General features: G+C 36.6%; 1 protein-coding gene and 3 long non-coding RNA genes across 9 annotated transcripts in view; 2 read left to right on the plus strand and 2 right to left on the minus strand.

Annotated features, from left to right (window-relative positions):
* Window positions 1-31,843: 31,843 nt before the first annotated feature.
* On the minus strand, window positions 31,844-53,999 carry GORAB (golgin, RAB6 interacting). 4 transcript variants are annotated; one of them, XM_003481403.4, is made up of 5 exons: window positions 53,852-53,999; window positions 44,953-45,301; window positions 42,627-42,728; window positions 40,066-40,206; window positions 31,844-33,619 (listed from the first exon to the last, which is right to left on the minus strand). In XM_003481403.4, the coding sequence occupies exons 1-5, from the start codon at window positions 53,910-53,912 to the stop codon at window positions 33,163-33,165; spliced, it is 1,110 nt and encodes a 369-aa protein (XP_003481451.2). In that variant the 5' UTR covers window positions 53,913-53,999; the 3' UTR covers window positions 31,844-33,162. The 4 variants fall into 4 exon arrangements, with proteins under 4 accessions (XP_003481451.2, XP_020945082.1, XP_084878570.1 ...); XM_021089423.2 differs by having other exon boundaries at window positions 31,844-33,640; XM_085022444.1 differs by having other exon boundaries at window positions 44,949-45,301.
* Window positions 54,000-54,317: 318 nt separating this feature from the next.
* Window positions 54,318-116,600, plus strand: LOC146403906 (uncharacterized). Of its 3 annotated transcripts, XR_014843885.1 has the most exons (5): window positions 54,318-54,409; window positions 56,592-56,645; window positions 57,658-57,739; window positions 58,744-58,818; window positions 113,825-113,962. It is a non-coding gene; the product is annotated as an uncharacterized LOC146403906 (long non-coding RNA). The 3 variants fall into 3 exon arrangements; XR_014843883.1 differs by lacking the exon at window positions 57,658-57,739 and having other exon boundaries at window positions 113,825-116,600; XR_014843884.1 differs by lacking the exons at window positions 57,658-57,739; window positions 58,744-58,818 and having other exon boundaries at window positions 113,825-116,600.
* LOC146403907 (uncharacterized) lies at window positions 81,881-89,393 on the plus strand. Its single transcript, XR_014843887.1, has 2 exons — window positions 81,881-83,620; window positions 83,921-89,393. It is a non-coding gene; the product is annotated as an uncharacterized LOC146403907 (long non-coding RNA).
* Window positions 116,601-140,693: 24,093 nt separating the features above from the next.
* The window catches only part of LOC146403908 (uncharacterized), an 8,565-nt gene continuing 5,079 nt past the window's right edge, over window positions 140,694-144,179 (minus strand). Inside the window, exon 2 of the long non-coding RNA XR_014843886.1 lies at window positions 140,694-144,179. This exon is cut by the window's right edge and continues 28 nt beyond it. This is a non-coding gene — a long non-coding RNA (uncharacterized LOC146403908).

Below are 144,179 nucleotides of genomic sequence, written 5' to 3' on the forward strand. Positions count from 1 at the left end.
GGGATTTTTTTTATCAGGCTGAAGTGATATGATATCAGAAGGTAACTTAAAGCTGCAGGAGAGTAGCAGAAATTGTAACTGTGTGGGTTAATCTTATACAGGACAGGTTGGGGGGAGGGACAGATTGAGCACTAGGTTGCCATATGCACACTGTTGTATATGGAGTAGATGGTTGACAAGGACTTGGTATATAGCACAGGGAACACCACCCAATATTCTATGAATATGAGAAAAGGATCTGAGAAAGAATGGGTATGGTATGTGTATAACTGAATCACTTTTCCATACAGCAGAAATTGTCACAAAAGTACAAATCAAGTATACTTCAATAAAACTTAAAAATGGGTGGAAAGATAAATATATATACACACATATATGTAAAATAGAAGAAAATGATAAAATATTATATATTATTTTCCTCATTTAAAAAATATAAGATTGTATACAGCAGTAATTGTACTACTGTATTATTTTGTTTATAACATATAGAGGTATAATATCTTTAATAATAATAGCACTAAGTATGAGGTAGAGAATAGAACTATAATAGAGCAAAGTCTCTATATTTTACTGGAATTAAATTAGTATTAATTTACATCATGTTGTGAACAATTAAAATGCATATTGTAACCCCTAGAGTTACGGAGGACTGAAATATAATTCAATGATATAATACAAAAGTCAACAGAATAATTTAAATTATTCATTAAAAATACATAGCTAATAAAAAGGGAGGCAGCAAAGGAATAACAGAGCAATAGAAAGGACATAAGACATACAGAAAATTAATAGGAAAATGGGAAGTTGAAATAATAATATATAAATAATTACATTAAATGCAAATGATTCAAATAATCCAATTAAAAACTGTCATAATGGATTAAAAATAATAGCTGTCTAAAAGAGGAATGCTTTAGATTCAAAGATACAAACACACTGAAATTAAAGGATGGAAAAAATATATCTTTTTTTTTGAAAAAATATATCTTGCCAATAGTAATTATAGAGAACAGGAGTAATTATATTAATATAAGACAAACTATATTTTAAGGCAATAGATATTTTTAGAGGTGGAGTTCCCATCGTGGTGCAGTGGTTAATGAATCCGACTAGGAACCATGGGGTTGTGGGTTCGATCCCTGCCCTTGCTCAGTGGGTTAAGGATCCGGCGTTGCCGTGAGCTGTGGTGTAGGTTGCAGACATGGCTTGGATCCCGCATTGCTGTGGCTCTGGCGTTGGCTGGTGGCTACAGCTCCGATTCGACCCCTAGCCTGGGAACCTCCCTATGCCATGGGAGTGGCCCAAGAAATAGCAAAAAGACAAAAAAAAATTTTTTTTAGAGGTAAAGAAACACATTTCATAATGTTAAAAGGTGCTAAAACAATCAAAATCCATTTGTGTATGGGCAAGATAACTTCCATCCATGTCTTGTACCATGTATATATTAAAATCACTCAAATTGGTCATGGACCTAAGTATAAAGCCTAAAATCATAAAACACTCTATGAAAACTCTGCATGGAATCTTTATGACCTTCAGTTATGAAAAGATTTATAAGATGTAACATCAAAAACATGACCTACAAAAGAAAAAATTAATGAATTTGCCTTCATCAAAATTAAGAATTTCTGCTCTTTGAAAGATACATTTATGAAAAGACAAGTCTCTGGCTGAGCAAAAATGATTGAAAATTACACATCTGATAAAGAATTTATATTCAGGATATGGAAGGAACTCTCAAAACAAAAAGAGAACAAACCAGCCCAATCAAAAAAAGTTTGAAAGTTTCTATGCATTTTTTTCCTGTCTTTATGCATCTTTATATACATTTCACCCAGAGTAGTAATAGTGTAATGACACGTTATAATTTGCTCACTTTATAATATCACTTTTAGTAGTTGTAATACTATTTCACAATGTGTATGTCAGCAGCCAATTATTTATTTTCCCCATTTTGGATAGCTCCAATGTTTTCAAAATTTTGCTGTTGTGGAATATCTTTCGGAACATAGCTTTTCCTTCATAATTTTTTTCTAGGCTAGATTCCAAGAAATAAGTTTACTAGATTATTCTATATCTTAACTTCCTAGCCTCTGTCTCTCCACCCCTTTACTCACCGTTTTGGGGGATCAAATACATGAAAGCGGACTACCACTTTTGACCTATCCACCTTTTCTGTTTCCTACTTCAGCTTGAACTCCAAACTCTCTAGGATTTTGGCACAACTGGCACCAACTTTCCTATCGAAGAGCCTCTGTCTAAAGGCATGAAACAAGCTTTATTTTTTTGTTAAGTACTAAAACTTCTCACCATTTAAAGACAAATATATCATTTCCTTTAAGAAGATATACTCTATGTAACCAAATAAAATATACAGAATTTAAAAGAAATTTAGATTCCACTGAGAAAAGGAGAGGTGAGAAATAGATTTATCACGTGGAGAGTAATCTAGTTTACTTAGGGAGATTTCATGAAAAGAAAAAACCTTGAGCTGTGGCTTAATATATATTATGGACTTAACATAAGGAGAAAAATAAGACAAACAACTAAATGTATATTTGTTTATTGTCTGAGATCTTTCCTTTATATGTACTCTGTTTGGGGTTCAGCAAAGTAGATTAAGAGATGTTGGTTTAAGGAGTGAATTGGAACCCAAAGGCAATGCAGAAGCTCAGAGTTTCTGACTCTAACACTTACTGGTTAGGGGAACTTGGGCAATTACCATCTTCTCTAAGTCCTAGTTTCCTCATGTACAAAGTGGAATAATTATATTTACTCCACATGGTTGTAGTAAGAAACATTTACATCTATAAATTGCCAGTAGGTATCCAATCAACAGCAGGAACAGCAACGTATGAAACTCTTCAGGTGTAATGTGGGCTGCACATAAACAATAAAAAACGGTTACTGTATGCCATTGGTTAACAGATTTATCACCCACTATGAAGAGTTTCTGAATAAATTAAATTAGATAAAGACTGAAATAAACAAAATATAAATCAGCAGCTTATTCTAGATATTGACAAAGTCCCCATGTTCCACTAACAGTATCTTTGAGGAAATGCTTGACTTTTGCTTAATGACTACCAAAAAAACCAAAACCAAAACCAAAAACAAAAAACACAAAAGTATGAACAGGTGAAAGGGACCATTTTTGGTCTATAGTGGAGTTGAATTCATGGTTATTTTGTGTTTGTTTGTTTGTTTGTTTTTAAAAAAGGGAGAATAATGAGATACATTTTCCAAGAGTTTTAAAAAAATGAACAAAGGAAATGCTCTCAAGAGCAACTATCACAAATCACTTTTTAATCACAAGATGCCAATTAAAGAGTCAATAATGTTCACTTTGGGTCCTTGATTTTACCTTCTTAAAGATTCTAGCTAGTGTGAAAATGACCGAAGCTATAGACCATTACAGTATTGCAAAACTGCCCAGCAACTCTGGGAGCCTATAATATGGATATTGAGAATGTCATGGGCTCAGAGCAGAGTCTGGATCTGATCTAGCTTCAGTGTCACTGAAATGGGAACCTGACCAGCAGGAAAAGTGTGATCTTTTCCTGCCTCTGTGAAACACAGTGGAAGAGCTGCCAGGGGCTAACCGCTAACTGTGTGTCAGATCTTCATCCTGCTGCCTGTGAGGCAACAGGTAGTATCTTACCTATAGAACAAGAACAGAGTTCTCTCAGCAAACTTCCAGATTGTATCCTCCTACTCTGGCTCAACGTTGAGAACCGACCCTACCGATTTATTTTCACATTTCATGAGTGAGAATGAAATTCAACACACTTTTTATTCCCAAATGATAAATTAGATTTGATACACACACATAGGTTCAGTTTTGGCACCAGGGAAGAGCCCTGAGAATGTGGTAGGCTCTGGTTCCCACCGACACTATCCTCCTTTCAGACACTGATGTCTGTTACCTCTCCTACAAACACAGCATGCCTTATCCCTGCCCTAGAAATTCCATCCAGGCAGAACTGTGAATATTATAGATTTTGCCTCCCTTCAGCAGTCTGGAAAACAAACAGCTAGACCGAGCCTAACTGTTAATTGGTTTCTCCTGAGCCATGTAAATATAATAACACACATTTTTATCTAGATGTAGTAAATATACAAATATACAAATATACAAAGACTTCTAACCCCCTTGTATTGCTTTCTGAAGCCAAGTAAATGTTTTCCTGGGATCCATTTTAGGAGTATGTTGTTTTCAGAGATGGTTTATGCTGACCCGTATTATCAATGCTTGCCTTTCACCTTATAAGCTATTTCAGTGTTGTACATTTTTTAAAAAAACAAAACAAAACAAAACACCAAAGGGTTTTAATTTTTACCCTCTTTTCTTCTGTTTCTACTTCTCCACGTCCCACCTATACTAGTATTAAGTTGATTTCCTGCAGAACTCTCGTGAGCATCTGTCTTCATTCTGTTTTCCCCTCCCCTCTGCTGGATGGATCCCTGCTATTGATAGAGTCTGTGTTCAGGCCTTTTCTGCCCTCCTTGGCTTGCTTGTTTGTATTTTCCCTGACTGAGGTTGGACTGACTGTGGGGCTTTCCACAGAAGAGGTAGGAGTTTGGATAAGCCAGCAGTTTAAACAGGTTTTATGACCAGCCAGTGTAATAAAATGCATTCAGGGGTCACCCGGGAAACTTTAATCAGCACCAGGGGTCACTGGATAGCACTTCTAGACAGGGGAGACAGAAATGAGGAACAGAGATTCAAAATAGAGGACGAGGAGTTGGGGGAGGGGCTGGGGATCAACAGTTCTCAAGTTATCAGAAATAACTTTAAAAAAAAAATCAATGTGTTTTGCAATCAGAAATTGTAAAAAGAGCCATAATTGCTCAGCGGAAACTGGGGATCTGCTGCAAATTTAGATGAGAATTTTACCCAAAGACTTAATTTTTGTTCCCTTGTGCAGTTCTGCATGAAAGTTTGGCCTTATGATTGGTCTCGGGATGGATATCAGATATCTCACCCTGAAGGGAGAAACATTCCCACCAAATCCTTCTCCTCTGGAAGAAAAAAAAAAATTCTGCATCCAATAATCAGAGCCTGGGCAGACAAATTGGCACCACTTTTTTTTTTTTGCTCTCCAGTCTCCCTTTTATTTTCTGCTAGAAATAAGACTGCAGACTTGAGTCACAATTCACAAATATTTGGTAGTATTATGTTGCAGGGACTAGGGGGAAAAAAAACAGAAGAAGGTAATTCTTAAAAGCTTTGCCTTCACTCATGCAAACAAACTTTATGCTTCTCAATAAATCTCCTGTTTTGTAAGTGGCCATTAAAATAGCAGATCATTTGATTAAAATTCTGTTTTCTTTTCACAACGGTCATTTGGAGTTTTGGGGAACCTCCAAATGTGGTCTTGGCCATGATGTCATTAGCATTTTATTAATGCATTCAAAAGGTTAAAAGCTCTTAGTTTTTATAGGGCTTTTAAAAGCAAACATTTGATTGTCTCTTGCATAAACTGACTCTGAACCCATTAAAATGTGACAACAACTTCAGAACTGACCCTGTTTAAGGGTAAAAAATTGATCAAGGATTTGCCACATTTTAATTGCTTTGAGTGAACTGGAAACTGAACTGAAGCCAATATTTGGGAATGGAAAGAATTAAATCCAGCCTAACACCTTTTGATATAATAATGATATTTTTTAATTAGGATTTTTCCCTTTTAGACTTGAATGATTCTTTATGGCACAAAAATAGTTTATAGCTTGAAAGGTTTATTTTTTCCTCCTTTAGTCCAGTCACAATACAATCCATTTGTCATTAAAAATAAGATGGAAATATTTTTTAAAAAATATGTTTCAGGTGTCCTAGCCTAAAAAAAATGCTAAGGGCGGCAACTGTAAATCTGTCTTTGTTGCTTCTTTGGATGAAAAAGCATATGTCTGCACAGATTTGAAATGGCATTATCAAAGTTTAGACTCATTTGTAAATTAGGCACTTTTGGGAATTACATAATAAATCCCCAGTAAAATAATAAAACCCAGTGGTGCTGGGATCTGCATAGTCATTTATCATTTTCCATTTTGTCTCATTCTCATCACATATATTTTTAGGTTGAAATACCCCATTTCACAAGGTGATATTTTGTGTACAAGAGAAAATTCCAACTTTTCCTCTTAATAAAAATGTGCACACTCCATTCTTATTTTTTCCTACTCATATCATTGATTATGAAATGTTTTCAGCTTACCTTTATTGTTTTATTCATTTATTTTTAAGTGACTGATCACATTTCTCACTCTAATACATTCTGTTTTTTCAGAGTACCTGAGGTCTCTATTTTTTCTTCCATCACAAATGAACTACTGAAAAACCTTCTCCCTGAGCCTTTTTTAATTGCCTCTGTGCTTGGAAGAATTGGGGGAGCTACATAACTAGCAGAAGCAGATCAGCAGATAAGCTTGCATAACACACACTTAATTATACAAACAAGTCTTTCTGGAGAAAGTCTTCTGACAATTACCTCCTGAAATAAATATACCTCAGTGAGGTGACTGTCAATAGTAATAAAATGCGCACAATCATTTCTTAAAGCTCTTATTGTTTGCCTGTAATTAGCATGTTGATGTGATTAAAGCTACATTTGACTTTTGATAAACCCCAGACTCCTATAGATAACATTTCCAGCAGTTCAAAGCTGCTTTCATTAGAAGCGATATTTATCTGATTTGTAACCAATCAATTGGAAATAAAACTTTCCTGTGGCATGCTGTTAAAACAGCCAGCAGCAGCCCTGGTTCCCCGAAGCCTCACTTCTTGTCTATGTCCTTGAATGAGATGGATTCCATATGGTTAGGTGCAGGAGAACGGGCAGGGATTGAAAACTTAGAGAAAGCGGCTCTATGGAGAGCCCCTCCAGACGTCCTGCCTTATTTCTACTTGCTGCTTGCTATTCGAAGGCACGGTAACTGCTGTAACCAATTTTCTTGAAAAATACACTTTTGTGGGGCAGCAGAAAAGCCTGTAGAACTGGGGTTCGTTAAGGGCATTTTGCGATGTTCGCTCTGCTTCTATATTTTTTTAAGTTTATTTTTGATTCTTTTTTTCAGACCTCTTCAATTCTGATCTTAACTTTGTCCTCTTTGCCCTCTCTCCAAACTATTTCTCCTTCCATTTCTAAATTATTCTTCTCATTTTATGTCTTCTCTCATTCTGACTTTTGTTTTTGTGTGTTTGTTTTGTGTTATAACCTTTGGTTTGCAACCACTTTAATTTCCATGTTCAAAATTACCAAGTATTAAATTTTGAAGTTTTAAAAAATAGGCAAATAATTATTTTCAAAGGTTTATCTGACCCAGAAAACATGCTGAGGACTTCTAAATGTCTGTAAGTGATAGAGGAACACGGAATTAATAGTATTTATGTATCATCACTGCAGTGATGTTCCATCCTATATCTCAATTTCTGAATAATTTCTCCTCTACACTAAGCTCCTAATCTATTTATTTTTGTTCTCAGTAGAAAGAAGGAAAGAAAGGAGTGCATCTTCAGAGTCTGTATTTAAAGTACTTCTTCTCTCTTATCTTCCATACTCTCCAAATATTTCATATTTTTAGAAATAAAATGGAGAAAGGAAAATACTTTCTATAATGGAACCAGTGTTGACATGCAAATCTTTATGGATTTCCAGCCATAGCTCATTAAAATTTGTCTAAATATACGGTAAACACGTACATAAATGCTACGTATGCCATGTTTTTTAAGTTGAGTGAATGTACATAAACAAAATATTTTATTGCTATTAAAATGAAAACATGAAATCTATGTCTGTGATGCAATTTACACTAATCTGGACATGTTCAAAATGTCTCAATTTTTATTTAATTATATGGTTTCTCAGTGCCCACTTCAATGTTTTCTCAAACATTGTAATTTATAACTTTACAGATATCCTATACAATTCCAACCTTGTTTAAGCACATGAATGTCTTTGCACAGATAGTTCAAGTGCATTGTATTGAAAACACTGATTCTTTCTAATTTTAAAATGACCTCAATTATGACATTTAATATCTTGGACCTAAGAACCATTTCATGTCTATATTACTTAGAGGCAGTTACATTTAAAACTTCAGGAAACAAGAAGAGGAATTTTTTCTGTAAAACGAGTAACTAAAAAGATAGTATGATTGGGTGTGACAAGAATGTCTCTACTGGTCTAGGGATTATGAATATGCCTTATAATCAAGAAAGTTTCTGAAGAATGCCAAGGGTTAGTGGTATGTTATGTGCCTCTTGAAAGCAGCTTTTATCATTTTCTTTCCCCTTTATTTTAGAAAATATTTTAGAAATCATTAAAAATCCATTTTAAATAGTCAATTGTAAAGTGGTTCTTCACTTTAAATGCATTCCCTCATTTCCCCATTTCCTAACTGATAGACATTAGGTAAGTCTGTTGGCCAATATATTATGCTAACAAAACACAAAATATTTATTCTCATCTTGATTTTTGGGTCCTTTAGTATAAGAATATTAATTGCGGGTTCTTTAGATACAGTTTTTACTTCCGCTGAAAAAATATTAAGCATATTTTAGAAACTGAAGCTTGAAATTTTTTTTTTTTTTTTGCCCATAAATTGTCTTGTATTTTGGCAACCATATGATCACTAAAATAACAAAGAGGCTCAGAGTATTCTGGATTTGAGCACTGCCTTTAAAATATACTCTGCACATAACTGAAACCACAGCGACAGTATTTCAAGTGATAGAAAGAAAAATGGTTTGCAGATTTACAAAGAGAAGTCATGTACTTCTGCAAAGTTTATTCTCGTAGGAGTTGTCTGGTGTATGGATGAGTAAGATTGAGATAATATCACATCACATAAATAAAAGTAGAGGGAAAATCTGGCTTCACTGGATTTTTAAAAAATTGGTGGTTGAGTGTGTGTTTGCACATGTGTGTGTTATGTGTTTGTGTATAAGGACATATGGGTGATCATGACACCATAATTTATCAGCTTACCTTGTGTATCTTCTGTGTATATTATCTATCTTGAATTACTTGTCATACGTACATAACTTCTAAACTTTTTTTAATACTTATTTAGCCATTGACTATAGCACACAATATCAGTGAAAACTGAAAAATCTGAATTGTTTTCCTTTACAATGCCAAATTGCTGAGTGTCTGAAAATCATCAAGGCACTGGCATAATGGTTTCAGTTTTTACCCAAGTGTTTGGCCACAGGCTCTGTTCTCTTTCTGATGAGGGGGTTTGTCATCTGCAGGTATAGGACATTGCCAAAGTATTCAGTAGAGCAACTGCAGAAGTTATTGAGATGACATTCTCCAGGCTGCATACTTGAAGAGGGTAAAGTTTGAACATTTTTTCTTGCAGGTAGCCAACTCAAGTCATTCCAATTCACGTCTCTCATTTTACACTTCAGATGATTTTCTCCCACATGTCTTTGCATTTGTATGTGTGAACTCCTTTGTCTTTGCTTCCTGAAATTAGCATGACTGCATTCAAAAATTCCACTCACAATGAAAATTTAAATTTTGTTCACAGATCCTAAGTACCTTTTTGACAAATGGCATTGTGTTTCTAGGTTTCTTTGAAAAAAACTCATAGGGAAAGATCTTATTTCAAGGTCTTATTTCAAGGTCTGAAGACAGAGTGGGCTTCATGCTTCACAACTAAGTCTTTCAAAGAAGCTGAATATCCATGAACTTGCGAAGGTTTAGACAGTAATAGTCCAATTTCTATTGTCCTGTTAGACAATAGTGCGGATTCAAATTTTAAGTACCTATCAATTTTTAAGGCATTGAATTTTTTTTTTAACATTCCTGATCTGAAGCACACTTATGGGTGTGTTCTGATGTTAAGGGTCCTTTCCAAAGTCCAATCACACATTGTTAGAAACAAAAACACCAGCTAAATCCACAGAAGCTCCCCAGACAAAAAGAATGAGGGCAAAAATGTTCCCTGGCAGTGTGTTTCATTTTATATTCTGTGTCTTCATGATGCTTTTTAAAGCCTACTCCATATTCATACAAAACTTATTTGCTTAAATTTAGATAAAACCATTGTAAATTAACTATACTCCTATATAAATTAGAGATTAAATTAAAAAGAAAAAAATGTAGATAAAAACAACTATCTTCTTTGCAGTTCTATGTGTGGCTGCATGGCAAGTGTGATTCTATTTTTCATTTTTCCACAACTTGAAACATACTGTGACAAAACTAGTTAAAAACGAGGTCCAATAAAGTGTAATAGAATTCTGTGAATAAGGGAATATAGTAACCTCCACATTTTGGGCCTCAAAAAACTAGTTCTTAAAAGAGACTTGGAGGATTCTCTGCCGGAAGTTCTTGACGCAAAATGGCATTGGACAAGTCTGCTCACAAGGGAAGGTTTTGGGGGAGCTGCAGACTCTCGCAGAGAAGTGAGTCACGGGCAGCATGTATTTGCATTCCTGAACATGTTTATGTGCCCCTCCTTGAATTGCTCTTTACATGTTGTATGAAGGCCTGATGGAGGTGGACAGAATGGGCTCCAGAGACACGCCTGCTGCTTGCTCTGGTCTCAGCAATTATTGCAGAGTCACTGCAGAGCCCAGGAGAAAGAATACTAAAGAAGTTTTAAGAGAAAAGAAAAGCAAAGGAAGAGGGGAAGAAAAGAAGAAAGATCAGGCCACTCTCCGCTCCAACGGAAGCCATGCCAAGAAGCAACTAACTAAAAACAGACAGAACGGAGAGGAGAAATGAGGAAAGAATAAAATGGTTTGGAGTCAGGCTAACAAATGCACGAGAGAAAAATTCACATGATTTCAGCAGTACTTGGCATTTATCTCAGAAATTCATGTGTGTGTATAGTTTCTCATTTTTATTTCTGGAAGAATATTTTGCAATTTCTTTTTACTGAAAAAGATGAGTTATTTTTCTTCTTTTAAAATAGTGAAGAAAACACCTCTATTTCCCCCTCTTTAGGGTAGACTTTTTTCTATCTTCTCTAGCTTAATGCAGTTTTAAAATATGGTGGTTTTTGTGTTATGTTTGCTAGACGACTTCCTACTGTCTCTAACCAAATAGAGTGCTAAAACCCTAATGTCTGGACCTACTATCTTTCACCTAGTATCCTAACACCCCCGTATGAGGAGATTGAGGCCCATTGGCTTGTTTCAAAGGAAGGCAGGGTGTAACTCGGGCCCATTAGACTTTGCATTAATTTGAATAGTCTAAGCAGCCCCAGGGCTGAGGTCTGCAAGTATTTGGCTTATTAGATCTAATCCACTGATGGCTTGTGTGGTAATGAATGTCTGAAATGTTTGTCTATGATTAGGAATTTTTAATGCTGTCCTTATGGGCTCTGCTGAGCTTTCCTGCTTGTAAACGGAGGCTTAACACACTCAAATCATCCGTGGAACTGTGTGAGCTGGCAATACCCAGAAAGAAAGCTTGCCATTGTGATGCTAATTTCCCTCTCACCTTTGACCTGGAGGGAAAATTATACATCATTTGTAGAAACAGTTCCTCTGGAGTGAGAAAACCTAAGGGAAACACAAAAGTTTGTTTAAACTAAATTAAATGCTTGTAGATAAGAAATACACATGCAGTTTGAACTGGATTATTCTCTGTCCCAGGATCAAAGCTGGGGAATTTTTGACTGCTCCGAAAATCAGGGCCATACAGTGGACACTCTTATTTGGACCTCTCTCTGCAAGGCTGCAAAGACTGGACTTGAGGAAGCAAAGACCCTCAGAACAGCTGCCAGGGGCTTTTGTTCTTTTGTTTTCTTCTGTGGCAGATATGTTCTAAAGGCTCTGATAGCATCCATTTCCCATTCTTCTTCCTTGCCACTCCACCCCTCCCCTTTCCTTGCCATCCATCTTAAACTAGTTGCATGAAGATAGACACACCTGGAAATTCACTCTGAGAAGGGAGTGCATGGCTCCCACCTCTCGAGAGAGTGGTCACCAGGGTTGCCCTGAGAGAAGCTTCTTGAAATATGTTTCATCTGATGTGTACCAATTTCCAGTATTTTTTCCATCAGAAATGAGCTCACCAAAGGGGTGAACTCTTCAGGGGTGCAGTAAGAAGCAGTATCCAAGCTGACTGATGTGGATAACAGTGATGATCCATGGTACAGCATTAACCTCCTTTCTAGGGTGAATGGTGGTGGTTGGGGGCATGTATTTTAACCACAGTCAATTTAGAAGCCAGATGTCGGTAATTTATTATTGATTGAAATACTCTTTCTATCTCTTTCTACTATTGATTGAAAGGTGCAGAAAAGTGAACGCCAGATCTAGCCACTCCCATATCATGGAAATAACACAAGCTTTAAAGACAGATGAGTCTGGATCCACATGTTTATCGTACTACGTATTCACTACGTACCTTTGACTTCCCTGATCCTCAGTATCCTCACCCTTAAAAAGTCCTCACGTCAAAGGACTTTTAAGATGCAGAAAGTGCTTGGCAAACTTAAAAAACAAACATAAAGCAGGCAGAAAACAAAAACAAAACCCTTAACACTCAATGAAAGGTAGTTTTTTCCTCTCTCCTAAAGATAAAACAATTTTTGAAGTGAACCATCTTGTCGCAAATCACTCTGGAGTCTAGTCATCTCTCTTTAACAATTGATGACCCTGATAGATTAGTGTGGTCATAGACGTTAAAAGTGACATGAAGAATGTCTTAAATGCTTAATATTCGGTGTCACCTGTCTTTACTGCCAGTTTTCTTGTGCTGTAGTAATCATATCTTTTTGAACCTTGTGGTGAGAGCTGTAGGTATATTTTTTCATTTATTTCACATAACAATTTTATGAAATGATCTTTCCTATTTTACAAATGATAGAACTGAGTCTCAAAATGTTACAACTGTGTGCCACCATGCAAATCATGGAGATGAGATTTAAACTTAGTTCTGCTTGGCTCTAAATCCCAAGTTCTTAAGCACTGTATATACACTGCCTTATGCTTTTCAGCCACATGGTACAGAATTTCACCATAGCATTGGTGCAGATAATCATTTAGAGTCTGCTCAAATACTCTGATGACATGCAATTCACTTTTCCATCGAGGTAATTCATTCCACTTTTTAAAAATTCTGTTCTTTCTACAATTATTTACTTTGAATCTGATGATCGCCACTGTGAAGCTAAGAGAGACATTAAAACAATTGCATGAAATGTATTGTAACACAGGGGAAAAAAGAGAAGAAGCTGGTGAATTCACTACAGGTCCCCTGGCCATTATCCAGTTTCTAGTAATATTCCCCAGGGCCATTAAATGTTATTTTTCATTCTTTGGAATATTTTCATGACCAACATTTTAGAACTACACTTGCTATATGTGGGTATTAAGAACTTGAAATATGGCTAACGTGGCTAGTCCAAAGTGAGAGGTACTGTGAGTACAAACTATTCACCAGATTTGAAATGCTTTATACCAAATACACACACACATTTCTTGTTAATTGGTTATTCATTGAAATGATGATATTTTGGATATTGGTTATAGAACTACATTATGAAAATTATTTTTACCTGTTTCTCTTTACTTTTCGAATTACTAGAAAAATTAAAATTATATATGCTAGACTTACATTTGTAGCTTGCATTATATTTCTACAGGACAGCAATTGTTCTGTACCTTTGAGAGTGGATTGTAACAGATGTTTGAAATGTATCAGGTCCACACATTGCCCCTTACAGTCTCAGAGAGCAATAAAATCAAACTCTTATTTGTCTTCCCCTCTGCCCTATTTTAATGCTCTGAGTACAAAGTACTTTATATGCACAGAGAGATTGTTTATCTTTTGGCATGTGAATGCTAAAGCGATTATCTCTTAATCATTCTTGTTTAAAGTTGATGAGTATTATTTATTTATGCTAGAAGTATTGCTCTTTGTGTTATAGAGAAATGCATGGCTATAGTTCTAAAAAAAACCCTTGGAGTTAGCATTGGAAAAATTCAGGCATCTGTCCTCCGTTTTGCTGAATGTGGGTAGGTGGGTGTGGAGGAAAACCATGGAGCACAGAACAGAGGGAGAGCTCTCCTAAACACAATGAACTTAAAGGTCTTTCTAGATCCTGAGTTCTCAGAACACAATGGAATATGATCCAAAGCAACCAACCATGCTGAAGACCTGAGCTGCCTCTGATAACTGTTCCCTGGGAAATCAAATGGTATTTCCAACCTCCCCACCTAGAAATGGTTTGTTCAGGTCACAGAGAGGAGTCTACAGCTGATTTCCATCTTGGAGGAAGGAATTGTTCCCGTCAGCCTGCTGCTTCCTGCCCGCCTGGGATTGCAGCTGAGCCATATTTAGCCTCTAACGCTAGATGTTTTAGTGCCTGGCTCTTTTTAACTGGCATATGTTAAGAGCTTTGAATTAACAGGTGCATAAAAACTGTCAAAAAACACTTAAATCTCAAGACAGACTGTCGGTTGTATTAAAAAATATGGTGTTACATAACCATGCACTCTCAACACATCTAGCATATAACAGCTTGGAAAGTCCTTTCTCCCTCCAAGCAACCCAGCAACATTACTTCAGCCTATGAAACAAAAGGCCATGGTCCTTTAACCTCTTGATGGACGATAGTGTGTGTGCATGTGTGCACACATGTGCGTATGTTTTGGGAGGGTCAGAATCGTACATGAAGCTTTCCCTTCTGCAATTGATTCTTCCTTCAGTTTCCAAGGTCCCCATTTATAAACTAAGCAATTGACAGAAAAAAAGAATTCCCAGAACTTTGGAAGGCATACTTGAAGTTGTTCCTTTTAAGGAAAATAAACAATTTATCATGTAACATGGTGAAATGTAAATTAAAATTAGCACAAGATGGCAGTGAGAGAAAATACTTCACTTAGAGCTGTGTGAATTATGTGTAAAAGATACTACTTGGTTAAAATACGTAGAATGAAGTAAGATCCAGTTAAATCAGAGGATAAGGTTTACTTCCATGATATTATGCTGTTTTATTATATTTTTGAAGATAATCATTATGTTTCAGTAATTGGGATAAAAGAATATAGCATTTCTGAATTAAGTACTTTCTTGCACATAATATGTAGCATAAAACATCTTAATTTAATCAGATTAAAGTTTAATATGACTTTGGCTCTCTGTTTCATAGTGATGTCTTAGAGTCAGCATTAGGCCCTAATCTACCAAACAGCTGGGTAACCAGGACCAATTCAGTTACTTTTTCAAAATCTCATTTAGTTTTTAAATTGTAATACGAAGGTGGATGGGAGTGGGGTGGGAGAGAAAAACTCCTTAACATTCCTTTTAGTTCTAAAAAGAGTAAAAATCATATGATTTATGACATTCTTCCTGGAATAAGAGCATCATTTCTAGATATCCCTATGTAGAATCCTAGGACTACTATACTGCAACGATGAGGCAGGGCTTTGTTTGCTTACCTTTTTGTTTTTTTCTGTGCCCTGGGCTTTACATTGTTTATGCTTTTGTTTTTTCATTTTGACGTGCCCTCCGTAAAACTGTCAGAGGTCAGACTTCCCAGAAAGTAGACTCTGGGATGAGGATGTGTATGCAAAATCTACTGGAGGTTATGTCTGAGGACAATGGCTGTCAGTGGTCAAGGAAGCAGGATGGGCAGAGAGAGACGTTGGGTGAGATATAGACATGACAAAGGCCTCAGCCAATCCTATGGGGAGTTCTGGCCCCAGTTCTTCCCAGCTGAGGCATGGTGGCCAATTCTTTTTGCCCCCATAACTCTTAGTCTTTGGTGGCAGGCTATCTCCCAGGAAGGGGGCACAAACTTTGGCAAGGCCACTCTCTTTAGCCTAGGACAGCTCCTAGAGAATCTTCCAGTGAGCCATTTGCCCCCAGTACTCCTCACAGCCCCCATCCTGAAGAGGTCATCTGGGTAGTACACCAGTGTGTCCATTGCAAAGACAAGTGTAGGATCTGTTCTCATGGTCCTTGTAATTTCTCTTCTGCTAGATGTCTGACCTTGGACAAAATGCTTAGTTTTGTGCTTCTTAATTTCTTCTTTGCTTATTCCCAAATTGTGGATAATAATAGAACCAGATAAGGTTATCATGAAGACTAAAAGATATAAAAAATTTAAAGCATCTAGCTAGTGCCTGACATGTAGCAGGCTCTCTTTAAAAATGAGTTTGGGGAATTCCCACTGTGGCTCGGAGGTTACAAACTTGACTAGTATCCATGAGGATGCGGGTGTGATCCCTGGCCTCACTCAGTGGGTTAAGGATCTGGCATTGCTGTGAGCTACAGAAAGATTATTTCTGCCCCACTTATGCATTAATTTGAGGCCCTATGGCTAAGTATCCCGACAAATTTGTCCGGCATCAATCTATTAATCTGCAGAGGGTTTAGATGGGATAGAAGGGAGATAGATCAAAGTACTTAGTTATTTTGCCAAATCCTTTTTTAAATATGAAACCTAGCCAAAACCAGATATCATACACAGTCAACACTGTTTTCCCATTGGGAGGTGTTAACATGATTGTTATTGTTTTATCCTTATTGATTGGCAACAAGATGTTCATTTCTGTAATGGGCATGGAGGAGAAAGCGGTTTGCTAAAGAGGACTTCATTCTAAGAAAGATCAAAATGTGGCTCTTTCATCTGATATATGTTTTCTCTTTGTTTGGATACAGGGCCTTGTGGCTGGTTTTAAAATTCCGGTGTGTATGTCAAATAGTCAGGGCTTGCTCCTCTTTCTTGCTCACTCTCTCCTTTCCTCCTTCATTGCCCACAGAGGTTTCCTTCTGGCTTTTTCCCTCTCACCACCAACCAGCCTGATGTAACTATCCCAGCAGGCCAAAGAAGGCGAGGCAATGTCATAAAACCAAGCGTTGTTGGTAAATATTTTCATTTCAGAAAAGCTAAAAAACAATTGTTATTGCGGAAGTTGAAGGGCCAAGTCCAGGAAGGAAATTCCTGAAAAGGGACCTGGCCCCAGCATTGACAATCTCTTTAGCTGGGAGATATTTTTATCTTTGAATATGGAACAGGAAGATCATTTTCTCTAAACATTAGAATGAAACCGAATCTTTTCCAGCCGGCCAGCAACTTATAATAGAGAAGAAGAAAATTACTCGAGTCCTAACCATCGGGAAGTTAAAACCATAACAATAAAACAAACTAAAAAGACCCAAACAAACAAAAACCACTTTTCGTTCCACTGTGTGAACTAAACAATCCCATCCCTCAGGGTGTATTGGTTTTTATTTTAGTTTACTTACATTTGGGCATCCATTTCGCCTCTCTTTAAAGGAGGCAGAGGTGTTGAGGGATGGAAATCAGTTTTCTAGGTTATTTATATTAGCAGTTTTCATCGTGCTATCTTGATGATTATATAGGAAATCATGCACTTCCTTTTTTTCATCTTTAAAGAAAGTATGGAACAAGTCCTTGAGAAAAAGTTTTCAATTTAAACTCTATTCATATTTGTCCTTCAGTTCTGCTAAAAAGAGATGATCAGTGGCCTCATTATTGATTTATACCTGACACCTGGTCAAAACAGACAGTGTTTATATAGCACAAACCTCAAAGTACACCAAGTCTTGTGCTGAATTATGGAGTCCTGGGGGATGGGGGCTGAAATCCATAAGACCATGGGGGTAGAGTGGGATGGAGGTGTGAGGGGAGGGATTTGGAAGTGATCTGACACATTCTAAGTATCTCCCAAGATTACTTGGAACCTCTCACTTTCCAGAGCCTCACCCCCTTTCTTGCCTTGCTCCACCACAGCCTACCAACTTAGCTGGGCCTGGTGATGTACCTACTGCCTTCAGCAGCCTACTACTTTGTGAATGCCAGGTCCCTCCCCTTCAGCTGCCAGTCCTGTGTCCACATGGTTCTATCTCCTCCCAACACTTTCAGACTTGGGTAAAATGGTACACCGCAGGCACACTACTATGCCATTCGACATCCCAGCAGCTGCCAAAACGATATACTCCAGAAAGGTGGGGAGACGTATCCTACAGGGCAAACTTCAACCAGTGAGGAAGGAAAATAGCTGTGAGTAGGCCAGATGAACTTCCTCTTCTTCCTCACATCCATGGACTGCTCTGAAGCATCATTTCTTAATTATCTGTAGAAGTGCCTACTGGATATGCCTGTGGTGCTGTCCACTACATCTCCTCATCACTGTGTCGAAGCATTGGCCAGGGCATTACTCCTTCCTAATCCTTCCCTTCCTCATTCCTCACTCTATCTGACTTCCCAAGCAAAGAATCACCAGTGAATCTTTGCCTCAGGATCCTTTTTTTGGGAGCCCTGAGCTAAGACTAGAGGGCAGCATAACTTGCTCTGAGAAAATGGTCTTTTCAGTAACCCTCATGACCTACTGTCTGAATCTTTAAAAGTGTGTGTACAATTAAGAAATCCCTCTGAGATGGAAATCCTGTGAATCAGATTGTTATGATCATTATACAACTACAGATGTGATAAATTCATTTGAGTAATAAAAAAAAAAAAAGAAAGAAATCCCTCTGAGGAGTTTGGAATGCTAGACTGCCCCCTTTAAGGTCCTGATAGCAGAGAATGGCACAGATACACATCCATGGGGCAGCGGAGGAGAGATCTTGATACTTCCTCAATGCAGGACAAGGTAGGCACAGGCCAGCCTCAAGGGCCATTGGGTCCCTCAGTAGCAGGAAGTATCCAGCCTTGGTTGTTGTGATGACGGATCTTCATGGGGAAATCACTAAAGATAAATAGAGAAGGAAATAATCTTATGGGTGGTACATAGCAATTTGAGAGCCCTTGTTCAGAAGAATTTGCGAGGCCGCCCTTCAAAGTTTTAGAATTATTTGGAACTTTGAGAAAGAAGAGGATTGGGGCAAGGGTTAAAGTGTCTGCAGTACAAGTCAGACAAAAGCCAACTTTTATAATGCAGTTGTTGAGTTAGAATGACTAACCGTAGTGCCTGTGAACTAGCTACAGGTTGACTACAATTTGCTGTGCACCCTTGGTGTTTCTGTAGGGCTCAGTGTGACACTTGGGCCCATTTCCTAATGGGATGTACCAGGACTGGCTCCACTTTATTATTTGTTTTGCTACATCCTAAACCCATTAACCAATCCATGAGTTAGCCCATGAAATTATCACCTAACAACATGACATCAAACTTTCTGGACTAGGTCTTTTAAGTCATATACTCAAAGCTAAACTCTTCTCAGATGATAGCTCTGGGTAAAATGAGAGAGAACTTGACAGTAGAAAAGTATGTTCTAAGGGTAGAGCCCTCTGCTTACAATGAAAGGTATCTTCCAGATACTCTCAAATTAAGCTTGAGGCATTATTAGTAATTATTAAGCTGAGAAAAAAGGGACTATAGGAAAGAGCAAGATATGCAACAGCTGAGGAAGATTGATGGCAGAACCCATGACTTCTTCCCTTAAAATTTAATAATCTGTGTCAGAGTTTCTAAGTTCAGGAACAACTGAAGGGCCTGCCCAGTTGATTAGCAATGAGTGTCTGTACAGCAAAGGGACCAATGTAATACAGCTGTAGTCATAAACATATTCCTCATAATTTAATCAAAAGAGCTCAAAAAGTCCATACCAGTGATGCTCATCCAGTTTCCATCCTGGAATATTATGATTTCCTAACCCTTTCTTTGAGGAGTTAAAAGGAATGATGATTATTTTAATTTTAGGATAAAAAAATGAATCATAACAATACAATTCAGAATTCACATATGACACAAGATTAAAGGTTCAACATGTATCTAATTGTTAGTAGATCTATTACTACTGCACTATTCTAGTTGATATTCAATAGTCACAGATATTTGTATGTACATAATTATGGATACACAAAAGTAAAAAATGATATTGTGTGTTGCTGTTCATCTATTGCCTCTTCTCTCACCCATCCCCTCCCTACTTATCAATATACCAACTTTTATTCAATCCAAAGACCAAATTTTGTTGATTTTTACTGATGTATCTTCAGTATCATAGCACTTGACATTATATAGTAGATATTCAAGAAATATTTGTCCGAAAAGAAATTTATCAAAGGTGGTCACACTAGTGAATAAATCTCTTCAAACCATCTCCTATTCTGAGAAATCTAAACAGGCTTTTTCCCTCTTAGGCTACACACTAAGCTATATGAAGCACAAAATTTTGAGACCTAATATGTGTTTACTCTTGTTCATTTACCCTGAAGAGTGTATTTGCTAATCAGGTAAAAAAAAGAGGCTGTATGTATAATTCTAAGGTGGTAGCAATTATATAACTTTTCATAGAATATGTGCACAGCTTCTGTGTATATGTAACAAGGCATTAATCTTGTTCCTCATCAATGCGATTATCCCCATCTTCATCCACTGAGGGCTACCAAACATCTAGGAGGAAAGCAGGGAAGGCAGCAAAGGAGATGTCTAGAAGGAAGGCTCAGGAGACAGTGAGATATGCTAAAAAAAAAAAAAAAAAATGCATTGGAATAGGAAATAGGAGATGAAGGTCCTTGATAAATTACATAACCTCTTGATCCTCCATTTCCTCAGCTATAAAATAGAAATCACTATAGTTTGTCAATCTTAACGGAGTGACAGGACTATCCAAGGAAATCAGTACTGGAGAGCTCTGAAGTTCTATATGGCTATAAAGTATTATTATTAATGTAACAGTGTATTTCGGAGGTAGCAGGGCATTAGCATCAGACAGACATGAGTTTTAATCCGGAAACTTCCACACTAGCACTATATGATTTTAGATGGGTTACTTAATTTTCTGAGCCTCTTTTCACTTTTATATATGTCTAATCATATCTTTTAGAGTGGATGTTAACAATAAATGGCCACCTTGTTGTTAGACATAGCACTTGAACACCTTGTTCGTGTAAGCTTGATTTTAAAATGCAATCATTTTAAATGAACAGACATTTTTGGAGGATTTTGGCTCAAGAGTTTGACAAATTGGACCTTGTCATTTAGTAAATAAATGGAAACTCTGATGCATTATATAAAATATATAATGCAGACTAAATTAATTTCCTGAAGAGAAGGTCATAATCTGTTTTCTTCCAGAAAACCAAGAGAATTTGAGAAATTTCAACCAATTAACAGTAGCTTGCTCACAAACAGAATAATTGTTTTCCATCAGAGCTCAGAGCTCAGTAGCTAACTTGAACAGTAGTTGATGTGGAATAATAAAATAACCTTAGTCAACTGGAAAAGTGAATTACCCGTGATGTGACAAACAATAAAAATAAGAAAGCTTTACTAGTAAAAATGTTCATGAATGGCAGATAACATGATAAGAAAAGATAATTTAAATCAGATTTTAAAGACAAATAAAAGACTGGAAATAGCAGCAGATATGGCTTTTTCTTTTTCCTAAGACCACTGAATTTGGTGAACAAAATGTTTCAAACCTACTTGACCAGTTTATCAAGGTAAGTTTACTTATCTTGAAAAAGGGCAAAAATAACCCTGGGGTCTTTTTTTCAGTGTTACTGTTCTGTTTCTGATGGGACTTGAAGAAGAAAGTCATTTGCTAGAGGAAATAAAGCAGTGACTCAAAGGTGAGACCATTACTGATCAGATAGAAATAAAGAATAAAATAATCATGAGACAATATACTAAGGTCACCACCCAAGGTTTAATAGGAAAACAACTATGAAGATTTTCCATGGATAAAAAAGAGTCACCAGAAAAGATGAGTAGCTAGCATCTTCTAGACCAGAAGATTATAGGTAAAGGAGTAAGAGCAGGAAAGAGATGAGGCACATATGTGCAGTCATGGAGGTCCCTGGGACAGAAGCACAGAATGAAAGCTGCCAGGAGACAGCTGATGCCAGCTCTTGGACATTATGCTGAAATCTAGGACTTCCATTCCCTGCTGTCTGTTGAAAACCTCTCCTGTATCCACTATCAGATTCTGCCTGTTCCTGGCCTCCTTGCTAAGACACATGCAGTCACTTGTGTCCTGTGCTCTGGACTTGCATCATTTTGGACTCTTCTATTCTCTTTTGGGGCTGGGTGCCTCATGTTTTTAAAAATCTTCATTTCTTTCCACTTTTCTGGTTGGAAAAAAAATGTGAGTAGAAGAGAAATAAGAAATGGTGGATAATGGGGCGTTAGACCAGCCTGCAATCACAGGTGTCTTGTTAGGCCTGATTTATGTTTGACCAACTTAGAAAATGTTTTTACCAAAACAATCCAGTCCTAATTCATAGAGCTATGTAGTCTTTCGCCCTCAATCTGACTTAAACTACTAATATGATTTAAACTCTGAAATGCACACATTGCCCAAGGCAAGGATTTGAAGTGAGAGTCAAGTTTGCAGTCTTTTACAAAGTATATTTTCTCACCCCCTGTCACTTCTCCAGTTACCAGATCTTTTCCAACCTGTCTGGACCTTCTGGGGCTCAAGCATAAATCAGAAGAAATGTGGTTGGAAATGGCTTCCTTTTCTTCAAAGCAGCATGTACCCACCTCAATGGTGCATTAGAAACCCATAATGATACATGTGGTTTCCATTATGCCAAGGGAAAGTCTATCTTAACTGTTCTAAACTGTCTCTCCAGTGTATGACATCATAGCCCAAGTTGATTTTAAAAATTATGGAAAAATTCCTAGGTCAAAATCAAGAAGGGATCTTCTAGGATCTCAGATCTAGTTTCTTATTCTGAGAGACTCAGAAAGAGTATGTCTCTGATGCCTGTATGGTGGCTTGGCACGGTCTCTGAAGAAGAGACCATGCTCTGAGATTTCTGGGCTCTAAATATCACTATCCTTTGGGAACTTTAGAACTCCTCTGAAGCTGTTCCCAGACTGAGCCAGATTGATCACAAAAGGCATGGGAACAAACGTAGGACGTGCAGGCTTGAGGCAATAGTGACATATTCACAGCATTTTTCCCCTCCATTTTTTTCTTTTCTTCCTCTCTTTTTGCATCTTCCTCCCCTCTCTTTTCAATACCTTTATGATTAACTCACTTTTTTTTTGAGTTTTATATATATTTATCAGCATGTTGGGCAGGTAGAAAAGGTTAATAAATGATACGTATCTATCAAATGCCTTCTTCTAATTCCCCCCCCCCAAGATGTTTATTATTTTTACTCTGTTACTGCTTCCATCATTGGGGAGTAGCATTGAAGTCCATAGACAAATGGGTTAACTGCCATGATGAATAAGAGACCTCTATGTGCCATCAAGCGTCAGCCAGCAAATAAGGAGACCAAGGATGCTTAGGAGGACACACATCAAACTCCTTATACCAAGTATGCCAAGAGATATATGCAGGAGCCCCATCCTCCAAAAATGACAGGCTTCTGGAGGAAAAAATAGAAGAGAACCAATACTTATCACGCATTGAATATTCATTAATCATTTAATACACATTAACTGAGCACCTACTCTGTGCTAGCAACTCTTCCAGGTGCCAAAGATAAAGCAGGGGAAAAAAAAGAGACAAAGCTCTAACTTACTTTGTAGTGTGAGGGGCCAGGTACTCAGTATATATGACTTTTTTTGATGTTCCCAAGAACTCTGTATGCTAGATGTTATTATTTCTAGGTTACACATGAGAAAATGAAACTTTGGAGAGGTTAAATTATCACAATTAGAGAAAGATCCTGTATCTTCAGCTAAGTCTATTTGACTCCAACACCTATATACTTTTTGCAATATTACAGGGCAATGTAGACGAGGCTAAGGGATCCAGGAAAGAGAGACCTAGTAAAGCCTGGGGCAACCCATAAGAGCTTCCTGGAGGCATCCAGGGTGAAGAACAGACAGAGTTTAGACAAGAGAAAAGAGGGGACATAGCAAATGAGGGTGCAAAGGTACATGTATGCCTGGCCTGGTTAGAAACAAATATAAATGGCTTAAATGAAAAGAAAGATTCTCATGGGAAAAAATCTGGAGACAGAGCTAAAGAGAGAGCCACAGTTTCTGGTCTCTGGCTCTATTATTGCTAGAAGATTTTTTTTACACTTTCATAGTTATCATTTCTTTTCAGTTGAGATAGAAGCTAATCGTGGACATGTTTTTAGATGACTTCAATAATAATCAGCTAATAGGAACATCGGTTAATTGCTGGACAAAGGGCTAGCCCACAATTAGATTTCTACCATGGATATATATATTTTTAATACCCATTCAGATTCTTCTTTGGGCAGGCTTGGTGTTCATATAACTGGATACATGAGTATTTAGCCAATAAAACTGGTTGAAGTATGTGAGAAATTTATCTACTACATGAAGTCATTGTTTCATACTTGTCTGAAGCTCCCAGCGGACTCTGAACACCAGATTTTCGTTCCCCTCTGCTTTGCACATTGCTCTTTCCCATGAGGAGATTCTTTTGATATCAGCATGGGGTATATGGAATTCTTTGGGGGTGAAAGGTGTTCTTTCTATTATAGTAACTTTTTATTTAACCAGTTCATTTCCATGTAAAGGCTGCTATTGATGCAATAAAATTAGAAGGAGGATACCAGACTTGTTTTTTAATTTTCCTCTGATGGGGCAAAGTTGCTGAGCAAATTTGTTGAGCAGCTGGAATGGCTAAGGTCACACTAACTTTGAAAAAAGAAGGTCCTGACATCAACATACCCAGAGATCTGAATAATTCTGGGCTGCCTCCAATTCTGAAATCCATTTCTCCAGGCTGTTCATTTCTTCCTTTCTTTCTCCCACCCTGGTTTCTGACTTTTTCCCTTTTTCTAATGAACCCAGTACGATGTGGATGTTTTAATTCTGCCTGCTCTAATGCAAACAGTTCCTATGGTATAACCCTTAGGTCAATTCTATCAAGTATTATTTGCTCAGTCTGTTCAGGAAAAAAAAAAAAAAAAAAAATCGCTTTCTTCTGCCCAGATCTCATGTAATTGCATGAATTCTCTGATTTAGTTGGCTTGCAAATCTATCCCAAGGTGCATGACGGCAGAGATGGAAGGGAATTCATTATACATTCCCTGCTGAAATGGTGACCTGCAAATAATGATGGGGAAATCAACCTTGATCGCTGTGCTTTCCCTTTAGTCTAATTTCTTCTGAACTTTAGGCTGTAACTTGTTTTTCGGCTGGATAGCCCCAGGACATACTGGAGTCTCACCAAGGGGGTGCCTAGACCTGGATTTTCACACCATGAAGCTGGTAACAGTTTTGACTTCAATGCCTTGAAAAGTAGGTGATTTCAATTGCCCTGTTTCCTTTCAGAGGAAAATGCTTTCTTTGCACCTAAACAATCTTCCGGTGCTTTTGACTGACAAGCATATTGTTATGATTATGACTGGACTTCTTGACTCCTGCAGGGATAGCATTTAAAACTGCCTGAGACTGGCACAAATCAAAATATTCATCAACTTAAACTATGTCAGCTAAAATGGAAAAGCCAAAATTGTAGTGTTTTATATCATGTCAGAAGTCCATGAACACGGTGCAAAACCACTTAACTCTTTCCCTGCCTAAAGAAAATTGTGGCATGTGATAGAAGGTATCTAGATTTTTTTTTTCAAAATTACACCTATCATGCAAATGACTTTTATGTATCCCTCTTTAGTATCCATTGCTTTGGGGGAGCTTATTTGTTCAATTAACTCTTCTCCATTCCCATTCATTGATTCATTTGATCCTTTAATAGATACTTTTGAATGCCTTTACTGTGCAGGACACTGTGTGTGCCTTTGTGGGGAGAAGAAACTAAGTTCTTGCCCAGTTGCTTGTCCCATTAGAAGAGAAATGAATCCATAAATAGCTATGAAATGAAATAAGCAGTCTGGTAAGTACTACATGATAGGTAAAGATAAGCTGCCAAGATAGTTTCATAAAGGTGAAAACACAAGACATCTAAAGGGTTATCTGTTCAACCTCCTCTTTTTCAAGATTTTCTCTTTCCGTTCTTCCATTGTTGGTGGGCACTGGTCAGTCTTTTTGTGAAGGGATTCTGTCCTTCCCTGCAAGCACACTCTCAGCTATAGTTGTGTGATCATTAACCATGATGATTGATCAATTCCATTGGAAATCAAATATTAGGAGTTCCCTGGTGGCTCAGTGGGTTAAGGATCCAGCGTTGCCACACTGTGGTGTGGGTTTGATCCCTGGACTGGGAATTTCTGTATGCCATGGGCACAGCCATAAAATAAACAAATACATAAGAATTCAGATATTAGAGCAAAAAGATTTTAGTCTTAGCATGGTACCAGGAAGAGTTCAAATTGTGGCCCTGTCTACAGAGGGGCCAGAGAAAGCCATGGAGTAAATATACTCAATACAAAAAGAGAAAGCATGGTTCTGATGGAAATTCAGGTCTTTGGTGCCTTTGTGAGGCATAATTACATTTCTGTCTCAGTCTTCATCCCACTCTTTCTCCCAGCACCTGCATTTCATTTTCAGGGAGCGGGTGGGCAAGAATGAGTGGATTTCTATTACTTACATCCCAAAGACCCTCTCTACTGCAGAAGTCTTTGTAAGAAAGGAGAAAGACAGTTTGTCGTTCAACAAAGAATGAGAAAGAGAATAGGAATCTTAGCGTAGCAGTATAATGTTTTTATGCGTTAACAAATGTGTTTTTCCCCGTGATTTCCTGTTACCCTTGACCCTCCCCCACCAGGGCAGCTAGACCATGAGTCATTACTTGCCTCAAGGGAGGGTTGTCACAGCAGAACCAGAGAACAAAAGAGACAAATTCTTGGCTTTCAATTTTAAAAAGCTGAGCTTCAAGCTTCAGACAAAAAAGATTTGGAAGAATACTTGATCAACTTGAGCCAATTTTTTCCTGCCCACGTAAAATAAAAATTCCCCTGGCTGGGAGACAGGAGGCTATTCTGAAGAAGGCAAGAAGGTTAGATGCTGGTAAGTCCCTCAAAGGGACTCTTGCCCTCTCTTTTTGCCCCCTCCACAGGCTGAACCCTGGCTTGAGTGTGGGTTTTTCAGGCTCTGAAAACAGGGAAATCAGTACCTTATTTCCAGGTTGGAAGCCACAAAATGGCAAACTTCTGAAAAAATCCCTTCTACCCAGCATTGAGCTAGAGAAATCTAGTCTGGCACATCTAGAACAAAAGTGTATGGGTTGCCTCAGAGAGTTTTCCATGGTCCTAGTGTGGCAAAGGTGGTGTGAGCCTAATATATTATTTTTTGGTCCTGAGAGAGGTATAGAAATGGCTAAGAGGGAGCCAGATATGGAAGAATCCCATAGACTGGTCCATGAGATGTTGAAGATGTAATCCACATTAACTGAAAACAAGGGACAAGTGGTACCATATACAACTTAGAGGATGCCAGCTGGACAGATAACAACCAAGAACCTGACCCTGAGACATGTAAAAGCAATTCTTGGAAAGTAGTTCAGTTTCCCTTTGGGTAGCAATCTGAGCTTGACCCACAATTCTCTACATTGAATACTTCCTCAAATGAAGGCTAAGTTTCAGGATGGTTTATGGTTTATTTGCACAGCCGTAAATAACTGATATATGTAACCTGAATGGCAGACTTGGTTTCTCTTCTTGAACAGCATGTTGCACTAGCAACAGGACTTAAGGGAAGAAGGTTAAGGTAATTTTCCTCATATGAGGATTATGACAGCACGGGCAAAAAGGCTTCAGGAACTTATTTCTCAGGTTGTGCAATAGAGCATGATGTCAGGTCCTCTTCATGCAGCAGCACCAGTCTCCCAATTCTCACACCTGCTCTCTGATGCTTGAAATTCCTTTAGCTGGGGGTTAAGATTTCCACTGCACTAATTAAAATACAAATTACTTTAAAATATTCCATTACATTAAAATGCAGACATCCTTGACAAAAATAACCTATTGACTTAAAGTTTCCCCAGAATGTAGGTAATTACTGTCTTGGTCTGTTTGAACTGCTGTAACAGAATATTTCAGGACATTCGGTCCTATCTAAAATGCCCATAAGAGTTTTTGCCCATGCCAAAAGGTCTTTGATACTTGGTCCTACGCAAAACCAATTGGCATAGACCATATGTGCTCATAGAAGTTTTGGACAGGACCAAATGTCTGCTAATGTAACAGAATAGTGTAGACTGGGTGATTTAGAAATAGCAAATTTATTTCTCAAATTCTGGAGGCTGGGAAGTCCAAGATTAAGGTGTTGGCTGAGTCAGGGTCTGGCAAAGATGACTAGATATCTTCTGTGTCCCCACATGGTGGAAGGGGTGAGGGAGTTTTCTGGGGTCTCTTATAAGGGCACAAATACTGTCACGAGGGCTCTAACTTCATGGCCTAACCATCTCCCAAAGGCTCCATCTCCCAATAAACCATCACATTGGGGGGTTAGGTTTTGACATGAACTTGGGAGGGACACAAGCATTCAGTATACAGCAACTGTCTTCAGATTTCTCAGGAACAGATTTTGAGAGAGCACTGCTCACAGAAATGGGACCTAGGCTGTACAAGATAAATGATTGTTTGCCCAGAATTTTGTCTAGGGTACAGCCTGGGATAAAATACACTGGTAAAATTAAGGTCCACAAAATAATCTTGTCCTTTGACTTTGTTTCAAAAGATTTTTAGCTATCTTCTGTGGTGATAAAGAATCATAGAAACATGGAGAGACATCTCGCAGTAAGGTATCTACCTATATGATACTTGGGCCATGGCTATTAGTAGTTTCTGAGGGAAATGCACTTGGGATAAATGAGCCAAGATACTAAATTATCTGTTATAATTCCAGCAGATAGTAGTTCCATATAGATGGCTATGGACTTTCAAGTCTGTTTGTGTCTTAACTGCTTGGTTTTTGCTTGGCTAAGAAAATGAGAAATGGACAATCCTGTAGGACATTAAAATGAATGAAGGCTCTGGTATAAATACAGAGCTGGGTACAACTAACAGCCAGATGTACTGTACAAACGACAGTATTACCCAGCAACTGAAATAATAGCTCATGGAATGACCCTTCTAACTCCCATTATTCATTTCCTTCTCTTTCTCCTTCTCCCTCTAAGTGTGTGATACTATACACTGCAAGGTTCTTATTTCACTCCTCATATGAACCTTTGGCCTAGTGACTTCTCCCTTGAGAGATGCTATAATCACTGAGAAATGTGCTCCCTGTCACGTCTTATTGCTTAATTATGGCTCTATTTTAGGTGCTTAGAATCAATTTGGCTTGAAAAGACCTCTTACATATGCTCCTTGAACAGGCATCCATGTTATCTTTGAATTCATACCAGTCGGTTCCATTTCCATCTTGTTCTGGCTTGGGCAGTAATTATTGCCCATTGGTTCAGCAACGCCTTGAATTACTGTAATGAGCCATTATATTTATGTTCTTCTCCATGTAAGATACCATCAACCCTTTGTCAGAAAGACGTGAGTTTAAAGTTCATTTTTCCAATACTTAATTTTTTCTCTCACTGATAGATCCCAGTGGGCCCCCTATTTTAAATTACGACATGCAAAGACCTCCCCCTTTCCAATTCACTGTTCTGGTGACTACGCTTTTTTAACTCAAAATCCAAACATGTTGTTTTTTGTTGTTATTTTGTTTTTTTAGTTGTGTATGTGTTGCTCCTCAGAGCTAAAAGCAAACTGAGAAATGGCACATCCTAAATACATTCAGAGATTGCAGAACGCCTGGATAGAATATTTAAAATTAGGAATGGTCTAAAAATTTGAGATTTCTAGAGGATGCCTCCCTGATCATTTATTTTGCTTCCCATTAACAAGATATTATGTTCTGTTATCAGTGCTTGTTTTATGAATGGAATTTTCTCTTTTTTTTTTTTTTTTTTTGCTTTTTTAGGGCCACACCCACGGCATATGGAGATACCCAGGCTAGGGGTCCAATCGGAGCTGCCAGTCTACACCACAGCCACAGCAACGCAGGATCAGAGCCTCGTCTGTAATCTACATCACAAGTCACAGCAACGCCAGATCCTTAACCCACTGAACGAAGCCAGGGATCAAACCCACAACCTCATGGTTCCTAGTTGGATTTGTTTCCGCTGCGCCACGACAGGAACTCCTGAATGGAAATCTTAAACCTTCAAGTACACTAAGTTTCTGAAGGACAAATGGCCCAGGTTGTATCCACTTATATAGCTCTGCATTTATGTAGTTACATATAGCTGTTTGATCAACTGCATGAGGAGACAATGTATTTTCGACAGTTGTTTGAGATTAGGAGCAGGCAAAAGTGGCCTGATATTAAGGTACAGGAGAACAGTATCCTGCTTCATCCTCTAGAGAGTAGTACAGGTCAGACCTGGGTAGATCTGTGTTGAGAAGGGATATGATTACCTTGGTCCAGGGTGGCCCCAGGTCTTGCCTTGCACACTGAGTTATATCTATCAGGGCCTTTTAAAATGCTGACTTAGCTCCTTAGAAATACAAAACCCCAAACATCATTTATAAAGGTCACTGGGAATGGCCTGGGTCAGAATAACTTGAGTTTGTTTTGTGCCAGTGCCCTGGAAAAGGAAGTTGCTGAATACTTTGATAAAGCTCCTTGAGAGTACTACGTTGCTAAAACCAAACAAAGAATGAGAGAAGTTTATGGATGAATTTTTACTCTATAATTCAAATGTCAATCCAGCAATGAAATATGTTCTATAGGAATTCCAATCAGAGATTTTTATCATCTAACTTAGAAACCAGCTGTGCTCTCTGTGAGCACAAAGATTTACCACCCGCAATTGCTATAATCCAGAATTATGTAAAAGTGAAAAACTTGAGGAAAAAACTATTTTAAATGCAATGAGAACCATGTTTTAGAAAATGTTGCTCCTCTACAACCTATAAAAATGACTCTAATTTAAAGAAAGAAATAGGGGCTCAAAGTATAAGAAATCAAATTTAGGAATTTGAGTTTATGCTTCAAAGTATGTTTATGATAATGAGTGACAATAAACACAATGTGGTAAACACTATCTTTTAAATAGAATAAGTGAGATAACACAAAGTAGCCAACTCCTAAATTAGCTACTTTGTTAAGAGCCCTGATAACATTATGCTCTATTTGAGAAGTGAAGGCAAGAGAAGTTTAATATCAGAGAGGAACAGTTCTATAAAGTGCCCCAATAAACTCATGGCAGTGATTCTGAACCAATATAATTTGGTTCCGAGAAACTAACAATTACTGTGGATTTGTGAATCCATATATCTCAAGTCTTTTGAATATAATTTATGATTTTAAAAGATATCAGGGCTGTCCTGGAAAAGCCAGTGCACATGGTCCTCATACCAATGAGCCCCCATTCTCATTCATTTGCTCTGTTCCTCTCACACATGGGAGACAGCTGCCTTGTACAAAACTGATGCAATAAAACTTTGTCACTTATATCATCACCTGAGCACTTGGATACCACCCTGGAAAGCCAAGCGAGGTTAGTTTTTCACAATAATGGTTTCAGTGGACCTTTTATACACATATTTGAAAGGATTTTACATGTACAAACACAAACCCTCAATGGGTTATAAGGCAAAATTTTCAAGGGGTGGGATGCAGTGAATTTCATGGCCTGATATATGTAAGAGATCAAGAGTTTAGAACCACAACTTTACTTGTACTTTAAGTTTAAAATGAGTCAGTCGACCAACATGCCATAAGTAAAATTGCTGGCTCACGAATTTTCCAATTGTGAAATGAGATGATCAATTCAAATAATATGTGAGGTCCCATCCAATTCATTTATTTCATGATTCTCATTTCTCCTTATAAGTACTTAAAATATAGACTGAGAATTAAATTGTACTTACCTGTATTTAGTCAATACTATAGAACTTCATTTATTGATGGGTTTTCCCTAACAGAGGCTCATACAAGGGAGTTAAGTCTATCTACCCCATGGAGATACAGGATGCAAAACTGCCATACAGTGTTTAAGAATGCACACTAAACTGTTTGAAACTTTTTAAAAAGGTAAACAAAAGCCACTTTATAAATGCATCAGACTCGTTTATTCCTTAGAAAAATAAGAGTGTACTGGACAATGAAACATTCAGTTTTCATGTATTAATTCATAAATAAAAAAACACAGCTCTATATAAATGCCTCTGTTTAAAGAAGTCAGTAATGAAAAGCTATGAATTCAAATTACATAATATAAAAATACAAAGCTCATCTACATTACTAGAAGACAATACTCTCAAACAAACTCATCTAAAAATAGGATATCCCCAACTTTTTCAGAAATTATTATGGACACAGTATTAAATTTGTCCTTAAATTATTTTATAATAGTTCCATGTGATATTCATAGATTTTTGTGACAACCTACAATATTTATTTACACATTCACATATAGCACAATGTAGTGGTCAAGTATTAGTGACGGTAACTAACAAACTATGAAGTAATAAGAAAACCATCATTTTAACAATTTAAATGTTCCATGACAGGATAATTTATAACCAACATATAGAACACATATTTACATAACACTTTAGAAAGAAAATGTCAACTTTTTAAGATAATCAACAGTAGCAATAAGATTTTTCTTTATTATTTTCAACCTCACTGTGGAAGTGTTTTCACTGCCTAAATTTAATCAATATACTGACTCTTTTAAAAAAGAGACAATATATTAATAGTAATATTATATATATATATATATAAAATGGTATATTTATACATATGTCTGTGTGTGTGTATGCAAGCATATCAATGAGCCAAAACTCATTTAAAAGGCAAATTGAAAACAGAAGTGATGCTAGCTTAAGCTGTCTGGTTCTTTTTGTAAAGTTCAGTTTCTAAACTGTGTTTTATAACTCCTGTAAGAGCCAAAGAGATAACCTATTACTTTTGTTGGCTGTTTCTCATTCTCTCTTTTCACATGTTAATTTCTGTCTCTATACTGACGACATAAAATAGGACTCTCATTCTCAACATTTCTCCCAGAAGTTAAGTGAGTTCAACTAGGTACTATCATTTTTCACTTTACCTTTCCGTATTTACCTGGTCAAAAAACACTATTAACCATGTAGTTTTTCTTTCATCCTTTTAAATTACTTGTATTTACCCAGTAATATGGGTACAGTGAAGGAAGTGGACTAAAATCAAGGTGAATTATGTATAAAAAACTATCATAATCTGAGATTTTAGAATGGACAAATATGTTATACTAAAACCCATTATGGATTCAAAAATTAATTCTGTTTTTAAAGAGGCATTTATCAGAGGTCATGGCATAATCTACAAGAGAAAGTTTACTTCACTGAATATCCTATTAGCTATAAAGAACAATTACTGGCATTTCATGTGGTCAGAGCAGCTGAAATGTCTCTTCCAGTAGTTTCAACTTCTTGATTCGCCTGGTCTGGATTAAGGGCAATGCTACTGGAGTTTTCATACTGTTTATCTACCTCTGGGGAAGCAGTCTGTTCTTGATGCTTTTTGTTCTCTATAGCAAACCCCAATGTCACACACTCCCCAGAAGGCTGAAATGGCCTCTCTAAATGAACCACTTGTTTCCCTGCTTCTGCTTCTTGTTCACGCAGCAGTCTTTCTACCTTCACCTCAAGCTCCAAAGTCTCCTCATCAGCTTGCACATCCAGTTGATGCATCAACTCCTCCAGCTTTTTGGCTTTTCGGAGCTCGTTTTGCTGTATGATCGTACAAAGGTGTTCAGTGAGTTGTTCTTTAAGCTCTGTCTTGCGCTGTAGATCTAGCTTTGCTGTCACATACTCTGCTTCAGCCCTGTCAAACCGCTTCCTGCAGGGACAGGTACAAAGACTGGTCCATTAGAGGGCCAAGAAACAATAATTAAACTCCAAAATCGGGGAAAAAATACATATGATGAAAATATGGCTATTGATACTTTAGGAACACTTGTCTACATGTTAAACAAAGCAGGCCACTGCTGCTGAAATTTCTACAATATGCACATTTAGATTCTCCTAATCTAACAACATTCTTTTGTACTCATTTTCTCTAAGGCTGTGCTTGAATGAAAGCAGGCTGAGAGGGTTGATTAAGTGGTGTGCTAGCTCCAGAGGGGGACAGTACAAACCAACTCCAGCACACAACTGGTTAAATTTATGAGGCAAAACAATAAGAGATGGAGAAAGTAGGAAGTCTGTACCTCTTGATTAATACATTAGAAAAGAAAGACAAATTTTGGTGGAGAAGCACATGAACAGTGGTTGGGAGATGAATATAAATGGGACAGAGGACAACCAGCAGAATGATACTGAGTGAGAGCAAGAGGGAAACATCAAGTAGAACAGAAAACTTCAGGCAAGGTTTAGGGAGGGTTTCTCAACCTGGGCAGCACTAACAACTTGGCCATATAATTCTTTGTTGTGGGGAGCTGTCCTGTACATTGTGGGATATGCAGAATATCACTGGCTTTTTCTCATTAGTTGTCAGACACTATCAAATGTCTCTCTTCTAAGGGGCAAAACTGCCCCCACTTGAGAATACCCGGGTTAAGCTGTTCTTACCCTCTCCACTCTGCAACAACAGACTTAAGAAAAGTCTGTTATATTTACATGTATAGAATATCCATAGAGAGGTAATGTCAGTCTTATTTGAAGGAGGGTAATTCTATTAGGGAAGTCACTGTGTGATCTTTTTTGTTTGTTTGTTTTGTTTTTTGCCTTTCCCATATAATGTGTTGCTTTTCTTTTTGCCCAGAAAAGAGGCTGATTCTATTTAGTTACTACCAACAGTTGTGAAGTTATGCTGTCTTACCTGTCATGATTGTCTGTACCAACTCAATGTAGTATGTAATTTCTAGTACTAGGGTTATAGCAAAAAAAGAACAAGTATATCTCTTCATGCAAGATTCTCTGTCTTGGAAGAAAACACAGTAACAAAATAAAAGGCTTTGCTTTTAGAGAACCCAGGATTCAAAACCTGCCTTTGCCATTTATGATGTGTGTACCTGTTCTGGTGAAGGTTTTTTTGGTCGTAATGAACAGATACTCAGTTGTATTATTAACTCAGGTAAACAGTGGGTTTTATTGTAGGATACAAGAGGCAATCTCACAGACTTGTCATCTGAATCAAAGGCTATTCTCTTCAATGCTCAGAAACCACAGTTTCTCTCATTTAGGCTTTCCTATCATATTTACAGCTCAATATGGCCACCAGCTGTAGGTCTATATCAAATTCACTCCACTCAATCTCTGTGTTTCAATTCCAAAATCCCAGAGGGAAGGCCTGGTTTGGCTTGGCTTGACTCATACCAATTTAAACAGAACTTTAGTGCTAAGCCATGTCATGCACCCCAGTTTAGCCTGTGGATTAAATGTTCTGCAGTTTCTACCTTTGTTCTAATCAGGTGTACCCCATGGTCAGCATCATGAACACAAAATACAGCCAGTTCCTATGGAAGAGGCTGGAGAAGAGTTATGCAGTGACTGAAAATTCCAGTGTGACCACAGGTAGCTTCTTGAACTAAGTCAAAGTTTACCTGTAAAAAGATAGTGATAATACCTCATGGGAGAATTAAGCATTAAATAGAATAAATAGGGCCCAGTGTCTAGCCCAGTGCCTGGTAGGCATTCAAGAAACAGAGTTCACCCTTCAGAGCACCAGAATAAAAAGGCATTTTTAGCAATCACTAAACATGTATCTAAAATTAAAATTATGTACAATTTAAGAACCTACTGTTTACATCTGAAAACTCATTTATATAACATTCACTTCTCATATTTCTTTTCTTTTTTTTTTTTTTTTTTTACTGTCAAGAAAGAGAACTAAATGTTGAAAATTTCCCCTTCATTAAAAGAACTGTTCTAAAGCAGTTGTGTTGAATATCTGGATTCCTTATTTCCATACTTTATAGCATATCCTGTTTATGCATGTTCTCCCATCAAGCTTAAGAGTGCTGACAACATTCTCCATAGGTATATATATCTTGCCCCTTCCCCCAACTCAAACCTCCCTTCTCTGCAAGTCTGTGGTCTCTCTCAGCCAGTCAAAGTCAGTTAGTAAAGATTTACTGTCTGGGCTCATGAATGCTGAATTGAAATTAAAATTTACAAATAGATCCCTAGGTTTCCACTGATCTTTCACCCTGGGTAAATCACTGAAGATTCTGCATTTTGTTTATTTATTTAAAGTCTTTCTGGCCAGAAACATACATATATATTTTTGTACAGTGATTTATGTTCAAAATAGTGATTAGTTTTACAAACTGTGCTATGAATTGGGGGTCAGGTGAATAATATCAAATCAGAGTATGATGATACATTTTGGAATAAAATAATAAGCATTATACATAACATAGTATGATGAATTGCATTATACATAACACAGTAAGATGAATTGAACTGGAAATGTAATTATAGAATTATTTTAATGGAATGTTGAATGATTTAATGAGAATGCTATATAAAGGATTCTAGAAACTGTCTCTCAGTTTCAGTATTCCCAAAAATTTTTTAAAATTCTATTATTAACCCTTGGCATGTCATCGGTTTCCACTGAAATACTTCTAGTTTTTCAGTTTCTTTTCTGAGCAGTTCTGTAAAGATCAACATGTTATTTTTATTCTTTCTTAGAAGTTTTCCAGTAAACAAAGAGAAAATTCGCTTATAGTTTGAAAAATAGACTAAAACCAATTATATTTTGCAATTACTATATGCGTTCACTGGGCCCTTTTGTGAATCTCAGCTACGTTATGGGATTGTTGAAATACTATTTTTTATTTTTTTGCTTTTTAGGGCCACACCCACGGCAAATGGAGGTTCCCAAGCTAGGGGTCAAATTGGAGTTACAAGCTGCCAGCCTACACCACAGCCACAGCAACATCAGATCCAAGCTGCGTCTGTGACCTACACCACAGCTCATGGCAACGCCAGATCCTTAACCCACTGAGTGAGGCCAGGGATGGAACCTGCAACCTCATGGTTCCTAGTCAGATTTGTTTCCACTGTGCCATGATGGAGCTCCCATCATTTTCTATATCTTGAAATATTTTGCCATTTCATCGCCCTAGGAATTATTCCCTCGTTACTCATCAATTATTATTTATGCTAAAAAATTAATATGAATACAGAGAATGATGGAATGACCTAAAAGGATGATGCAATAATGAAATAAATCATCACTCAGTTTCTTCACTGGGTGGCCAAAGCATTACATTACCTTTTAATAAATTATAAAAGACTGGAAAAACCATATTTGTAATCTGTTCTTTAGCTCTCACTGAACAAATATGAGAATTATTTTTCATTTTCTACCCATAATGGCAAAGAAAATTGAAAGATGAAGATATTTTGCCATTATATGACAAATCAAAAGAATCTAATCCCAAGAATCTCTGAATATCATCTTAAATGGCAAAAGATGTGACTAAATTAAAGATTCCAAGAAGAGTTTATTCTGGATTATCCAGCTGGGCCCTAAATGCAATTACATGTATCCTTTTACAAAAGAGGCAGAAGTTTTGAGAGGAAATAGGAGGAAGAGATGAGATTATGGGGGCCCAGAACTGAGCAGTGTGCCACAAAGAATGTCAGAGCCACCAGAAACTGGAAGAGGTCAGGAATGTATTCTTCCCTGTATTTTCTGGAGGAACGGCAACCTTCCGGCTTCCAAAAATGTAAGAGAATAAATTTCTGTTGTTGGAAGTCACCCAGTTTTTCAGTTTTTTGTTACGGCAGTCCTAGCAAATCAATACAAATGCAAGGATAGGCTAGATTCTAGATAGTGCAACTGACCATATAAAGTGAAATTTCAGAGTATGAGTCTTCAGAAAAACATTTTGTAGATGAACTATGTCAAACTCAAGAATCAATGAATGAAAAATATATTTCTGAGGATAAAAGGAAATATGTTATTCTCATAGAGGTAATAATTTCAACAGGAAGAATTCATCATATAATATTTCATATACAAGTTCCTGGACCATCCTGTGTTGTTCAAATGATATAACCGTATTCTTTTAGCTTTTTATAATGTTTGGAGTCAAACATTACTTGATATAAAGAGGCTTACTATGCTTACATTCTTATTAAATTTTTTAATACAGTTGTTTTCTACAATCCTTTTTATTCTTACTTTTTAAAGTTATTCATAAAATGACAAAATATTTATTATACATGTTTTCATGTTTATCTGTGTATGTGTGTGTATGGTAGTATCTAATAAACATAGAAGGTAAATAGTGATCATTGTTTTTCCTGGTATATTGAGGGTTAAAGAAATGTTCTACACGCAGCCACACTCAGTTTTACAAGCTGGTCTGCAGAGCACATGGCAACACTGTAATCACAGCTGTAAATGGCAGCGGTGACAAATGTCTCAGGCAGACTCACTCCAAGTGCTGTCTCTTCAGAGGTGTCTATCCTGACACTTCTCTACGGAAACCAGTTTTAAGGTGAATTCTGGCTTATTTGTATGCAAGAATTTTTTGTGGACCAGCACTGTATCAGGCACTACAGAACTACAATATTATTATTAAAAAAAAAAAAAAAATCAAGGAAATCTCCCACAGAACCACAGAAACTGATTGCCCTGGGGATTATATTCTAGTAGAAATCTAGACCATACTACCATGTCACCAGTCTATAACTTCTTAATAACCACTCAGATGTAAATGTAGAAAATGTTGCCTTAATTTTATATATGAACAAGATACAACCCTAGTTCTAGACTAAATTATCTATGGCTTCTCTTTGATTTAACTCAAGAGCTTACATTTTTAAAAATAACTCACACATACAATAATGATATTTATATACAACTATACTAATATTGCCATGACAAACTGTCATCTTTAGCTTGTTAAGAGAGGTAAACATTTACCACGTAAAATCTTTTTACTACATAAAAATGTATTAAAGGTCACTAAAAACAGTCATATACTATAGGATGTCTTCCCTTTTAACCAGTAATCCCACCTTCTTTGTGGTTTTCTGAAGGCTAAAACTATGACATATCTTATATAATGTTCAATGTACAAAGGCATCTTTCTCCAACCTCCTCCAGGACAGAATTAAAACACGATCAAGTAGTTTTTCTGTTGAGATATCCAGAATAAGGGAATTATTTACTTAAAGAGCTACAAAGACATAAAAATGTTTCTCTGACAAATTACACAGAATAAAATATGCTAAAAATCTAGGCTTAGTTTAATCTTAATAAAATCTTGGTTACCTTTTTAATGATCTTATTAACAGAAACGGAACCACTAGTTATAAGCTACTGATGGCATTAATTTACACAGTTAATTAATAAAAGCAACCCATTAGACCTAATAACATATGGTCAAACAACAATTACAAAAATCACAAGGACACCACAAACCTCTTTTTTAAATAATAAATAATGAATTAAAAACCACAATCAAGCATTTCCGCTTTATTAAACTGTTATATAAACATTCTGATGCTGTGGTTTACCCTGGACTAATGAGGCATTCTGATTGATTTCTAGTGTTACAGAGGAAGATGCAAAACTGAGTCATTAACACAGCATTCCCTTGTGAAAAAAGACAAATCAGGATGATTAAAGCAAAGCTGAAAAGACTGAAAATCCTGAAATTGGACTTAATTTTTTGCTCTTTTATCTGTTTGCAAACTTCATGTAATTCTTTACATGTGTTAGTTTGTCTTGAGAATATGCCATGATGATTTTTTTCTCTTTAAAAAAATGCCAATCATTGCAACTAAGAAAACACGTGCCAGAAAACCATTTTATACAGATATAATTATAAAAAAGAGAAAAAACTTTCAAGATAGACTGGTATTTTCTTTAAAATACTCAAAAGGCTTAAAAAAATTAAACCAGATTTTTTTCTTCGATGAAAAATGAATTGAGAACTAGGTTAATCCCTAGACCATCTCAGATAATCAAAGTTTTTAAAGAAAGCATAGACTTGGTGTTAGAAAAAAAGTCAAGAGTTTTGGGGAAAGTCATCCCGAACATTAAATAGCTAATAGTTTAGCAGGAAAGGCTAAAATGTAAATAAATAATGCGAGAAATGCTCTAACAAAGATGTGAACAAGGTTCACAGGTAGGGCAGACATAAGGAAGACTTTAAGAAGAAGAGATATGTGATTCTGTATAAAAGTGGAATAAAGACAGTGCATGGCAGGGTTGTTATGAGGCTCAGCGATAATACACATAAATCCCCTTGGTGCAGCTAGCAATACATTATTAACTAAATCAAACACCTTGTTCAGAGTTCAATTTCCCTAACTCACCGAGCATAAGAATAGTCAAGGCTAGCCTGATCAATCCTGTTCCTGAGGATTCCAATGTCAGCCGACACCATGTCATCCAAAGCCTGTAACTCCTTCTGAATCCTCTTTAGTTTAATGGTCTCGGCCTGAGTTCTTTTAGATCTAGAAAATGAGGAACATGAGTGGAAAAACAGAACATTTTAAAATCATGAATCCACACACAATATAAGTGAAAAAAGCAAGCTACTATATATATGATTATAATGCATAATTTTTAAAAATTAGAAAAAAAATTGAAATGAAACAAATGCTAGGAGCATTTTGGCATACTTCTAAAACTGCATTTGTACTTCTCCCCCTTATTATTCCAAACTTTATACTATTATATATTGTTTTTATACACAATAAAAAAGGTAATAGTAAAAAAATACCAATAAATAGTTTATTCATAGGTCTATATTCATTCTACAAGGACAAGAATAAATACTAAAAGGATGTATGTGAATTCTCTTTATTTTGGAACATCCAACCCAGCTATCCAAGTTTCTAGCCTTAAATTCTTCTCTCTAAGCCATTTTCATTTGTCTAATACTTAGTGGACAGGAAGAAAAGATGCCATTAAACACCATTTCTTTGTATGTCTAAAAACATCTATTTGGTTTTAATTTTCTTAGGACTCATTTCCCCAAAGTCTTATTGCTTTGGTTCCTGTTCTTTAGGCAAAACTACAGGTCCTCAAAATTCTTTCTGGGGCTCAAAACCAAACACTCTTTCTTTCCCTTTATTGAAAAGCAGCCTCATCATCTCTCAGTCCTCTCATCACCCTCAAGTACATCATCTACTTAAGAAACAGAGGAAACAAATACGAAAGCCAACCTTTAATCACGACTTCACTCATTTCAAAATTTCACACATATTCTTACAGGAGAATAAAATTCCCGATAAAACCTCCATATTCTGCTAATTTCTTCTTCTTTTTTTTGCTATTTCTTTGGGCCGCTCCCATGGCATATGGAGGTTCCCAGGTCAGGGGTCTAATCGTAGCTGTAGCTGCCGGCCGGCCTACGCCAGAGACACAGCAACGCAGGATCCGAGCCACGTCTGCAACCTACACCACAGCTCATGGCAACGTCGGATCGTTAACCCACTGAGCAAGGCCAGGGATCAAACCCGCAACCTCATGGTTCCTAGTCGGATTCGTTAACCACTGCGCCACGACGGGAACTCCTATTCTGCTAATTTCTACTCCATCATGCATTTACCCTTGTTTTCTGCTGTTAAAAAAAGTTAACCCTATGATTTTTTTTTTTTTTAATTTCAAGTACTTTACTGTCCATTCATTAACAACTGAAAGAGGTACTGTTTCCTTACATTTCTGTCCATAGCAGTTTTTTCTGTCTTAAATCAAAAGCACACAGAGGAGAACAAATGCTGAGCCCATAAATCTTTTTGTAAACAGCTTTTCCAATCTCTTCCAAATTGAAGACTACTAAAATGCTTTTCAACAGTCATTTTGTTTTCCTTCTTGAAACATAAGTTCAGTAAGTTGAATTATTCCTATGCTTCATGAAAGATCAAGGTGTGGCAGTAAGAGAAAAAAAGAATTACTGTTTTCAAATAAATACACCCTTTTGGCAGATAAAATTCTAAACTACTCTTATGCCCATCTCCCTTCCTCTCCATTCTTATTCCTTCCCCTTTCCCTGACATATACACCAGCTTCAATAAGTAATAATTTTTCCAATGAGTAATAACTTTTCTGCAGACCTAAAAGAAAATGCCACTGAATACTTGCTTGCATTGAGTTCTCATATTCTCAGTCATTGCTTTACTGCCTGAGCTTGGTTTCCTAAGACCACAGCACACTATAAACTACAAACTAAAAGGGAAGAGTGGGTGAGGGATGGGAAATGGGAATGTAGCTCAAGTGGGACTGTTGCTGTCTGAGGCCAGTACAATGCAGTAAAGGAACAGGGACTGCTGACAAACTTACTCTGCAAAGTGCTCTCACCTTCCGGAAAAGTGAATTGTACACAGCATAGGGCAATGCTCATCATGGACCCAGAGTCATGGATAAAAAGTTAAACTATATCATGCATTTTCTATCAGTGGTGACAGGACACGTAATTATTTAAGAAAAATGTCCATAGGAAGTACAATTAAGACTTGTGGGAGTATAAGTAACTAATGTGGAATAATCTTATTCATCTACATGTCAGTTGATTAAGGCCTATATCAAAATTAAAACCTGCATTTGTTACTAATTTACTAATACTGATAGCTATTTACTGCTCCCTTACAAATGCACAGATGGACAAAACTGAAAACACTGATAACGATCCTTAAGTTTTAGTTGTACCTGCGTTCATAAATTTATTACAAATACATTTAGAAAGTCCTCCTTCATAAATTAAGACTGAGATTTCAGTACCATTTGTAAAGCATAATTTGTTTAGTAGGTTTTAAAAGCAATGGTTGTAGAGAAAATGTCATTTATTAAAACAGATATGGGGAAATAAATATAAAACAGGACAAAACTGATTACAGGTTACAAACAACCTCTCCTGGTTCAGGTGCCTCACCTTTCTGCAATAGCTTTAGCCAAAAGAGCTTTCTTACGTTTATTTTTCTCTTCCATTAACCGCTGTTCTTGCTGGAGAACTTCCCAATGAGATTTTTCTTGCCTAGGGAACAAAAGCATAAAAATGAGTTTCTGAAACCCCATTCCACACCTTACTAGACTTAGTTCCTAAGTATAAAACTTAATCAACCAGATTACGTATTTTTGTTTTTCAAAAGTCCTCTTAAAAAGAACCCATCTGCAGCTCATTATTTTGTTCTAATGGGAACAAAGACTATGATTTGAAGTAAAGAAGGCTTACAAAAACTGGCTCTTTGAAATCTATTATATGTATATAATCTAGGAACCCACAAACTGGAAGCCAGAGTACTGTGGCATTTTTTAGGAGTACAAAGAAACATGTTTAAGCTAATTATGTATAATATGCAAAATAGCAAAATAAATTGGTCTATAGCTAATGTCATGTTACATCTTTTAGAATTTTCTATAACAAATGTCTCCAACACCTAAAACTCTTAACACAATAACCAATGTTTACTTCATACTTTTTTTCCTATTTCCTCACTTCTTTCTAGCTCTTAAACATTTTTAAGTAGAGTGAAACATTATGAACGCTTAAATGCTGAGCTAAAGAAAAACTCCAAAGATCTGAAAACATGAACTGTTTTCAGTCTATCCAATCTATCCAATTCTAAATAAATTACGTTAAAATTTCCCGTATATTCATGAACTTACTATCAACTCAAATTAACAAGGTAATGACAAAGCCACTTATTCCTATTACTGTCACTTCTCACAACCATTATACCAAAAATCTCTATTCCCAGACCTAGTAACCAATTGCAAAATTATCCTTTTCTCCCAATTTCTACAGTTTCCACCTTAGTGCTGGCATTGACCCTCTCTCATTTTTACATCTGCGAGCATTTCCTCACCAGATACCTTAGTTCCAGCTCACGCGACACCTTATGCCAAATGGTCTGCAACACCGACACCTACATTTTCTCTAACCATTATTTTCTCTCTTCAGGGGTCTTGGTTGACATACTACACCACCAAGGAATTCACTATGCAGGTATCTTCTGCTTTCAAATCCTTCTTCACAGCTTTAATTTGCTATTGTTCTCCGGCCTATTTTTTGCCTCTTTCAAAGAAGTGAGGTATCACCTCTGAGCATTCGCTAGGATATAGCTTTCCTTTCCCTTTCTTACAGCCTCAGATTTTATCCTTTTCAACAACAGTTCCTGAGATTACACATCCTCTATGAAAATTTTCAAAAGTACCTAAAAACATAATAATTTTCCTAATGACATGCAATCTAAAATTTTCAGCTCAATTTAACACTCTCCCACCACTAACTTGTCTCAGGACTATGCTGGTAAACTTTACTTAAGGACATTAAATGTATGCACTTGTTTAATTTTGGTCTCACAATTCATGTGGCTTTATATCTCATCAAAATGATTTCTTGGTTGTAAACCTCTGGTAGGCAGGAAACACTTTAAATTCAGTACAGAATCTAGATTAGCAGAGGTGGGAAAAATATCTGAGGTTAGAAAAAACATATGACACTTCAAAAAAGAAAGACTCAAAATGGAAAAGAAATACCATTCTTTCTTTATGAGTGATAAATCAGGAGGAAACAAAGACTAGATATTCAAACATTAACTAATATAAACATTCTGATCATAAGAATTCACAAATCATAGAAGGGCAATTTCCACAAGAATATGGTTAAACTAAATTCTGGAGGTGGTTTCTAATATAAACACTTTAAATAAAGAAATCTAATGATGCAGTTGAATTAATTAGTTCTCTCAATTTCTTATACTCTTTCCTTTCACCATCGCTTCATGTCTCTTCACAAGTACCCTTTTCTGGGCCAGTGGAGATGCAATCTGGAAAATGAACGAATGAGTTCAATTTGGGGAAAAGTACTGTGCATATAAGAACTGGTTCTGGTGAGTGTAAAGGGCACAGACTTTGGATCCAGAAAGACATGATGTGAACCCCAACTCTGCTACATATTAGCTGTGTATTCACTTTGGGAAGACTATCTTTTCTGAGTCTAGGATATAGCTGTAAAGTAAAAATAACGAAGGTGCATGGCAAGGCTGTTGTGAAGACTAAGTAACAAAACATATAAAATGCTTCACACTGACTGCTTATAATATATTTAGGTGTTAGCTATTTTTCAATAGTTTATTCATTACCTTTATAGGTTAGAATACAAACAAAGAAAATGTTAAAACTGTATTTCTTCAAAGCCCAATGGGGGAAAATAGGTAAAACAGAAAGAAGTTTCATGGATATATAGACTTACTAACAATTCCACTTTCTTTTTTTCCAATTTGCAATCTGGTTTTGGAGGTAGAACCTCAGCATTTTTGTGACCTTCATGGCAATTCTCCAGTCCTAATTCCCTTGGTTGACTTTCATTACCCTGTGGTTTTCTATCACCAAGAGGAGGGGTGACTGTAGGAGGAGTAGGGGGAGAAGAATGTGGTCTTTGAGTATTGAGTCTTTGTTTTGGTGCAGAAAGCAGCTGCTCTGGAGGTAATGAGGTTGATCTATCTTGAAGTCCAAGTTTTTGGCTTTGTTCTTGAAGGGCTTTTTCTCGCTGAAGTTGTTGTCGACTTTTCTTCACAGGGAGGCGCCGCTGTGGTTCAAATGGATCTATACAGAAAAATAACGGAGGACAATTCCTTTGTGTAAGTGGCAAATAATTCTATAAAGCAATAACATTTAACTTTGATAATAATTCTTCAGGGTTTCTTTCCCTTCTATCTTAAAAGCCCAGGGGAAAACAGCCATCTTCCTGCAGAGTTTTGACAGTTCTCCAATCACACTCGTAATATTTAACAAAAACTACCCTAGTTTCAATTTATCTTTGAAGAAGTCCATTTGCCTGCAAGTCAGGCCTTAGGATACAAAGCAAGGTTTCAACATGATCTTTCAAAAGACCAGAGTAGGTAGACAAATGAATTCTCTGATATGTCTTAAATTTGTTTTATGGGTTTACGGGTCTGTCTGTTCTTCTGAAATAAAATGGTGGTTAGGTTCTCAAATGGGCTTCACCTTTCTTAAATTTTAATAGATCTTAGTGTAATTTGATATACAGGTAGACACTATATACAAAGTAAAACTGAATAAAGTCTCTTAATTTTAGGAATGCTAGTTAACCTTTTGATCTTCCAAACAAAGTCTAGTTATGCAATGTATGCAAGCTAATTTTAAAAGAAGCCTGAGCAAAGCAATAGAGGAAAATAAAACAACCGGGAAAAATTTTTTAAAAAAAGTATTGTGAACTAAATAAATAAACACTTCTATTGTAGTTTCTGGATTGTCCATACCAGTGTTAACCTTGTAAGTCAGATACCTGGAGAACCTGACTCACATATATACCGTATTTAATAAGATACATAAGTAATATTCCTGACAAAATGCCTGGGAAATGAAACTATGATAAATCCTTACAAATTAACTTGGGGCTTTGAAATCCTATGTATTGACCTTTGAAATAACATAAGCTTATTATTTAAATTTCCCAAAGAAGAGTTAAAAGCTTTGGAGTCAAAAAGTTTCAGTGTTGTTTTTTTCCACCTCAATAACCTTAGGCAAGTCAATTAATTATTCTATACCTCAGTTTCCTCATCTATCAAAACTGGGTGAAAATTTACCTGCTCTACTAAACTCATGGAGTTGGTGTAAGAATAAAGAGATATGTAAAGGAAATACAATCTTTTTTGAAGACATATAATCAAAAGTAAAATGTTATTATTGTTGATTTTAGCCAGGAACACAAAGTAGCATCCTATATCTCACAAAATAAACTTATTCTTGGCTACTTATCTTTACTCACATCATTAGCAAACATCACTGAGCCTGATTACCTTCCAGTTACACTTGTTAGCTGAATTATTAACATCCCTCAGAAAGTCAATAATGCAGGTTCCATTTTATTTTTCGTTTTCACAGAACCTCACTATGAGATTAAAAATGCTGATTTTTAAACTCTCAAACAACAAATCAGGCCACTTAAAAATTTAAAATGTGACCAAAAAAACCAAAAAACAAAAAACAAAACCCTCCTGGAATTAATGTCATTATAGCAAGGTTGCAGGATACAAGATTAATATGCAAAAGTCAATAATTTTCCTATGTACCAGTAATTAACAAGTAGAATCTAATATAAAAAAATGCAATAACATTTACATTAACACTAAAAAAATAATACCTAGGTATAAGTCTAAAAAAATATGAATAAGATCTATGAGGAAAAGTCCAAGACTGATGAATGAAATCAGGGAACTAAATAGATGGAGAAATATTCCATGTTCATGGATAAGAAGACTAAGTACTGTCAAGATGTTGGTTCATTCTAATTTCATCTATAGATTCACTGCAAACCCAATAAAAATCCCAGGAAGTTATTTTGTGGATACTGACAGACTAATTCTCAAGTTTAAACAGAGTGTCAAAAAACTCAAAACAGCCAACACAATACTGAAGAACAAAGGTGGACTGGCACTATTTGACTTCCATAATTACTACAAAGCTACAGTGATTAAGACAATGGGTATTAGCAAAAGAATAGACAAATAGATCAACAGAATAAAGAGCCCAGAAATAGGCCACATTACACAGTCAACTGATCTTTGATAAGGCAGCAAAGTCTATACAATGGAACAAAAATATTCTTTTTAATAAATGGTGCTGAAACAACTGGGCATTCTCATGCAAAAAAATAAATCTAGACACAGACCTTATGCCTTTCCAAAAAATTATCTTAAAATGTGGATCACAGACCTAAATGCGAAACCTAAAAATGTAAAACTCCTAAAAGACAACACAGGAGAAAATCTAGATGACCTCAGGTACAGCAATGACTTTTTAGATACAACACCAAAGGCAATATTCATGAAAGAGATCACCAATAACTGAACTTCATTAAAATTAAAAATTTCTGCTCTGTGGAAGACAATGCCAAGGGGATGCAAAGACAAGTTACAGACTGGAAGAAAACATCTGCAACAAACACACCTGAAAAAGGACTGTTATCTAAAACATACAAAGAATTCTTAAAACACAACAAGAAAAAAATCTGATTCAAAAATGGTTCAAAGACCTTAACAGATACCTTGTCACCAAAGAAGACATACATACAACAAACATGCATATGAAAAGATTCCAAATCATTTGCATCAGGGAAACGCAAATTAAAATAAGACACCACTACACAACTATTAGAATGGCCAAATATCTGTAACACTGACAACACCAAATGCTGGTGAGAATGTGGGGCAACCAGAACTCATTTGTTGTTGGTGGGAATGCAAATTGGCACAGCCACTTTGGAAGACAGTTTGGTGGTTTCTTATAAAACTAACTCTTGGCATGTGATTCAGCAATTATACTCTTTAGTATTTACTCAAAGGAGATGAGAATTTACGTCCATGCAAAAACCTGAACAAGGAGTTTTACAGAAGCTTTATTCATAGCTGCCAATACCTAGAAGCAATCAAGATGTTCTCTAGCAGGTAAACAGATAAATTGCAGTATATTACAATGGGATATTACTCAATGCTAAAAATAAAAGAAATAAGCCATCAAGCCATGTAGAGCAGAGGAACCTTAACTGCATCCTACCAAGTGAAAGAAAACAGTCTGAAGACTACATATTGTATGATTCCAACTATATGACATTCTGGAAAAAGCAAAATGGAGACAAAATGGAGACAACTGTCTCCATATTGGTAAGTGCTGAGGAGAGAGAAGAAGGGATGAATAGGCAGAGAAAAGAGGATGTTCAGGGGAGCAAAAATACTCTGTACACTATAATGATGAATACATGACATCACACATTTGTCCAAACCCACTGAATATGCAACACCAAGAGTGAACCTTAATGTAAACTCTAGACTTGGATGATAATGTAGGTTCTTCAGTTATAACGAATGTGTCATTCTGGTGGAAGATGCTGATAATGGGGGTGGTTAGCTGGGATAATGGGGGCAGGGAGCATATGGGAAATCTCGGTATCTTCCTCTCAATTTTGCCATGAATCTAAAACTACTCTAAAAAATTAAGTCTTTAGGAAAAAGAACTGGAGATAAAAATGTAACATACTCTTACATATTTATATTGGGGGCTGCAACTATCCAGGAGATTGTAGTAAGCTGGGAGCACAAGTATAGTTTAAAGGGGGCAATCCATAGCTGCTTCTGCCCATTAAAAGTAGCAGCTATCATTTAAAAATTTAGGTATTTTCAGAAATATTTCAATAGAAAAATTCATATTTTTACATAAAATATAGGGAATTGTGTCAATTAAGAAATCTAGATTATGCTGTGAGGGCAAAGAACTCCGGAATCTTTGTGGTTTTAAACACCAAAGATTTATTTCTCCTTAATGCCATGTGCCAATGAAGGCCAACATGGGCTTTCTACTCATCAGCCACATAAGGCTCCAGGCTGACTGCACAATCATTTAGTACTGCTAACAGGTAAGAAGAGCGTGCAGGAATGTCTTGGTTCAGCAATTAATTGCTTGACCCAGTAGTGACATAACACAATTGCTCACAATTCAATGCTGAACTAGCCCTAGGTCTGACCCCAGAACAAGGGCAATGAAAATATACAGGAAGAAGGAGAATAAGAAGTATTTGGCAAATGGCACTAATGATCATCACCCATTAATTTAAAAAGAAATGCAAAGATTAGATAATCCAAAAAGGGGAAAAAATGAAAAGATGAACACATTTTTGGGTTAAATTAAGCCTACAGGCTAAGTTTGTGATCTTTGTGCTATATCCTTTATTTAAGCCCTGCTTTCTCCACCCAAAACCACCATCATTTGAATCATGTTGATCATTCCCTTCCTTTTTAGTTATTTGTGCTGCATCTACAAATATTTATTTTATTTATTTATTTTGCTTTTTAAGGCCACACCCACTGCATATGGACAGTCCCATGCTAGGGGTCTTATCGGACCTCAGCTGCTGGCCTACACCACAGCCATAGCAACGCCAGATCCGAGCCATGTCTGCGACCTACACCAGAGCTCACAGCAATGCCGGATCCTTAACCCACTGAGCAAGGCCAGAAATCAAACCTGCAACCTCATGGTCCTAGCTGGATTCGTTTCCGCTAAGCCACAACAGGAACTCCCTACAAATATTTATTTTAAATTTTAATTTGTTGTTTAAGGGTGTCATGCTATATGTAATATTTTCTAACTTAATATGATATTGCCAATATTCATCCACGTTGTTCATGTTGCTGTACCCAATCATTTTTAAAGATTGTATAATGTTCTATTGTATTAATAAAAAAAAGTCTACTGATCTTCCACTGATGGACATTTAAGCTGGATCCAGATTTCTGCTTGTGAATACTGCTGTTGTGTCACCTCTTGTGTAAGAATTTGCCTTGGATACCACCTAAGAACTGTTGGGTCATAAAGTATAACTTTAGGAGAAATGTCAAATTGCTTTCCAAAGTGCATTCCCTCTAGCAATGTATCAGATCCTGTGGATGCATTTTTTCTTCAATACATAATATTGTCAGACTTTCTGATATTTGTCAATCAAATAGTTTGCAGTTGTCTTTTCATTGGTGATAAGCATCTCTTCATATTACCTTTTCTAAGATATATCTATTCAGGTCTTTTGTTGATTTTTCTTTCAGCTTATCTGTATTCTTCATATCAGCAGCAATTGGAAAACATAATTAAAAATGATCAAGTATCTAGGAACAAATCTAGGAAGAGGGTATTCAGAACCTCTACAGGAGATTAATATTGTCTAATAAAACTCCAAATTTTTATTAAAAGATATTAAACTTAAATAAATGAAGACATATACAGTGGTAGTGTTTCATTACGTGAAGATGTGAAATCTCCTCAAATTGATCTAAAGACTCAATGCAATTCCAAAAAAAATTCCAACTGGGGAGTTTCCACTGCAGCTCAGAGGGTTAAGAACCCAACACAGTGTCCATGAGGATGAAGGTTCGATCCCTGCCTATGCTCAGTGGGTTAAGGATCCGGTGTTGCCATGAGGTGTGGTATAGGTTGCAGATGCGGCTCAGATCTGGTGTTGCTGTGGCTGTGGTGTAGGCCAGCAGCTGCAGCTCTAATTCGACCCCAGCCTAGGAACTTCCATATACCACAGATGTGGCCATAAAAAGCAAAATATTTAAAAAATTTAGAAAATTTAAAATTTCAACTGGGTTTTCCATGAAATTTGGTAAAAGATTTTAAAAAATTATATGAAAGGGTAAAAGTTCAAGAATAGCAAGGAAATTTCCAAAGAAAAAGAACAAGGAAACTAGACTGCTAGGAATATTATAAAGTTTTAAAACAGTATAGTATTGATGCAAGAATAGATAAAATGACCTACACTAAAATAAAGAACCCAGAAACAAGCCCATTCATATTTGAAGCACTGATATATACAATGGAAGAGGCAGAGCAAATCAACAGCAAAAGGTAGAATAGTTCAACGGACCTAGAGGAAAATAGTTATCTACATAGAAAAGATGAAATCAGCTCTAACTGTCCTACCACATGAAAACAAACAAAACATTCTCCACATGGATTAAAGACTTAAATGTCAAATCAACACTAAAACTCATCAGAAACACAATTCTTTATGCAATGTTTTGAATCTGTTATAGCTTATAATAAAAACAATTTTAAAAACATTCAATTGAAAATAGGGATTAGTATCTTTTAGAGCTTACAGTACAGTACTAATTTCTTAAGACACAGAAAATGTTGACTATAAAAGGACTGATAAATTTTCCCACATTAAAATTAAATACTTTCTTCATCGAGAGATAAAAGATAAGTTACGCACTGTGAGAAGATTGATAATATAACTGGCAAAGAACTAGTATCAAGAATAAAGTCATTGGAACTCCGGTTGTGGCCGCAGCGGAGACAAATCCGACTAGGAACCACGAGGTTACGGGTTTGATCCCTGGTCTTGCTCAGGGGTGAAGGATCTGGCATTGCCGTGAGCTGTGGTGTATGTCACAGATGCAGTTGGATCTGGCATTGCTGTGGCTGTGGTATAGGCCAGCAGCTACAGCTCCAATTAGACCCCTAGCCTGGGAACCTCCATATGCTGCAGGTGCAGCCCTAAAAAGACAAAAGACACACACACACAAGATAATAAATTCATGAATATATTATTTAACTAGAAACTGACAGCACTGTTTATTTCCAATTTTTCCATTATGAAATATGTCATAGATTAAGTTACTACGTGTGGCTATGGTACATATATTCTCATTAGCTGTATTAGCTGTTCACTGGATTATACCACAATTTACTTATTCACTCACTTGCCAATGAACATTTGGATGGTTTCCAGCTTTTAATATCATAAACAATATAAACAAAAGTATTAAGAATATTTTTGACATTCCCAAATGCCATATGGGTTTCTCTAGAGTAATGTCATCCTTGTTTTTGCTGGCAACCAACCATATCTTCATAGATTATTTAACTGTATTTTTAAGGCTGGAAAATAGCTGAAAAGAGCCTTAAAAACTTGAAGATTCAGCTCTGTTAGTTTTACAAATGAGAAATCTAAGACACAAAGATTTAAAGGCAGAGCTGGAAGATCTACTATACACCAATCACCGTGACTGGCTTTAAGCATACAAAGATGCTGGGATGTCTTCTGTGTTCTTAAGGTGGTCAAAGACTAGTGAGTTGGTGTCTATACTCTATCATCTCACTGAAATGATAAGTCTTGACGTTAAGGTCCTTCCAGTCTGTCTTCATCCCAAATTGCAGAGATACTTAAGAATATACTTCCACATAATGAATCCAATGTTTAATTTAGACTTTTTCATTAAGTTTTCTTACTCCTGGCAAACTCACCTCTGCTAACACATAATCTCTGTGAAATTTTGCCAAACTCCACCCAAACACCAGCACAGTAAAGTTCCTGATAACTCTGTAGCAAGCCCTTGCACAATACCCATTATCACATTATATCATAATTTGTCTCTTCACTAGACTATAAGCTCTTTGAAAGCAGAGATGATGCCTTGTTCATATCAGCATTGCTAATACAGGAGCTGATATCTGTAACTCTGGGTCAGACCAGAAACAAGGGTATTAGTACTCTGTACATCTGAAAATGGGAATGACAGTCAATTACACACAGTGGTTTAACTTTTATGATATAGTTTTTAAAGGCCTCTGGACCAGTCAAAATGTCCTCAATCTATATGATCTACATTGGCCTTACATTATAAATGTACTTCCTTTTCCACTGGTCAGCCCTAGATTATTTTCACAACCATGCTAAAAATGTACAAGCTTACCTGAGCAACATCCAACATTCCAACAAACTCTAAGAAAAGGCGGGGCTTACTTAATTTTCTCCCAGAGTATATAAGGTATGATACAAAGAGTGGTGTAAGATCACAGATGGGAGGTGCACTAAGTGGTTGTCCACTACCAGGATCACCATACAGAACTTTATGAAATTTCAATCACAAAATACAGTTTATATTATCAAGAGTATCTCATTAAGTATCATCAAATTTCTTCATTAAAAGATAAAATAGTACAAGTCCATTCAGATATTAAGCTATAAAGCTGAAAAAGGAAGCACAAAATTTTAGCTTATGCCCAAGTCATTTTATATATTTATATTTATATATATATGGCACATCTAACATCTCAAAGGCCCTTTTGGTTTGGTGACTCTTAAGAGTTGGAAAAAATCATCTGGCAAGCAGAAGTGAATGCAAGATTCCAAATGTACTACGAAAAGCACTTACTTTTTGCATTTATTCAGACCACTGTGTTCCCTTTTTCCCAATCGTTGCCTGCTTCTATAAATTTATCAAAATTCTAATATGCTAGGTACCCGTCCTTCCTTTATCCTGACCCCAAACCTCCAACCATTGATCTATGCAGCAATCTTCCTATTGCATTTCCTCTCCCAAGTCCCATTCTTTTCACAGGAAAAAGTTAAATCTCTGAAACAGATTCCTGAACTCTCTTTTTAAAAAACTGATCCCAGTGCCCTGCTTCTCCAGCTGTGACTTCAAGTACTTCCACCTCTAAGTCCCCCTCAATTCTGTCTTTCCCTAACACCCAGAACCCTGTCCCCCGCCACCTTCCCCCTCAAAAACCGCAGCCCCGCCCCTTCCCCTTAACAGACCCAAGACCTAAACTTCTACAGACCCGTCCCGTTACCTTTAGTCTGCTTTAATCGCCTCAGCTCCTCCTCAGAGAAGCCGGCCCAACCCTGCGCCATCCGCCTGGTCCGCCGGCACACCTTGAGCACCTAGACTTCAGAGCCCCGACTGCCAACACGACGGCCCAGGCACATCCGGGTTCTTCCCCGGCCTGCAGCTGACCAACCAATCAGCGCATTGAGCTCTGGGCACAAAGCCCCCCTTCCCTGCCTCAAGGCCCGGCTCCCTTCCCGGCTGTCTCCGGCAATGCCAGATAAACTACCTAAGGAAATCTTGGCCTCACTGACATACTTTTCCACTGACCTGGCTCTGCTCTTTCCCCCTATCTCCTATGTTCGTTGTAAATTATCTCTTCAAGATATAGAGGGAAATAGCGGTAGGAATAAGGGTGGAAATAAACAGGCAGTGAAGAAGAGGCTACGAGTCGGAGGACTTAACTGTCAAGCGGGGCTCTCCGTAAATTTACTGGGGCGGAGCCTTCTACCTGGTGGTCTTGGATGTTTGTACTTCGGGCCTGCAGAGGTTTCTCACAAGACTGCACTGAAAGCATCTGCAGGTCGACTCAAGCACACTCAGATTTATTATCTAATTAGAGAGAATGATTTCAGAGGATGGGGCTTAATAGTGGAAAAGGAACAGACACGTTTGACAGCATAGCTAGTTGTCCCGCAGGCTGTAGCGTCTCCCGGTTTCTGTTAATTGGGTGTTGGTTCTTTGATGTTTTGTGAATCATTATCGATAATCTGTAATCTCTCTCCTAAGGGATGTCAAAATTTCTTTCGTTAAAAGTGGTCTTTTGTCTGTTTTTCCGTTCAGAGAAGACAATGTAAAATGTCGCTACTGGGGGATGGGAAAACATTTCTTAGGCTTCTCCCGCTTGGAATCCCGATTGCAATGTACTAGTAAGACCTATCAATTTCTCATTTTAAGCAATATTTCAGAGATTTAAAAATGCGAGCGTTGTTAAAGTACATATAGTCAGGATGATTTAAAAGAAACCACTTATTTAATTTTTCAGGTTTCTCTTCTCACTGTTTTGCATTTTAAAACACAGTTATTTTGGCTTACATTTAAAAATCCCATGGGTGGCATTTGGCTTTAGTGTGCCAATATTTTAAAACAGAATAAAGGAGTAGGCTAAAAATAAAATACTTACTAAGAAACGATTTGTAATGAGTATTTGAGACTTAAATAGGTGATTAGAAGATGGGATGTTTGGAATTCTCTTTGTAACTTTTAAGCTTTTATACTCTAAAAGGATTTTTGAAATATAGGTGTCCACAAACACTTCATTTTAAATGTGGACTCATTTTCCCTAGCATTTAAAAGTTAAAATGTCATCCAAAAGGATTGGAAGGAGACAGCTTCATCCAGTTTTTGAACTTAAACTAAAAAAAAAAAATTAAGATTATCTAGCTCCGAAATAATAGATGGGGATCAGTACTAGTCTGATAGTTAATTCAGTTCTCCATTTTCAGGCATCAGCCATCTAGTTCCATCTAATAAAAATGAACCACTTGTATGACGTATGTTAAATTTTATATACACACTTTTTTTAGCTCAATCTAGATGGATTTTAAGAATTATCAATAATCTTAATAGATATAAAAATTAAGGTATTTTAAAACACCTTAAAATATTTTAAAAAGGAGATTATTATAAAATTTGTCCTCCTTTGCCTGATAATATTTGTCTTAAATCTACTTAGTCTGATGTTAATATGTCATCCTAATTTTCTTTTGAATACTGTTAGCATTGTTAGCATGGTATATCTTTTTTTTTTCTTTTAATCTACTTGTACCTTTCTTTTAGGCAACTTTGTTCTTGCTTTTCTATCCAATATAACAATCTCTGCTTTTTAATTTGTGTGTTTATATCATTTACATTTAATATGATTGTTATGTTTAGGTCTTAAACCTCTAAGCTAAGCCTTAAACCTTAAACTAAAACATTCTAGTCTTTGATTTCACTTTGTTTCATCTGTTGTTTGTTCCCTTTCCCCATCTTTTTTTTTTTTAAGTAATTACTGATATTTTATTTTTCAATAGTTATTTCCCCAATACAATTTTTTTTTCTACTGTACAGCATGGTGACCCAGTTACACATACCTGCACACATTCTATTTTTGCACATTATCATGTTCCATCATAAGTGACTAGACAGAGTTCCCAGTGCTACACAGCAGGATCTCATTGCTAATCCATTCCAAAGGCAATAGTTTGTATCTGTTAACCCCAAGCTCCCCAACCACCCCTCTCCCTCACCCTTCTCCTTGGCAACAACAAGTCTGTTCTGCAAGTGCATGATTTTCTTTTCTGTGGAAAGGTTCATTTGTGCCTTTGATTAGATTCCAGATATAAGTGATAACATATGGTATTTGTCGTTCTCTTTCTGACTTACTTCACTCAGAATGAGAGTCTGTAGTTCCATCCATATTGCTGCAAATGGCATTATTTCGTTCTTTAAGGCTGAGTAGTATTCTATTGTGTATATACACCACATCTTCCTAATGATTTCTTCCATTTTTTTTAGTCTCTATTTTATTGATTTCCTCCTTTATCTTTATGATTTCCTTCCTTCTGCTGACTTTAGGTTTTGTTTTTTCTTCTTTTTCTAATTCATTTAGGTGTTGGGTTAAGTTGTCAATTTGAGATCTATCTTTTTTTTGTATTAAATTAAAAAAATGATTATTTTTCCTTTGGTAACTTATTAGGTATAATTCTGTTTTGTTATTTCAGTGGTTGCTTTAACATCATAATATACATCATTAACTTATCACAGTTGACCTTCAGGTAATATACCACTTTGCATATAGTATAAGAAACTACAAATATATATTCTATTTCAGTGCTGGCTTTTATGTTATTGTTTTCATGCATTTAACTTATATGTGCTATAAACCTCACAATGCATTGTTATTTTCATTTAAACAGTTGCTTTTTAAAAGATTTAAGTGGAGTTCCTTCATGGCTCAGCAGTAACAGACCCGACTAGTATCCATGAGGACATGAGTTTGATCCCTGGCCTTGCTCAGTGGGTTAAGGATCTGGCATTGCTGTGAACTGTGGTGTAGGTCTCAGGTACAGCTTGGAACCTGAGTTGTACCTGAGTTGCTGTGGCTGTGGCGTAGCCAGCAGCTATAGTTTTCGATTTGACCCCTAGCCAGAGAGCTTCCATATGCTGTGGGTGCAGCCATAAAGAAAAAAAAAAAAAAGATCTAAGTATGAAAGTCTTATATATATGCCCATATAGATACAAATTTCTGTGTTCTTCATTCTGTATGCAGATCCATTTTTCCATCAGGTATAATTTTCCTTCTTCCTAAGAGGCTTCTTTTAACATTCCTTATCGTACAGGTCTGCTGTTGATGAATTCAGCTTTCATATATATATAAAAGATTTTCTTGTCTTTTTTTTGTGCTTGAATGTGCAAAAAAGTTTTATTCATATTAGGCAAAATACTGGCAACAATCCCAATGTCTATTGCTTGATGACTGGATAACCAAATTGTTATATCCATGTGATGGAATACTATTCAGTAATAAAAAAGGATAAAGTACTATATAATTGACATATAGCACTATATAAGTTTAAGGTGTAGAGCCTAATGATTTGATTTCATATATCATGAAATGTTTATCTTAATAAGTTTAGTGAACATCCATCATCTCATATAGATACAAAATTTAAGAAATAGAAAAAATTTTTTGCTTGTGATGAGAACTCTCAGGCTTTACTCTCAACAATTTTCATATATAACATGCAGCAGTGTTAATAATATTTATCATTTGCATTACATCCCTAGTACTTATGTATATTATAACTGGAAATTTGTACCTTTTGATTGTCTTCATCCAGTTCTCCTTCCCCCCCACCTCCTGCCTCTGGTAAGCACAAATCCTGTCTTTTTCTGTGAGTTTGTTTATTTGTTTTTAAAGTATAATTGACCTGTAACACTGTGTTTATTCTTATTACACAACATAGTGATTTGATATTTCTTTCATTTCAAAATGATCACAATAAGTCTAGTTATATGTCACCATACCAAAGAAATTACATAGTAGTTGATTATAATCTTCACACTGTACATTTCATACCAGTGACTCATTTAAATATTTTGTCATTGAAAGATATTTCACTAAGAATTTTATATTTTTATATTTTAATACTTTATGCCATAAAATTCTAGCTAGACTTTTTCTTTCAGTACTGTCCAGATGCTGCTCCATGGCTTCTAGTTTGCATTGTTTCTGATGAGAAAGCTATCATCTTCATCTTTGTTTCCTGATATATAATGTATCTTTTTTTCTCTGTTAGCTTTGGAGATTTTTAGTTTATTACTGTTTTTGAGCAATTTGAATATAACGTTCCATGGTGTAGATTTCTTGGTATTTCCTGTGCATGGAGGCTATTTGAAATTCTTGGATGTGTGGGTTTATAGTTTTCATAATATTTGAACATTTTCTGGCCATTATGTCTTCAAATATATTTTATGTCTTCCCTCTCTCTTCTTTTGGGATTTCCATTACACATTTGTTAGACACTTACTGATGCTCTTTTTCATTTTTAACATGTTTTTTCCTTCCTTTTGTCTCATTTTGTATAGTTTATGTTGCTGTGTCTTAAAGTTCACTAGTATTTTCTTCTCCAGTGTCTAACCTTCTATTTATCCCATTGAGTGTGTTTTTTTTTTTATCACAGACATTGTAGTTTTCATGTATGGATGTTTTATTCAGATGTTTTTATAGTTTAGTGTCTGTCCTTAACTTTTTAAAGAAATGAAATACAGTAATGAAAATATTAATGTCCATATCTGATGGTTCTAAGATCTGTGTTCTGAGTCAGTTTCAGTTGATTAATTCTTTTCTTCATTATAATTCATATTTTCCAGCTTCTTTGCATGCTGCATAATCTTTGATTTTATACAAGATGTGAATTTTATCTTTTGGGGTGCTAGTTAGGAGAGGTAAGTGAGAAAATATTTTTGTTTATGGCTACATTGCAAGTAACTAGAACAGTGCCTTAGATGGCGGCTCAATCAATAAAATGGATGGACGGATGAATCAGGGTATGCTGGTGGCCAATTGGAGGAACCAGGAGATTAGAGGGCAACAATATGTTGCAGACAGCGTATTCACTATGAAGTGAATACCTACACCAAGGCAATTGAGTCTTGACTGCATGATGTCCTGGCTTTAGGATGTCTTTTCCATCTACATTTGAATACAGTTGTAATTGGATTTCAGAATTCCTCTTAATGTAGGAAATCATACTGACTCCAAGATAATACTAGAAGACCAAATTTCTCTTTCCTTTTTTTATATGCTATTTTCACTGTTTTTTTTTTTTTTTGCCTTTTTAGGGCCGTACCTGTGACATATAGAAGTTCCCTGGCTAGGGGTCAAATCAGAGCTGTAGCTGCCAGCCTATACCACAGCAGCAGCAATGCCAGATCTGAGCCCAGTCTGCGACCTACACTACAGTTCATGGCAATGCCAGATTCTTAACCCACTGAGTGAGGCCAGAGAATCGAACCTGCATCCTTGTGGATACTAGTTGGGTTCATTATTGCTGAGCCACAATGGGAACTCTTTCACTGGAATATTTTAAATATGTTTCTCAATGAAGAGTCAATTCCTTTTCATTACACTAGTATTTCAAACATTTTTAAGAGATGAAAATGCATTAAAGTATTAACTGGAACTTCTGGGCAAATAGCTCCCCTGTTTAGTCTTCAGTTTAATTACTATGTAATTCTGCCAGCTTTCTCCAGAAATAATTGACTGAATGAAGTAATTTTATTGGATATTTACAAACACTGTGACTTATAAAGGTCTGTGAAGTCCCATTTGGCTTGGAAATGACTGAGGCTAACCTGGCAGTGCAAAACAGTTATTTTGGGCTTAGCATATTTTCATAGTCACCAACCCAGGAAGATACTGGGAAGGAAACAGAGTAAGGTAAAATGTTTGGCCTTTATGCTCAGTCCTAGTTTTGTAATTTTAGCTGTAAGTTTACTTTAAAATGAGAGAGTAAAGCCTTGATTTGATCTAAGACACGAAGCGTTGGATCGTGATTTCTGTGTGTGGTTGTTAGAATATCTTGTTAAATTATGAATAGCCTGGAAGAAATTTTCAAAGCTTTGAGGATCAATAGTCAAAGCTTAAACATTGGTTTGTCAATCATGGGAGACATGAATTACCAAGGTCACTCTATGAGTGGTACTGATTTAATATTCTATAATAAAGTGCTTTTGTTTTGGATTAAATAATAGGGCTTGATTTTGAAGGCATGATATCAAACTAGAGAGCAGACTCTTTCAAAGTGGGCTCTTCATGGTCTTAAAATATTGATAAGTGTGGAGAGTGGAAGCAGGACTATTGGGTAAGGTGTTTATTAAAAAAAAAAAAAAAGAATAGTAGATGTGATAAATGTCCTAAAAGGAGTTCTAAAAAGTGAGATGGTTGAAGCCACTGTACTTATGAAGCATAGAAGGAATGAATCTACTTTTAGTTCTTATTCGGATCTATATTTTAGCTATACAGGAAGATGAATACTCTCTCTCTCAAAGGTGACCTGAGAGTAATCTAAAGTGAATTTTAGTCTGTCATATCATCGATAATTTAAGTTCACCTCTCAATCACAATGTATATATTTGGTGAAAACCTCTTGAGCTGTTTTCAATCTTATAGGGTAACAGCAAATTTTGCAGGGTATAAAGATTATACAGTTTTGTGGGGCTTCCTTAAGAAGAAAAGAATATAGTGTTATCAATGCAAACTTATTTTCGGGGACCTGAAAGCCTCAATCAAGTGGAAGGCCCCTAAGCCTGAACTTCAGTAGCTTCAGGTGGTCAATGTGCTTCTAAACAAGTTTCATTTCATTTATATAGGATGAAAAGTTCATGTAAGTGTAACTAGAATTCCAGAATGGTGGAAAAAGGAGTGGATTGGGATTTAAGATTTGTGTTGTAAACTGGGCTGGTTGATACATTTCATTGTTCATTTATGGAGTGTGGCATTATAAATGGCCTTATGGAAATGACTGTAAATACAAGAACCTGTACTTAAGGAATAAAACATTCCATGCTCAATTGAATTTAGGAAATAGTACCCCTCTTAGTGAGAGACAGTAGATTCTGGCATATTAGTGGCTCTGAGAAGTGTTGCTGTTGACAAACACATCACATAAACCCACACAGTTTAACTTTGCTTATTTCAGTTTTTAACTCTTTTTGTCTTTTAATATGTGTAACACATAGCACCATTACCTGGAAGGCATTTTGAGAAATGCTTCTGTGGATGAATTATCTCTTTCAACCTCCTTAACTGTTGCAGGTGTTCTTAGAGTTTCCTCCTTGGCCAAGTGGAAACTGTCAATCTTTTTTTTATTATTATTACCCAATGAATTTATTACATTTATAGGTGTACAATGTTCATCACAATTGAATTTTTATAGGATTTCCATCCCACACCCCCAGCACATCCCCAACCCCCCAAACTGTCTCCTTTGGAAACCATAAGTTTTTTAAAGTCTGTGAGTCAGTGTCTGTTCTGCAAAGAAGTTCATTGTGTCCTTTTTTCAGATTCCACGTCAGTGATAGCATTTGATGTTGGTGTCTCGTTGTCTGACTGACTTCACTTACTTAGCATGATAATTTCTAGGTCCATCCATGTTGCTAAAAATGCCAGTATTTTGTTCCTTTTAATTGCTGAGTAATACTCCATTGTGTATATGTACCACATCTTCTTGATCTACTCCTCTGTTGATAGACATATAGGTTGTTTCCATGTCTTGGCTATTGCAAATAGTGCTGCAGTGAACATCGGAGTACATGTGTCTTTTTGAGTCATGGTTTTCTCTGGGTAGATGCCCAGGAGTGGGATTGCTGGATCAAATGGTAATTCTGTTTTCAGTTTTCTGAGGAATCTCCATACTGTTTTCCACAGTGGTTGCACCAATTTACAATCCCACCAACAGTGTAATAGAGTTCTTTTTTCTCCACACCCTCTCCAGCACTTACTGTTTGTAGACTTTTTGATGATGGCCATTCTGACTGGTGTAAGGTGATACCTTATCATGGTTTTGATTTGCATTTCTCTAATAATGAGTGATGCTGAACATCTTTTCATGTGTTTTTTGGCCATCTGTATGTCTTCTTTGGAGAATTGTATGTTTAGATCTTCTGCCCATTTTTTGATGGGGTTGTTTGATGTTTTGGTATTGAGTAGTAGGAGGTGTTTATAAATTTTGGAGATTAATCCCTTGTCAATTGATTCATTTGCAGATATTTTCTTCCATTCCGTGGGTTGCCTTTTCATTTTGTTTAGGGTTTCCTTTGCTGTGCAGAAACTCTTAAGTTTAATTAAGTCCTATTTGTTTATTTTTGTTTTTACTGTCATTACTCTAAGAGGTGGATCTGAGATGTTGCTCTCATTTATGTTGGAGAGTGTTTGGCCTATGTTTTCTTATAAGAGTTTTATAGTATCTGGTCTTATATCTAGGTCTTTAATCCATTTTGATTTTATTTTTGTGTATGGTGTTAGGGAGTGTTCTAATTTCATTCTTTTCCATGTAGCTGTCCAGTCTTCCCAGCACCACTTATTGAAACAGGCTGTCTTTTCTCCATTGTATATTCTTGCCTCCTTTGTCATAGATTAGTTGGCTGTAGGTGTGTGGGTTTAATTCTGGACTTTCTATCCTATTCCACTGATCTATATTTCTGTCTTTGTGCCAGTACCATATGGTTTTGAAGACAGTTGATTTGCAGTATAGTCTGAAGTCAGGGAGCCTGATTCCTCCAACCCCATTTTTCATTTTCAGGATGTCTGGCTATTCTGGGTCTTTTGTGCTTCCAAACAAACTTTAAAATATTTTGTTCGAGGTCTGTGAAAAATGTCCTTGGTAATTTCATAGGGATGAATTTAATCTGTAGATTGCCTTGGGTAGTATAGTCATTTTGATAATATTGACTCTTCCAATCCAAGAGCATGGTATGTCTTTTCATCTATTTGTGTCATCTTTGATTTCTTTCATCATTGTCTTATAGTTTTCAGAGTACAGGTCTTTTGTCTTTTTAGGTAGGTTTACTCCTAGGTATTTTATTCTTTTGGATATGATGGTAAATGGGATTGCTTTCCTAATTTCTCTTTCTGATCTTTCATTGTTAGTATGTAGAAGTGCCATCAATGTCTGTGTGTTAATTTTGTATCCTGAGACTTTGCCAAATTCATTGATGAAGTCTAACAGTTTTCTGGTAGAGTCTTTAGGATTCTGTAGGTATAGTATCATGTCATCTACAAATAGTGATAGTTTTACTTATCTCTTTCCAATATGGTTTCCTTTTATTTCTTTTACTTCTCTGATTGCTGTGGCTAGGACTTTCAAAACTATGTTGAATAGTAGTGGGAAGAGCAGACATCCTTGTCTCATTCCTGATCTCAGTGGGAATTCTTTCAGCTTTTCACCATTGAGAATGATATTAGCTCTGGGTTTGTCATAAATGGCCTTTATTATATTGAGATAGGTTCCCTCTCTGCCCACTTTCTGAAGGGTTTTTATCAGAAATGGGTGTTGGATTTTGTCAGAGGCTTTTTCTTCAGTTTGTTAATATGGTGTCTCACACTGATTGATACGCAGATATTGAAGAATCCTTGCATTCCTGGGATAAATCCCACTTGATCATGATGTACAATCCTTGTAGTGTATTGTTGGATGCGGTTTGCTAGTATTTTGTAGAAGATTTTTGCATCGATGTTTAATCAGTGATATTGGCCTGTAGTTTTCTTTTCGTGTGGATTTTTTGTTTGGTTTTGGTATCAGGGTGATGGTGGCCTCATAGCCTGAGTTTGGGAGTGTTCCTTCCTCTGCAATTTTTTGGAATAGTTTCAGAAGGATAGGTGTTAGCTCTTCTCTAAATGTTTGGTAGCTCTTCTCTAAATGTTTGGTAGAATTCGCCTGTGAAGCCATCTGGTCCTGGACTTTTGTTTGTTGGAAGTTTTTTAATCACTGTTTTAATTTCAGTACTTGTGGTTGGTCCATTCAGCTTTTCTATTTCATCTTGGTTTAGTCTTGGAAGATTGCACCTTTCTAAGAATTTGTCCATTTCTTCTAGGTTTTCTGTTTTATTGGTGTACAGTTGTATATACTAGTTCCTTATGATCCTTTGTATTTCTGTGATGTCTGTTGTTACTTCTCCTTTTTCATATCTAATTTTATTGATTTGAGTCTTCTCTCTTTTTTTCTTGATAAGTCTGGCTAAGGGTATATCAATTTCATTGATCTTTTCAAAGAATCAACTTTTCGTTTCATTGATCTTTTCTATGGTTTTCTTTGTTTCTGTTTCATTGATTTCTGCTCTGATCTTTATGATTTCTTTCCTTCTACTACCTTTAGTTCTTGTCTGTTCTCTCTCTAGCTGCTTTAGATATAAAGTTATCTTGTTTATCTGAGCTTTTCCTTGTTTCCTGAGGTGGGCTTGTATTGCTATAAACTTTCCTCTTAGAATGGCTTTTGCTGTATCCCATAGGTTTTGGAGTGTTGTAGCTTTGTTGTCATTTGCTTCTAGGTATTTTTTAATTTCTTCAGTGATCCATTGGTTGTTTAGTAGCTTGTTGTTTAGTCTTTATGTGTTTGTGCTTTTTGTAGTTTTTTTTTTTTTTGATTTCCAATATGTAGCATTGTGGTCAGAAAAGATGCTTGATATGATTTCAATTTTCTTAAAGTTACTTAGGTTTGATTTATAGCCCAGGATGTGATCAATCTTAGAGAATGTTCCATGTGCACTTGAGAAGAATGTGTATTCTGTTGCTTTTGGATGGAATGTCCTATAAATATCTATTAAGTCCGTCTGGTCTAATGCTTCATTCTGGGCCTGTGTTTCCTTATTGATGATCTGTCTGGATGATCTGTCCATTGCTGTAAGTGGGGTGTTAAAGTCCCCCACTATGATTGTGTTATTGTTGATTTGTCCTTTTAAGGTTGTTAGCAGTTGCCTTATATATTATGGTGAACCTGTGTTGGGTGTGTAGATATTTAAAATTGTTATATCTTCTGTAGTTCCCGTCATGGTGCAGGATTAATGGATCCAACTGGGAACCATGAGGTTGAGGATTCGATACCTGGCCTTGCTCAGGGGGTTAAGGATCCGGCATTGCCTTGAGCTGTGGTGTATTTTGCAGACACAGCTCAGATCCCATGTTGCTGTGGCTCTGGCCGAGGCTGGTGGCTACATCTCTGATTAGACCCCTAGCCTGGGAACCTCCATATGCCACGGCAGTGGCCCCAGGAAGGCAAATAGACAAAATAAATAAATAAAATAAAATTGTTCTATCTGCTTCTTCTTGGATTGATATTTTGATCGTTAGGTAGTGACCTTCCTTGTCCCTTAAAATATTCTTCATTTTAAAGTCTAGTTTGTCTGTTATGAGTATTGCTACTCCAGCTTTCTTTTGATTCCCGTTTCCATGGAATATTTTCTTTCATCCTCTCACTTTCAATTTGTATGTGTCCCTGAAGTGAAATGGGTCTTTTGAAGACAGCATATATATAGGTCTTGTTTTTGTATCCATTCAGCCAGTCTGTGTCTTTTGGTTTGGGCGTTTAGTCCATTAACATTTAAGGTAATTATTGATATGTATGTTCATATTGCCATTTTATTAATTGTTTGGATTTGTTTTTGATGCTCTTTTTCTTCCCTTCTTCTCTTGTTCTCTCCTCTTGTGGTTTGATGACTATCTTTAGTGTTGTATTTGAGTTGATTTGTCTTATTCGTGTATCAATTGTAGATTTTTTGTTTGCAGTTATTCTGAAATTTTAATATAAGAGTCTATATGAGATTGTTTTAAGTTGTTGGTCTCTTAGTTGCAAGGGCATCTCCATTGTCCTGCATTTGTATCCTCCTCTTCTCACAATTTCTGATTTCGGTGGCATAGTTGTGTGTGGATTATTTCCTATCTTTACTGTATATATACCCTTACTGGTGAGCCTTGTCATTTGTGGTATTTTTGTTCTGGTTGTGGCCTTTTCTTTTCTGCCTAGAGAAGTTCCCTTAGTGTTTGTTGTAAAGTTGGCTTAGTGTTGCTGAATTCTCTTAGCTTTTGCTTATCTGTGAAGCTTTTGATTTCTCCTTCAAATCTGAATGAGAGCCTTGCTGGGTAAAGTAATCTTGGCTGGAGGTTTTTTTCCTTTCATCCTGTTAAGTATATTATGCCACTCCCTTCTGGCCTGCATAGTTTCTGCTGGAAAATCTACTGATAAGCTTATTGGGGTTCTGTTGTATATTATTTGTTTCTTTTCCCTAGCTGCTTTTTTTTTTTTTTTTTTTTTTTTTTGCCTTTTTTAGGGCCACTTCCACAGCATATGGAGTTTCCCAGGCTACGGGTCCAGTTGGAGCTTTAGCCGCTGGCCGACACCAGAGCCACAGCAACACTGGATCCTTAACCCACTGAGCAAGGTCAGGTATCGAACCTGCAACCTCATGGTTCCTAGTCAGATTCGTTAACCACTGCACCACGATGGAACTCCTTTCCTAGCAGCTTTCAATATTTTCTCATTGCCTTTAATTTTGGTCAATTTGAGTAATGTGTCTTGGGGTGTGCCTCCTTGGGTTTATTTTATATAGTACTTGTTGGGCTTCCTGGATTTGAGTGAGTAGTTCCTTTCCCATGTTAGGGAAGTTTTTGGCTGTTATCTCTTTGAATATTTTTTCTGTCCCTTTCTTTCTCTCTTGTCCTTCTGGCACCCATATAACATGGATGTTGGTGCGTTTAACATGGTCCCAGAGTTCTCTGAGACTCTCTTCATTGTTTTTCAATCTTTTTTCTCTTTTCTGTTCTGCATTGGTGATTTCCACTAGTATGTCCTCCACCTTGCTTATTTGTTCTTCTGCCTCCTATATTCTGCTGTTGGCTGCTTCTGATGAATTTTTATTTAAGTTACTGTATTTTGCATCTCTTCTTGTTTAAGTTTTATATCTTGTGTCTCTTTGCTCAGTGTTTCCTGTAAATTATTCGTCTTTGCCTCCAGTTTATTTCAAATGTCTTGCATCATCTTCAGCATCAACAGTCTAAAGTCTTTTTCCTGGAGGCTGAGAATCTCCTGATCACTTAGCTGTTTTTCTGAGTTTTTTTCTTTTTCTCTCCTCTTAGTTATAGTTCTCTGTCTTTTCATTTTTATAGGTTTTTGGCGTTGTGAACTTTCTGCAGACGATAGAGTTGTAGCATCTCTTACCTCTGGCATCTGCCCCCCTTGTGGCTGAAGTTTGTATGGGGGCTTGCTGTAGGCTTCCTGATGGGAGGGATTGATGCCTGCCCAGTGTTAGGTGGAGCTGATTCCTATCCCTCTGGTGGGTGGGGCTTTGTCTCTGGGTGAGATTAGAGGCGTCTGTGTGCCTGTGTGGTCTTTAGGCAGCCTGTTTACTGATGGGCAGGGCTGTGATACCACCTGGATTGTTGTTTGGCTGGGGGCTTCTCAGCAATAATGGGTGGAGCCAGATTTTCCCAAAATGGCCACCTCCAGAGAAAGGCACATTGAGGAATATTCCCGAGAGCTTTGCTTACAACGTCCTTCCCCCACAACAAGACCCATTCACCCCTGTTTTTCCAGGAGGTCCTCCAAGAATTGCAGTCAGGTCTGATCCAGATTCCTTTGGAAACTTTGCTTCCCCCTGGGACCCAGTGCACGTGAAAGTGTGTGTGCCTTTTAAGAATGGGGTCCCCATTTCCGCCACTGCTGTGGAGCTCTTGCACACAAGCCACACTGGCCTTCAATGCCAGATGCTCTGGGGGCTCTTTCTCCCAGTTGCAGATCCCCACACATGAGGGTTTGATATGGGGCTCAAAACTCTCACTCCTGTAGGTGAGTCTCTGTGAACCAGTTACTTTCCAGTCTGTGGGACTTCCCATCCGGGAGGTATGGGGTTGCTTATATCACATAATCACCCCTCTTACCTCTTGATGTGGCCTCCTCCCTATCTCCTGGAGTAGGATATCTTTTTTAAGGTTTCCGGTCCATTTGAGTGAAGATTGCGCAGCCTTTGGTTGTAAATTTTGTTGTTTTTAGGAGAGAAGTTAAGCTTCAGTCCTTCTATTCCACCATCTTAATCCCCCAGCCCATAACATCTATTTGATTGAAACGATATAGCTCTTCTGGCCTCTGCAGTTCCTTAACAACACTGACTCACGTTGTTGCATCACCCATCCCATGGTCTGTGAACATTAGATTCCAGTGACCTTCAAAAGTTGGTACTGTGCTTTGTGGATGAGGGCTTCTAGCCAGAGCATGCAGAAAAATGTGAGCAAGCCCTTATTTCCAGATCATGTTAGATTTACCTGGAACTGTCATTCTTAAAGGAATCAATATTCTAAGCAGTACATATAGGCAGACTTGCACAGTTGGACTGGGTCAGCAGCTCTTATTTAATGGTACCACCCATTAAGCAGAGATTGGCAGTGGGGCGTGAGTAGGTGCTTAACAGGGATGGAAGGACTGGCCCTTCACAACCCAGGCTTGTTCTTCATGATTCCCTAAAAGAACCCTTTAAGCATCTTTCAGACTTCTTTAATGAGCTCTCTGCTTTGGTAGTGTTTCCTTCTGTGCTTGTTTGTAGAGGTCACTACACTTGCATGGGAATACCACCCAAGGAATGTGTGCAGTGGTTGGAGAGCCAAGCAAGAGGGAGATTCTGCCCCTTCTTCAGAGCATTTCTGAATTTAGAGGCCTGAAAGGAAGTCTTTTTGCCAAGTGTGGTTTGGAATTCAAACTTAATGCCAGAGCCACCACACCTTTTTTAGCGCAATTACCGCTTAACCAAACATTTCTGAGTTCTTTAAAATGGGTCCCCTTCGTCACTTAAATATTTTAGTATTTAAAATATTTAAATACTAAATATTTCAGCTCTTCTCTGAACTTTGTCTAAGTTTTACACAATTTTAGTAATAAAGTGCTCTGTAGGGAATGCAGTGTCCAGGTGCAGTGACCTTGCCAGAGCATTTGGTGCAGTGGGAGAGAGCAAGAGAAAGATAACAGCCACCCAATATCCCTCAGGCTCTCCTAAATGAATGGCAGCTTTCCAACAAATAGAGTTGAGCTCACCATAAATGCATAGGTGAGTAGACTAGAAATTGCCCTTTCCTTGATTCAGGTGGAAGAAAAGCCCGTGGCCTGCCAGCAAGTAGTGAGTGTATGTGCAAAGTTGAAATCCTTCACCTGAAATGACATGGTAGCCCTACTTAACAATGATATTCTAAAGCAGAGGCTGAGAAGTTCTTAATAGGGATATTTTGAGGAAGGCAATGGCCTAACCTGAAAGTTACTATTGTTCTATCTTTTTTCAGTATTTATGCCATACTTGTATAAATCAGATCATTGAAATATTGTTTATCATCTTTGTTTTCTCATTTTTTAAATCTGAAAGGAAATCTGATGAAATTGAAGTCACTTCAAGTTGAATGATTTCCTCAATGGTCAGGCAATGGAAAAGTCAGAATGGTACCCTGTATATGTGTGACTTCAAACCCTGTACTTTTCACTTAACTCTAAACAAACTAGCAAACCAAACAAAAACACTCCCACCCCTGTATCCTGTAACACTGGTTCAGAAATAGACTTTTTGGCAAGTCTTTGGCCTTTTAATTTAGTTACAGTATCTTTTGTGTCCATTATTTGAAAAAATCTTATAGTCATTGGTTCACTTTTTTTTTTTTTTTTTCCCGGATAACTCTCTTTTATACCAAAAGTAAAATTCCAAAGATATCAGCACCTGGTACTAAAGTAAAAGTAAGTTATATCAGAGTTTGTTGGGCTTCTGGGAGACCTTAATAAGGATTTTTAAGGTTTAAATACAAAAGTCAATAATAAATTCCTAAAAAATATAGTGTACTCATTTCTTGATATTTGGACACTTAAACAAGAATTTAACAGTCTGATTCTAGGGCTAATTAAGCATGTGTATAATGGACCACCCTAAGAAATATATTAATAAGTTATTCATGCATGAAACTGCATATCTCTGTGGCAACTAATATTAGAACTATATTTACAATGCAGAAGTGTTACTATAAAACAAAACTAAGCAAAGAGAACCATACCAGAAGGAGTATAATATTTAATGACAAATATGCATATAATGTATCCTTTTAAAAATACTTTTTTATAATCATGAGAACATAAGATTTTGACCAAAATGTTACTATTTCCCACAACCCTGGAAGATCACTTGCTATTAACATTCTCAGTTCACTGCTGCTAACATGAGGTCACGTGCTGTCAGTATGGGAATTGGGCATTTGTTCCAAGCTCCATGTTCTATTATGGAATCTCCCTAATCATTGCAGAATGACTGTTATCAATAAGAAACCTATAATCAAGTGAGGATTTAGAGAGAATAGGATATTAAATATTGCACTCTGGATTATTCTTCCCTTCTGTAATCTAATAACCCTTTGTATCAGCCCTATCCATCTCTGGAGACTGAGTTCTAGAGGTCTTTGAACACAGCTGGACTCTCAGGTAGTTTGGTCTTCAGGGACTGACAGACTTAAAATAACTTTGAATAGTTAAGTCTGACCACGTGTGAAGTGGCAGTTGCCTTTTAATTTTAATGGAATATTTTAGAGCATTTTTATGGAAAAGCTCTTAAAGTTCTTTTTTTTTTTCACTACCTTAATGAAAGGGGAAAATGTGTTGCTGTTGCTATTATTTTTTGTAATAAATTTAAAGCAGTTCCTGCAAATCTTAACAAGTAGAATCAAATATTTAATGCTTTTGGCAAAACACCTTTGTAAAATTTCCAGAGCAAAATAAACCATTCTGCATTTAAACTTCTTTGAATAAAACATTCTGAATTTCTAAGAGGACTTACATCATGTACCAATATTTCCAAGTTAATTTAGTATGTGGAATCATCAAACCACAGTACAACAATAGTTATTCTTTTTCATATGAAAAGATTTATGCTCAAAATTTTAAACCAGGACAGAAAGCTAGCTCACAAAAAAAGGAATATTATATGTAGAAACACACTTTTTTTGCACTGTATTTCTTTTATGTATTTAAATCAGGGTGTCTTCAGACACCTGCTTTTGAAATAAGCTGCATTGTAAAAGATGTTGACACTCTTAACTCTGGAATTTCACCAAGACTGATTATTTTAAACCAGAGGCTATGATTTGCTGGTCAGAAAGAAAGAAAAAAGAAAAAAAGCCAACACCCACTTTGATTTATTGATTCCCATTGTGTAAACATGAAAATGTGGAGTTAAGAGACGTGTACCCTCAACTCTCAACAGTTGATGCCAGCCTGCTCCGGCAGATCGTTGAAGAGAGGTTCTTTTATACTTGCTAAACATATAACTTAGAAACCATCAGTTATAAAGGTCAAAGTTTAAAGGAAAAAAATTGATTTAACTGGGTGGGATGGACTAGTACTGTTTCTTTGGGCAAATATCACCTGGGAAAGCTTTGACAGCATTTAGTCACCTTATCAGATGGAGAATTTTGAGTAAATGCCTAGTTTTAAACTTTAGGTAGCTATTAAATAAGTGACTTGGCAAAATGAATGAAAATAAAAAAAAGTTTCGTGGTCATTTTTTATTTATGTTACTTATTCATAAAGACTTTTGTTCTACTCTAAATAAACTTTGATCTGGATCCCTCAAAACAATCATCATTTGTATGACAGAATGCTGAAATGTTTTTTGGAAAGAGATCTTCTAGGAAAATATTAAAATAATTATTGCTAACATTTATTTTGGCATTCTGTTCTAAGAGTTTCTCATGATTACTTCATTGAATCCTTACAACAACATTCTTCTTATCTCTCCAATTTTGCAGGAGGAAACTGAGGAACACAGAGTTTAGGCAATTTTTCCAAGGTGGCACAGGTAGTAATTGGGATTAACCCACGCAATCTGATACATGACTTTGTGCTCTTAATGCACTCTTTACCTTCAAGTATTGTTTTTGTTTGATTTTTTTGTTTATTTTTTTAAGATTACTGTAGTTAGCCAATCACTTCGAATATTGAAAAACTGTTTCTTTTAGGTAATTGAATTTACATTAGGTTGAATATATGTGGATAAGAGATACAGAGAAGCTGTCATTAATATTCAGAAGGACAGTTTGTAATTAAGGTTAAGACATTTCTGCGCCAGGTAATATTTGGAATATATATATATATATATATATATATATATGTATTATTTTTTTTTTTTTTTTTTTGTCTTTTTGCCATTTCTTAGGCCTCTCCCATGGCATATGGAGGTTCCCAGGCTAGGGGTCCAATCGGAGCTGTAGATGCTGGCCTACACCAGAGCCACAGCAACACAGGATCCAAGCCACGTCTGCAACCCACACCACAGCTCACAGCAACGCCGGATCCTTAACCCACTGAGCAAGGGCAGGGATCGAACCCGCAACCTCATGGTTCCTAGTTGGATTCGTTAACCACTGCGCCACAACAGGAACTCCATTATTTGGATTATATTAATAAAATGGAGATTAAATACTAATATGGATAAACTGTACCCTGGTTTTTAGTTAAAATCATATATCAAGAAATGATAAGGAGTTCCCATCTTGGCTCAGTGCTAATGAACCCAACTAGTATCCATGAGAATGCGTGCCTGATCCCTGACCTTGCTCGGTGGGTTAAGGATCTGGCATTGATGTGATCTGTGGTGTAGGCTGCAGATGTGGCTCAGATCTGGCATTGCTGTGGCTATGGTGTAGGCTGGAAGCTACAGCTCCAATTTGACCCCTAGTCTTTGAGTTCCTATCCTGGGAATTTCCATATGCCATGGGTGCGGCCCCCCCCCCCAAAAAAAGACAAAAAGGAAGAAATGACAAATTTGTACACTTTATATTCCTGCCTAGGCCAGAAAGAATTTAAGCTGATGTGTATGTACACAAACACACACATTTATATATATTGGATATGTGCATATCTGCACACATTTACTGAAGTATTTTTCTTTAAAAGAAATGAGAAAATCCAAATTAAGGGAAAAGAAGAGTAGAAAAAATAAAATGGAGCCAGGAATGAGGGAAGTTTAGTTTATAAAAACCATGTTTCAAGGTCTCATATACTTTCTGGAGCTACATCACAGTTGTGGTTCTGAACCTTTTTAGGTTAAAGCAGAGGAGAAAATAATTTGCAGTGTTATGTTATACTAATTTAAAAATAAATACTTTGATTTATACATTTATAACAACATACTAATATCAATTTTTCTATCAACATCAATAATTAATCAGAATCTAAATCTCCTCTATGTCCTAGAGCAGACAGATCCTTTAGGAAAATTTCTCTAACAACGCACTGCCTCATCAAATTACATTTGAAGATTTTTTTTGGAATTATTGTGATTGCTTTGAGTGTATTTGCATCCTCCTCTACCATTGTTTCTGATTGCTGATGAATAATTTCTCAGCAATTGAATTACCTTTAGAGTCATTTATCAATTGGTATTTGATCTTAACCGCAGGCTTTATAATATGAAAAGTCGTAAGAGTTGGACACCGATCATCTTTCTGAAAAAATGTAAAATAATGTAACTGAAAACAGAATTTAAGAAAGAGGCCAATAATGGGAGTTCCAGTCATGGCACAGTGGAAACGAATCCGACTAGGAACTATGAGGTTGTGGGTTCAATCCCTGGCCTTGCTCAGTGGGTTAAGGATCCTGCGTTGCAGTGAGCTGTGGTGCAGGTCGCAGATGCAGCTTGGATCTGGCATTGCTGTGCCTGTGGCGTAGGCCAGCAGTTACAGCTGCAATTAGACCCCTAACCTGGGAAGCTCCATATGCCACAGATATAGCCCTAAAAAGACAAAAAGACATAAATAAAGAGGCTAATAAGGCAAAATGTGAGAAATATTAACCTCTTAAATTCTGTCGTTAGTGATAGTACACTATTTTGTATTTTTTCAGAAAGACTATTGGTGCTCAACTCTTAGATTTTTCGTATTATTATTACTTGCCCTGGTTTTTAAATGATAGTTTAGCTTTGTATGTAAATTATAATTTTCCATTATATATATATCGGTTTTTTTAGGGTCGCCTCCATGGCATATGGAAATTTCCAGGCTAGGGGGTCTAATCAGAGCTGTGGTTGCTGGCCTACGCCACAGCCACAGCAATGTCAGATACAAAAGCTGCATCTGTGACCTACACCATAGCTCCTGGCAATTCCTGATCCTTAACCCACTGAGCAAAGCCAGGGATCAAACCCACATGCTCATGGATACTAGTCTGTTCATTACCACTGAGCCATGAAGGGGACTCCCCTAATTAATATATAAATTGTTCCGTTATCTTCTAGCATACTTTGTTGCAGATAAGAGACCTGCCCTGCTGCTCTTTTAATTTTCCTTTTTATTTAATTAAACTCTTTGTCTCTTACATAGTTTAATACTTATTGTTGGAGTTCATATATTTTAATAAATTTTCCTTTTTATTTAATTAAACTCTTTGTCTCTTACATAGTTTAATACTTATTGTTGGAGTTCATATATTTTAATAAAATGTTATTCTCTCACTGCTATCAATGGGTTCTTCCATTGTGAAGGGACTCTCTAGGGGAGATTTTGTTGTTGCTATTCTTTATTGTTTTGATTATTTATTTTTTTCCTCCTGTTTTTTAATTTTGTCTTCCTTGAACTCCTACTAAATGCGTGTTAGAACTTTTAGATCTACTCTATATATCTCAAGTTTCCTCTCATCCTTTTAATCTCTTTGATTTTTCACTGAATTAAGATAGAATTTTTCAGTATACCCTTCTCACTGATTTAATCTTGAGTCCCATTCATTCTGCAATTCAGCCCATATTTCATTAATTATGATAATTTCTGGAAAGTTTGATTCTTTTTCACAGCATCCCGTTTTGTTTTATATATATATATATAGATAGATAGATAGAGAGAGAGAGAGAGAGAGAGAGAGAGAGAGAGAGAGATACTTAGTTGACACATTTTATTTTTTGGAATTTATTTATTTATGCTTTCCCTGAATTTTAGGAGATGAACAAATATGTTTAGCTTGCCTTCTTAAACCGAAGTCTACTTATGTTTATTTAAGTAAGGATTTAGAGTGTATAGCAGTGGTCCTCAAACTTGCAGATCCCTTTGAAAGAAAAGCCAAAATTTTTTCAGGCTCCTAGAGTCTACTGGCTTAGCCTGAGAAAGGCACTTGTATTTAAAATCTTCACTGGATTTCTTCTTATCTTCTACTGCTTCTGCTTCTTTATTTAAACTAAGGCACTTGGAGATAGGGCAGTGATTATCTTAAAGTTCTTTCCTTTGACCCAGTACACCTCTCCAGAGTTTTTAGTGGCCTGTGTCATTATTACCACATTCTTTGGTGACTCACCTATCTTACTATTGTGCTTTGTTTGGTTGCTGATTGAAAATAAATTTAGTGAGGTTCCTTGTGTCCTTTATCTGTCTGGTTACACACTTTTGCCTGATATTAAGATAGTTCCAATGTTGAAACATATCAATATGGACCCAGGGCGAGTCACAATTGCAAGGACTGCCACCAGTAGAATTCCGTAGGCTATGTTTTCCACAACTAAAAAGTCCAGATGATTTGACAGTTACATAACTATTTAAAGGTATTTTGGTTTGCACCAAAGTAATTAATTTGTGATCACTTAAATTTGGAGATTAAAGACATGGTCCCTGATTATATTTTTAGTTTATTAAAAGCAGTTTTGCTTCTTAAAATTATTTAAATTTCATTTTAGAATTAACTCATAATGGAAGTTCTCAATTTGCATTTTAAATTATCTCAGGGCTTTTTACATAATAGAGAAGGAGAATTTTGAGAGAAAGAAGATTGAAAATTTAAAAAAACTGTCCTATTCCCCCAGGTTAAGCATAAAATTCAAAATTTAAAAATCTTAGTTCCATCTCAAGTTGTTGATAAGCAAAAGGTGAAATTTTATTCTATCATCAATACAATCCGTGGGTAAGATAGAGCTGAATGTAATGCTTACTGTGGTATGGTAATAAGCACCACCTTGCAAAGCTTTGGCAGTATCTGGGAAGAGGAAGGGGGAAATGTCAAAATTTTATTGAGGGTTGGAAATTTAGTTTAAATCTGCTCTCAATGTGGGGACTAGAGTAGGATTGGGTAAGAAGTCTAAGATTGGTAGAAAGTGCAAGGGGAAGATTTTGAGTCAAGGGATTCCAAAGAATCTGAGTATTATTTGTCTATTGATGTTTACTGTTGAAGAGTTGATGGGTCTTTGGGGAAACTCCTCTAATGAACAATCATGCCATTTGCTTGGGTAAGACTGTTCTGGAAGATTTAAATAAAAAATAAATAACACACAAATAGATACATATTTAAAATGTTAATGAGGATGGTAGAATAGCAAAATCACATGAACCTAGGCAGTAAAGTGAGATTTCCTTCCTCAGGGCCCAGGCTTGATGTGTGAGTACGTGGCTTTACTTCTCAAGATTCTGAAAAGTCACTCAGATTGTATACCCTTCTATTTGCTCTGCAGTCAAATCTCACTGAGGTCCTCCTCATTGTCTAACTTCTCCTCACTAAAAAGTGGTAGAATAAAATTTCACCTGAAGCAAGAGAATAACTGGCACATTCGGAAGTCTTTGGATAATCATGTGATTGTCTAAAGGTTGAATCCAGGAGACCCAAAACCTGAGAGCCAGATTCTCTACTTCCCCAGCATGGGCAGGAACAAGGCGTGTAGGCTACCTGCTTCAAGCACTGTGACTTTGTGAGCATCAAGGGAGCCTTAGCCATGGAGAACAAGGCCCTGAAGGTGATGACATTTAAGCAATTTGTTTGCAGGGTGACTGGTGAGATTGTCAGTACAGGATTAGAAACAAAGGATCTTCAAAGGTGGCTTTCAATTATCTTTTGAAACTGGGTCTCCAGCTGGTCCCTAAAACAGCTGTCACCCTGTCTCAATGCAAGGAAGATGAATAAGTCTCTCCTGCGATGAATGTATATGCCATCCACTCTTCTCCCTCCAAATACATATCACTTTCCTATCTCCATATGAAAGATCCATATTTCCATTTTATTAAAATTCGCACCTGGAATATTCTGTTAATATTCCATTTTCTATGTTTAAATTGCCTCCAAATGGACATGATAACCCAAAGTTCCCATGTACACATCACATTGTTCTGTGCCTATGTATTGAACTAGAAAATATTTTTTTTAACAAAAAAGGGGGGGAGAAGATGAGTAAGAGGCAAAATGAACATTTCAAAATCTTATTTCAGTGATGCTCAAAGGATCTCTGTTGCTCTCAGAAACTTCAGAGCAAGATAGGGCCCTTTCTTTTTTGTAGCTTGGAGCAACTTTCCTGTCAACCACTCGTCTAACCTCTGTCACTAGAAAGCTATGTGCTGGCAAACTGGCCTCAACAATTCAAGGTTGGAGAACCCCAGCCAAGGCCTGAGGGTGGGACAGAACCCAGGCGCCAAGCAGTATCCTCAGGCTGCTAATTTGCTGGACACACAGAGCCCTGTTCTGTAACCTCCCCCTAGGTTGTGGGTGAGTGGAACCCATTAACATTTAAAAATATTTGCAGAAATCAGAGGGGGGAAAGGTATTTCTGGAGGGCCAGTACTCAGTGCACTTTCATGCGTGCCAAAGTTTGCTGGCATGGCTGAGGCTTTGATAGAGAACATCTGGGTGACTGCTGCTGCAGCATATAGATGGGGCGGAGGGCAGGGAACAAAGAGGGCTTGTGAGAGAATGCTCAAGTGGGGGAAATGCTCTCTGAGAAAGGCCTTACTTAATGCCTATCCCATGCTCTGCTGGGGGAGGGGATTGAGGACCGGAATGGAAGGTTTGGCCTTCACTTTGCCTCAGTGATGAACGCTGAAGACAAAGACAGCACAGCACTGGATAGTGGGGCTGCAGAGACCTTTGTTTCCAGTGCTAGATGGGCAAGTGCCGAAGTTCAAAGATGCGGCCAACAGTAATTGCAGCCATTGGCATTCTTTTTTTTTTTTTTGGTAACTTTATTTAAAAAAATTTTTTATTATGATTGATTTACAGTGTTCTGTCAATTTCTGTTGTACAGCAAAGTAACCTGGACATACATTTATATACATTCTTTTCTCACATTATCCTCCATCATGTTCCATTGGCATTCTTATGCCACTCCTGCTCTTGGAACCACTGGGCTGGGAGGCCAGAGAACAGGAGATGGATTGGAGAGGAGGAAGAGTTGGTAGAATACTTTCAGTTGAAACAGATTTGTCATTGTTTCCCCCATTGCCAGTCCCATCCATATGGAAACAAGATAAAATGAGTTGGATATATCATGAATGGGTATATTTCAAACACAAAAGTGCTTTTATTTACTTAAGGTTAAGGTCAGACTGTTGAAAAATCTGTCATTTATGAGTAGAATTTTGTATTGAGTTCTGATTTATGCATGCTGCACCTTACCCAGCATACACACACATACACACATATATATAAAAATCCATGTTTAGGCATTTATTAAATCACAGAAATCTTGACCATGGAAAGCTTGGTTTTATAAGAATGAATAAACTACTACCCCCTTTACCAATCAGGTACTGGCTGTAGATACATGCTGGTCTTGGTGTTTCAGCAAATATAATGTACATACTTCATTTACAAATCCTCCCTCCCCTCTTTCCTTTGCTTCCTGTTATTGCCACCTTCTGACTCAGCTCTGGAAAACTAGTCCCATATTTTTAATATTAATAAGAGCTCTCTTCCTGGTGGATTCATCTTAGAGCCCAGACATTAACATTTGGAAGTGCTACAAGTTTTGTGATGGTAGGGGAATTTCTGGAATTTTCAGTCTCCATTCACTTAACATATTTACCAAGTGTCTACTATACCATATATATATATAACACTATAATAATATATACTGTAGTGTCCACAATGTAATGGGCACTCAGTTATGATATTCTTTCCAAAGCTGAGAATCCCAAATGATAATATTTCACATAGGGGGTTCTGGCTTGCTTGAAAATAGGTAGGCAAAACTTAACTTCATTTAATTCTCTTTATTGTTTTGGTGACTTATTCTATATTGGCTCTTACTATTTCAGATTGTTCACCATATTTTAAAACTTACATTACTTGATTGTCTGTTCTGCTGTTCAAAAACTGCTAGTAAAATAAGACTACGCCATGGCTTTGAATTTTAGGCAATCTAGTATTCATGATTTATCTATGTATATCTACCTATCTATCTCCATTATCCATCTATCTATACCTATCTATCTCTGGCCTAAAATAGGCCAAATAGTTTCCTAAGAGATTTGGCTTTAGCAAGAAGTAATTTTAAAACCACTGTTAGTCCTAAGTTTGTTTAAAATTTGAGTTTATTTCAATCGCTTGTTAAGAATTATATTCTGCTGCTCATGCTTTCACATTTCTGATTATGTTCTTTAATACTTTAAGATTTTTTTGATTTTAATTGTTTCTGAGACTTTCACCTTTCCATCTCCTCCCTTCCCAAGCAATAAACCAGATCCATCTAAATGAGGCAGATTTATGGCTGGTTGCACCAAGAAAAAACAGTTTTTTAAACTAAAATCACTAGAGGTTATTTCAGTTCCTTACTTCAGATCCTATCAGGTATTCTCTCTTTATAAAGTAAAATTGTAATAAACTATCAGCTCCTTTATCTCAGAAATAATAGATATCCAGTGCTATATGGAAATAGAATCTACAACTCAGACTACAAAACAATGATCTTGATCAACATTTAATCCGATGAAAGCTAAGGTCTCCTTTTCCAGGAAAAAAAAAAAAATGAAACATGTTAACACCAAATTTTGCTTTTGTCCTTTCACAACATTGTTTCTGTTAGTAAGAAACTGTACCCCAGGTGACCAACTCCACTTCCTTTTGAGATTAACTTACGTTTTTATGCAATTACTGCCTCGTGGACAAAAAATATTTCATATTTATCTGAGTATCAGTGTTTGCAGTATAGTAGATACTCAAATATTAAGTAGAACTTACAGTCTGGAAATGAAAGCATCATAAGGATTGAGAAAATGGAATGTTAATCATATCGGTGATCTAGAAGTTGACATCAAAAATGTGAAAATACTCTCAATTTATCCAGCCCATATTGAATGAGAGATAACCAATATGCAGAATGTTTGTTTCTCTCATTTCCAAATTGCAGAGTCCCTTTTATATCATGTGGAGGCTCAAATGTCAGAAATTATTCATTAGGTTCCAAAGAAAATCTAGCAATTATCATTAAGTCCAAGAGTAAGTCTCTGAGCAAATAATTAAGCCTGGACTAAAAGACTTAGGAGGTTCTACTTTTATTTCCTTCACTAGGCTAACTATGGTGAGTCCTTTGAAATTAACTCTCCATTTAAGAGTAGTCCTAGTAGTATAGGTCTGTGTTACAGCTTCTTAATATGTATCCAATTATCAATGACATCTTATATTTGACATCTATTTCTTTTCTTTATCAACTAGAAAATTGGCTCATGTGAACTTGCTTTGGCTTTCAAGACAATGAAATGACAAAAATATTCAGTGATTGGTCTTTTTTTTTTTTAAAGATTATTTCTAGCATGATGACATATCAGAGGTAAAGGCATTGTTAGGTTTTTTTTTCATTTTTAAAAATTTTAGTGAATTGTAGTTGATTTACAATGTTGTGATAATTTCTGGTGTACATAATGCTTCAGTTATACATATATGCATATCTACTTTTTTCAGATTCTTTCCCCATATAGGTTATTACAAAATATTGGGTAAAGTTCTCTGCACTATACAGCAGGTCCCCATTGGCCATCCGTTCCATATACAATAGTGTGCATATGCCAATACCAGACCCCCAGTCCATCTGTCCCCTTTAGTAACCATAAGTTTGTTTTTGAAGTCTATGAGTCTGTTTCTGTTTTATAAATAAGTTCATTTGTATCATTTTTTAGGATCCCACATATAAGTAATGTCATATGATGTTTATCACCAGTGATCAGTCTTAAAAATGCAATGGCTGATGCTAATTACCCACAATTAAACAGTTTTCATAGAAGTCTTCTGAGTTTGATGTCAGGGACCCACTACCATTCAAGCGTCTCAAGAGTTAAATCCATCTCATGAACATGTAACTGTTGCCAAGTCCCAAGATGTCCACTAGAATAAACCATCTGCATACAGCAAAAGAATTTGGAGTTGCCCATCTTGGCATGAGGGGAAGATTGACTTAGCTGCTATGTATGATCCCAAACTCTCTGTTTTCCATAATGTCTTATCACCTTATTTGAGTCTATCTCCCAATTACTTCAACTGTCTTGCCCAGCACTTTGCTTAGCAGCCCAGCTCTGCAGTTTTAGCCAGATCTAGTCTTGCCATATATAGAGTGGGACTTTTTAAATGACAGTAAACAGTCATCCTTCCTGCCAGAAGATGTAATAAGTTTACTGAGCTGTGTAGGCATTTCTATTACACTACTCCACTGAAACAACCTTCACTGTTGTCTGAGATTCTGCAATCTTGATGTCTCTTTGGTCTAACTGGGTTATCAGCCAAGCACTGAGCAAGACTCAAAGTTAACAATCACCCACAGCCTAGCATCACTACATTAATCCCTTTATAATGTAATCATAGTAGTCGTTCTATCAATATAAGCTCAAGTGTCAGCTGGTAATTTTGATGATATAAATATGTACTTACAACCATGAACTGTCATTAATAACACAAACTTTCCTGAAATGTTCAGAAATTCAGCAGCAGATGAGATATCAGTCTTGTCATATCTATATTTCTTTAGTGCTGCTCAAATCATCTTGAATTGGTCATTATTGCCCAAAGAGAGATGAGTGTGTGTGTGTGTGTGTGTGTGTGTGTGAGAGAGAGAGAGAGAGAGAGAGAGAAATATTACTTTTACTCAAAAATCTAATATTAATGAGAAACCACGTTGAAAAAACAGGGTTGAAAATACACAGAGCAAGGATGTCAATGATACAAAGGCATAAAAATCTAATGGAAGGTACTGAAGTCATATACTTCATAGCAGAAGGCAAGCAGACTCTTAGTACAAGCAAAAATTACTTGGCTCTTATAGAAAACTTGTGTATATCATTGCAAGTTTCATTTAAGTGAAAGGTCATTTACAAAAGAGTAACCTTCATTAAATGTATATAAAATTGACTTTTATAAGAGTACTTTTTTTCATTTTTCTTTTTAAATGTATGTAGGATTAGCAGTGTGTAAAGAAGCGAATCCTTATTCAGGAATCTTGTTCATTTGACTATTCCTAAGAGAACTGATAACAACAAAGGTCTGAAAGAGTCACTGCAATAAAAGCTTTGGTAGAACCACTTGAGCTAGTATTCCAATGTTTATAATCTGATTTTGGGGGCTCCATTTACCACAGAAGAGATTAAAGGCTTCAATTCATCTCCTTCCTGCAGCATGCCTCATGGGGAGAATATGTGGTCCCTGGTGATGTTTAAATAGTTCTCCAGCTGGTGGGTTTCTAAAGGTGTTTCTCAACCTTTTTATAACCTCTGCCCCTCTTTGATAAAGAAAAATCCTCATGTTTCTCTGCAAATTATGTTATGCCCTGCCTGCAAAAGTGGAAGACCAAGATGGGTGAGGAGAGGGGGAGGGATGCTTGCTCCATTTACTTTCTGTGTTCTGAGTTTTTCTACCAGGTGAGAAGATTATATCAAGCTTTTATTTTTTCCTGTAGCTTTTCAAAAATCTTTTATTGTCTGCTTGTTTTTTAGCTTTTTTTTTTTTGGTAAGGGCTGCACCCACAGCATATGGAGGTTCCCAGGCTTCTAGGGGTCCAGTTGGAGCTGTAGCTGCCAGCCTACACCACAGCCACAGAATGCCAGATCTGAGCCATGTCTGAGATCTACACCACAGCTCACAGCAGCATCAGATCCTTAACGTACTCAGTGGGGCCAGGGATCGAACCTGCATCCTCGTGGATCCTAGTCAGGTTTGTTAACTGCTGAGCCATGAAGGGAACTCTGACTTGTTTTTTAGATACTAAAAATGTAATATTGAACATGTTTTATTCAAACTCTGTGTCTTCCAGTTTTTGGTTCTATTAACCCTCTCTAGATATGGAAGACAGTAGCAGGTGGCTCTGACAAATGCAAAAAACAGTTTCTCAAATGCTAAAAATAAACTAAAATTTTGGAGCACAGGATATGTTTTTAGCATCTTTGGCGATAAAAATATGGATTTGGCTTATGCATACTTCAAAATTAAATGTAGTTTTTAAACTACAGAACAAATGGTTTTGGGACAAGATGGGCAACAACTGACTTCATGGGACAAGGAAAACACTATTGTGTCATTTTTCTGCTTAAGAAGTGAGAATTCTTAGGGGGTATCTTTAAATTATTAACAGTCATCAGCAAGTAATACTCTGAAGGTCATTGTGCTTTCAACTCTTTTTTTATCTTCTTTAGTTGATACACTTTTCTATCATCTGATGGTACTACATCTAGATATCCTTTATCTTATAGTTTTTCAAAGTATCTCTAATTACTAGTGAAATCTACCTTTCATTCTAGCCCTAGATGTGGAATGTGGAAGGATAAATGTTGGCATAATGCATTTGATATCCTAGTTAACAGCAAAGATATTTAAGAAAATACAAGGACAAATAGAAATGATACATTTTTTAAGAATCAGTATTCTATGAATTCAAACATCTGGTATATGTTCTTCCACTTAAAACTGGGTAACAAAAAATAATGTCAGGTTGTATCAATGAAGTAATTCTATTTTTAGAAAATTTAAAGGCTAATCTTGGAGTTCCCGTCGTGGTGCAGTGGTTAACGAATCCGACTAGGAACCATGAGGTTGCGGGTTCGGTCCCTGCCCTTGCTCAGTGGGTTAACGATCCGGCGTTGCCGTGAGCTGTGGTGTAGGTTGCAGACGCGGCTCGGATCCTGCGTTGCTGTGCCTCTGGCGTAGGCCGGTGGCTACAGCTCCGATTCAACCCCTAGCCTGGGAACCTCCATATGCCGCGGGAGCGGCCCAAGAAATAGCAACAACAACAAAAGACAAAAAAGACAAAAGCCCAAAAAAAAAAAAAAAAGGCTAATCTTAAGCTGAATTATAAATTGAAATATTTAATTAATGAGTTGGTTCATAAATGCTCATTATTGTGAAGTAAATGTCAATTACATTTAATTAACTGAGTAGTCCTGTATATATTTTTAAATTAAATTTATTTAGCTTGCTAATATGGAAAATATTATTTTCAGTAGGATTTTCCCTGTTGAATTAGGGAAATAAGGAAAATGAGTAACAATTTAAAAATTATCTGCTGAGTTCCAAAGTTTGGATATGTATACAAACCAGATCCAGAGTCTTTTGATCCCTAAACTAGAAAACATTAGACGTCTGAAAGACAAGCTCTAGTCTTGGTTAGACAAACTCCAGTCCTGGTTGACCAGATAATATTTACACAGTGCTGGGTCAGTCTCTACCTCTGGGCCCTCAGTTTTCTCAGCAGTATAATAATGGATTTGAAGTGCTTATCTCTAATAGTCCTAGTTTTAAAAGTTTCAAGATTATCTTCCCTAAAAAAGGTAATAACATGGAAGACAACATGGAAGAAGAACCACACTGTTTAGAGGCATAGTTCCCTCAACTTTCTCTTCCTGGGTCGATATTCTTCTGCTTCTTTCCAGATAGGACTGTGTTTTTCTAAAGATATCTCTTTTCTCCCTTCTTCCTAATTCATTTCATTATGGGTCATGCTATTGGCATCTTCTTTAACACCTCACCACTGTGGATCCCATATCTAGGGCCTCAGAAGTATATTTGGCTCCCTTGAACATGTTAAAGCTCTTTGCACTGGAAAACTTTCTGAATTCTCTTCAGCAGCAGCAGTAACAGCACTAGCTCTCCAAGGACTCATTGAGAGGAGTTAATGTCACTTCCACATCATCTTCCATGACCTCATTAAGACTATCCAGTTGTACAAACCATGCAGTATTGGGATCTGGAGACATATCAAGTTCAAGACTAAGGAAATCAGGTCCAATCTCAAATTAGACTTCTTTCCACACACTGTTCATATCACTTCCCTCCATCATTTTTCAATATTTTCTCTTAACCTGTTAGTAGAAATGTGCCAAAATCCCTGACACAAGCCACTCTCAGCCTCAGTATCACTGATGAGCTATAAAGTGGGTATGGGTGTTGTATCCAGTCCATCTTCTATACACAATTACTTCTTGCTTCGTTGGATGCTATATGGGTTTGTGTTGGGTGGACATAACAAAATTGAGTGTTTGCTGCCAATGATTCAAAGTTTATTGAGTGACTGGGGCATTGCTCAGGAGCAGCAATGTTTTCTTTGAAAGGTCATTGTTCTCACAGTACCTATTAACAGCTAAGCAATAATCACAAATCAACCACTTACTGAATATCTCCAATATCCTCTGTCATCCTGTTTTAATACTGTAATACCAGCAAGTTTGATTTGCTATTAGCTCATTGATATTGGATAGTTTTCTATGTGATGCACAAGTTGGAGTTTTTATTTTAAATTCCCTATTGAGTATCCTCTAAGCAAGAAAGTTAAGTGGTCTGCATGGTTGCCTTAAAGCCAAATACAGTCTTTTATTTTTTATGTGCAATAAACATATAGGAAGGTATCTGTTTCCATGAGAGACTGGTTCCATCCTCTTTAAAAGCAAATTGCAGAGAGCATTCACCAATTTCTATTATGAACCTTAGAAGTTCTGGAAATTTCTCTACTGCTACCTAGTCTGTATTCACTCTCTATGCTGGAGTTTGGTGTTAGACGATTTTTTGTAATTCAAATCGGGTCAGTTAAATTATCCATGTCCGGCATTTAAAATTCCTTTTGTAAACACATAAACTGAATGCCTTATTTATTAATGCTCAGAGGTAGTGAGTGTAGTAGAAAGAGCACTGAGACAATCTTTCCAGATACAACATTATGACAGTGGGATGTATTATATGATGGTGGTGGTGGTGGTGGTGGTGGTGGTGTGTGTGTGTGTGTGTGTGAGCACACATATATACTCATAGGTGGAAGGATTTAAGGGGGTACTTATGTATCAAGCAAACAAGACTTTATAAAAACCCCACTTAAAATACTACATATTGACTTGGATGTGTTCCCAGCTGAGTTCTTGGACTCCTTCTGGGAGACTCTTCCTGATAAGTCAGTTGATTCCTCCTGATAGTCATTTTCATGACCCGTGTTAGAAGCCATTGCTTTGGTGAAGTGTTTCCTGACATTTCCAAACTCCAGGCTAAACTAACAGCTTTCTTTGTTCTTCGTGCATTTTATATACTTGCAATAAATACAATAGTGGGTGTTTACAAATATGTCTCTCCAGCTATACTGTGATTTATTTGAGGGTAGTAATTTTGTTTTATACTTTTTTCCCTTCTTTTTAGGGCCACACCTGTGGCATATAGAAGTTCCTGGGCTAGGGTTGAATTGGAGCTGTAGTTGCAGGCCTAAGCCACAGCCACAGCAACACTGGATCTGACCTACATCTGTGACCTACACCACAGCTCACAACAAGGAGAGATCTTTAACCCACTGATCCCTTTAACCCAGGGATCCAACCTACATCCTCATGGATACTAGTTGGGTTCTTAACCCAATAAGCCACAATAGAAACTCCTGGTTTATACTTTTTTTAATGCAAGAAGTGTAGTAAGTGAGGAAGAATTTGAACTCCCAAGCCACACCTGGTTTCAAATCAATTTCACCATTATGTTGTCTTGAACAAAGAACTCAAAGCTTAGACTCAGTTACTTTATGTGGAAAATAGGTATAGTAATGTCAAATTCCATAAGGCTGTTTGAGAAGTGCAAAAAGTCCTCATATAGTTAATTTCCTTGTATCTTACCTAAAGTCTAGTGCCTACCAAAAACTTAAGAAGCATTCAAACTTATCATGTCCTTTGACCTAGAATACCCTTATAGCCTAAAGTCTACTTTCTTCCAAAAGAAATCAGCTCCTTCTAAGTAATGGCAGCCAGACAAGGGCCTTGGCAATGGTCAGGCTTCATCATTGGGAATACTTAAGACCATTTAGAGAATCAACTATTAAGGAAGCTATAAAAAAGATAATCATCTTTATGTAGAAGGTTAATTCAGATAACCTTATTTGTTCAACAGACAGTTTTGCAATACTTGCTATATGCATGACAATTGGGCCAAATACTATAAAGATTATAATCTAGTAAATGCTAAAGACTTTTAAATGAAATACACTTTAAAAATACAGCTAAATAAAGTAAGTATAATGAAGGCAAGGAATAAAAGCTGAGATCCTGAATTTCTTTCCAAATGTAAACTACATGGTTCAATGTTTAAATTCCCAGGAAACTGAAAAATTCATCTGCAAACTGCAGATGGAAATTTCAAGGTCCTTTGTAAATCAGTTCAACCCTACTTATTTAATCTTGAGTTCTCTTTCTTCCTGACCTGCCTGTCTAGTCAGAGTTGTATCCCAGCAGCTCAGTCAGCATCCCTGTGTCTATAGAGATGTAGTTTCATTTACCTGGAAGATTTTCCATCCCACTACTTAAAATGTGGTTAATTATCCTGCCCAATTCCCACAATTATAAGATAAGCTGCTGAGACTAAATGGTCTGTAAGATTTCTGAGCTCTAAAATATTTTGATTCCTTGACCCTGCTAATGAAGGAGGACGGCAGAGTGTGCTCCCTACATTTTTACTTCTAAGTCTTATTTTCTATTCCTGGTTATCATGATGAACTGTTTTTAGCTTTTCCTGGTATCAGGGCTCCAAACAGAGGAAGCTGGAATGTGGGGCATGCATTACATGAAAAGTGAAATGTTTTGAAAGGGCTTTGAAGTGTTGAATAGGAATATTGTATTAAGAACATTCCACCAAATGGCAGAAGTCTGGAAACTGGACAAGCTGTGGATGTGCAGATGGTTATTACTAACCATCAGTCAAGTAGAGAACACAGCCTATGTGTACAGATCGATATGTTATGTGTCTTTATACATTGGGATGTACCAAGAAGTTGTCAGCAGTTGTTATCTCTGTATGTATTGCCTCCAAGAAGAATAGTTAAATTGTCCATATTACACAGCCTAGAAGTTTTAGTTTTGTCTGCATCAATGTGAATGAATCCATTTAAGATGTCTCATATGAGAGAGGATGCTTCCGTAAATGCAAATTGACATAAAATTTTAAGTTTGTTTGTAGGAGAGTTGAGGGCAGGGGAGACATAGAAAGATCTTCTATCTTTGTAGATCTTTTAAAAATCTTCTCTAGCCTAATAGCAGACAATCTACAAACTATAATAATCCACCATGTTCCACATCACCCCACAACACTTCACGATTAGAATAAAATCACTCTGCCCCTGTCAATGTTAATGTGAAAGAACAGCGGAGAGTCCTTTAGGCAGGTACAACCAACCATGAGTCCGTCAGCCATTTGAACTATTACAGGGAGGTGTTATTTTTTAGAGATAAGGAACAAAGAGGTCTTAATATCCGGCTCAGTCAGGGCAGGAAATTGCCTACTTCCTGAGCTAGAGTGGTAGAGCCTGTGGGATGGGAGCCAGATATTGAAGGGAGGAGGCATGTAAGCACTGGAGACCTTAGGATTTTATTGTCGGGCACATGGACTTTGTATCAGAATGTCAAGAACTCATTTTGTCTTGAGCACAGAAAGATGCTTGGCAAAGAATTAATTACACTAAAGCATTCTTATAAATGTCATGGCTGGACATTAATTTTCACTGAAGGATATTCATTCTCAGATGTTTATGCTTTTCATTCCTAAACCTCCTCAGATTGTGGTATGTGACAACATTTTAATTTTAAAGACTATCAATTACCCTGCTAATTCTAAATTCTACTATAAAAGTGTAAAGTACCAGGTTGACCTTACATCCCTTGTCCTAATTACATGTGTTTTTATAGGCCATCTATCCAACCCCAACAACACTAACAAACTAGTTTACAAAGCACTTAACATCTTCAGCCTTTTTTTTTTTTTTTGGTTCTCATTTGTAAATCAAGATTGTTGAAGTGCACATCTCAAATGTTTGGGTTCTGAAGAAAAGTGGCATAGATTCCATAAGTATAACACTGTATGGTGGAAAAAGGACATTTCAGAGATCCTGGAGACCCAAGTCCAAACCTCTGCACATCCAGTTATCAGATGTATGACACTGGGAACATTCGCTAATCTTGTCAAGCTAGTTTCAACATTTGTAACTTGAATAATACCTGAGTTATATGGTTGTTATACAATTAATGACATGGGGAATTAAAGCATCTGGCAGATTATATATTTAGTTGATATTTCTTTCCCTTCCTCCTCTTCTTCCAGTATCATGTAGACTTAAAAAAAAAAGGTTCAGATTGTAATGAAAGAAAAGAATATAAAGACTAATTTATAGGAAGATCTAATGGGAGCTTCAATTTTGACAAGCAAAAATAAGAAATTGGGGCATTCTACCCAGGGAGGAATGTAATTAAAAGTAAGATTACACAATGGAATACTACTCAGCCATAAAAAAGAACAAAATAATGCCATTTGAGTAACATGGATGGAACTAGAGACTCTCATCCTGAGTGAAGTAAGTCAAAGAGAAAGACAAATACTTTATCATATCCCTTATATCTGGAATCTAATACACAGCACAAATGAACCTTTCCACAGAAAAGAAAATCATGGACTTGGAAAATAGATTCGTGGTTGCCTAGGGGGAGGGGGAAGGAGTGGGATCGATTGGGAGCTAGGGGTTAATGGATGCAAAGTGTTGCTTTTGGAATGGATTAGCAATGAGATCCTGCTGTGTGGCACTGAGAACTATGTCTAGTCATTTATGATGGAGCATGATAATGGGAGAAAAAAGAATCTATACATGTATGTGTACCTGGGTCACCATGCTGTACAGTAGAAAAAAATTGTATTGGGGAAATAACAATAAAAAGATGGAAAAAAATATGATGGCTCTAATTAAAAGTGTATGTGGAGGTAAGTCTTCTGATGCTATTGAAATGTAGAATGCAGTGCCAGAGTTAAGGTATATATTTCATGTTTCTATGTCTTGACTCATAAATTAACTTTTACTCAGATGTTTGTATCTTGCACACAATATTCTCTCTTTTTTTTTTTTTTAAAGCATACCTTGGAGATCATCTTATCTGTACATAAAACTTCCTTTTCTTAATTTACTATTTGTAATATACCATTACAATTGTAGTATATACACTACAATTTATATAAACAGTACTCTAGTGATGGATATTCAGGTGGTTACCATACTTTGCTTTTTTAAACAAGGTTACCGAGAATAATCTTGTATATACATCACTTTACCGCATGTATAAGTAAATCTGTAGGATAGAGTCCTAAATGTGGATTTTCTGGTTAAAGGATGTGTGTAATTTCAATTAGTACAGACAAATGCCCTGCAAACAAGTTTTATTGATTTCGATGTACACCGTCTATGTATGAAACAGTTACCTTGAACTCTATTCCATATAGATTTATCATTCTTTTTTCTTTTTCTTTCTCTTTTTTAAATTTCAAATGTTTTTCTTTTTTTCCATTATAGCTGGTTTACAGTGTTCTATCAATTTTCTACTGTACAGCAAGGTGACCCAGTCACACATACATATATACATTCTTTTTTCTCACATTATTATGCTTCATCATAAATGACTAGATACATTTCCCAATGCTGTACAGCAGGATCTCATTGTTTATCTATTCCAAAGGCAATAGTTTGCATCTATTAACTCCAAATTCCCAGTCCATCCCACTCCTCCCTTTCCCCCTTGGTTATCATACTTTCTAAATTTGGCCAATCTTCTGATTTGAAGAACTTAGCATTTCTTAAACATCTTGTATTTAAGAGTTGTCTGTATCTCCTTTTCCAGTCACAGTTTGCTTATTTGGCTGCTGGATTATTGAGGTTTTCCTTATCGATTAGTGGACACTCTATATGTTGGAGACATTGGCTTTTTGTTTCTTATGCCAACATTTTCTCTCAATTCTTTTGTTTAATTTTTGCATTTATTGTGATTCTTACCATAGAAAATATTTTAAAAATCTTTTTAATATCAGTTTTTATGGCTTCTGGATTTTATTTATATTTAGAAAAAATTTCCTCACTTGAGAGAATAATTTTTTCATGGTTTCATCTGTTACTTTTATGATTTCATTTCTTACACTTAAATCTTAGATCAATTTCATATTTTTTCTGGGGAGAGATATGAATCCATATTTATTTATTTTTTTCAGGTGACTACTCAGATTTCTCATCACAAATTATTATATAATCCACATTTTCAATACCACCTTGAAGTTTTTCCTGTATATTTACTATACAACTGTATGTATTGGTATACACTTCTGAGTTTTGTTTCTTTCATAAGCTTGTCTGTCTACTCTTGTGCAAGACGTGAATTTTTAATTTTTATTAGATTTATAACAAGACTCAAAACCTGGTAAAATGATTTCCTTGTCTTACTTTAGTTTTTCAGAAAATTTCTAATTATCTTCACTTGCTTATTTTTCTAGATGATTTTTCGAGTCAATGACATGTCCCACACTACCCTCTTATACAAATACATCCAATGCATAAATTAACTTCAGTGACATTTACTTTGAAAATTTTTTTAATATTCCTTTCCAAGTGCACTCTATACTTTTCTTATAATCAAGTGTGTATGTGTGCATGTGTTTGTATATACATGTATGTGAATATCTGTGTTTGTATATTGTATGATTCTCAAAAGAATTTTAAAATTTATTCATATTGATATTTCTTCATTATTTCTTATACTTTCTTCATTATTAAGTATATTCTTAGGTTTTGTTGCTATTGCTTTCATAAATCTTTTTCTCCTATAGATCATCCAACTGGGTATTGTTTGTAATATAAATATTGTACATTAATCTTTCACCCAGCTACCTAATAAAGTTCTCTTATTGATGTAATACTTCTTAAAATTGATTTCCTTGTTTTCTCCAGGAATGTAATCATATCATCTGCAACTGATAATAATAATTTTACCTCCTTTTTTATATCCTAGTTTACTTCCTTTTAGAATTGTGTTGGCTAATATTTCCAGGACAATGTTAAATGAAGGTAGTGGTAATAAACATTTATGTTTCAACCATGTCTTTAGTAGAAATTTTTCTCTGGAACAATTTGAATATTAAAATGATCAATTTTTCTAAAGATTTGGCACAAATACCCCATTAAATCAGATGATGATTGAGATGCATACTTCTTTGCATTATAAAATAATTATCATTCTCATTTCATTAAGAATTTTAAATATCAAGAACATATAAATAGTTAACAAAAGGAAGAGATTAGATCATGTAGTGGAATCTTTTTTAATCAAAGCAATAAAAACAGAAAGCATGGCACAACTGACAGAATGAAAACCAAACAAGACTGGCTTCCATAAATATAAGTGGGTAATTTGCTTACTAAAAATTGCTTTTGATCACAATAAAAAATTCAACTCTGTTTTATACAAATACAACTCTGTTTTATTTTGTGCCTAAAATAGGTATCTTGAAAGAGTGGAATAGTTTATTTAAAAAAAACCCACTCAGGAGTTCCTGTCGTGGCTCAGTTGTTAATGAATGAGGTTACGGGTTCGATCCCTGGCCTTGCTGAGTGGGTTAAGGATCCGGCATTGCCTTGAGCATTGGTGTAGGCTGCAGACACGGCTCTGATCCTGCATTGCTGTGGCTCTGGCGTAGGCCGGTGGCTACAGCTCCAATTTGACCCCTAGCCTGGGAACCTCCATATGCCATGGGGAGCGGCCCAAGAAATGGCAAAAAAAAAAAAAAAAAAGACAAAACCCACTCAGATCTCTTTTAAATAGATAAAAAGATGTTTAACCTGACCCATACAGGAGAAATTTACAAGTCCCAATATTAAGATACACTTTTTCATCTACCAGATTGGCAAAAATCATGAAGTTTAATAGCAAAATAGTTTGTTGGTGAGGGTGAGTGAAACACTCATACATAATTAGTAAGCATGTGCATTATTTTTTGTAATGATTTTTTTCATTATAGCTGGTTTACAGTGTTCTGTTGATTTTCTACTGTACAGCAAAGTGACCCAGTTACACATACATATATACCTTCTTTTTCCTCATATTATCCTCCACCATATGTGACTACCTATTGTTCCCAGTGCTATATAGCAGGATCTCATTGCTTATCTATTCTAAAGGCAATAGTTTACATCTATTAACCCCAGATTCCCAGTCCATCCCACTCCCTCCCTCTCCTCTTGGCAATCTCAAGTCTGTTCTCGATGTCCATGAGTTTCTTTTCTGTGAGAAGGTTCATTTGTGCCATATATTAGACTCCAGATGTAAGTGATATCATATGGTGTTTGTTTTTCTCTTTCTGGCTTACTTCACTCAGGATGAGAGTCTCTAGTTCCATCCATGTTGCTGCAAATGACATTATTTTTTCTTTTTTTATGGCTGAGTAGTAGTCCATTGTGTATATATACCACATCTTCCTAATCCGACCATCTGTTTGATGGACATTTGGGTTGATGGACATTTCGGTTGTTTCCATGTTTTGGCTATTGTGAATAGTGATGCAATGAACATGTGGATGCATGTGTCTTTTTTAAGGAAAGTTTTGTCCAGATATATGCCCAAGAATGGAATTGCTAGATCACATGGTAGTTCTATGTATAGATTTCTAAGGTACCTCCATACTGTTCTCCATAGTGGTTGTACCAGCTTCCATTCCCACCAAGGGTGCAGGAGAGTTCCTTTTTCTCCACACTCCCTCCAGCAATCATTATTTGTGGATTTATTGATGATGGCCATTCTGTCTTGTGTGAGGTGGTATCTCATGGTAGTTTTGGTTTTCATTTCTCTAATAATCAGGGATGTGGAGCATTTTTTCATGTGCTTGATGGCCATCTGTACATCTTCCTTGGTGAATTGTCTATTCAGTTCTTTTGCCCAATTTCCCTTGGGTTGTTGGCTTTTTTGCTGTTGAGTTGTAGAAGTCGCTTGCATATTCTAGAGATTAAGCCCTTGTCAGTTGCATCATTTGAAACTATTTTCTCCCATTCTGTAAGTTGTCTTTTTGGTTTCTTTTTGGTTTCCTTTGCTGTGCAAAAGCTTGCCAGTTTGATTAGGTCCCATTGGTTTATTTTTGCTTTTATTTCTGTTGCTTTGGGAGACTGACCTGGAAAACATTTGTAAGGTTGATGTCAGAGAATGTTTTGCCGTGTTCTCCTCCAGGAGTTTGGTGGTATCTTGTCTTCTATTTAAGTCTTTCAGCCATTTTGAGTTTATTTTTGTGCATGGTGTGAGGGTGTGTTCTAGTTTCATTGCTTTGCATGTAGCTGTTCAGGTTTCCCAGCAACCCTTGCTGAAAAGGCTTTTTCCCATTTTATGTTCTTGCCTTCTTTATCAAAGATTAATTGACCATAGGTGTCAGGGTTTATTTCCAGGTTCTTTATTGTGGCCCATTGGTCTATCTGTCTGTTTTGGTACCAGGACCACACTGTCTTGATGACTGTGGCTTTGTAATATTGCCTGAAGTCTAGGAGAGTTATGCCTCCTGCTTGGTTTTTGTTCCTCTGGATTGCTTTGGCAATTCTGGGTCTTTTGTGGTTCCATATAAATTTTTGGATTGTTTCTTTTAGTTCTGCAAAAAATGTCATGGGCAATTTGATAGGGATTGCATTGAATGTGTCGATTGCTCTGGGTAGTATGGCCATTTTTACAATATTAATTCTTCCAACCCAGGAGCATGGAATATCCTTCCATTTCTTTACATCTTCTTTAATTTCCTTGATTAATGTTTTACAGTTCTTGGCATATAAGTCCTTTCCTTTACCTCTTGGTCAGGTGTATTCCCAGGTATTTGAATTTTTGGGGTGCAATTTTAAAAGGTATTGTGTTTTTGTATTCCTTTTCTACTATTTCATTGTTAGTACACAGAAATGCGACCGACTTCTGAATGTTAATCTTCTATCCTGCTACTTTGGTGAATGTGTTGATTAGTTCAAGCAGTTTTTGGGTTGAGTCCTTAGGGTTTTCTATATTTAGTATCATGTCATCTGCATTCAGAGAGAGTTTGACCTCTTCTCTTCCTATTCGGATGCCTTTTATTTCTTTTGTTTGTCTGATTGCTGTGGCTAGGACTTCCAGTAGTATGTTTTATAACAATAGTGAGAGTGGGCATCCCTGTCTTGTTCCAGATTTTAGTGGGAAGGCTTTCAGATTTTCTCCATTGAGTGTTATATTTGCTGTGGGTTTGTCATAAATGGCTTTGATTAGGTTAAGGTATGTTCCCTCTATACCTGCTTTGGTAAGAGTTTTTCTCGTGAATGGATGTTGGACTTTGTCAAATGCTTTTTTTCCGTCTATTTGAGATGATCATGTGGTTTTTGACTTTTCTTTTGTTAATGTGGTGTAAGACATTGATTGATTTGCGTATATTGAACCATCCTTGTGAACCTGGGCTGAATCCCACCTGGTCGTGGTATACGATCTTTTTGATATTTTGTTGGATTCAGTTGGCTAAAATTTTGTTGAGAATTTTTGTGTCTATAGTCATCAAAGATATTGGCCTATAGTTTTCTTTTTTGGTGGTAGCTTTGTCTGGTTTTGGAATTAGGGTGATGGTGGCATCATAGAATGTCTTTGGGAGTGTTCCTTCTTCAACCTTTCGAAAAAGTTTAGGGAGGATGGGTATACGTTCTTCTTTCAATGTTTGGTAGAATTCGTCTCTGAAGCCATCTGGCCCTGGACTTTTATTTGTAGGGAGTGTTTTTATGACATATTCAATTTCATTTCTAGTGATCGGTCTGTTCAATTGATCTATTTCTTCTTGATTCAGTTTGGGCAGGCTGTAAATCTCTAGAAAGTTGTCCATTTCTTCTAGGTTGTCAAATTTGTTGGCATGTAATTGTTCATAGTATTCTCTCATGGTTTTTTGTATTTCTGTAGTATTCGTTGTAACTTCTCCTTTTTTATTTCTTATTTTGTTATCTGGGTTTTTTCTCTCCTCTTCCTGGTGAGTCTAGCCAGAGGTTTGTCAATTTTGTTTACCTTTTCAAAGAACCAGCTCTTGGTTTGATTGCTTTTTTTCTATTGTTTTTTGAATTTCTATTTTATTGATTTCCTCTCTGATCTTTATGCTTTCCTTCCTTCTGCTGACTTTAGGTTTTTCTTGTTCTTTTTCTAATTCATTTAGGTGGTGGGTTAAGTTGTCAATTTGAGATTTTTCTTCTTTTTTGAGGAAGCCCTGTGTGGCTGTGAACTTCCCTCTGAGCACTGCTTTTGCAGCATCCCATAGATTTTGACTGTTTGTGTCATCACATAAGTTTTTAAGTTTAAAAAGCAAGAATAGCATATTATAATTTAGGGTTAAAATATGAAAAAATATTATGTATGTCTACATATACATGCACACAGAGCCACACGTACATGTGTGTATATATATATATATATATATATATATATATATATATGCCTGTAGATACACTGATTATTTATATAAGGACAGTGAAGAACTTTTTAGAGTGATTGGTTTTGTGGAGAACAGAATGTCTGGGTAGAGAAACACAGGTAGAATGGAATTCAAGGAGTCACCTTGAGCATATAAATCAGTAAAGCTTATAATCATTCTAAGTGAATATTTTGTGTTACAATAATTATTGGATTTTTAAAGTAGACATAAATATAGATAATGCTAAATTCTTACCTGGTAGTATGATTTTGGAGGAAATTGAAATGTACTAATCTCATTGTCTTTGGGGAAACAAATTCTAATACTAATTCTTCATCCCTTTTTTAAGCAAGATATAATTATTAGAGTAAAATTCATATGGTTGTGGCTAAAATAATCAAGTTTATAGTAAAAGTAAAGGAAACAGTGAAATGTGATGTAGCTCATGGAGTTAGGAAAGGAGGAAGAAGAGCAAAACTCTTGACAAGCAGATAACAACAACACAAATTTTCATTAAAATTCACCATGTCTATAATATATAAATGCAAGTGAAAGAATTCATTCATCTGACAAGAATCTTTTAATAATGTTATTTACAAAATTAAGTTAAATGACATATGTCTGAAAAAAAAGAGATAAAGGTACACCAAGCAAAGTTAACTAATTAACAGACTAATTAACTAATTAATACCTGACTTAGATCAAATAAAATTTAAAGCAGCATGTAATTCTGTATTTTCCAGATTTCTTTTTAAAATAAATTATTCAATCTATCATCTCTCAATGTATCTAAATATTTCTTAAACACATTTTTTCCTTTTAACCAGAGATGTATACTTGGAGAAGAGTCATATTTTTTTTAACTTAAAAAAAAAAAAAAACTTTGGGAATTCCCATCATGGCTCAGTGGAAAGGAATCTGACTAGCATCTATGAGGACACAGGTTCAATCTCTGGCCTCGCTCAGTGGGTTAAGGATCAGGTGTTGCCACGAGCTGCAGTGTGGGTCACAGGTGAAGCTCTGATCCCGCATTGCTGTGGCTGTGGCATAGGCCAGCAGCTGCAACTCCAACTTGACCCTTAGCCTGGGAACCTGTGCCACAGGTACAGCCCTAAAAAGACAAAAGCCAGGAAAAAAAAATCAAAATATTTATTTATAAACTAATTTTCTCTTTAGGAGGGCATCCCATATACGTTTAGGGGTTTATATTTTTGTAAACTTAAGTCATTTACCATTTTTTTCTTCCCTTTTTTGGATTAAGGAGAATCTTTGTAATTTTTTAAGAGCCCCTGTTTCTATGCAAGCCTCCTCTCCTGCTTCTTTCCCAGGGAGCTGCTCCTCTTTCCTGGTGCTTTTCTTACTTTGTTTTTACTGAAAAATGTTCACTGAGAATATGACGTGCAATGATATGGGGGTTTTTCCTTTCAAGGTTAAGACAATGTTTTCTGCTTAATTTATGTGCTCTGTGTGTGTGTTATTTCAAGAATTAAATTGCCCTATAGCATAAGGAAATAGTTTTCAACGACACCTAGTTTCTTTCAGTGTCACCTAGGTGACAGCTTAAATCTCTGGAACCCCAAGATAGAAGCAGTTAGGAAGTCCCAATTTATTTAGATAACTACAAGTCAGTTCCAATTTTGAGTGCCTATAGTGAACTAAGTATTGGGAGATTCAGAGGTAACTCAGGTGTAATCCTCTAAGGAGCCCAAAGCAAATCAGTCTCACTGATCACTTAGTGTTTCAATACATAGTGGAAGCAAAAAGGAAGATGGAATACTGACCATGTTCAAAATAATCCTGGACTTGTTTCCTGAAATGGAGACAATTCCCCCAGTGAAAGACAGTGACAAAAACGTATCTTTTTGACTTTTTAAGTTTAAATGACCTAATACTCAAAGGATTAAACCAAGTTTCCAGCGCTCCTTTCCTGTCTTGTACTTTCTATTCTTGTTTAATTATAAATAGTAATAGCAACAATAACCCTACAATTGAATTAAGGCCAAACTCTTTAAGCCATTATTTTATTTGTAAATGTTTTCTAAATTCCTTCTCATGCAATCACTCTGCAGTCAGCAATTGAGTTTCTGTCTAAGGGAAAACTTCAAATGAACAATAGCAGAAAAATACCATAGAGAAGACTGAAACGAAAATAGTCTATTGTAGGGGTTGTTGCTTTTTTCCTTAATTAAAAAAATGCAACCCACAGAAAAATGGGAATATGAAGATTTCACCATTATCTTGGTTTAGTCAACTAAAGGAGAGCATGATCAGAAGCTGAATAGGATTTCAGTTGTTTGTGTTTACATTTAAGAAAGATATTTGGTCTGTAAGAGGACTTTTTATGGAAGGTAGAGGATGTAAGCTTAATAAGACCAAGGTGGCTTTAGATAACCAGGAATATGAACACTAAATTCCATTTAGAAAATACAGGTATGCATGGGTGAAGAGTTCTTCCCCAAAGCTGCATCTCCAGATTTAGGTGTGCTATAAGATAAAGGGAGAGAGGAGAGACCAGGAGAGACATGGAGAGACATGAGGCTGCCCTAGAACTGGTCCCCATCTACCAGGTCCCTCTCAGCCGGGAGAGATGTGGACTGCCCTGGAACCTGTCCCCTCTACCAGTGGAGGATTTGGGGAGGGTATTGGGTAATGGAATTGTCTCCGTTTGGTACTTTCCTTGCTATACCACTAAACATCCTGTGTCTTGGGAAATCCTTTGGTCCCAGGCAAACAGGGACTGGCACCGTGCCTAAGGGCAGTCTGCACAGCAGGGTCTGCGACAGGTCCCCTGTTCCCCATAGGCTGGAGGAACCTAAGCAACATTCAGCTCTTGCAGCTTGGTTGTGATAGACTGATCAGAGGGTGACCAGAAAAGTTCACTTCCACCTGATCATAAGCCTCACTAAGCAGTAGTTTTAAAGGATTTTACCCATTTAATGTTATTAAATTATTGATGTAAATTTGTTTTTACTATTTCTCATCCTTCTAATGCTTGTAATGATTTCTCCCATTTTACTTTGAAATTGGATGGTCCTTTCCTCTCTCCTCCTAACCTTTCCCCTCCCTTCCCAACTGTCTCTCTCTTCTCTGCTCCTTCTCTCTGTCCCATTTTGTTTTTTTAAATCAAATTTCCTAGGGATTATTCAGGATTCTGTGTTCTCAAAATGGACTGACACTTTTAATTTTTTCTTTCTTTCTTCCTTTTTTTTTTTTTTTTTTTTTTTTTTTGTCTTTTTGCCTTTTCTAGGGCCGCTTCCCACGGCATATGGAGGTTCCCAGGCTAGGGGTTGAATTGGAGCTGGAGCCACCTGCCTATGCCAGAACCACAGCAACACGGGATTCGAGCCGCGTCTGCACACCACAGCTCACGGCAACGCCAGATCCTTAACCGACTGAGCAGGGCCAGGGATCCAACCTGCAACCTCATGGTTCCTAGTTGAATTCGTTAACCACTGTACCACGACGGGAACTCCCGACCCTTTTAATATTTTGAAATATCCCTCTTTATCTCTCTTAACTCTTCTTACCTTAAAGTCTACTTTGATATCAGTAGAATCGTGCTAATTCTCTTGGTTAGCACTTGCTTGGTATATCTCTTTTTGATCCATTTGCTTTTTAAGCATTGTGTATTTTTATACTTATGGTATATTTCTTATAAGCAGCCATAATTATATATTTTAAAAAAATCCAATATAAACATCTGGAGTGTTTCATTCATTTATATATAATGCAATTATGATACAGCTGGGTTTAAGTCTACCATCTTTGCTATCTGTATTCTATTTTCCCCCTCTGTTTCTGTTTTTTAAATTACCTTCCCTGCCTTCTTTTGTAATAGTCGATTTTTAAAATATTCCACTTTATCTCCGCTGTTAGACTTTTGCTACACTTTTTAATGTCCTTGTTTTAGTGGTTACCCTAAAAATTATGACACACTCTAACTTATTATAGTCTATCTTAAATTAATACATGTATTAAATATTAAATACATGTAAAAATACATGTATTTTTCAACAATGCAAGAAATTTAGAACAATATACTGTTATTCTCTACCTCACTCTTAACATTTTTGCTTTTGTCACATACTTCTATATGTTGTAAGCCTCAGAGACATTATCATTATTGTTATTTTAAATAGTTAATATTCTTTTATATATTTGACATATTTACCCTTTCCAGGACTGTTCATTGTTTCTTGCATTTCTGTTATTATTTTCCTTTGGCCTAAAATAGCATTCTTTATTATTTCTCATAGTAAAGGTCTCTTGGTTGTGAATTCTCTGCACATCAGTGGGGTCTTCTGTTAGATTATCCATCAACCTACATTGAATACGTCTTATTCAGTCAAATTTGCTGTCCTCAATAAACCTTTACAAGTTAGAAAATTTTTCTGTTGAACAACTGATGAATCCTGCCTGGCTATTTTTAGAATGATATTCCTTGGTTTTCCTTCTTCCCTAGTATTGACCTTGGGCATTATTTCAAAGTAGGTAGAGAAGGCAAATAAATGAATGGATGAAACATGTGAAAGTACTGGGTAAAACATAAGTGCTATCTAAATGCACAATGGAGTTATCAGGATCTTATCACTGCTGGAACTCTGTCTCTTTAAAGACATCAATACTTTTGTCAACCTTACTTTTTTAGTTCACATGTTTTCTTCTAATGCGATAATAAACATTTATCAATGTTCACCTCATATTTTATTCTATATGATTCATTTTGTGGTATGGCAGTTTTCAAGTCTAAATTAGAAAGTAGCTTCTTTTGGCATTCTATTTATAGTTACAAACACCAAATTCAAAACATATGATTAGTGGAGTCATGTCATATGCACATTCAACTCTTATAATTCAACTGTACATGCTGCACCAAATTTAAAAAGACGAACACTTTGAGTAGGGTGGATGATTTCACCCACAACTTCCCTTAGTGAGCACAAGAGCCAGGCAGAGCATGGATGGGAAGATGTCAATCCCTTTAGAGGCTCTCTTGGTGTGAGCATCTTACTTCACTGACCTCAGAGCCTGACCCCCAACTGAACACATGAAACATATTCATAGTTAACTAGATGGTCTTTTAAACCCTAACAGAAACCCTCCAATTACCCAGTAGCATTTTCATGCTCTATCACTTGATTATAACAAATAATTTTCTCCTAGAATAATTTAATCATAGGCCATTTACAACAACATGAACTGTATCTCTCAGACTTCATTAAATACTTCCAACAGATACCACCTTTTCTCTCACAGGTTCTTATGGAGTAGAATGAAAGTCTAGACAGAAAGATAAGCACACAAAACAATGGGCAGTGTATATGCTCCAAGAAAAGTGCTTTGCAGAGAAGGAGACTTAGAGCTAAGTAGGAAATAGGTCAGCAAATGAACTGAAGTAAAGCATTAAAACCAATAGGAATAGCATGGACAAAGACTCCAAAGCACAAAAGTATGAAACAGATCTTTAAAAAGTAAGATATTTGTGATAGTTTAAAACCCAAGTATATGCTTAGCAGAAAGGGTATTAGAAATTAAAGCTATATTTTTAAGAGAATTAAGATGCTATTCAAAGAAATTTGGATTTGATCCATTTGTTACAAAAATCCATCATCTTATTTGGTTCTCAAATGTCCTTGAAAGAAAATTTGACTCCAGTAGTTTTGGACTTCTGTGTGCACGCATACACACCTTCCTCCCCCAGAGATGGGACTTAAGCTCAGATGTCCCAATTCAAATGCCATGCTCTTTCAACTCCACCAGACTGCCTTTCACTGCATATTCCAAGCTGCTTCCTATACCTACATTTAGGTCAGTCTTGTTATTCATTTACTACTGCTCTGGTCATGATCTGCCTTTTCCATCTTTGGGAGAGGCCAACCCCGACAATCACTCTGGACCTTTCTTTTTTTTTGGAGTTTCAAGATGGTGGCAAATCTAAAGAGTTGTCAAAAGCAGACAGTTGGAATGCAGAATTACTGGGCTGTGAAATTTCTGCGGAAAATTCAAAACACTCTGCACTTAACACAATGCCAGAGCTGATTAGTGCAGTTTATTGCTCAGCCCCAAGGGACACCTGCAGGCTTTTACCTTCAGTCTAGAACCCCTGGCCCGAGGGAAGGTGTAATGCCACATTAGTTCCGCACTCTTTCTATTAGAGTTTACTCAAAGCTGCCGACACCAGATGTGTTACAAACGAATGTTAATTCTCCTGCAGCATCTGGATCGCATGTACAATGAGGGGCAAGATTTATGCCCTGCTGAAGCATTCCCCGGTTTTTAGCACAGAAGTGATTGAACTCCAGATGTTAACAAGATGCAGAGACCTTTTAGTATGATTAAAAACATGATTTCTTGTTTTGCTCATGACAAAAACCATTGGATTAACTTATTAGAAGTAGAGCTGCCGTCCTGCTCATTGGAAGCTGTGTCTACTTTAGCTATTGGAGCTTGTCGTCAAAGATTTTATGAAGAAAGAATGACTTACAAACTCCTAAAATCGACAACTTCAAGGGCCTTCTCAAAATCAGAGGCTCCAAAGGTAGATATTCTCTTAAGAATTTTGATAAATATTTAGACGAGAATGAAAATCAATGAAAGTACTTGTATGAATTAATTAAATTAGAATCTCCTCCCTTTCAGTAACTATACTATCAAGAAACATGGAACCCTAGTCTTAGAGCCTTAGAGCTAGAATGATCCATCAAAGATCATCTGATCTGCTCTTCCCTTCATAACTCCTTCTCTTCTTCCACCTTACAGGGGAGAAGAGAATGGTCTCTGAAGAATTAGACAACCGAGAGCCAAAAAGATCTAATGTTTTGATACAGGTTTCAAAACCAGTAAAAAATGAATTCACTGAATTCAAATCTTCTATTTTCAAAGTATTTCCTCAATGATAGCATGCACTTTGCCCATAGTTGACTTTTTCCATAGTTGGAATGCATAACATATTCAGTGTGAACATTTAGTAAATATATTTATATTTTTGTGCCCACAATTTTCATTGATTAATGGTGCATATGCTAGTCAAAGGCATCTTAGAATCCAGAAAATGCAACTTTGTTTCATTAGACAGAAACCTTGAACCAATAAGTAATCATCCTGATTTTTTACTAGTACCCTAATTTAAGTATCTGTAAAATGTATTATTATGCTAAAGAGAAAACTGTCTTCCTACAGAGATCCTATATAGACAATGTTCTTGGCCTTACCTCGTCTGAATAAAGGAGGAACTAAATTGATTTTAAAATAAAATTTTAAAATAGAGAACATGATCATGTTGAATAGTCTTCATTAATCATGACTTTAGTCTGCTATTTCCAATATACTTTTCAAGTTTGCGGACTTACTATCTGAACGGTTTATAAATCTTAAGAGCTTAAGTCATCATTTACCTCCAGTTCTTTTGTTTATTCTGTTCTGTCCTCCATGACAAAATTAATTTTCTTTATAAATCTCTTATGTGACTCTGAAGAGATATAATGTAAGTTAAAAGTAGCATATTCCTAATCATGTATAGTGAATCCTCTTTTTACAGTTTTATCTATGCCTAAGAAAGGAAGAATCCCAGGAAGTACCTTTTCTTAAATTTGTTTGTTAAGTGCTTTATTGTTTGACTCTGAGTTTCCATCGTCAGATTTATTGTAGAAATCAGCCCATTTCACATTTCCCACCACCACTCATGCATTATAGATTTAACTAAAGATTTTGTGGAAAAATGGGAGATAAGTGTTGTGTTTTCATCACAAGCTTATGACAACTTAAATACAACTCAGCTAACTATTTAAACAGCCCTAGTAGACATTTTACTTATTCTTCAAGAGTCGTTTGCTTTGCTTTGCTTTGGTTTCCTCTTGTCACAATACACAGTCTTAAATTATTTTCCTTTCCTCCAGGATTTTTTGTAAGCAATTGAAAATTCCTTATCCCTATTCACGCAAGCTTTCACTTAACAAGGAGTTCCAGTTGTGGCTCAGTGGGTTAAGAACCTGACTAGTATCCATGATGATGCGGGTTCAGTCCCTGGCCTTGCTCAGTGGGTTAATGATCCAGTGTTTCCACGAGCTGAGGTGTAAGTGGCAGACACAGCTGGATCTGGCATTGCTGTGGCTGTGTTGTAGGATGGCAGCTGCAGCTGGATCTGGCATTGCTGTGGCTGTGTTGTAGGATGGCAGCTGCAGCTGGATCTGGCATTGCTGTGACTGTGTTGTAGGATGGCAGAAACCTGATATGCCACAAGTGTAGCCGTTAAAAAAAAAATTTGAAAAGTTAGAAGTAATTAGAACAAAAATTGAAATTCGTTTTGACTACTCTAGATTTCATATGCTGGAGTATACAACAGAATAATGGAAAGTACATATAATGTAAGTGCACGTACTCTTTTTTTTTCCTGGCTTTTTTCAGTTTGTGTAATGGCATTGAAACTCCATGTTCTGGAATGTGGTAGTAGTTCATTCCTCTTTTATTTTTTTTGGCTGAGTAGTATTCATAATTTGTTTTTCCATTAACCTGTTAATAGACCTTTAGGTTGTTTCCAGTTTGAGGTCATTAAAAATAAAGCTGTTATGAACATTTGTACACAAGACATTTGGTGGACATATGTTTTCAGCTTTTATTGTAAATATCTAGAAATGTAATCACTGGTCAAATAGTAAGTATACTTTAATTTAATACAAATCATCAAACTGTATTCTAAAGAAATGTACTCTTTTACACTTCTACCATCAATGTATGAGAGCTTCTGTAGCTTTTCATCCATAAGACCAATGAACATTGACCAGTTTAATTTTTTTAACCAGTCTAAATGCATGTGTACTAATGCTTCATTGTGGGTTTCCCTGATTACTGATTATGTGGGACATATTTTTGCTTACTTAGTCATGTATATTTTTTCTTTTACAAAAGTCTGTTCAAATTTTTAACCATCTTTGAAACAGATTTTTTTTACTGTATAAGATATATATATATATGTATATGCCATAAACCATATATATATTCATATTACCTGATATAGTATTATCATAATATATCTATAGCTTGCATTTTAATTTTCTAATGATATTTAAAGAGCCGAGTTTGGTTTTATAAATGTTAAAAATTAAGTAAATTTAATATTTTTTTCATTGTGGTAAATGGAAATCCCTGTCTTCTTCATCGGCCTAGCTAGATGTTTGTAAATTTTATGGATCCTTTTAAAGAAGTCACTCTTAAATGTTTACTTTTTCTCTATTGATTTTCTCTTCTCTATTTCACTGATTTTTGCTCTTGTTTTTATTATTTTATTCTTCATATTTCTTTAATGCTCAATAGTCTCATCTTTTTCTAGCTCCTTAAAATGAAACCTTAAAATCTCCTTATTCTTTTTTGTTTCTAATATATGCTCTAAAGCTATACATTTATTTCCAGGCACTGCTTTAGCTGCATCCCACAAATTCAGGTATACTGTTTTCATTGTCATAAAATTGAATATTATATTATTTGCTTTGCAATTTTCTTATTTAATTCATTGATTATTGAGAAGTATGTTGTTTAATTTCCAAATATGTGGGGATGTTTTATAAATCTTCTGTTATTAATTTATTATTTGATTTTGTTGAGGTCATACTCTGAATGACTTTAATCCTTTTTAGTTTATCTAGATGTACTTTATAGTTCAGTATATGGTTTATCTAGACATTCCTTTGTACTTGAAAGGAATTCTATCCTGCCATTGCTGGTATATGTCAAATTGTTTCAAGTTGTTTGGTAGTGTTGTTTAAACCTTCCAGACTGATGTTTTTTCATCTTGTTTTATTAGTAAGACAGAATCGTTTTTGCATTCAGTTATCATTGTAGATTTTTCTATTTCTCATTTCATTTCTATGGGTTTTTATTTCACGTATTTTTGAAACTCTATTATTAACTCTGCATATTTAGAATCTCTAGACATTCAGTGTGATTCTTATTTACCATTTCCACTTCTCTTGTTCTTATGTTCCTGTTTTACTTTAAATTCATGATCATATTTGTAAGGGTTATTTTTATTAAAATAAAATATTTTAATCATCTCTATCATTTCTGCATCTGTTCCTATTGATTCATTTTTCTTTTGATTATGGGTTGTATTTCCAAGTTTCTTTGTTTATTTAGTCCTTTTTGATTACTTACTGGACATTGCGAATATTATACTGATAAATTTGGGCATTTTGTTTTCTTCTTTTTTTTTAAGGACCAGCAGGAATTTCCTTTGTTCCTTTGTTCCACCCAACCTTTGATAGTGTTGTACTAAAGCCTTTGTTTTAACCCTGTCAATGTCTGTTTTGTTCATTCTATTTTTTAGTAACCATTTAACAATTTCCACCCTGCTGGGATGAATCCTGTGACTCTTCTGTTTCTTCTTTGATTTGTCCCTATTCATATTTGCTTTATTCACCATATTCCTTAAAAAGGTTTTAAAAATTTCCACCCTAAGACTAGCCTTTTGATTCTCTCCTCTTCCTTTCCCCTTTCTCTTATTAGCCTAATATTATTAGGCTCTGTGAGACCCATGAGGGGAAGCTGAGATAGCAAATTCAATAAGGCTCCCTGAATGTTTCCTTCCTTTAAAGAATGCTGAATTTTGTTTTGAGTGCCAGTTAGATTAATTGAGATTCTGCTTTACTCTTTAAGGCTTTCTTAGTGGAAGTCTAAAGCTGCCTCTCCTTCAGTTAATTTCATCCTACAACTAAGGTGTAAACTGCTTTATTTTTTTTTTAATTTTTTTTGTCTTTTTGCCATTTCTTGGGCCTCTCCTGAGGCATATGGAGGTTCCCAGGCTAGGGGTCCAATTGGAGCTGTAGCTGCCAGCCTACGCCAGAGCCACAGCAATGCGGAATCTGAGCTGCGTCTGCAACCTATACCACAGCTCACAGCAACGCCAGATGGTTAACCCACTGAGCAAGGGCAGGGATCGAACCTGCAACCTCATGGTTCCTAGTCGGATTCGTTAACCGCTGCGCCACGACGGGAACTCCTAAACTGCTTTATTTTTAAAAAAATGTTTTAATTTTTTGACCATACCTGTGGCATGGGGAAGTTCCTGGGCCAGGGATTGCATCTGTACCAAAGCTATACCCAGAACCACAGCAGTGACAGGTTGAGCAAAAGGGAACTCCATCTTAAAAAATTTTTAATATATATTTTATAATTTATATATATAATAACATACATAATAATTACATATATATTTTTAACTTGAGTCTCTACTCCATGATATGGGTGTTCAAATAAGTCTTTCTATTTTGGATGATTAAAATACTATATGGTCTCAAAAGTGTTTTCAGGAAGAAAGCTGGAGATTATAGAGCTCATTTCATTTTCCTCACTTCTTGTAAAGTTCTGTGTCTGATAACAGTTGTTTTTTATATTTCTTATATTTTTGTCCAATTTTTGAGGTTTTTTTTTTTTTTAGCAGGAAGGTAAATCAGGTACCAGTTATTCTGTCATGGTCAGAAAAGTAATTTAATCTTTACATTATTAAAAATATTTTTATGGTTTCCATATTTTCTACAATGAGCAAGTATTTCTCAGAAAATGTATGTAACTTTATTGTATGAGTTTTCTATTGTTTCTAACAAGTTGCCACAAACTTAGTGGCTTTAACGTTTTTTTTTTATCTCACAGTTCTGAGGGTCAGAAGTTCAATAAAAGTCTCCCTGGGCAATATCAAGGTGTTGACAGCACCACATTCCTTTTAGAGGCTCTAGGGGAGAATCTATTTCTTTGCCTTTTCCAGCTTTTGGAGGTCGCTTGCATTCCTTGGCTCTTGGCCACTTTCTCCATCTCCAAAGTTAGAAGCATAACATCTTCAAATCCCTTTCTGATTCTGATTCTCCTGCTCCACTTTTCCACTAAAAGATTATCTTGTGATTATACTGGGACCACCCGGATAATCCAGGATAATCTCACCATCTCAAGATTCTTAACTTTATTAACTCTGCAAAGTCCCTTTGGCAATGTAAAGTGGCATGCTCCTAGGTTCCAAGGATTAGAACATAAACATCTTGGAGGGGACCATCATTCTGCCTACCACAATTTTTAAGGTATTTGTCATCGGTTATTAGGATATACATCACCATTCTTACAATGCACTATAACAAAAGTTATTCTGTTGTCATATTCCATATACACTCTGAAAGATATGAGGGCACCAGGGTTTTGGTACCATCTAAGCAAATTTTGCTGTTCATATTCTTTAGGCTACATGATGTTGATAGGCTGCTTATGTCATAGACGATGATGCTTTGTCTACAAGATAGAGAACATACTTACAGCCAGTCGATTATATTTACCAAATATGGCCCCAGGCACTCTGGTTCCTAGTCTCTGATTTTCCTCTAGCCTACCCCTGATTTCTTGTGACATCTCTGAGTGTACCTGCCAGAACTAATTTCTACAGCTATTACCACTCCCTAAGCAATGTATTGAAAATTTTGTTTTCAAAAGTTACCCAAACATTCCCCTTTTGATATCCTAGGTCTATAAATGGTGCCATGTTTTCCTACACTTAGGCTTAAAGACACAATCACACTTGCCTAATTTTTATCTTGACCTTTACTTTCTCCCCCTAATCAATTGTCAGACTTTGGATATTTTTTTCAAAAAACTTCTCACAAGGACCTTATGTACTTTGTTTAATTTTAATTCCCACAACCCTCACTGTATTTCAGGTTCTTGTCATTATAGCTGAACTATCAAAATGTCTTCTAATGTGTCTTCTTGCTTAGAAACACTTTTGCTAGATGAGTCTTCCAAAAGATTGATTTCTGCACAAACATTTTTTGATTTTTAACCTCAGTGTCCATAAAGTAAATTTCTGACTTTTTGGTATAATGTAAATCCCCCTACACTTTCACCAATTTAAAACCTTCATATCCTATCTCAAATCCAACTTCCTTTTATTCTGTTTTCCTTGACCATTCTGGCTTTTTGCAGTCTCTCACCAGCATGAATGAATTTCCACAGCAGTCTTCTATCTTATATTAATTTATCAAAGAATGTATTGATTTATCTTTGTGTAAGTATATCCTTTTATGTTTTGCTAACTAAACTAAACTTTCCAAGTGTAGAATTCATGTCTTATAAGTCTTTGAATCCTTTATAGTATCTAATACCTAGTGTTTAATAGACATCTATTGCGGGATTTCGGGCTACATTTTCCCCAGGTTTCTTTCTTTCTTTCTTTTTTTTAAGCAGCTACAGTTTTAAAACACACGAAAGAATCCACTTTTATTGTGCCCTTATAACCATTTTGCAGGGTTAGGTTAGATATCTCCATTTGAATAACTGCATGATTTCCATCATGCAGTTCAGTTACCAATGGGCAGAGTCAGGTCGCATTATTCCTTCTTCTATTTTCTGGCCTCTTGGAATTTGACTCAATATTTGTCATTTTATTTTAAAAAATTTAGGTCTCCTTGTAACCACGTTAGTAATCATACAGGCTATGTTAATAATTTTTCTCTGAAACTGAGCTCACTCTTTTGGTTTCCTCTTGTCAGAATAATCTTCCTATAGCTCATGAATCAAATGTACTTTGTTTTTACAGCAGAACCGAAAAGATATTTTGCTTCCTTTGCTACACTCACTGCCTGTGTTCTCCATTCCTCTGTTTCAGTTCATTCTGAACTGTGCAAATAAGAAATAAAAAATACACTTGGATTTTGTTTTAAATTGTCCCAAATATCTCAAGCTTTGACTAACTGTTAAACCTCATGGAAACACTGGTTTGTTTGGCTGAACATGGAACTGGGATTTGGGGAATTATGATAATTATGGCTCATCTTATGATTCTAAGCCAAGTATTTATTTTTCTTTGCTTTCATTGCTCCATCAGCAAAAGGTAAAATTTTTTCTGTGTAACCACAAGGTTGATTGCAAAGAATAGTAAAAGTTGCATACAGTTTGTGAGCTTAAGGTTATATATAAAACCTGAATATCACCATCCCAACTCCTGCAGGGGGGTTAGAGCTTTCAGATCCTTCTCCCATGAGACCCAACAATGAATATATTTCCCAGCACCATTTTCAAGACCAAATGACATAACTTGTTTTTAAATGATAAATCTGAGAGATTTCAATATCTCAAGAATATTAACAACGATGACGATGAAAATAGCAGCCTTTTTTTGAGCCTTAAGAGTGTACCAGATTCTGGATCAAACTTTACAAAGAACTCCCATGAATTATGTATTCTTATCTTCTTCTTGAAAAAAAAAATGACTGAGGTTTTGTCTGAATAAATGACTTGTTTGAAGTCACAGAAAAAGCTTGACTTTGTGCAAAAGCTTGCACTCATAACCAGCGTACTATATCACTTCCACTGACCAAGGCACTGGGCACACAGCAGACAGCTGCAGAGTGGGAAGTCTGGTTATTTGTGACAATTTGACTCATTTTATAGCCACTAACTTGACTTGTTATGCTAAGGATATTTTAGAGAAAGTAAATTAGAAAATAACTACAGGAGTTCCCGTCGTGGCTCAGTGGTTAACCAATCCGACTAGGAACCATGAGGTTGTGGGTTCAATCCCTGGCCTTGCTCAGTGGGTTAAAGATCCGGTGTTGCTGAGAGCTGTGGTGTAGGTTGCAGATGTGGCTCGGATCCCACGTTGCTGTGGCTCTGGCGTAGGCCGGCAGCTGAGGCTCCGATTCAACCCCTATCCTCGGAACCTCCATATGCCATGGGAGCAGCCCAAGAAATGGCAAAAAGACCAAAAAAAAAAAAAAAAAAAGAAAAAAGAAAAAAGAAAAGAAAAGAACTACACTACTCGGCTTATTACAGTTTGGTTTAAGTATATGAGTCTATGCTCTCTTTGTTGGTTTTATTTTCCTCCCTCACTTCCTCTTTTTAAAAAAAGTCTTCTTTTGCGGGGGAGGGCGTTCCCACTACATGAGAAAGTTCCCAGGCCAGGGACTGAGCCCAAGCCACAGCAGTGACAACATGGAATCCTTAACTTCTAGGCCACCAGGGAACTCCCTTTCCTTCTGTCTTTCTTTCTTTTCCCTTTTTTGATTCCTTCCTCCTTCCCTTTTCCCTTTTTTTTTTTTTTTTTTTTTTTGTCTTTTTGCTATTTCTTGGGCTGCTCCCACGGCATATGGAGGTTCCCAGGCTAGGGGTCGAATCAGAGCTGTAGCCACCGGCCTACCCCACAGCCACAGCAACACGGGATCCGAGCCGCGTCTGCAACCAACACCGCAGCTCACTGCAACGCCGGATCGTTAACCCACCAAGCAAGGGCAGGGACCGAACCCGCAACCTCATGGTTCCTAGTCGGATTCGTTAACCACTGGGTCACGACGGGAACTCCCTTCTTTTCTTTCTAAAAGTTAATGACATTGAACTTAAATTCTCATACAAGGATTTATTAAATTGCTATCTACTTCCAGCAGCTATCCAAGTCTTCATTACATTACAGCAATAGTTTGGAGATATTTAGAGCAAACTTTTGGCTTTCTTGTCATCTAACTTGAGATAGTAACTGTTCTTCAATTTCATTGGTATCAATGTTGAGTTCAAGACATTTTGGCACCATAATTGGGCAACTTCCTTCATCTCACAGAAATGGCACAGTTGCATACAGGATAAACCATCACCCTTAAGTACAGAGGTATTAATATATTTATTACATGTTCATTGATCTCCTCCTTATTGAGGTATCAAGGCTTTTGGCTCTTACTAGATTCCACCCATTCATTTGTTCATTTCATTAAATTCTGAAATCAGGAGTAAACAAAAGAGATAAAATTCTTAATTTCATGGAGCTGATCCAATGCATGTATTATAGCTTTCTTCAACAGTCTTTACATATTCCTTGGGCATGTCTATGGGCACTAGATTCTGGGAATTTAATGACAAAACTCAGCTTGAATTTTTAGATTAATTATCACACAAATATTTTTATTTTGTTACTCGTTGGGTTTTATTAGTCTAGATGTGTTTTTCCTTGGATAATCTTGATTCACCTGCATTTTCCCCTTTGCCTTTTGTTTTCTTCAATAGCCTAAGCACACCCCCTGGCCAAGTACTCCCCACTCCACCTCCCACTATGCTTTAATATTTTTAAGGGCCCTGTCAGGCTTCATTTTATAGATGAGGAAATTAGACTCAAGGAAGTTAAATAATTTCCTCAAGGCCACACAGCTAGTCAGTGGTAGATTTGGGATTTCGATTCATACATATCTGACTCCAAAAAACTTTATTACCAACCACAATTTTTATTCTTGTTCTCTTTAAAAAATGTCTTCCATGCATTTACCACTAATATTTAATCACATGGGATTATAACTTCTCTGAGATAGTCTGTGACTCCTGGTATGGTTCAATCTAGACTCTGATCTGTAAATATGTGAATGGTAAAAGCATATATTATTTCTGGTACTGTTTTCAGCTTACAGTGGTTCTTATCCATTGCAAATTGTAGTATTTTTAAGACCATTCAGTACCCAGAGGAAAATCATTCATTTTCTTTGGAAAATTCTTTGGTCTTCTGTTCAGTCCTTCCTACACTATACCAATCCCCAGATCACCCAGCAGAAGCCTTTTTCTATAGATAACCCTAACATTTTTGAATGACTGTATGTAATGATGATTCACTAAAGTGACTGAGGAATTCCTTTTTTTTTTGTATATGTGAGCTATCCAAGCTGCCAGTGTTTCAGCTCCCTTTATGTAAACCTCCTCACCCAAAACAGATGAACAAAAGAATTACCTTTTCTGATAACTGTTCTGAACTTACATATTTTTCTAATATAACCTGAATTGAGGGTAGAGGCATTTAAAAGGGGCCCTGTGTAAACAGAATGGGTTCTCTTTTGTACATGGGGTCAAAACACACAAGGACATAGCATGGTTAGGAGCATAGTTAGAATCTGTTTTACTTTAGCAAAGCTAATATTTTTGGGCCTGAGTTTCTGAATTTATAAAATTAGGTGTATTATACTAGACAGTTACAATATGTCAGCATTGTGAAGGAGATTCTTCTTCTTCTTCTTCTTTTTTTTTCCTTTTTAGGGCTCCACTTGAAGCATATGGAATTTCCCAGGCTAGGGGTCAAATTGGAGCTGCAGCTGCCAGTCTACAGCAATGCGGAATCCAAGCCGCATCATGAAGGAGAGTCTTAGGAACACAGATTCCCAGTCTCCACTTAGGGCTAGAAGATCTGAGATTGGATTGAGAATCTCTGTATTTTAACTAGTTGCCCAGGTGATTCTATTCTGGAGACTGTCTTTGAAAAAAGATTGTGTGGGAACCCTATAATATTCTATGCTTCAATGCTTCAGTGGACTTTTTGGGGTTTGTTTTGTTTGGCTGTGAAACCAATGTGAAATTTCCTGGGCCAGGGATTGAACCTGCACCACTGTAGCGACCTGACCTGCTGCAGTGATAACACCAGATGCTTAATCTGATGTGCCAAAAAACTCCTTCTGTGGTCTTTTTGTGTGACTTCATTAAACCTATTATTTTCCACTTAGGAACAATCCCTGTTGCAAGTAGGAGAGAGCTAATATTCCAGCTGTAAGCCTCTCATTCAAGGTTCTTGCTGCAGCCAGCAGTGTCCTTGGAATCTAGTTCAAAGCTGGAGAAAGTGAACCATGGAGCTGGGAGCCATTGGTGGAGGGGCTGGCCTGAAGGAAGTGAAGTGTTACAGCCAGAATGTACTGACGCATGACCAGGAAACCACAGACTGGTGAAAACCTTTCCAAGCCTGAGCTCTATGATCAAATGAGGTACAGGAAGTAGCTCTGCCAAGAGTCCTCTCCACTGCTGCCTGGAACCCTGAGCTTCTATGCTTCCCTGAGTCAACTCTCCAAGCAGATGCTGTCGTCTATGGAGCCATTACTAAAGCATGTCCTTGCTTTGCTCTCGGGTGACTCCACTGGTGGGTAAGAGTGAGTCCCTTGCTTTTTTTTCTCTTTCTCACTTCTTTTTGGCAGAGTTTGCTGTCTGATTGCTCCACTCTGATTTTTCCAGAAATCATAGATGACTGGATCTTTATCCTTTGCCAACTGGCCATTGTTTGATGCTCAGGACCTATATACAAAAACTAAATCCTCAAACTCTTAGCAATCCCTAGATCACCTGATCAGCAAGTATCAATAGCCTGGACTTAAATGGGAGTGAATGTCCCTTATTTATCACATCATAAAATCTTTATCCCTTCTCCCAGACTAGTCTCCCTGTTGTTAATTTTAAGAATAGATTCAAACAGAAATTACATTCAGAGCCCTGTCCCAGCTACACATTGTGTCTGGATACAAGGTCAAAATAATTGTGTTCCTGTGAATTCTCTCTTTGCTTGGCCACAGTAACTGCCAGTTGCCATGCAATAAATCACATCATCATATAACAGATCCAGTTAATAGCTGAGAATAGTAGGATAACTGAATTATGTCTTGAGGGCTAAATGATGGAGAAATTGGACTGACCATGGAGCACTTCAAATTGATGGCTTAGTAATGGTGTATTTTTCCTGGAAAGAACCGGATAATTCTGAACTATTGATTTTGTCAAGGGTACAAGCTCCCATGTAGAAGAAAATAAAGCAAGTGTGATGAACTTTTCATTTGGCTTTCAGCCTGGCTTTCTTGCTTTTTGCCTTGCATTTCATGCCTATATTTTTATTCTTTAAACCCTGACTAGATGATCCAGCAATATTGGCCATGTGGCATAAAATCCACAATCTTAATCTTCTTATTACCAAAATCTCAGCAAATATGAGGTGGCCAACAGCTCTTATGAGACAATGCCCTAAATCTTACCTTAGGTTTCAATCAGTTTAGGAAACATGAAAAATTTGGTAAGGAGACAGCAATACACTCTCTGTAAAGATTTCAGAGGTCAGGATTCAGAAGACTATACATACAAACTGAATACTGACAATCAAGTGTTTTCTGAATTATTCATCCTCTGGGACTGTTATGTAAAGTAGAGACTTTGCAAACACATTGTGCTGCAGTGCATTTTGAGACATGCCATTTTTGGAAAGTGCTAACTTTGTACACTGCTGACACTAAACATTTGAAAATAAAACCTTTTTTTCTCTCTTTCTCTCTCTCCTCTACTTTTGGCTCAGTTTATCCTATCAAAACATACTTCAAAAGACTTTTTATAGAAAGAATGTTTCAAAAATATAATATTTCCAACTGTTATTTTAATAATACATGCTCTGGGACTCTCTTTATGAACCATTTTCCTTTCTTTGCTCCCATTTAGATGTATAAATATTTCATTCGAAAGCCCTAAGGAATAGTCAGCCAATCAGGTTGCTGAACTGTGAACATTCCTAACCCTATAATTTTGTCTGTAGCAGGCACCTCCTGCTGTGGAACTAACTGCTAAGGGATATAGCAATGTAATCCTCAGACTGCTCCATCTCAAGCTTGCTCTGAAGTGGAGAGAGGGAAGTAGTTTTAATTTTGATAAAATAAACTTTATTTTGTAACTTTATTATTTGTTTTTCTTTCTCCTTTCAACACTTCATAATAGACGTGTCTGGTAACTTGAAGTCAGTCTCCCCTGCTAAAGTGCCCTAGGCCACCCCATATTCTTATAGCTTTTAAAAAGGTAGCCACACAATGTTTGGTCCTGTCATTCCACAATTCAGAACCCAAGTCTCTTCTACCTTCTGTGAACCAAACCAAGCCATATCTGACTCTTACTAAACATATTCAAATGGTGATTTCCCAATGGGTGGCAATAGGAGAAGCATGAGCACTCTCATGTCACCTAGATGACATGGAGTTCTTAAAACCATGTGCAAAATTTTAAGTACCTTTCTAGTTGTTAGACTTTGCATACCAGACCTCTACTTCAGCAATTATTGGAGCATTTAATGTTACAACATGAATTTCATGGGAACTCCCGCTTTGATATAAACTCAAACATGTTGCTAGGAATAAAAAATCTTTATGGATAAAATTTAATATATTTTGAATCAAGCTCAAAGAGATCTTTTGTTGTGTGTGAAAAATAAAATAAAAATTCCCTTTATAAAATTTTATGGCTAGATGGATAGGGAAAAATATTTTCCAGGATAAAAATATTTTCTCATTTCTTCTTAAATTAGGAAAGTACAAAGTTATATGTATGCACATAAAATTAAGGCTAATTATTAGCATGCAAATAGCCAAAGTTTTCAGGAGACAATAGGACAAAAATGTGGCAGAACTTTTAAAATATTTATAATTGACCAAGGAATTATGCCATTATAAGCCTATTCAGGAAAAAAATCAGGTATATATCCAAAAATGTTGATCACTGCATTATTTCAAAGAGTGAAAAGTGTAAGTAGTTTAAATTTAAAAGAAAAAAATCCATTTAGCAATCTGAAAAAGAAATCTCATATATTTAGTTTCACTTTAAAAAGATCATTTCTAAGTATTAATTTGAGTATTGTCATCCTTTAAGTTAGTGAGCTTAAAACTATATTAAAAAGTGCTTACTGCAATTAGATATAATAGACTTTAGGGTGACAATATATACAGCAGTTGTTAACTTTCACTTCTAGTAATGAAATACAGCTTATATGTGACCAACATTCCAACAGTAGCAACTTGAAAAGCTGGTTAAATTGGAAAAAAAACCTTTTTTTGGCCACACCAGCAGCATATGGAAGTTCCCGGGCCAGGGATGGAATATGAGCCGCAACTGTGACCTAGGCCCCAGCTGCATCAATGCCAGATCCTTAACCCACTTTGTTGGGCCAGGGATCAACCCCATGCCTCAGCAGCAGCCTAAGATGCTGCATAGACAGTGTTGGATTCTTAACCCCTTATGCCACAGTGGCAACTCCTAAAATTTTTTATGGCACTGGAAAGCTATAAAGCAACAAATAATTGAGGGTTCAAGAACTTCAAAATAAAAGAAAACTAGAGAAATGAGCCTAATATTTGGTGTTGGTTTTCCCATCAAGTTATCTCCCAATTTAAAAGCAGCCAAGAAAATAATAAACTGAGGGAAGCTTTCAGCAGTTTTATGGAATTGAAGGAACAAAAATTAGATTTGGAGACTGTGAAGGTGTTCAGTATTTGGTAAATAAAAAGCTTCCATTTGGGACCCCTCAAGGTCCGCAAACTAAGAGTAAGAATGAACAAAATCAACCCTAACAGAGACTGAAACAAACTCTAGAGTCAGTTTAATCCCAGGTTAATATAAAGTGATCTGTGTAGGCCAATGGCCAACCAAAAGCAAAGTAAATGCTCTGTGCAGGGAGATAACACTATCAAAACCTCCAACTACCTTTAAAATGTCCCATACTTAAGGCTGGCATTGAATAAAATAATAGACATTCCAGTAAGCAAGACCAAATGATCAAAAATAAAGAGAAAAAAAAAAAAAAAAAACACTCAAGGAGAAAAATTTAAAAGACCTGTAGGAAAAACATTTATTAGAGTTATGAGACATGAGTTTTAAATAAACTATGACTATCACTGCTTGAAAGCAGATGATGCCTAGTACCCAGAAAAGAGCAGCCTTTGCTTTTATTTTCATCATTATCTGATCATAAATAAAATTGACATGTTTTAAAAAAATAAAAATAGGAGTTCCCGTCATGGTGCAGTGGAAACAAATCCAACTAGGAACCATGAGGTTTCAGGTTTGACCCCTGGCCTTGCTCAGTAGGTTAAGGATCCATGTTGCCGTGAGCTGTGGTGTAGGTTGCAAATGCAGCTTGGATCTGGTGTTGCTATGCCTGTGGTGTTAGCTTGCAACTGTAGCTCAGATTCGACCCCTAGCCCGGGAACCTCCATATGCTGTGGGTGGGCCCTAAAAAAAACAAACAAACAAAAATTTTAATAATTAAATAAAATAAAATAAATAAATAACTATGACTAATCTTTTCAAGAAGACACAGGACAAGATAAAAAGATTTAGCAGATAACTGCAATCTATACAAATAATTAAATTGGAATTCTAAAATAAAAAGTAAAATAAATAAATTTTAAAGATCAATAAACAGGTTTAAGACCAGATTAGATATAGTCAAGATAATATTAGTGAACTGGAAGATAAGGCAGTAAAAAAAAATCTAGAATAAAGTATATAGAGAAAAAGTAAAATACAGAGGATAAGAAACATATAGAACATAGAAAGAATGGTAAAATATAATAGCAGTCCTAGATGAAGAAAGAGATGAGGTACAAATGATATTTGAAGAGACAATGGTTGACAATTTTCCAAAACTGCTGGAAAATCACAAGGCACAGATTCAAGTAATGCTATGAATGACTAGTAAGAAAATAAGAAAATGACACCAAGGAACACTATAATAAATCTACTAAAAACCAAAGAAAAAGAGAAAAATCTTAAAAGCAGCCAGATAAAAAATATTTTGTGAGTTCCCGCTGTGGCACAGTGGGTTAATGATTCAGCTTGTCTCTGGAAGTACCCGCCTGGTACAGGATCTGGTGTTGCTGAAGCTGTGGTGTAGGCCACAGCTGTGGCTCGGATTTGATCCCTGTCCCTGGAACTTCCATATGTCATGGCTGCAGCAAGAAGAAAAAAAATTTTTTTCAAAGAAGAAACAAGGAGAATAACAATTGATGTCTCAGTCAAAATAATGGAAGCCAATAAATAATGGAAATCGTATTGAAATACATGAAGGAAAAGAATTTTTTATTTCAAATTTTGTACCTCAAAAATTATCTTTCAAAATTAAAGCAAAAGAAAGAAATTTAAAAACAATCAAATACTTAGATTCTTCATCAAAACTTCACTAAAAGAGATTGTAATGGGAATTATCCATGCAGAATAAAAATGATCTTAGATAGAAGCATGGAAATGCAAGAAGAAATAAAAAGAAGTTAAAATAGGATAAAGAGAAATGGAAAGGGCAGATATTTAACTAAATAAATAATAACATGGGGATTATGATATCTTGTCGTGATAAGGGATACATATAAATCAAAACATATGCCTCCAGAAGCAAAAAAAAAAAAAAAAAAAAAAAAAAAGGATAGGAGTAAAGGAATTAAAGTTTCAAGGTACTTGCATGTGTAGAAAATGTCAAAGTATTAATTTCTATCAGCCTTTTGTAAGTCAAGGATGTATGTTGTACATGTCCAAATTAACCGCTAAAAATAATGGAAGAATAAATAATGACAGCAAAAAAAAAAAAAAAAAAGAAACAAAAACAAAAAGAGAATAGTAAAATGGTAGAGTTAAACTCAAATGTATTACACCTGACCAAGGAGGTAAAAGACTTATATGCAGAGAACTATAAAACATTAATCAAGGAAATGAAAGAAGAAGTAAAGAAATGGAAAGATATTCCATGCTCCAGGGTTGGAAAAATTAATATTGTAAAAATGGCCATACTACATAAAGCAATCGGCAGATTCAATGCAATCTCTATCAAATTACCCATGACATTTTTCACAGAACTAGAACAAACAGTCCAAAACTTTACAGGGAAATAGGGGTTTAAAATTACAACTTCACAGGGCAACTGGTTCCTATGTAATTCTGACAGGAAGGTGAAAGTGAGGTGGAGGACTGGGTCAGAGCATTTAGGCAAAAGTACCTCACCAATGAGGAGGAGCTAAACAGGAAGAAGAGAGAGGAGGAGAGGCCTTGGAGGAGGAAGGAAAAAAAGAACAGGAATGTCCTTGAGGGAGGAGAAGAAAGTGGGAGAGAGGTAGGGGGAGAGGTAGAAGGGAAGAAAGAGGCCTTGGGGGAGGAGGAGGCAGCTTAGAAGGGTCTTGGCCTCAGATCATGTACCATATATTCCTAGGCCTGGGTTGGTTCAGCTGGACCTACCCTAGAGGAAGAAGTTTCAATGGGAGAAGGGGGTCAGTGGGTGGACCCCATGTCCTGGCACACATGTAGAAGTGGTGGCCCAGGTTGGATCCAGGCTTAATAGCATGGTTAAAGATGAAATGATTTAGCTTGTTCTAGAGGTTTCTACCTGAGAAGCAGTGTAACAGACAACGGAGGGCCTATACACTGTAGCTGGGTACTTCTCTAAAGTCAGCTTCCAGTGCAATGCAAAAGAGAATTTCTTAATTGTTTCTTCAGACACTTGCATATGCTTAGAAACTAATATGGCCAAATGCTCATTTTGCACATACAAATTACATAAATGCTTTCATATTCTCAACAATGGTCTTCAATCAGTTCAGCATGGTTTTTATCCTTGCCAAAAGTAAATTTTCTAAATAGTTGAACTATCTTCATATTTTTGAAGCAATTTATGCTTTCTCTAGAATTTTTGTCATCTTTTAATGTGATGGTGGCAAAAAAAATTCCTTCAGGAATTGAGAACAAAGAAAAATAAGACTGCTTTGGATTTACTAATTTTTTTCCTTTCTTTCCTTTTTTTTTTTTTTTTTTAAAGGGCCACACATACAGCATATGTAAGTTCCCAGGCTAGGGCTTGAATCGGAGCTGTCGTTTCCGGCCTATGCCACAGCCACCGCAACTCATGATCTGAGCTGCATCTGCAGCCTACACCACAGCTCATAGCAATGCCAGATCCTCAACCCATGAGGACATCCTCACAGATACTAGTCAGGTTGGTTACCACTGAACCACAATGGGAACTCCCGATTTGGATTTACTTTTATACTTTCTCTAGAAATGAAATCAGTGTGGTCATTCAAAGGGAATGGTATTTGTTTTCTTAGTGCTCTTCCTGTGACCTGTGTGTCAGTTCTATAGCATTGCCAGTAGCCTCGATGTAATAAAATATATTACTTTCTGGAAACACACTGATAACCACTGTTGTTAGATATCATTCACAGAATTACCCAATCTTCTTTCTCAACAGACTTGAATTCTATGGATTTCACCATAACCTAAAGACTCACTTGGTTCACAGAATCTTTGGAATTTTGATAGCTCCCAAAACAGAGGTGTCATCTTAGAAATGAGCAATGCAATGTCCATAGCCTGGCTCAAAAGAGGACATTTTGATAAAGACTTACATAAGTAAAAATACTTCCTTCACTTCAACAATTTCACAATTCCCTTGAAACTTGGTCTCTCTTACCCATCATTCAATGACACATCCCACTCCCGTGCTAGACAGTGAAAGCTATTATTTTTGTTGGAACAATCAGCTCCTCTCCTGTTATGATCTTTGTCTTTTGGCCACAGAGTGGAAAGATAGGTATCTCAAGGTTCCATCTCATTGGTTACAGTGATTGGATTAATGATGGGCACATGATCTGAGTAAGGTCAATCAATATTTTCCTGGGACCAATCTAGTCTTTGAGATTTCCAAAATAGGAGCATTTTTACCTGGAGTTGCTAGCATGTCTGTAGAATGAAAGTGCTTGCTGAATGAAGCCAAGGGGAGGCAACTGTCTCACAGAGACAGAAGGAATATTGTGGTTTTTCTTCTGTTGCTAAAGACCCTGTGGCTCTGATTCTTGTATCTCTTCTTTCCACTCTCTCAATTACTCAGGTAGGCACCAGAGCTTTGTGAGTGAAGGAATTCTTTTTTTTTTGCACAAATCAGAGTTGACTTCTGCTACTAGCAAACAAACAGTCCTAATGAATGAAAGAACAGTATCAAGAGTGATAGGGAAGACAGCTACTGCCAACTGATTCCACTTTGGAGCTACTTATTTTTAGCAACTTATTTAAATATGCTCTTTTCTTTGTATGGGCCCTTGCTGACTGGTTAATTTACAAATAATCCAGGAACTCATACAGCTTTTCTCTTCAAGGGCAGTGCTTATCAAATGTGCTCTCAGGAGCTAAAGCTTCATTTGTTTCTTTGTTTTTTGCCTGCCCTTGTGGCATGTCAAAGTTTCTGGGCCAGGGATCGAACCCTGAGCCATTGTGGTGAAGCCAGATCCTTAAACCACTATAACGCAAGGGAATTCCCTGCTTTTAAAATATCAAATGTGACAAGATATCTAGATCATAACCTTGTTTGGCACAAAGTTAGTAACATCCGCTGTATTCTAGGCACTGTGCTGAGCAAGAAAAGTTTAATGAATTTAAAAGTTATTTTAGACCTCAAGTTACTTACAGCCAGAGTTTTTTTTTTAATTTATAGCTTATACCACATTTATTATTAATTACAGGAAAAAATGACTGACAACAAATTCAAGAAGGAATAATCACATGGGCTGGGAAATCTAAAGGGATGTAAAGTTCAAGCAGAGTTCTAAGGACAGATAGGTTCAGATTATGCAGAAGGAGCAGGGATTTTTCAGAGAAAAGAAATAGTGGGGGCAAATGCTCTGAAAAGAAATCATGTAGATCTGTGTGAGAGGAATGGAAGCTTGATGAAGAAGAGGACTTTGACTCATTTGATCTTGTTTACTGACCTTTTCAATTGTGATTTCTCAATGGATTTTGATTTGAGGGTGAGAAGAATCAGCTCATCACCCCATCTGGAGCTTTCCTTGACACATGGTCCCTAAAAGCATTTTGTCCTCTCCTATCCTCATGGCAACCATGGCTTCCCTTCTGATCATTCATCAAAGTAAGGGGCCATCTGCTCTGTGCTCTGTCTGCTCCATGAATGAAATAAAGGCATGTGTTATGTGGCTCCATTCCAGCTTCCCCTTCTTTACATCTGCTCTGCCCCTTTGAACAGCCCATGGGGCATAAATGATGTCTCACCTTACTGCAAGGTACATGACCCCACTGCTTCCAGTCCTCTTTTACTTTGAAAAATACCTGCACCTCCTGCTGTTCAGGTGATATTGTAGAAATTTTTACCATACACCAAACCACTAGTTATTTAGACTTCTTTGGCAGTAACACATTTTACCAGTGAAAGGTATCAAAACCTTTCATTAAAGGAAATTCAACGTTTCAACCAGTTCTTCTATTACAGGAAGAATAACAATTTCCAATTTATATATCCCAATCCCTTTGAAGCACATTATTGACATTTGCTCACTAATCTCCTCCATGCCCTTGGACTCCTCAACTTACAGGAGAGGGTTTGAAACTAGAAAAACCTTGAGACTACAGAGTCTAAAATGAATGAAAACAGGCCTGGAAGAAAAGTGACCAAACTGAAAAGAATATTGCAAAGGCATTCCAAAAAGAAGTGTGTGTGTGTGTGTGTGTGTGTGTGTGTGTGTGTGTGTGTGTGAATATGTAATTGACAAGTGCTCTTTTTTTTTTGTCTTTGAACAAGAGAAGGACCCATAGATGACTAAGACAAATAACTTTAAAAATGTTTTGTATACAAAACATTCACTTTTCTAAGATTTTTTTTGTGTCCAAGACAAGTAAAATGGGACAATTATTTAACCACCCTGATCCTCACTTGGCTAATCTGTAAATAAGTTTTATTAGGGACTACATATTGAAGAGAGTGCCTCAAATGTAATAGTCACTCAAACAATTATCACAGTGCCTTGAATATAGTGAGAACTCAATAATTATCCCTTGTGTGAAAAGAGAGATTAGTGAATAAAAGTAATTTGTAGAAAGCTTCTTGTCTTCTAGGTACATAGATGATGTAATTTGATAACGCTTATGCTCCTAGCAAGATATATTCCCACCATAATTTCTGTAGTGATGGACTTCTACCTCCTTGCTTATGAAAACTATACGAAACATAAAAGCTGGATTATAGAAATAGTCTTAACCAACAATTAAGTAGCACTGTGACCTCATTCTTTTTGCAGAATTTCAAAGAAAAAATAAGTCTCTGAGAGAGATAAGGAAACAGAAAGCAAATGTTTAACAAGAATCCACAGGGGCAGTAAACAGAATTGAAAGAGAGAGATATTTTTTAAAAGATTTATTGAGAAATTATTGACACAATAAATTGTATTTAAAGTGTGTGATTTGACAGGTTTTGGCATAAGCATATATGTATGAAATCACCCACAAAAACTGTCCTCTTGCCCCTCTGTAATCCTTCCTTCTTCCTCTCCCCCTTTCCCTGGCAAACCAGTGTTTTTCTATTACTGTAGATGGATTTAGATTTTTCTGGAGTTTATATAAATAAAATATGCAAAACATGCTCTTCTTATTGTCTGGTTTCTTTCATTCACATGTTTTGTTGAGGTTCATTCTTACTGTTGCATATATTAAGAGTTAATTCCTTTTAATTTCTGAGTTGTATTGCTTTGTATGACTGTAACACACATTATCCATTCACTTGTTGGTGGACATTTGGCTTGTTTCCTACTTTTAACTGTTAAAATAAAGCTATGAATATTTGCGTACAAGTCTCTGTATGCTTTCATTTCTACCTAGGTTAGATGATGGTAGGTATACGTTTAACTTTTTTAACAAGCTGCTAAACTGTCTTCCAAAGTGGCTGCACATTTTGTAAATCTACCAGTAGTCCAGTTCCTCCACATCCTTACCAGTCCTTGGTATGGTCATTGCTTTTACTTCCAGCCATTCTAACAGATATGGAGTGATATGATGTTAACTTGCATTTAATGATATCGAGTATCTTTTCATGTACTTATTTGCCACATGCATATTTTGGTGAAATGTCTGTTCTGATCTTTTTGCTCATTTTTAATTGGATTTTTTTTCTTATTGTTGAGTTTTAAGTGTATTTTGTACATCTTCAATACAATTTGTATTGATCTTTATGATTTGTAAATATTTTCCCTAGTCTGTGGCTTGTCATTTCATGTTCTAAACAGTGTCTTTCAAAGTGTAGAAGTATTTAATTCTAACAAAGTAAAACTTTTTTGTATGTTGTTTGATGTTTGATGGAACATGATTTCAGTGTCCTAAGAAATTATTTTTCTCAGAATGTTCTATGGTTTTAGGATTTACATTTAGGTCTATGATTATTTTTGAGTTTATGCATATTGTAACAGGTGTGAATCATGTGCATGCTTTGCATTTGGGTATCCACTGATTGTTGAATAGTATAGTTTCTTCACAGAATTTCTTTGGCTTCTTTGTATTAAATCAGTTGTCTGTATAGGTGTTGGGTCTGTTTCTGAACCCTATTCATTCTATCTGTAGATCTATTTTTCTATCTGTTTGCCAATACTATATTATGACTAATATAGTTGTAAAATGAGCCTTTTCTTTAAAGATTTTACTCTTCTAAATATATGTTGGTTATTTTATGTTCTTTGAATTTCATGTGAATTTTACAATTAACTTGCCATTTCTTTAAAAAAGAAGTCTGCTGGGATTCTGAGTCTGTTGAATCTGTAGACCAATTTGGGGATAACTGATATTCTAACTATATTGACTCTCCCTACTGCCAAACACAATATATCTCTTCATTTCTTTGGGTCTTATGTAATTTCCGTTAGCAATGTTTTGCAGTTTTTAGTATACAGGTTTTGTAAATATTTTGTATAGTTTTGCTCCTAAGAAGCTGATAATTTCTTATGCCACTATGAATTATATATTCAATTTTTTTTAATTTCTGATTTTTGTTTCTAGTACATAGAAATAAAGTTGACTTTTGTTTATTGATCTTGCATCTTATAATTTTGCTATCTTACTGATAGGTTCTAGTAGCTTTTTAATATATTCCATTGGATTGTCTACATAGAAAACATGTCTGTGAATAAAATTTTATTTATTCCTTTCCAATCTTTATGCCTTTTATTTATTTTTCTTACCATATTTTACTGGCTATAACTTCCAGTTTAATGATGAACTGGAGTGGTAGAGCAGGCATTTCGGTCTTATTCTTGAACTTAGGGGGAAGACATTTAGTCTTTTACCATTAAAGATGATGTTAGCCATAGGCCTTTCAGAGATGACCTTTATCAATTTGAAAAATTTCCCTTCTATTACTTGTTTACTGAGAGTTTTACTAAGAAATGGATATTAATTTAGTCAAGTACTTTCTTCATGCATTTATTGAGATTATCATGTAATTTTTCTTTTTATAATTTAATATGGAGAATTACGTTAATTGATTTTGTGTATTAAATTAACCTTACATTTATAAAACAAACTCCATGTGTTAATGATATATTATCATTTTTTGTATGGTTTCACTTGCTTGGATAAAATACTGTTTATAAATGATATCCATCATCCCTACCTTTGCTTATTTGTCTTTCTCTGGTTTGGTATTTGAGTAGTACTCGAACCAAATGGTAATTTGCAAAGAATTCTCTTCTCTTCAGTTTTTTTGAAAGAGTTCATGTAAAATTGTATTATTTCTTATGTTAATATTTGGTAGGATTTACCAAATCAACAACTTAAATGAAATGGCCCAATTCCTTGAAAGATACAAAAACTGTCAAAACTCACTCAAAAGGAAATAGATAATGTGAATAGCCTTAAATCTAATAAAGATACTGCATTTGCAGTAAAAATCTTTCCATGAAGATTATAAATGCACTTGGTGGGCAAAATTTTCTTCATATTTCTTGTGCTTGAAATTAATTGAGATTTTGGATCTCTGGGTTTATAGTTTTCATCAAAGTTTTTAAAGTGGGCCATTATTTCTTCAAGTACTCTTTCTACCTCCCCCCACGTCTCTTTCAAATACACCTATGTTAGGCTGAATAAAGTTATCCCATAGCTGATGCCATTTTACACATTCTTTTGGCTCTTTTTTGTTCTCTCCATACTTCATCTTGGACAGCTTCTATTTCTTTATTTTCAAGTTCACTTAGCTTTCCTTCTGCAAGATCCTATCTGCTGTTAATTGCATCCAGTGTATTTTTCATCTCAGACTTTTTTGTTTTCATCACTAGAAGTTTGATTTGTTTTTTTTAAAATTTCTTTTATGTTTCTACATAACTTTTGAACATATGGAATACAGTTACAATAACCATTTTTATATCCTTGTCTGCTAATTCAAACATCTGTGTCAGTTCTATGTCAATTTCAATAGATTGCATTCACGCCTCATTATGGATTGTGTTTTCCTGCTTCTTTGCATGCCTGGTAATTTTTGATTGGGGGCCAGATATTTTAAATTTTATATTTTGAGGTACTGGATATTTTTGTATTCTTATAAATCTTCTTGGGCTTGCTTCTGGAATCCTCTTACTTAGACACAGTTAGATCTTTGGGGGTACTGCCTTTCAGATTTGTTAGATGTGACCAGAGAATTTGATCTAGGACTAATTATTCCCCACGACTGAGGCAAGACCTTTCCCAATGTATCATAGTTATGAAGTTTTCTAAGCGTGACAAGAGCAGATATTCTTCCTGGCTGTATCATTCACAGGTCCTATTATCACTAAACTTTTGAGGTAGTTCTTTCTCTGCTCAAATGGTTTCCTTACATGCATTGCACTGATCAGTTCTCTGCTGAGTACTCACTGGAGACCCTTTGCAAATCTCTGGAGCTCTTCCTGTGTGCAGCATTGTGTTCTCTCACTGTCTTGTGACCACCTGCTGTCCTGGTCTCTCTGGACTCAGCTCTATCTCCTCAACTCAGAGAGTCTCCTGGACTTTACCTGGATTCCCTCTCCATGTGCCATTGCACATGTGTTTGGCAACTCTCACAAGACAGTAACTGGAGGTAATTATAAACTTACTTCATCCATTTTTGTTTGTTTGTTTCTCAGGGACCATTATCTTCTGTTGCCTAACAATGGGTCTGTTGAAAATCATTGTTTCATATATGTTGCCTGGCTATTTTGGTTGTTCCACAGGGGAGGATAAATATCATCCCCATTATTCCACCTATGTTTGAAATAGATGATATTTAAAAGCAACGTATCAGGTGCTGAGAGAGTTTCATATTGACTCTAAACCTTTTTTTTAACTCCAGCATACATCTCAGATTTGACATTATTCTTTAAAACAGAACCTCACTGCAGCAATGACTCTCAAATAGAACAAGAGATTCTCACGAACCACCCTTATGCCCTGCAACGCATTCAATATCAAAAGGGAACTGGAGTTCCCGTCGAGGGGCAGTGGAAACTAATCCAACTAGGAACCATGAGGTTGCGGGTTCAATCCCTGGCCTCGCTCAGTAGGTTAAGGATTCGGCGTTGCCATGAGCTGTGGTGTAGATCGCAGATGCAGCCCAGATCTGGTGTTGCTGTGGCTCTGGCATAGGCCAGCGGATATAGCTCCGATCTGATCCCCAGCCTGGGAACCTCCATATGCCACGAGTGTGGCCCTAAAAAGACAAAAGACAAAAAAAAAAAAAAAAAAGGAGGGGGGAACTTATTAAAGAGATGCTAGGAAAAGTAAGGAACACCACTCTCTCACTTAGACCCTTACCAAAGAAGTCTGGCCACCATTCCCTTAGTTCTTGCAGCTTCTACAGAATTACTGAATACCTACACTTCATTACCTGATGTAATGAAGTAGAGTTGGATCCAAAATTTTGCAACAGGAGTGCCCATCACTCTGATACTCATTTCATGATGATCCACAGGCATATGACTCCCTTGATGAAATTTTTCTCCTTTTCTTTCCTTAGTCTTCTCTTGAAGTTTCTGCCTACCATTTTAGGACTTCAGTACTGCCAAACAAAACCACCTCCTTTAGATATTTTCTAGCATACAGAACTTGCTGACCCATCAGGAAGAGCCCAGACCTCAGGAACAGAGTGGCTGAGTTGTACCTAAAAGAGGTTGGTAGGCTTTAAACTGACTACCATTCTCACCCATTAAATTACAGAAATTCTATAAATATGAGGCCCTCTCCTTCAGGGTTTCCTGTAGAAGCATGGGGGATGAGTATTAAACTATCCCAGAAACCAGAGTGTCTGTCCAGAGCTAGGTATCCCAGGAAGGTAACTTCCACAGGCAAAAGGATGCCTTAAAGCAAAGGCTGTGTTCTCCCTGAGCTCTTAAAGGGCATATAAGGGAGTTTGATATAATGATATTTCTTGCTTCTTTGTTTTAGGGTCAATCTCTGTTTCCCAAATTCTCACTTATATTGTGAATGCCTTCCCCCATTAGATATGACTTCTTAAATTTGTCTGATTCTCTACACACATGCAGATCTTTCCTGAGCATATCATCCTTTCTGATGGTTATTACATGGGGGTTAAGATCTTTGGTGAACTTAACCTTAACTCTAAGCCTGTCAGTTCCCTTCTCTGACTCTTTGACTTTCTCACCCTGGTCCTAATGAGTCAGAAGCAGCTTCCATTAACTGTGGTTGGGGAATTGCTATTGGCTTCTATCTTGACAGGTCCCTCTTGGATTTTGTATTCAGGGTTAGAGAGCTGATAGGTTTGTTCTTATTCAAACATCAAAAAAGGAAGAGCAAAGGCTCTGTCGTTATATCCAGGGACTTTACTGACAAAGAGGAAAAAAAACTCTACCTGTTGTCTTTGTTGATTTCTAGCCAGTCTTATGGGCCCTCAATTTACTTAACAGAGGTGGTTTAAACCTTTCTGGTTGTCTCCTTGTGGGTGGTAATTGGTCTTGATTGCACCCCCCCCACCGCCCCCCCACCCCCCCTCCCCACCGCCAACTTAAGTGTTTCTTACAGCGAGTAGAACCTCACTCCTACTCTCCTCCCTAGAGGGGAGTGCATACACTAGGTGATTTCCACTGTTCTTGAGTCACTAGAAGGATTTATGCTCCCTTGTAGGAAAACTCATGGCATTAAGCCACGGTGAAGTGTTCTGTAACCCTTAGGCATATCTTAGGGGTTGGGTTTCTATTTAAAAGGCAATTAGTAAGGGATCTTACTGTTCTATTTGGTTTTTAGGTAAGCTCTTCCTATAGGAAAAGTTTCCCAATGTTTGCTATGACCAAATGTTTTTCACGTAGATATGAAAGTCTTGCTGTATTTATGTATATAATCTTTGAAATTCTCTATCTCACTACATGACAAAAGCCATTAGCAAAGCTCTAGAGACTAGCTTGATTATTTTGAGCAGTAGCAATTTTTAATTACATTTCTTTCACTTGGAACTTTAGCTTCCTTTGCAACCCCATAGAGAGGATCATGATATTGTAGGCTTAGAATGTCTGGTCTTTCCACTTCCCTCAGCTTGGATTTGTTCATAGTGTCTCTTTCAGGCCTCTGCCACCAACCCAAGACTCTCTTGGTGCCCAGTACAGAGGGACAGAAAAAAATGGCACAGACCAGGTAAGGGCAACTGAATTAGAGAGGACTAGAAGAATCTGATTAGGATGCTAAAGTCAATAAAAATTCTATCTATTTACAGAAATAGAACTTATACACCAGAATGATCATTAGTGTTCTTTCCACCTACACAGCTTTGTGCTGGTCTGTTGGGGAATAAGAAAATTAATGAGGATAAAGAGAAAGGGCTGTTGTCCCAAAGTCACTGTAGAAAAGAACTACCTGACCTCACGAGAAGGCAGCAGAAAAAGGTAGGAAAACTTCCATTTGTGGGTGGCCTAGCCAGTTTTATCAATTATCAAGTCATGTACCCTAAACTATGAAGAATATTTTTTATTCCCTCTCCAAAGCGCTTTTCCTTTAAAATTATCCTCAGCCAAATTACCACATTGTTAAAACCAACCAATATTTATAGTACCTTGGCAAGAAGTTACAAATTTATCTTTAATTGAATTTTTATCAAATCCTTTTCAAAAAATATTATTTGCAAATATGGTTATTAGTTTTCTGTTGCCACTGTAACAAGTTATCACAAACACAGGTTTATTATCTTAGAGTTCTAAAAGTCAGAAGATTGTAATCAATTTTGGTGGACTAAAGTCAAAGTGCCAGCAAGACTGGTTCTCTCTGGAGGCTCTGGAAGAATCTGCCTCCTTGCCTTTTCCACTTTCCAGAGGCCATCCATCCCCATGAGCTCATGGCTGCCTTCTTATGTTTTCAAAGCCAGTAGCATAGTATCATTAAATCTTTACCTCTACCTTTTTTTCTTTCATCATTATATTGCCTTCTCTCTTTCTGACCTTTTACTTCAATTCTATAAGCCTCTAAACTTTACAAAAAAATATTTTTTTGTCGGGGTCGTTTTCAGTTGCTTACAACCAAAGTGCTCTAACTGATACATCTGCTGAAATGCACATCTCATCTCTTATTTACATCTTCCCAGTGGGTCCCCATTGCCTACAGAGTAGTAGAAGGACCGTGGCTGGTCAAACTTGGGCCTCCATGACCAGAACCCCCTCTTACCTTTACATTTTTGTCAACACTCTTATTTCTAGGGTTGTCAGTCTGCTGAAAAGCAGCCGTAAACCATATGGATTTGCTGGCTCTTCCCTTTCCTGGAGTACATTCCCCTCCTTTCTTCATGTGGCCAGTCATTATTTACTTAAGCATCATCTCCAAGAAAACACCACTGAATACTTCATTGTGCTCCTATAGAGCCCTATAAATACTTTCCCTTATTATTTACTGCCAAAGTTTGATGACCACTTTATGTATCTGTCTTTTCCATCAGACTCTAAATGTAAGAGCACAAATCTTATTTATTTTTATACCTCAATGCATTGGATATCACCTCACATTCAAAATAATAAATGGTTTGTAAACTGAAATGGATATTTCTGAATTGTAAAAAAGATTAAATTAAATACCACATAATTGAATTGTGTTCAAAATTTTATGAGTTGTTTTTAAAAGTTCTATCCAAAAAGTTGCTTTTAAAGATTGAAAATGGTAAGTGCTAATGCTTAAAAACTGAGACAACTATCCTAAATATTGTGGTTTCTCTCCAATGGCTGTGTAAAGTTCTACTGACCTTCTTTTGGAGAAATTATCAAACTCTCCATGGTTGTACTGCCGTGATCGGAGAGCATCATTGATACGATCTTTTTAAAGATGTCCATCAGATCATACTTAAAGCTTTTCAGTGTCTTCTCATTGCACTTAGACTAAAATATTAATGTCCAGGACATCTGTCCCTGCCTGTATTAATTTCCTAGGGCAGATGAAACAAAGTGCCACAAACTGGGTGGCTTAAACCGTAGAAATGCACTGCCTCACAGTTCTGGAGACGAGAAATCTGAAATTATAATGTCACAGAGCTTGTTCCTTCTTACAGTGTGGGGGAGGATCTCTTCTATGATTTTCTCCTAACTTCTGTGGTTTGCTGGCAATCTCTGGTGCTCCTTGCTTTGCATATGCATTACCCCAAACTCTGCCTTCGACTTCATATAGTGTTCTCTTCTCCCTGTGTATGTCTATTTCCAGATGCAAATTTCCTCTTTTGTTAAGTCATATTGGATGACACCCCACCCTGATGACCTCATGTTACCTTAATCAATGCAAAAAATCTCTACTTCCAAATAAGGTCTACTCGCAGGCCCTGGAAGTTAGGGCTTCAACTTCTTCTTAGAGGACACATTTCAATTCACAACAATGTCTACTTTTCTTATATCATCCCTTGCCACTTCCTTTCTTGGTTAAGCCCTAATGGCTTTCATTCTGTTCCTAGAATAGGTCAGGACATCATCTCCTCTTAGAGATTTTGTACTTCCTCTTCCTCATGCTGAGAAAGCCTTTCATCTGTCCACCATAACCTTCTCATTGAGCTCTCAGATCAAAGTCAGAGATTCTTGCCCTGAACATCCTATCCGAGATTTCTGTCTCCAACTACCTGTTATCAGTCTATTTATTTCTGCATAACCTTCACCACTATCTGAAATCATCTTGCTCTTTTATGTGTTTGCCTCCCTGTTTAGAATGGAGGCACCAAAAGCACAGAGATCCTGCCTGCCTTCTTAGTGGTGTATTTCCAGTGCCTGCTCCTAATAGGGGCTTAGTAAAAATTACTATATTATAATGAATTAAATGTACTCAAAAGTAAGGTATAAAAATAAAAAGCACTGTCTTGCCTTTTCTGTTTCCAATTTGTTTAACCTTTGCATTCTGGCAGTAATAGAACTTCATCTGTGAAAGAAAACTCAAGAGAAAACTCTAGAGCAGATAAGCATAGAGAGTGCACATTGCAGTGCTTTTATACAGGCTCTTGGTATCCTTACTTAACATGTAGTCATTTATTGGCCCTCATGTATTAAAACTCCCATTGGGTTGAACAAATCCTGCTGGGGCTGCATTGGTCCTGGACTCCAGAATTCACTCTGGCTTTGACTAGAATGGAGGTCTTGTCACTCTTTAGGCTGGTGGTCAGAATGTCGTCTGTAGCCAGGCCCAGTACATTCCTTTTTTGTACAGAAACTTTTTTCTTTTAACCATTCTAATGTGAAAGGCCTCCCAACCATTCAGACCAACCTTTGTCTTAATGGAGTCTGAAGTTCACTCTTCTGTTTATGATGTGTAACAACTGAAGTGGGAGATATAAAGTTTGCAGCTATTATGTAATCAGAACCATTTGTGTTTTCCAAAGAGGAAGGAGGAGGCAAGAAGGGGATGGGAAGGCAGAGAAGAGAAAGAAAAGTAAAAATCCCAGAATTGGAAGTTTAGAGCCTGTGCAGTGAACAGGAAGTTGAAACTCATCCAACTGTCACAAAACAACAGAAGAAAAATGCTTTATGTATTCAATCATTATTAAGTGTTCTGCATGTCTATTTCCCACATTATTTGCCAATATATATTGGTTTTCAAATGCTGGCATCTTAAGAGCAGGAGAAATATTTGCTTTTAAGATAAAAATTGTTCCATCCATTTCTGAAGTCCATAAAAACAAAAATTCCATGAGGTGAAAAAGGAGGAAAAAATGTGATACCCTCACTTTCAAGCATTCTTTACTGAAACCAAAAAGCCACTATTGTCTTTAACTTTGCAAAGCACTTTCTAGATGAAGGGCCACTCCAGGCTGAATCACTTTGTGTGCCAGTTCCATAAAACTACTTTAGGAATAAAGTGCCCAATGTCCAATGATGGTGGAGAAGTGAAAAGAGCTTCAAAAGAAAGAAAATGATTGCCCAGTGAGTTGCTAGCACATGGCTCTCCTTTAGAGACCAGGTTTCACTAAGCCAAAATGAGAGAAGGAACATTGGGGGAGGTCAAAGTCTTTGTGGATATTTTTTCTTTTAGCTCTGTTCAGACAATTTTCTAAAATAGCTTTCAGAGTTGAATCATTAAATTCATGAATCTTATCATCACATGTTAAGGCTAGAAGATGCTGGAGAAAACAGAGACCTATCTCTTTGTCTTACAGATGAAAAAACTGGAGCATAGAGAAAAGCTGTGACTTTCCAATGTCTGAGCCAAGCTTCACACCCAGTAATGTAGTTGTGTGAAAATAAACGTTAAATGTAGATATTCTGACTGTGATCTAAGTGCCCCTCTGCTGTCCTTTGAAAACTTACAAAGGGTTGCCATACTACTTCTGGAGGAGGAAGCTCACTTATCACTGCTTAGCACATTTACTTCATTTCTATAAAAGGCCATATTGAGAACAAGTTTTATACACTCCAGTTTCACATAAATGGAAAATTTGATCCCAAATGAATAGAAATGCTTGTGGTTGATTCTCCAAGGGCAACAGTTTTGATGCAGCTTTACCACTGGAAGAGTTCCCAAGTTCCTTTTCATGATGCCCATGTCTCCCAGAATGAAGGCTTTGTTTACATCACCATTAGTCACTGCCTTCCCTCCTCCTATTTACTCTACTGTTAGTCTAAGTCCACTTAACGCTTTTATCTGTCATTAGAGATTTCTGTCTTAGCTCATATTCAACATCTTTTGACTCCAGATCAAAACTCCTCTTTGAGAAGCCTAAATAATCTGACACTTGCATTGTCACCTCTTTCCTGCCCTTGGACTTAATTGGGATGCTTGTTTATCTAGTCCCTGTGCACAGTACCCTGCTAAATTCCCCTGACTTCATATCTTCTTTCTATTAATAAGCCCTAAATTCTTGACACTTTTTTCCTTTTCTTACTTTACCACCTTGAAAATAAATGGACACAAAATTGTATGTCAGTCAGCTTAGTTCATTTCTGTAACTCTTGAATATACCCATTGTGTGGGAACTTTTAAAAAATAATGATAACATTAAGAAGTGCATACACCATCAAGCTCAAAAAAATAGAATATTGTCAATAATGTTGAAGTCCGTGTAAGTTCTCCTGATCCCATGTGCCTTTCTATTCCTTCAAAAGACTCGTTGTTCCATTTTTAAAAATGATTTTACTCTTAAGAGCTGTTTAGTTTTGTTTTTGTTTAGTGTTACAAATATAGCATTATATTATACAGCCTCTGGGACTTGTTTTTCTGGCTTATAATTTTTTTCATTAATGTTTGTCAATACATAGTGCTTAATTAATTTTCATTGCTATGACAAATCTATTATATAACTGTACCACAATGTATTCTTCCTTTCTATGTTTTATTGACAGATATTTGGGTTATTTTCAGTTATTTGCTATTATGAAAAGAGCTGTTATGGGAGTTCCCATAGTGGCTCAGTGGTTAGTGAACCCCACTAGCATCCATGAGGATGTGGGTTCGATCCCTGGCCTAGCTCAGTGGGTTGGGGATCTGGCATTACTGTGAGCTGTGGTGTAGGCTCGGATCCCACGTAGCTGTGGATCTGGCATAGGCAGTGGCTACAGCTCCGATTGGACCCCTAGCCCATGAACCTCCATATGCCACTAGTGTGACCTAATAAGACAAAAAGACCATAAAAAATAGCTGTTATGGATTTGTTTATGCATATATCCTGGTTTATTTATTAAAGAGTTTTTGTAGGTTGTAAAGGTAAGAGGAAAATTCCTTGGTCATAGGCTCCAGGTACTGTCAACATAACTAGATCATATTATTTCCTAAAGTGGTTGTGCCATTTTACACACTGAACAACACTTGAATTTATCTAACTTTTTTTGGTTTATTTTGTTTTTATTTTATTTTATTTTTTTTTGTCTTTTGTCTTTTTGTTGTTGTTATTGTTGCTATCTCTTGGTTCTTGGGCCGCTCCCGCGGCACATGGAGGTTCCCAGGCTAGGGGTTGAATCGGAGCTGTAGCACCGGCCAACGCCAGAGCCACAGCAACGCAGGATCCAAGCCGCGTCTGCAACCTACACCACAGCTCACGGCAATGCCGGATCGTTAACCCACTGAGCAAGGGCAGGGACTGAACCTGCAACCTCATGGTTCCTAGTCGGATTTGTTAACCACTGCGCCACGACGGGAACTCCTGGTTTATTTTGTTAATACATGCGTCTGTGAAAATTTTCTCATTTATGGTGTTCTGAAATGTATATTTCCCTAGTTATTAGCGAAATTGAGCATTTTAAAAATAGGCCTATGGGCCATTTCTGTTTCTTCCTCTGATATAATCTTGTTTATGTAATTTGCCTACTTTTAAAAATTGAATTGTCTGTCCTTTTCTTATTAATTGATAGAAGTTCCTTACATATTCTAGATTCCAAGCTTTTAGTCCATAATATATTGTAACTTTACTCTGTAGGTTTGTGACACTCACATACATGTACACATAAATTTTTTCTCCCATTGTTGTGCTATGTTGCAAGTATCTTGACATTGTTCTCAGTGCTACACAGCAGGACCTCATTGTTAATCCATTCCAAAAGCAACATTTTGCATCCCTTAACCTCAAGCTCCCAATCCCTCCCACTCCTTCCTCCTCCCCCTGGGCAACCACAAGTCTATTCCTCAAGTCCATTATTTTATTTTCTGTGGAAAGGTTCATTTGTGCTGTATATTAGATACCAGATATGAGTGATATCATATAGTATTTGTCTTTCTCTTTCTGACTTACTTCACTCAGGATGAGAGTCTCTAGTTCCATCCATGTTGCTGCAAATGGCCTTATTTTGTTCTTTTTTATGGCTGAGTAGTATTCCATTGTGTATATATACCGTAGTGTCTTCCGGTGATCTTAATTTTTTGATGATTCTTAATTAAAATGGTCAAATATATCTTTTTCTCTATGATTTGCTTTTTTTTGTATTTTATTTAGGAAATACTTTCCTATCCTGAGTTCATAAATGTATTCTACTTTTTTAAATTGTCAACTGTGGAGTTCCCATTGTGGCTCAGTGGCTAACAAATCCAACTAGGAGCCAGGAGGTTGTAGCTTCAATCCCTGGCGTTGCTCAGTGGGTTAAGGATCTGGCATTGCTGTGAGCTGTGATGTAGGTCACAGATGCAGCTTGGATCCTGTGTTGCTGTGCCTCTGGCGTAGTCCAGTCGCTACAGCTTCCATTCGACCCCTAGCCTGGGGACCTCCATATGCCACAGGCTCAGCCCTGGAAAAGGCAAAAAGACCAAAAAAAAAAAATTGTCAACATTTTCTCTTAATCTATAAGGATTCGGGGTGAGTGTGGTTTGAAATAGACTCTTCTTTCTTTCTTTTTTTTCTTATAAATAGTAAATAGCAGTTTCCATTTAGTGGTAACCATTTACTGGAAGATAATTTATTAAAAAGTATTATCTTTTCTCATTAATCTGCAAAGATAACTCTGTTGTATATCATGTTTCCACCTTTGGATGAGTTTATTTTTGTCTCTCTACTTGGTTCCACTGGCTTATACATTTATCTGGTACCAATATCCTACCCTCTTAATTACAGGTATTGTTGCTTTTCAAAAAGTTCATCTTATGCCACTTTAGTTTTACCAAAAAATCTACATTATTACCTATTTTTACTAATGTAAAGAAACCCAAAGAGGATTTTTGTTTTTAGGGAAAAAAAATGAAAAGCAAAAATAGCCTTCAGTGTTTGTTTTGCAGCAAGCTCTTATAGAGGAAGTACCCACCCCAATCAGCAAGTGGCATCACCATGCTTCTTCCCTGGAAACTGCACTCAGCATCAAGCTGCCAGAGCTTTAAACTGTGTCTGTAAGCATATGTGTTTTGTCTTGACTTATGCATCCATTAACAAGCGATATCCTAAGGTAATTGCATCTTAATTTTATACCACTTCAGCTAGGGAATGTTTCATGGGAATACTGTACTTTCAGATAGTGGGGGACCTGTATTAGAGCTTTTATATTAAAGAAAGATATCTGGCAGGATGAGTCCATTGTTCAACATTTGAACTTCAAGGCAGTCTTTGAAGAAGTATACAACTCTCCTAAAAAATGAGTTGAAAATTTACCTTTTTTCTCCTCTGAAAAAGTTTTGTTAAGTTTACATGAACTATTTCTTGAATGTTTGTGAGATTTATTGGTAAAATGTTTTTACATGGTGCTTTATTTGTTGGAAGATTTAATCATGGATTTAATTTCTTTAACAGTAAAATATTATTCAGGACTCTTAGTCACTTCTTCTAAGTCACTTTTGTTAAGTTATAGTTTCCTAGTACTTTATTCATTTCACCTAACTCCTCAAATTTATTGTCATTTAGCTCTAAATGATTTTCTCTTTTTTAACTAAAGATGCTCCTCTAGTTAGCTTCCATTTTTTAGTATTATTATTATTTATTTGTCCCTTTTATTTTTTTCCTTGACCAATATTGCCAAAAGTGGATTGATTTTGTTAGACTTTTATAAAACAACTTTCTGGCTGTTTTGAGCCTCTCTACTTGCATCTTTGTTTTTTCTTTTGTTAACTAATTACAGTCCACTAAATAGTACGTTTCTTTCTGATACTGACTTGTCCCTTGGCAAGGAATTTTATATATAAATACACCATTTGCTGGTTTATGTTATCAGGATGAAAGGATAGAGTGGCAGAGTTGTGAAATTCCACTCCATGCCCTCCTAGACTTTAGCAGATGCCAGCTCTTGGCCAATTGGGCAGAAAATAGCTTTGAATTTCAGAGAGTGAAAGAGGAAGAGTCTGAAGAGAACATAGGTACCAATTACCACACAATTGTTATCAGGATTTTCTTACTTGGTTCCTTAAACTGGATACTGGTGAATTCCAAATATGTTATTCCTGTGTGAGAGACAAAGTTTCCCACTGATTAAATATTTCCCACTTGCACTAATGATGGAACACAAGGAAACAGAGTTGCTGAGGGTGGAATCGACCCTTAGAAAAATGGACCTTTGACTATGAAATAAAATGAAAGAATGGAGAGGGGAGAAAGTGTGTGCAATTATTTATCATTTGTACAGTAAAATTTTCTTTTTAGAGCATATTAATAAACAAAACCTCATTTGATTTTCTAACTCCAATCTCAGCATAGTGAGCAGGGCAGGTATTCTGGTGAGTATAGAAAGAGAATCAAGTCCTCGGAGGTTGTTTCCTTGGAAGAGGAAGTCATCAGCTTGCCTGAAGACAGCCTTTATAATGAAACAACTAATAATAGATTTTTAAAACTTTTTGTTGAATTCCTGTGATGCACAGAGTGTTTTGAATAGATTTAAGATGAACTTGATTGAGAGGCAAGATGTTTCCATTGGCATGGCCTTCCTGAGAGTCGCCATTATTCTTTACATTTGATTTCCTTTTCAGGACCCAAGATACAATATACATCTTTAATTTGTCTCATCACTCTGTGGGGCACTTTCCAGCATATGCTATTGAATTTGCTAAGTGAAGGCATATCTCTATTTTGTAATCCATGAAAGCTGGTATTAAAAACAAAATAAATACACTTCAGGAAAGATAACATTTTTCACAACAGATGTGAGAGCAAAGAAACTGCTGACATGTTTATTAGCAATGGATAAACTGAACGTTTCAGTTTGGCCCGGCACTCAAAAAATGCAGATGTTGTATCCAGACGCAAACCTCTAGAGTCTGCAAAAGAAAATTTGTGTTGGACATTCAACAAGCTTTCTGGCACTTCGTGTTTGACAAGAAGTACCCCTGAGAGCTACCCATCTCATGATATTTTGGCAGCTTTGTTCCCTCTGTTCTGGTAAAAGCAAAGAAATGCAGCAGGGCACAGCATTTTTTTTTTTTTTTTTTTAGATTTTTAGAAATGAGTTTGATAAACTATTTTTGACAATCAAGTTAGAATGAAAAAAAGTGGGTCTGTCTTGGAATAGGCAATGCCTGGGTCATCTTTCTTCACCCTAGGTTATTTTTACTAGTTGTGAATAAACTGAGCATTCTTTAGCTTCTGTAAACATTTATTTAAATGCATAAAGCCTCAGTTTAATTGCTTGATTGTCTTTTCCCTAGTGGGAAAGTACTTGACTAAACTATTAGCCAACCTCAGTATTTAGTAACAGTTTTTACATATGCGCTAATTCCAATTGAAAATCAGGCTCAACATAAGACTTCAAAGACTTCATGCTTTTAATAATGTTGATTTAGAATAAAAAACACATTAGGCAGTGTCCAAAACCCAATAATTTGACATTGTGTCTACTCTGCAGTGTATGATTACTGAGTTAATTAAATTTTTGATTAAATTATCTTCCTGACTGTTTTACCAGTAATATTAAAATAATAATAATAATATTAAAGCTGTCATTATTTATTCAACCACATAGTCTAAGTATCAGGCTGGTTGCTTTCCATGATAATAGTGACATTAGCTAACATTTTTGAGCACTTGTGTTACACACTGTGCTAAATTTTTTACTTGGATTATTTCATTTAATTCTTACAAAAACTCCTCGAAGTCAATCTTACTATTATATATATTTTACAGATGATGAAGCTAAGGCTTAGAGCATTTAAGTGACTCTCAGTAAGATTCTTTTAAAAAAAAGTTAACTAAGGGAACACTGTTTTGAGATTTTTTTTTAATAGTTATTACCCCAATACAATTTTTTTTTTCTACTATACAGCGTGGTGACCCAGTTACATGTACATGTACACATTCTATTTTTGCATATTATCATGCTCCATCATAAGTGACTAAACATAGTTCCCAGTGCTACACAGCAGGATCTCATTGCTAATCCAGTCCAAAGGCAATAGTTTTTATCTATTAACCCCAAGCTCCCCAACCACCCCCTCCCCACCCTCCCCCTTGGCAACCACAAGCCTATTCCTCAAGTCCATGATTTTATTTTCTGTGGAAAGGATCATTTGTGCCTTACATTAGACTCCAGATATAAGTGATATCATATGGTATCTGTCTTTCTCTTTCTTTTTTTTTTTTTTTTTTTTGTTGTTGTTGTTGCTATTTCTTGGGCCGCTCAGCGGCATATGGAGGTTCCCAGGCTAGGGGTCGAATTGGAGCTGTAGCCACCAGCCTATGCCAGAGCCACAGCAACGCGGGATCCGAGCCGCGTCTGCAACCTACACCACAGCTCACGGCAACGCCGGATCATTAACCCACTGAGCAAGGGCAGGGACCGAACCCGCAACCTCATGGTTCCTAGTCGGATTCGTTAACCACTGCGCCACGACGGGAACTCCTGTCTTTCTCTTTCTGACTTACTTCACTCAGGATGAGAGTCTCTAGTTCCATCCATGTTGCTGCAAATGGCATTATTTTGTTCTTTTTTATGGCTGAGTAGTATTCCATTGTATGTATATACCACATCTTCCTCATCCAAACATCTATCAGTAGACTTTTGGGTTGATTCCATGTCTTGGCTATTGTGAATAGTGATGCAATGGACATGCAGGTGCATGTGTCCTTTACAAGGAAAGTTTTGTCCAGATATATGGTCAAGAGTGGGATTGCTGGGTCATACGGTAGTTCTACATATAGATTTCTAAGGTACCTCCCTACTGTTCTCCAAAGTGGTTGTACCAGCTTCCATTCCCACCAAGAGTGCAGGAGGGTTCCCTTTTCTCCACATCCCCTCCAGCATTTGTTGTTTGTGGATTTATTAATGATGGCCATTCTGACTGGTGTGAGGCCATAAAAACTCTTACCAAAGTGGGTATAGAGGGAACATACCTTAACATAATCAAAGCCATTTATGACAAACCCACAGCAAATATAATACACCATGGAGAAAAGCTGAAAGCCTTTCCACTAAAATCTGGAACAAGACAAGGATGTCCACTCTCACCACCGTTATTCAACATAGGCAATCAGACAAATGAAAGAAATAAAAGGCATCCAAATAGGAAGAGAAGAGGTCAAACTCTCTCTGAATGCAGATGACATGATACTAAATATAGAAAACCCTAAGGACTCAACCCAAAAACTGCTTGAACTAATCAACACATTCACCAAAGTAGCAGGATAGAAGATTAACATTCAGATGTCGGTCGCATTTCTGTGTACTAACAATGAAATAGTAGAAAAGGAATACAAAAACACAATACCTTTTAAAATTGCACCCCAAAAATTCAAATACCTGGGAATACACCTGACCAAGAGGTAAAGGAAAGGACTTATATGCCAAGAACTGTAAAACATTAATCAAGGAAATTAAAGAAGATGTAAAGAAATGGAAGGATATTCCATGCTCCTGGGTTGGAAGAATTAATATTGTAAAAATGGCCATACTACCCAGAGCAATCGACACATTCAACGCAATCCCTATCAAATTGCCCATGACATTTTTCACAGAACTACAGCAAACAATCCAAAAATTTATATGGAACCACAAAAGACCCAGAATTGCCAAAGCAATCCTGAGGAAGAAAAACCAAGCAGGAGGCATAACTCCCCCAGACTTCAGGCAGTATTACAAAGCCACAGTCATCAAGACAGTGTGGTCCTGGTACCAAAACAGACAGACAGACCAATGGAACAGAATAGAGAACCCAGACACCTATGGTCAATTAATCTTTGACAAAGAAGGCAAGAACATAAAATGGGAAAAAGACAGCCTTTTCAGCAAGGGTTGCTGGGAAACCTGGACAGCTGCATGCAAATCCATGAAACTAGAACACACCCTCACACCATGCACAAAAATAAACTCAAAATGGCTGAAAGACTTAAATAGAAGACAAGATACCATCAAACTCCTGGAGGAGAACACGGCAAAACATTCTCTGACATCAACCTTACAAATGTTTTCCAGGTCAGTCTCCCAAAGCAACAGAAGTAAGAGCAAAAATACACCAATGGGACCTAATCAAACTGGCAAGCTTTTGCACAGCAAAGGAAACCAAAAAGAAACCAAAAAGACAACTTACAGAATGGGAGAAAATAGTTTCAATTGATGCAACTGACAAGGGCTTAATCTCTAGAACATACAAGCAACTTACACAACTCAACAGCCAAAAAGCCAACAACCCAATGGAAAAATGGGAAAAGACCTGAATAGACAATTCACCAAGGAAGATGTACAGATGGCCAACAAGCACATGAAAAGTACTCCACATCCCTGATTATTAGAGAAATGTTTTTAGATTTAAAAAAAATTTTTTTCTCTCTGATTGGGATTGTTTTTATGAACTTGCAATACAATGAAAGTTCTTGAAAATTGCAATGACATTGAATGCATAAATCATATATAGGTTTTTCTTGACTTAGGATGGGGTTATATCCCAATAAAACCATTGAAAATTGAAAACATTGTAAGTTGAATACAATATTGTGTTATTGTTAGATGCATTAAATATACTTAACGTACCCAATATTCTAACTTAGCCTGACCTACCTCAGTTGTGTTTGGACATTTACATTAGCCTACAATGGGGCAAATCATCTAACATAAAGCCTATTTTACAATAAAGTGTTGAATAACTCATGTAATTTATTGAATGCTGTACTGAAGACAGAAGGTCGTGTGGGTGCAGAATGGTTCTAAGTGCTTGCCACTGACCATTATCATGGGAGAAGATCATATAGCATATCACTAACCCAGGAAGAGATAAAAATTCAAAATTCGAAGTACTATTTCTACTGAATGTGTATTGCTTTCACACCATCATAAAATCAAAAAATCATAAGTTGAGGAGTTCCCTTGTGGCTCCATGGAAACAAACCCAACTCATATCCATGAGGATGCAGGTTTGATCCCTGGCCCTTCTCAGTGGGTTAAGTATCTGGCATTGCCATGAGCAGCATGTTGCAAAAGTGGCTTGGATCTGGTATTTATATGGCCGTGGTATAGGCCAGCAGCTGCAGCTCCCATTCAACCCCTAGCCTTGGAACTTCCATATGCCATGGGTGCAGCCCTAAAAAGACAAAAAAAACAAAACCAAAAAGAATCATAGGTTGAGCCGTTATAAGTCAGGGACCATTGTACTGATTCGCTGATGACTGGCCATTGCTATTTTCTCCTCAGTCCCAGGAAAATGTCAATCTAGTGCGAGTTGCTCAAATAACTGAGCTCTTTGGAGGCAGCAGGA

The sequence above is a fragment of the Sus scrofa genome, chromosome 4 (genome assembly GCF_054392235.1).
Source record: "Sus scrofa isolate SSC_HxYL_T2T_F1_AM1 chromosome 4, Sscrofa_HxYL_maternal_Yorkshire_Landrace_v2.0, whole genome shotgun sequence".
Classification (NCBI taxonomy): Eukaryota; Metazoa; Chordata; class Mammalia; order Artiodactyla; family Suidae; genus Sus; species Sus scrofa.

Excerpts from the sequence above, each read along its gene's own strand:
- GORAB (XM_021089423.2), bottom strand. The coding sequence starts at position 53,912 with ATGGCGCAGGGTTGGGCCGGCTTCTCTGAGGAGGAGCTGAGGCGATTA. Across the intron at positions 45,302-53,851 it reads GCGATTAAAGCAGACTAAAG|ATCCATTTGAACCACAGCGG; the intron begins GTAACGGGACGG and ends TTTTCTGTATAG. Across the intron at positions 33,641-40,065 it reads CTTGACTATTCTTATGCTCG|TCTTTGTACCTGTCCCTGCA; the intron begins GTGAGTTAGGGA and ends CTAATGGACCAG.